At 42.5% G+C, this 129,753-nt stretch overlaps 4 protein-coding genes across 9 annotated transcripts; 2 read left to right on the top strand and 2 right to left on the bottom strand.

Moving 5' to 3' along the window:
- Positions 1-3,985: 3,985 nt before the first annotated feature.
- LOC106570298 (uncharacterized protein KIAA0895) lies at positions 3,986-16,852 on the bottom strand. Of its 3 annotated transcripts, XM_014142465.2 has the most exons (8): positions 16,497-16,852; positions 14,774-15,048; positions 14,279-14,689; positions 12,296-12,439; positions 7,707-7,839; positions 6,976-7,281; positions 6,380-6,477; positions 3,986-5,648 (listed from the first exon to the last, which is right to left on the bottom strand). In XM_014142465.2, the coding sequence occupies exons 1-8, from the start codon at positions 16,519-16,521 to the stop codon at positions 5,475-5,477; spliced, it is 1,566 nt and encodes a 521-aa protein (XP_013997940.1). In that variant the 5' UTR covers positions 16,522-16,852; the 3' UTR covers positions 3,986-5,474. The 3 variants fall into 3 exon arrangements, with proteins under 3 accessions (XP_013997940.1, XP_013997938.1, XP_013997939.1); XM_014142463.2 differs by having other exon boundaries at positions 14,279-15,048; XM_014142464.2 differs by having other exon boundaries at positions 14,279-15,044; positions 16,497-16,850.
- Positions 16,853-25,838: 8,986 nt separating this feature from the next.
- LOC106570296 (anillin) lies at positions 25,839-43,572 on the top strand. Of its 2 annotated transcripts, XM_014142459.2 has the most exons (24): positions 25,839-26,034; positions 27,288-27,441; positions 27,902-28,396; positions 28,574-28,929; positions 29,156-29,552; positions 29,726-29,976; positions 35,200-35,304; positions 35,435-35,576; positions 35,799-35,995; positions 36,199-36,344; positions 36,892-37,039; positions 37,463-37,598; positions 37,772-37,948; positions 38,156-38,282; positions 38,369-38,417; positions 38,513-38,566; positions 39,107-39,139; positions 39,400-39,418; positions 39,643-39,755; positions 40,109-40,162; positions 40,502-40,588; positions 40,837-40,944; positions 41,197-41,369; positions 41,715-43,572. In XM_014142459.2, exons 1-24 carry the CDS (start codon positions 26,017-26,019, stop codon positions 41,827-41,829), a joined length of 3,654 nt encoding a protein of 1,217 aa, XP_013997934.1. In that variant the 5' UTR covers positions 25,839-26,016; the 3' UTR covers positions 41,830-43,572. The 2 variants fall into 2 exon arrangements, with proteins under 2 accessions (XP_013997934.1, XP_013997935.1); XM_014142460.2 differs by lacking the exon at positions 40,109-40,162.
- Positions 43,573-44,224: 652 nt separating this feature from the next.
- LOC106570297 (asparagine synthetase [glutamine-hydrolyzing]) lies at positions 44,225-62,635 on the top strand. Of its 2 annotated transcripts, none has more exons than XM_014142462.2 (12): positions 44,225-44,378; positions 50,797-51,052; positions 53,983-54,223; positions 54,540-54,725; positions 55,080-55,181; positions 55,417-55,544; positions 56,341-56,467; positions 57,043-57,149; positions 57,392-57,492; positions 57,728-57,809; positions 60,344-60,499; positions 61,790-62,635. In XM_014142462.2, the coding sequence occupies exons 2-12, from the start codon at positions 50,804-50,806 to the stop codon at positions 61,997-61,999; spliced, it is 1,689 nt and encodes a 562-aa protein (XP_013997937.1). In that variant the 5' UTR covers positions 44,225-44,378; positions 50,797-50,803; the 3' UTR covers positions 62,000-62,635. The 2 variants fall into 2 exon arrangements, with proteins under 2 accessions (XP_013997937.1, XP_045550750.1); XM_045694794.1 differs by lacking the exon at positions 44,225-44,378 and adding an exon at positions 47,056-47,362.
- Positions 62,636-69,985: 7,350 nt separating this feature from the next.
- Positions 69,986-75,495, bottom strand: LOC106570295 (protachykinin). Of its 2 annotated transcripts, XM_014142457.2 has the most exons (5): positions 74,817-75,479; positions 73,802-73,904; positions 73,551-73,574; positions 70,989-71,045; positions 69,986-70,830 (listed from the first exon to the last, which is right to left on the bottom strand). In XM_014142457.2, exons 1-5 carry the CDS (start codon positions 74,925-74,927, stop codon positions 70,784-70,786), a joined length of 342 nt encoding a protein of 113 aa, XP_013997932.1. In that variant the 5' UTR covers positions 74,928-75,479; the 3' UTR covers positions 69,986-70,783. The 2 variants fall into 2 exon arrangements, with proteins under 2 accessions (XP_013997932.1, XP_013997933.1); XM_014142458.2 differs by lacking the exon at positions 73,551-73,574 and having other exon boundaries at positions 74,817-75,495.
- Between the last annotated feature and the right edge of the window lie 54,258 nt (positions 75,496-129,753).

Raw genomic sequence — 129,753 nt, forward strand, 5'->3', positions numbered from 1 at the left:
TAAAGGGTTAAGGTTAGGGGAAGGGTTAAGGTTATGGTTAGGGGAAGAGTTAGCTAACATGCTAACTAGTTGCAAATTCGTAAAGTATCATACAAATTGTAATTCGTAACATATATGAAATGGATGATGGACATCCACAAATTAATACATACCATACGAAACGTAACATATCATATTAAATGGAGGGTCTCGGATTTACGTAGAGAATAATATGAAATGTTCTGAGACTAGGTTAGCCAGAACTGCAATGCTGCTGGGTTTTTCAAGCTCAACAGTTTCCCATATGTATCAAAAATGGGTCACCACCCAAAGGACATCCAGCCAACTTGACACAACTGTGGGAAGGATTGGAGTCAACATGGGCCAGCATTCCCGTGGAACACTTTCGACACCTTGTAGAGTCCATGTGTCCTCGAATTGAGTCTGTTCTGGGGGCAAAAGGGGGGAGTGCAACTCGATATTAGGAAGGTATTCTTAATGGTTTGTAAATTCAGTGTATATCATAACCATTGCACCTTTTCTGGCTATGATGAGTTCATATTTCTGAAGTAGCCATACAACAAATTACTATGAGCATCTCTCATTTAATTGGGACTATTAGATAGGCTATTATAATTTCAAGTTTTTGCTCTATGCATCCGAAAGGGAACGAGGTTTATAACATATAGTAGAATTTAACAGGTGAACAGACAGTTGATCTTTTGCATTGAAGTGTGTTGGCTACCCCTGTAAGTAGGCCTACTGTAGTTTACATTTTGTTCCAGAGTAGACAATGTTTCAGAATTTGCGGACAGTGCAGCATATTTAGGTTCATTTAGGTCAGACAGGCCTACAGTAAAAGTCACCGAAAAAATAAAAAACATTCTGCCAACACTTCCAAAGACATTTGATCAAGTTCTTCATTGATATTTCCTTTAGGTACACTGTCTTGGCCTAATTCCAATACTTTCAAAGTATACAGCAAATAAGGGCATTATTATCACCATAAAAGGTGAATTCAGGCGGAGTTATAATGCTTGTTCAAGCGCGTACAGTTTTCCAATAGGTGTGCATGCACATTCTTTTCAGAAATAGTGCACGCAGATATTTATTGTCAAATGTATGCAACGGTGATGACTACCCCTGATGACTTGGTCACGATGAGTCAGCACAATTGCTTCTCCCTCTTTTTTAAAGCCTTCCCTGTGGCTCAGTTGGTAGAGCATGGCGTTTGCAACGCCAGCATGGTGTGTGCAATGCCAGGGTTGTGGGTTTGATTCCCACGGGGGGCCAGTGCAAAAAATGCATGAAATGAAATGTATGCATTCACTACTGTAACTCTCTTTATCTCTCTCGCTGTCTCTGGTCACTTTCACAATCAGACAGAAAAACAGGGCAATAACCTCATCGGAGGATAATAACCTCCCTTGTTATTGTTTTAAAACCAGACACAGACAATGGTGACATTTAACAGATCAAAGCTGCTCTGTAAAAGCCACAGAAACTGAGAGTGTTTTTCATACAAGTGATCTTCTGCAACCCGCTGACTTTGATTTATTCATTTTTATTCATGTTGAGCTTAGGGATAGTGATAGAATGTAGCCTCTTAACAGAGGTTAGAGAAGTGGGTTTGAATCCTAGGGCTGACTGTTATTATAACACTTCAATACCCACATGAAAAAATACTATAGTATTCAGTGTAGTGTTTTTGCAGAATTTACTGTAGTATTCACTGTAGTCTGAAAAAACACTACAGTGAATACTGTAGTATACTGTAGTATTTACAGTTAACTATGGTATAAATACTGTAGTAAAAGACAACTGTAGAATATACTATAGTAATTAATGTTATTGTGTATTGTACTATACTGTAGTATTTACTGTAGTGTTTTTGCGCACTGTACTATATTGTAGTATTTACTGTAGTGTTTTTGTTTTATTATCTTTGACATAGAAGTGGAGGCTTTCTTCTTCAGGAAACCTACTGGAGAAATACTAAAAGAACACATTTTCCATAACCTGTAGGTAGGTAGGGCTGGGGTCGGTACAGATAGTTGAGAGCTTCTGCCCTTTTCTATAATCTGTAGGGAACACAATATATGGTCTATACATAGGTTTCTCACTTGTTGGTGGCTCAAACTGCGATATGGGGGAGGGGAATTGGCAGGGTATATGCAAATTAAACACTGTAGTATTTACTATAGTTATAAAAGTGCAGTGTTTTTGCAGACCTTATTGTAGTATTTACTACCGTTTTTTTTGTAGATTGCACTGTAGTATTTACTATAGTATTCTACAGTATACTACAACATTCTATAGTAAGTACTACAATACACATGATCGATGGATCCTACAGTGTGTAGTATAGTATTCTACAGTATACTACAGTTTCTGTTATAATTCTATAGTAAGTACTGTAGTATTCTATAGTAAACTGTAGTATTTTGTCATGTGGGCAGACATTTAAGAGTATTCTTTATCACTATCCTAAAAAAGTAGACCTGGCTTTCCAACCAGATGATTAATGTGAAAATAAGGACCATTCATCTCTGAGGTTCGTATTTTGGAAGCTGTGACATCCTGAAGGTAAGTGTGCCTGGAAAGTGTCGAGCTCTGCTCTTGCGACAGCTTATCCGTTTCATTTCAGCCAAGTTCTTCTTTCAGTGGCACATGTCTGAGTGAACTGCGCTTGGGGGATGTTACATCCTCTATTGCTATGGTTACATCACTATCAGCATCATGTATTACAGGATGAGGAAGTTCAGAAGGAACCTTCGGTCTGTGATGTCATGTATACAAACATATCCTCACTAAGAGTATGGTTACTATCGGTCAATACTGGCTGTGTCACATTAGGATGGAATGTGTTTAAAGTAAAATGCACCTTTTGTAATGTTCATAATTCTACTTTCATCATTGGTATATGATGTTGGGAGTTGAGTTGCCGCTTTCTTCAGTTTTTAAGTGATTTCACATATCATAGTCGAATCATATCACTGCCGAATAGAGCTATGGAGAAAGTAGTGGATGGGCTTGCCCTCTAGCGGTGAAAGATGTGGACTGCAGAGGCCTCCTCTCCTTGAGCCCACCCACACTTCAGCTGTCACACCTGTCCTACAAACATCTAACCCACTTTTACCAGACAAGCTTCTAAAACAAAATGGCTCTGTGAAATATTTATGGTTGGCTTCCAAGCCATGTGAAACAAGCCCATACAAAAGAAAAATTGTCTCAGAATGTTTAGAAACTTGGCTTTTGACATTGTCTTGCGTAAAACATAGAATCTCATACATTTATCATCTGGTTTCCATGTTAAAATGAACCTGATTCCATTGTTAGTAGTATAACACAATAACAGCCAGGTCAAGCTTGACCGATAGACTATAAACACCGGTGAAGGCTGCTAAGGGGAGGACAGCTCATAATAATGGCTGAAATGGAGTCAATGGCATGGTATCAAACACGTGCATGTGGTTCATACCATTCCATTGACTCCATTCCAGCCATTATTATGAGCCATCCTCCCCTCAGCAGCCTCCACTGATAAACACCCATATCTAACCATAGAAAACACCTCCTGACCAGCCCACACTATGAAGTCGTCTCCTCAAGTAGGACAAGCACCTATCCATTTAACAAATCAGAGCACACCAGTAGAAAAACATTTAAAAACGTTCTGCAACAGAAAATTAAAACAAGCATTTCTTATAGGACAAGGTGAGATAGTACCTCCCTGTTTCAGCCTGTTTTCTTCCATTTCATGCCTAGTGAATATGACCCAGGTTCTATGGAGCAGAGTGGACGCCCAGGATAAGAGGACCTGTTCTTGTTGGTGAGCCGTGTAGACAGAGGCCTATTGTCCAGCATGTCAGTACTTGTAGGTGCCAATAAACACAGGGCCACAATGGAGTCGTTTCACAGCGAAACCGGAGATTAATGAAGCGACAAGGTGACTGCAACACCTCTTTCCTCAGATTGAGAACAGACAGAAACACAAAGTCAAGTCTCCAATGTGATGGATCCACTTTATTAGGGTTTCCCAGGGCTTCAGTGAACATCGGGAGGTATTAAAATACAGTACAATACAATACATAGTGCTCATCATACAGTTGGATCATGCCCAGGGCCATTTGTGGTGAAGTATCGGCAGCAAACATGCTACCTACATCAGGTCAAAATTAGACTGGTCCCAGATCAGTTTGTGCTGTCCTGCCAACTCCTATGGTCATTGGAAATAACTATTGGCAAGACAGCACAAACTGATCTAGGACCAGGCTAGGTGGAAGTGTCAATAGAACAATATTTATCAAATATCACAGTGTTCAGTTCTCATAACAGGTACCAAAAGCAAGAACATCAACAACCTGTCAATCATGTTTGACAAAACGGAGAAAAACATTACAGTACAATATTACTGTTGTACTGTGCCTTTAAAAACACTAGGCCTATTGGTTGGTTTTAAAATGCAGCAAGGAGAGTTCATCAGTGTAAGGTTATAAGGTTATCTCTAAGGAAACTGCCTGAAACAAAGCAGTTCAAAGTTCATAGGTGAAAGGTTATAAATGCTGGAGAGAAAAGTGCAAATCTTAAGACGATGGGTGTTTGTAGGGATTGATGCTGCTGCACCAAGGTAACCTCTTGCCGGATACATCAACGGGGCACAAATACATATGATCCACAATGCACTTCTATGCTATCACAATCCTACTATCTCAGCACTATGCTGCTGTCTTGTGCTTCGTTAGGTTGCCTCTTCCACATGCCTTCCTCCACTGTGACCTGGTACATCATGAATCAGTGTTGTGCTTTTATGATACCATAGCCATCTCTCTCCTGTACGTCTCTTACTGCAGCCCGATACTGACAACCACACACTCTCTCTGGTTCATGGGTAATTCCCTGAACATCAACTATTAGAACAGTAACCAACCAAGGGCACAGTAAAAGCATAGGAACCCATTAGTCTTTGGAACAGAATATTGAAACTAGAAGTGCACTTAGCTTTGGGGTGCAAGAGAGAGATGGAGAAATGGAGAGGGAAACCCTACATACAATACAGTACGCTGCACAAGTCAGTCACGTCACACAGCTACCATACGTGGTAGAAAACTAGTTTTCAACCAGGAAACTACATCATCATGACATCATATACCATTTTGCCTGTTGGGGATGGTAGTGAGAGATGCAGGGTTGTCACTGTGAATGATGTCAGGTTTCGGTAGCTCAGTAGCTCGGTGGAAGTGTGGCATACTGGAGGGTCAGGGGTCACTTATTTCTGGGTATGCTCAGATGAGGAGCATATGGTCACTTTTCACGGGGTACTGGGACAGAAGAACCCGCACACTCACGTACTCCAACACATACCTTTATAACAACCTTATAACAACCTCTATGCCTTTGTTATTTACAAAACGTTTCAATCCCAAATGGATCTTGGTCCGGTTGCTGTTAACCTATAAAAGCTATGTGCTGGAGTAACTGAGTGTGCAGGCCCACTAGTCCTCCATGTCTCGGATGAGCACCCCGAGCTCCTCGTCAGTCAGCTGGTTGACCTCCATGATCTTCTCCAGCTGTTCAGCGTAGCACGCTGTGTCCTGCAGGAAGTGAGGTATCCTCACGGGCTCCATCTGCGCCAGGCCTTTCAGCCGATCCACGTCCTCGTACGACACCTGGGCAAGCAGACAGACAGAAACAATCGAGATCATGCTAATGTGTTTTAGAACAAGCGAAGAAAAACGTCAGACAGACAGAAACAATCAAGATGGAATAATGTAATACAAGCAGGTTTCTATTCAGCAGGGAGTGCCACTGGCCAACCCTCCTCCAGGCAGGCTTTTGTTCATAATCCACTACTCTAACACACCAGGAACTGCGAATCCATGCTCTGATGAGCAGCTCATTAGAATCAGACGTGCTAGAGCAGGGCAGGAACAAAAGCCTGCATACCAAGTAGCTCTCTAGAAGGAGGGTTGGCCACCTGTGCTATACAGATATGCCTAGAACAGACAGCAGTAACACTGGAAGCCCATCTGTGTGAAACACATTGAGTCATGTGTTCCCTCTCTATGCCTGAATTAATAATATGGTCTGCTCTGCTTTCTCCTCATACTGCTGTATTTACCTAAGCTTTTTCAGCCTGGCATCTCATTTAAATTCATGTGCAAATAGGCATTGTAGTTATGGTGAAGGAGAGAGAGGGAGAGAGGAGAGCGATACGAAAGCTGTGTAGTCAAACATCGCCATTATGTCTCCTGTCTGCAGTGTAATGCAAACCCTTTGCAAAATAATCATTACGCACAAAAAGGCATAGGATGCCGGTTAGGCAGCCTCCTGATAAACCTACTCTTGCCACGTCTATGGGTCTTAGTCTGATATATTAAACAGACCCCCTGTTACCCACCTTCCCCAGGGACATTAGCAACTGGAAGTCAATCTTCTCTCTGTGTCTCAGGATCTTCAGGATGCCATCCAGGTAAACCTGGTCCTTACTGAAACAACCTGAAATATACAACAACAAGCCCATGGAGATGACATCAGTACGTACTGAAACAGTCAAGTCCACATTCATTACATCAGAAGTTAAAAACAGCCAAGGCCTGGTAGAAAATACTGACTCCAGTAGGAGGAAAAGCTCAAGTAAGAGATAGGCATGTAGCTGCATGCAGGACTGCCTATGGACAGACGTAGGAGCTTAATTTGATCACCCTGTTGCAGGAGAACTTTCCTGCAATGCAGAACATTTAAAACGTGTAGTGTATCGGAGGTTTAAAAAGGCTTCTGAAGTTTGCAATTTACACTTTCAAATTTCAGACTTGATTTTTCCTTACGAAAGATGTATCAACCCCTACAAAAATGTCCATTAATTATAATCCACATAATAATTCACATTTCCTGTTGCTGTAGGATTATTTTCCTGCTGTAGCAAACCGGCTCAAATGAAGATACTACATCTGGATGAGCGTGTGAACAACAAACGGTTGTGTCTGTGTTAGTTACCAGGCTGTGCGGTGTTGGTCTGTCCCCTCTTGGCTCGTACACAGTAGTCCCAGCGTGTGTTGGGGTCCTGGACGAAGCGTCCCAGGCTGTGGAACAGCTGAGAGAAGGACATGCGGCTGGCCTGGTACACAGTGTAGTAGAGCAAGGCGGCCCTCCACAGGGTAGGGTCCTTACGGAACAGGACAGAGTGGATGCTGGCCAGCCCCTCCTCCGTGGGGTTCAAAGGTCGGAGGTTGTGCTTCTTCCTGCCGACTCCGCTGTTCCACGGCTGCTGGGCGTTGTTGATGCCCCGGAAGTAGTGTGTGCCTGGGCAGTGTGCACAGACACAGGAAATGATCGCAGTGGCTATATTGCACCAACAGGGTGAAGAGTCCCAAGCTGACCTCATCCTAGAAAAAATAACAGTGCTGCTGAGTACAGCAGAGCAGACTAGTGGGCCGGTGAATTACTGTGAGCGAACAGCAAGTTCAGTATTGAGTGGTCCAGGACCATGAGTAATGATTGTGTTCATTTAAATGTGCTGTGGTTGTGGAAGTGTCTCTTATCAACCAATACATGTTTTGCACCTAGCACTCCTGACCCATTCTCCCTGATCCAGGACAACTGTGTGCATTATGTTACCCTTGAATTACATTACTGTGTGGCTGCAATACTGGAACAAACACTGGGATTTGTGCACCTCTTGACAAAACTAAGCACCCCTAGAGGTATAATGGAGTTATAGTACCAACCGATCTCGTGTCGTAGCATGCCCTCCAGCCAGTGTTCCCGGGCTGTGGCAATGTTGATGGTCAGAGTGGGCCGGCTGTTCACCACCGTCATGGACGCTCTGGAGAGGAGGTCGTCTGTCACATTGACCACTATCTGACAACAGAGAGAGGGAGAGATGTTGAGACTCACTTTATATGGAGCACTATTTGGCAAAGACACCACATAGAGATATGTGGTTGAGAAATGTCTACCTTAATAAGTGCTACGGTACCATAGCAGAATATGGGGTTACTATGTGGGAATTGTTATGATTGGGGTGTGCAGAAAGTTCATTATAGTGATCTTAGGGGGTTTGTTCTTTTGGGAGATTTAGGAGGAACAAGATGAACCAGGCCCTGGCAGAGTAGTATTTTATTATGTCTGTTTCCCATGGTCTCTATGACCTTCATGGCTCAGAGTAGTATTTTATTATGTCTGTTTCCCATGGTCTCTATGACCTTCATGGCTCAGAGTAGTATTTTATTATGTCTGTTTCCCATGGTCTCTATGACCTTCATGGCTCAGAGTAGTATTTTATTATGTCTGTTTCCCATGGTCTCTATGACCTTCATGGCTCAGAGTAGTATTTTATTATGTCTGTTTCATGGTCTCTATGACCTTCATGGCTCAGAGTAGTATTTTATTATGTCTGTTTCCCATGGTCTCTATGACCTTCATGGCTCAGAGTAGTATTTTATTATGTCTGTTTCCCATGGTCTCTATGACCTTCATGGCTCAGAACGTGGCGGAACTTATTATTCATTTACTCAACAAAAACCACAGGGCTGTAAAGCGGATGTGCTCATGGAAATGGAAACCTTGTACAAGTTGCCTGTCACGTCGGGGATGTCAGCCTTCTACTGTATCTGTGTGGCTGTTCTTTTGTAGCCATGGGACACCTGGGAACTGCTCTCTGACATAACCATTAGATGGATGAACATACTGTGCCTTCAGAAAGCATTCATACCCCTTATACCACATTTTGTTGTGTTACAGCCTGAATTAAAGATAGATTAAATATATTTTACCCAATAATGACAAAGTGAAAAGATGTTTTTAGTTTTGCAAATGTATTTAAATGAAATACAGAAATATCTAATTTACATAAGTATTCACACCCCTGAGTCAACACTATTCTGTAGAGGCTTCCTTCTTTCCCCTCTGTCAATTAGGTTAGTATTGTAGAGTAACTACAATGTTGATCCATCCTCAGTTTTCTCCTATCACAGCAATTCAACTCTTTTAAAGTCACCATTTGTCAGGGTTTTCGCTGCTGGTCATTCGAATCAAGTGCAGGAGAGCAGAGAATAGGTGATCAGGCGACTTTATTAGCCAAGAGCAACAAACAGACGGGAGCAAACAGCTACAAATCAAGCCAACTAGCAAAAGTGACAAGCGCAAAATACCGTCAAATAATATAACAATAAGGTTCACCAAAAATTCCCCCAATAGGGTACAGGCAATGCCCAGGGTGAAAAACCAGACTGGCGCGATACAACAAACATAAAACAAAACAATTACACACAAAGACATGGGGGGAACAGAGGAATATATATATGCAGTGTGATTAGGGAATGTAAACCAGGTGTGCGGGGAACAAGACAAAACAAATGGAACAATGGAAAATGGAGCGGCGATGGCTAGAAGGCCGGTGACGTCGACCGCCGAACGCCGCCCGAACAAGGAGAGGAGCCGACTTCGGCGGAAGTCGTGACACCATTGGTCACCAAGTCACCAAAATATATGTTCTTTACCATTCGGCCATCAGATTTGCCACCAATGCTCCTTATAGGACACATCACTGCACTCTATACTCCTCTGTAAACTGGTCATCTTTGTATACCTGTCGCAAGACCCACTGGTTGATGCTTATTTATAAAACCCTCTTAGGCCTCACTCCCCCATTTCTGAGATATCTACTGCAGCCCTCATCCTCCACATACAACACCCGTTCTGCCAGTCACATTCAGTTAAAAAGGTGCCCAAAGCACACATATCCCTGGATCACTCATCTTTTCAGTTTGCTGCAGCTAGCAACTGGAACAAGCTGCAACAAACACTCAAACTGGACAGTTTATTCTCAATCTCTTAATTCAAAGACTCAATCATGTTGTCTCTACCTTCTTTCCCTTTGTGCTGTTGTCTGTGCCCAACAATGTTTGTACCCTCTTTTGTGCTGCTACCATGTTGTGCTGCTGTCATGTTGTGTTGCTACCATTTTGTTGTCATGTTGTGTTGCTACCATGCTGTACTGTCATGTGTTGCTGCCATGCTATGTTGTTGTCTTAGGTCTCTCTTTATGTAGTGTTGTCTCTCTTGTCGTGATGTGTGTTTTGTCCTATATTTTTATTTACTTTATTTTGAATCCCCCATCCCCGCAGAAGGCCTTTTGCCTTTTGGTAGGTCGTCATTGTAAATAACAATTTGTTCTTAAAACCTCTTACATCTAGATGTTCCGCTAGCGGAACGGCTCGCCAATATCCAATGATGGGCGTGGCACGAATTACAAACTCCTCAAAAATCCCAAAATTTCTATTTTTCAAACATATGACTATTTTACACCATTTTAAAGACACGACTCTCCTTTATCTAACCACATTGTCCGATTTCAAAAAGGCTTTACAACTAAAGCAAAACATTAGATTATGTCAGGAGAGTACCCAGCCAGAAATAATCAGACACCCATTTTTCAACCAAAACCACAGCTAAATGCAGCACTAACCTTTGATGATCTTCATCAGATGACACTCCTAGGACATTATGTTATACAATACATGCATGTTTTGTTCAATCAAGTTCATATTTATATCAAAAACCAGCTTTTTACATTAGCATGTGACGTTCAGAACTTGCATACCCACCGAAAACTTCCGGTGAATTTACTAAATTACTCACGATAAACTTTCACAAAAAACATAACAATTATTTTAAGAATTATAGATACAGAACTCCTTTATGCAATCGCAGTGTCCGATTTTAAAATAGCTTTCGGTGAAAGCACATTTTGCAATATTCTGAGTAGATAGCTCGCCATCACGGGCTAGCTATTTTGACACCCACCAAGACACCCACTCAGATTTACTATAAGAAAAATTGGATTACCTTTGCTGTTCTTCGTCAGAATGCACTCCCAGGACTTCTACTTCAACACCCAATGTTGTTTTGGTTCCAAATAATCCATAGTTATATCCAAATAGCTGCGTTCTGTTCTTGCGTTCAAGACACTATCCGAAGGGTGACGCGCCGGCGCATATCGTGACAAAAGAATTATAAATATTCCATTACCGTACTTCGAAGCATGTCAAACGCTGTTTAAAATCAATTTTTATGCGATTTTTCTCGTAAAATAGTGATAATATTCCGACCGGGAGACGTTGTTTTCGTTCAAAGACTGAAAGAATAAAATGGTGTGTTCACATGCACGCGTGCGCCTGTGTCATTGTTCTCAGATCGACCACTATCCAAAACCCCTACTGTTTTTCAGCCAGGGACTGCAGAGTCATCATTCCCCGTTCTGGTGCCTTCTGAGAGCCTATGGGAGCCTTAGAAAATGTCATGTTACAGCAGAGATCCTCTATTTTCCATAAAGAGGCTATAGAAGGACAAGAAATGGTCAGAGAGGGGACTTCCTGTATGGAATCTTCTCAGGTTTTGGCCTGCCACATGAGTTCTGTTATACTCACAGACACCATTCAAACAGTTTTAGAAACTTTAGGGTGTTTTCTATCCAAATCAAACAATTATATGCATATTCTAGTTTCTGGGCAGGAGTAATAACCAGATTAAATCGGGTATGTTTTTTTATCCGGCCGTGAAAATACTGCCCCCTATCCTAAACAGGTTAACTGACTTGCCTAGTTAAATAAAGGTTACATTAAAAAATAAAAAATAAAAATTGGCCTCATGGTGAAATCCCTGAGCGGTTTCCTTCCTCTCCGGCAACTGAGTTAGGAAGGACACCTGTATCTTTGTAGTGACTGGGTGTATTGATACAACATCCAAAGTGTAATTAAGAACTTCTCCATGCTCAAAGGGATGTTCAATGTCTGCTTTTATTTTTTTACCTATCTACCAATAGGTGCCTTTCTTTGTGAGGCATTGGAAAACCTCCCTGGTCTTTGTGGTTGAATCTGTGTTTTAAATTCACTGCTCAACTGAGGGATGTGTGGGGTACAGAGATATCATGTTAAACACTATTATTGCACACAGAGTCCATGCAACTTATTACATGAATTTTATGCACATTTTTACTCCCAAACTTATTTAGTCTTGCCACAACAGAGGGGTTGAATACTTATTGACTCAAGATTTCTAAAAACATAATTTCACTTTGACATTATGGAGTATTGTGTGTAGGCCAGTGACAAAAAATCTATATTTCATCTATTTTAAATTCAGGCTGTAACACAGCAAAATGTGGATAAAGTCAAGTGGTGTGAATCCTTTCTGAAGGCACTGTAGTTGACCCTGGATCTGTGGTAAGGGGTACCTTCTACCATTCTCCAGGTAAAAGTTGCCCTTGACCACAGATCTAGAATCAGATTACGCCAGCTGGTCCATGTCCTCTCACCTCCCCAATACAACCCTCCTTTTCCATGTACTTCTTGACCAGGTACCAGATACGGCACTTGGTGAGCAGGTTGCCTCCTGTGGCTTGCTCAAACTTCTCATAATTCCCATACTTCTGGAGGGCCAACTCCATGATACGTACCGCCTGTAGAGGGAGAGAAACACAATGACAGAAAACATTATGCTAAAATCTAATGAAGGACTTAGACATTATCTCAGTAAGGATACAGCTACAAAGGCTTGATTCAGTTCAGGAGAGAGATGATATTGAGGGAAATAACAAGAACTTGACTCATCCTTCAGTTGATTTGTTTGGAGGGATATACTGCATAGCAAAGAGCTATCTATGATTAGGCTATATAAATAGCTCCCTTTTAGGAATAGCACTTGGAGTTGTTTTGTCAGGTGGCAAGGCCAGGGCAGGACAGGTCAGTGCTTTCTCCCTTCTCTCTGTGGTGTGGTCAGGGCTGTGGACTAGGCCTGATAGAGACAGTCCCTACTCCCTACAGATCATTACAGAGATCATCCTCTCTCTCACCCCAGCGCTCACGCCATAGAGATCAAGTAGAGACCGGAAATCAAGTCAGTTCTGTTAAATGTACAGTAACTGGAGTGGTTACGCAATAGCACAATTAGCTGTTGAAGTCACACAGTGTAAATGAGTTCCTGAAGCTTATCAGGGTTAAGATTACTGCATGAGGTAGCCTAAACAACATGAAGTTGGGCAGATAGGCTAATTTGTGTTTCATCGTTTGAAGTTTAATAACAGTTGATTGTCAGCTTTGAGGATCAAAACAAAAAAAGGGGTTGTATTCTACATCAGTGTAGTGAATGGCCACACAGTTATACACAATGGGAATGTGTAAAACGATACTAATACCAGGAGTGGAAGAAAGTAAACATGATAGCACAAACGGCAATGTCCACCACAGGATCAAATTACCTACATTTTCTGTAGTCTTCACTCAACAAAAGAGGCTGCCATAGGTTCCTATCAGTATACTATTGTTACCCAGATAGCAAGCATGCAACAGAACACCTTAGGGGTTGCTATTCAGTTCCAACCGCACTCAAAACACTAGACCAGACTACATTCTATTAATTCTACTGAACTATATGTTAGACAGCAGGCTACCTAGTACAATCACTGTGATTTACAGTAGTGCTTGAAATAATATTTTTGTGGAAATTGATTTCTCCCTCAATTCATTCTTGTAGCTCCGCTAACTATTGCGTGAGGTACAAAGATGTGCAGTAATATTCATGTATCCAATAACCTTTACGATGTCTTATTTCTCTTGTTTCTCTTGTTGGGGTAATCACAACATGGCTTTTAACATACTCACTCAGCTATCGATCTGTCGTTAGAGTAGCTTGTTGGCTATCTGGCCAGAATAAGGGCTAATGTGGATAGCATTTGATAAATACTAATGTGGAAAGATCTCCAGACTACAGCTCAGACAGAGAGAGCACTGGTGTCTCTTTCCACCCCCTGACTGGTGTGCTAAGCTTGAGTTTTAAAGCACTTTTCCTCCCAGCTAAGCTATCCAAGCTTGTCTGTCAGGGTTGTCTGCTGCCTGGCTACATGGCTTTCACTGAGTGGGCAGATTTACTTCAGCTCAGTCCTGGGAGAATAAGAGGTTTGGCAGAGAGAAATTGTTTGGCCACAGGCTCTGGGCTTGACCCCGGCACAATGTGCCTCACTATATAAAATCAGCCGGCTCAGCAGTAGCATTGGGCACTTGGGACATGGTTTAGGACAGGGTAGGTCATCTGTACCGACCTCTGGAAGTGCTTACTGTTTGTTGTGCCTAGTCTACCTCTTGCCTTAGTTGTATAAAACTTGTCTCCTGTCCTTAGACTTACCTGTAACAGTAATTGGCATGATAATTCGCTCCTCACCTCTCCACTGTTATAGCTGATGTGTAGGGAGATTTATGGTTTAAAATGGCCCAAAAAAACACTTAATTGACATGGGTCTCACCTGTGTCAGGAAGCGGTCGGAGGCATTGTTGTGGCGAGCCAGCACCAGCGGAGACACAGGGTTGCTGTACTCAAACTGAGGATTGTAGCTGAAGTCCGACTTGAAGAACTTCACCTTCTCCTTCTCCACGTTGGACGGCTTGATGGCAGTGAGGATGCAAAGCTTCTTGATCCCGGCGTTCTCCCCTTCCCGCATCACCCCTCCTCTGGGCAGTGAGGGCAGCTTGGTACGGGGTGAACTAGAAAAGCAGGTCTTCCGTGGCCGGGCGACAGGGCGGGGGGACAGGCCCATGGTGCTACCCAGGACCGTGATGCTGTGGGCTGCCTTTTGTCTGCTGGCGAAGCCCCCTGAGGCAGAGGAGAAGACATGGTGGTGGGAGGGGTGCCTGGTGTCCCTGGTGTCTCCGCTGCCCTGCTGGCCCAACAGTAACAGAGGAGTTACAGACGGATGGCGGTGGTTATCGTGTGACCTGCTGGATGTAGAGGCACATCTCACCGTCTTCTTGGGCCTGCGGTACGGGGAGTGCTTTGGGCTCTGTCTCTCCTCCTCCTCGCCCTGCAGGAGCACATTGTAGCTGCTGGTTCCTGTGGTAAAGAGGTCCTTGAGGATGCTGGAGGACAGCTTCTCCAGGCACACCTGAGTGGGGCTCAGAGGCTGCTTGTCCGGCACAGTGGGGCTCGAGTAATTCTTAGAGATCTCCATCTCTACCGGCACTGTCGAGCTCAGGAGGTACTTCTTAGACTGCTCCATCTCTGGCCAATGGAGCCTTTCTGAAACAACAAGTGATGATGACTGACCGAGGGTTGAGTCAGTAACACTGACACAGCAGCTTACTTATTTTAGATTCTCTCACTCACTCACTGAGCAGTACATGGGCTAATCCTCTTACAGAACGAGACAGAGGAGCTTCTTCAGTCTGCAGCCAGTTCAGCTCTAAAGCTAGACTTCTGTGAATTATGTCATGTGTGCATGTGTTGTTTACAGAACCCAATAGAGGATTATTCAATAGCTCAGAGGGTGATATCATTAGTTTGGGTTTGCAGAGCAACACTGACTCACTCAGCCCAAGGCAATAAAGGCTGCTTCTATCCTCCTCCATTTCATAGAATCACAGTGCATAGACCTCAAATGGACATATCCAAATGGACATTTCTGACAACCTCTCCAGTTACAGCTTTATAACAACTGTATCAGCAGTCCTTAGTGGGACTATTATGCACAAAGCACAGTCAGTTATGATGTAGGCGTGTCGCCAAATGATTCCCATCATGTCTCCAGAGTCTGATAGGGTAGCAGCCCTAGTGCAGAGCCTTGTGTCCTGTGCTCCAGTGAGATGGGCTGGTTGACCAGGAGCGTCATCACACTGTGTGTAACTACTTTGTTCAGACAGGAGCACTGATGTGGAAGCTTTGCAACCACTGTACTAACAACTCAACCAATTCAGGGCTTCAGCAGATCACATGGCAACAACAGATTTCAAAACAAACCATTTCAGATAACGTTACCCAAGCTGAATCATTCCAAAAGATGAGTCAGTAGCTGGTCATGGAACAAATACATTAAGAATGGATAAATATCCCTTGACCATGTCAATGTACTAACAAGTACTGCAATACAGTAGCTACTGACAGTAATAATGCATTGTTAGACTTGTTATAACAATGTTGGTGTACTTTTTATATGCTTACTCTTTTAAATGTGTGCTTTTATAGATTTTTTTATCTTGTGTATGTAAAAGTGACTTTTGGTGTCTTGAAAGGTGCTTGAAAAGTTAAGCATGTACGTTATGACTGCTTTATAATGTCTAAGAGGTCTATAATGTCTACAAGATCATCAGCAGACTCCAGCACCATCATCTACCATGCTCTGACCAGCTTACTCCGCTCAAGCCATAAACTGCCCCTCTCCATCTTCAGAGGATGCAGCTTTCAACTTGGTCTCTATTTGTTGGCCTGTCATGGTACTAGTGCTTGTTGTTTTTTGCTCTAGAAGCGCTTTAAAAATGTAATACATTATTATTATTAAAAACATCAAAATAACGAGTGTCAAAACAACAGCCAGTTTCAGAGTGAGTGGAAATGCAGCACAACTTATTATAAGCATTTTATCTGTTTGTGCAGTGTGTTTATGTTGTTGCTGGCTTTCTGGCCAGATTGGAAAGCTAATGTTAGCTAATTCAAGCAAATTCAAGTCATACACAGATGAAGTGCATACATACCAGTGACTTTTATTGATTCGAGCATTGAATCGAGTCTTTGTTCTGAGGACCACCTCTTGACAACAACGTCTTCGAAGCAAAAAAACCTAGTAACTTAGCTATCTAACGTTAGCTAGCTAATACGTAACCTTAGCTAATGTAGCTAACTAACCAGTTTACCAACTGTCACTAACCTAACTAGCTAGCTAGATCAAACTAAACAAGATTAGCAAGCTAGATGGTCAACTAACGATGACAGACAAACAGCTAACTGAGAATGTCATCAGTCATTCCGTGCTCCTGTAGCTCTCAAACTGTTATTGAGACTGAAGAACGAAATGACTCAAGCTAAGAGCGGTTTCCATGGTACCCAGGCAACGTCACACAGAAACGATTGTGCTTCTGTGAGATGACGTTTTCAGTAAAAAGACAAGAGATTCGATTTTTTGCAACTAATATTATTCCAAAGTGTATTTACAGTTTATACATATTTGTATGATGTTTTTCCCTTTTTAACCAAATTTCATACAAATTCCACCAAATTGTTTCATAAATGTAGCTTAATTCAATATCTGCTCATCTGATTCCATGTATTTCTGCATGTTTTAAATGTGTGACTCAGACTCAATGGCATAAAGAAAAGCATATGCTTAATTTAACCGGGCAGGTCAAATTCCATCCTCCTAATGTCTCACTGAAGGTAGGGCCTTGAATTATGGGATTATAATGATGACAGAAGCACAGAACTACCTGGGTTTGTATTTTGAATTTCGTGATCACACATTATTTATGATTCATGATTGCAAGTATGATTCGTAAGTTTGTATCATGATGTGTGAAAGATTTAAGAATGGTCGCTAACTTGTAATTTGACATTTGAATACATTCAATAAGATTTAAAGCATAAAGTTAATTTACGAGTATGAATATTCTACTGTGAATTAAAGATACACTTGCATATCTTGAATCTGCATGTACTCTTGAGTTCTGTCACTGTTATCACCTTACCAAGAGATTCGTACATTTGTAGAAAGTTTTGTTCATTTGTAGAGGTTTGCTCTGGGGGCAGGACCTTTTACGCCTGAGTACTGACCAATCAGTTTCCTCTGCCAAAACCACAGCCGCCTAACCATTGGCTGGATTGTTCCATCAATCAAATCAAAATTGATCATGTGAAATATAATGGTACATTTCAGATGAACTCCAGACCATTCTACAGGTACTTAAGAATGGCTTGACAGAAAGCAATGGCTAGAAGAATGATTAAGACAGCGAAAAGGGAGGCATGGCAGGTATTTTGTTCCACTATTGTTAGAGGGACCGAAATTAGTACACTTTGGAAAATGTTTTTAAAACATATGGGGAAAGATAAAACTGGTGGAATTCCAGTGTTGGTAGAAGGAAACATCATAGCTGTATCAAGTAAAGAAAAGTCAAATGTCCTAGGTGGTGCGTTTGCAGCGGTTCATAGATGTGAGCACCTGTGTGATGAGAGTAAGAGGATATGTAGGGAAAAGTTAAAGAAACATGGAGATGTCTTTAAGAGAAAAAGGGATTCAGGAGAAGCTATGAATGCAGAGTTCTCTATGTTGGAGATGACGTTGGCGTTGGAAGGCTGTGGGCAAACTGCTCCTAGAGATAGGATGTGTTATGTGATCAAATCAAATTGTATTGGTCACATACACATGGTTAGCAGATGTTAATGCGAGTGTAGCTAAATGCTTGTGCTTCTAGTTCCGACCATGCAGTAATATCTAACAAGTAATCTAACAATTTCACAACAACTACCTTATACACACAAGTGTAAAGGAATGAATAAGAATATGTACATATAAATATATGGATGAGCGATGGCGGAACGGCATAGGCAAGATGCAGTAGATGGTATAGAGTACAGTATATAAACATTATATAAAGTGGCATTGTTTAAAGTGACTAGTGATACATTTATTACATCCCATTTTTAATTATTAAAGTGGCTAGAGATTTGAGTCTGTATGTTGGCAGCAGCCACTCAATGTTAGTGATGGCTGTTTAACAGTCTGATGGCCTTGAGATAGAAGCTGTTTTTCAGTCTCTCGGTCCCAGCTTTGATGCACCTGTACTGACATCGCCTTCTGGATGATAGCGGGGTGAACAGGCAGTGGCTCGGGTGGTTGTTGTCCTTGATGATCTTTTTGGCCTTCCTGTGACATCGGGTGGTGTAGGTGTCTCGGAGGGCAGGTAGTTTTTCCCCGGTGATGCATTGTGCAGACCTCACTACCCTCTGGAGATCCTTGCGGTTGTGGGCGGAGCAGTTGCCGTACCAGGCGGTGATACAGCCTGACAGGATGCTCTCGATTGTGCATCTGTAAAAGTTTTTGAGTGTTTTTGGTGACAAGCCAAATTTCTTCAGCCTCCTGAGGTTGAAGAGGCGCTGTTGCACCTTCTTCACCACGCTGTCTGTGTGGGTGGACCATTTCAGTTTGTCCGTGATGTGTACGCTGAGGAACTTAAAACTTTCCACCTTCTCCAATACTGTCCCGTCGATGTGGATAGGGGGGTGCTCCCTCTGCTGTTTCCTGAAGTCCACGATCATCTGCTTTGTTTTGTTGACGTTGAGTGTGAGGTTGTTTTCCTGACACCACACTCCGAGGACCCTCACCTCCTCCCTGTAGGCCGTCTCGTCGTTGTTGGTAATCAAGCCTACCACTGTAGTGTCGTCTGCAAACTTGATAACTGAGTCAGAGGCGTGCATGGCCACGCAGTCATGGGTGAACAGGGAGTACAGGAGAGGGCTGAGAACGCACCCTTGAGAACGCACCCTTGAGAACGCACCTGGGGCCCCAGTGTTGAGGATCAGCGGGGTGGAGATCAGAAGGTCCAGGACCCAGTTGTACAGGGCGGGGTCGAGACCCAGGGTCTCGAGCTTAATGACGAGTTTGGAGGGTACTATGTTGTTAAATGCTGAGCTGTAGTCGGTGAACAGCATTCTTACATAGGTATTCCTCTTGTCCAGATGGGTTAGGGCAGTGTGCAGTGTGATTGCGATTGCGTCGTCTGTGGACCTATTGGGGCGGTAAGCAAATTGGAGTGGGTCTAGGGTGTCAGGTAGTGAAAGGGTTAGAGAGGCTGGACGGGGTTGGGGTTTGGGTGGTGTAGTGGGGGGAGGGAAGTGGTGTCTAGGGCTCTATTTTCAGGACTAATGAAGAAAATGTAATGTAGGTCGTGACTGGCCTCACACTGCAGTACAGTAGGTGGTGGTGTATCCACATTAAAAGTTGGATGTGATCTGCCAACCCAATCCCAAAGCAGAAGAAGAAGAAGAACTCCAGACCAGGGTTGCAATGTCTGTGGTTTTCCGCAAATTGTGTTACTTTGAAAACGATATGGTGGGTGAAAATGTATTGGTTGTGGGTTGTGGGCTTTTGGTCTATTTCTACGTTTCACCTGTCAGGCAGTGAAGCAGGCTGTTGCTGACTGAGTGAGTGATGGGGAGGGTCGGAGGGGTGTGTGTGTGTGTTGAGAGAGCACTACAGCTATTGTCTGAGTCATGTGACTGAGAGGAGAGAGAGCAGCACACACACACCTCATGACAACTTTTTACCAGTTATAGGTAGACTATTTAGATTATTTTGCTCGGAGGTGATTTAATGAAGAAATAAGGCCAGAGGCGGTGTGGTATATGGCCAATATACTACGACTAAGGGCTGTTCTTACGCACGACACAATGCGGATTGCCTGGATACAGCCTGTAGCCAGTGTATATTGACAATACACCACAAACACCCGAGGTGCCTTATTGCTATTATAAACTTGTTACCATCGTAATTAGAGCAGTAAAAATAAATGTTTTGTCATACCCGTGGTATACGGTCTCAAACCACCCAGTATATAAACTGCATTCTAATGTAGACTTTGCTGAAAGAAAACGGTATCAAGTGAAGTGTTTTATGCATGCTCAGTTCTTGTGTCTCTGGGGCTGCCCGAGTGGAAATTTGAAATGGAAGTTATGGAACTCCCTCGCCTGATTCTTTTTATGGGAAAAAGGCCTCAATAAAACTGACATCAAATGTGGAGAATGATACATTTGCCTCTGTTGGCCATCAAGTAGCTTATTAATTTATATGCCATTGTAGGCTACTATAGGCTCCCATTTGATACAATAAATATGTTGAAATGACAATATCACTGGGGTCCTTGCAAATCAATTTGTGCCACTTGTGTAGCCTACCTGGAGCTGGCAAACTGATTTAATCAATAGCCTATATCTTCAGTTTATTGTAATTGTAGCCTTGTGTTATTATGCAATTATTAATGGGCATGTTTAGTTAATTAAATTGGGAGTTATCAAAGCTCTATCACAATTGCCGATCAGTTGTTAGAACGCATTAGATTGACGGTTACAGTAGTCAGATTAGGCTAAAGGTAAAACATAATTATCTGGCTCATCGCGCTGTAGCGACTCCTTGTGGCAGGCCGGGTGCCTGCAGGCTGAACTCAGTTGTCAGGTGAGCAGTGTTTCCACCAACACATTGGTGCAGCTGGCTTCCAGGTTAAGCAAAATTGAGGAGAAAAGGGGGATAAAATACAAAAATAAACACTGGCTGTTTTTGACAAGCATATTCAGTTCATGTACATGTTATTTCATTCAGTGATTGAAATTATGACCTCATCCTCAGTAGCCTATTCCAGCAGGCTATTGGGAAACACTAGCACTTCTTACCTCAAACTCACCTCACAATTAATGTTGAATAAATTACTCTGTTCATTTGAACTAAGCAAGCTGCTAAATCGTTCAGTTTATATCTTGCCTACATCTTGCCTAGGCTACTGTAGACTATCTGTAATGATATGTAGGCCTATAAGGGATTATAGGCTACCTGCCTTTATCTAAGCAAACCATGGCAAAATTGAATTACAATCATTGATCCTGATTTTAGTCTATAGTCTATGCCTATTGAAATTACAAGTCAATCTCACAAATGGGACATTTATAATGGTTTTTAGTCTTAACATCTGGCACATAATAACAGCACAATTGCCAGAAAATAGTCTAACATTTGTTTTTTTAAGTTCATCCAAGTGTTTTTTGGGATCCTCTGTCCAACTTTAATCACTGAAACGCTCCTGTCGGTTTTATCAGTAGTTATGCAAATGCACAAAAGGGATTTATTTACAATTATAAACCTGGTTCGAACACTGAATGCTGATTGACTGAAAGCCATGGTATATGAGACCATATACCACGGGTATGACTAAAAAGTACTTTTTACTGTTCTATTTACATTGGTAACCAGTTTATGATAGCAGTAAGGCACCTCTGAGGTTTGTGGTATATGGCAAATATACCATGGCTAACTGCATGGTGCATCATGCTTAAGAACAGCCCTTAGCCATGGTATATTGGCCATATACCATACCCCCTTGTGCCTTATTGCTTTATCAAATCGCTTAATCATAGCGGTCAAACGAGTTAAATCAACATCCATTTGTCACGTCCATTCCCACTCCCCCCCTCCGGTGGTCAACGTCGCCGGGTTTATTAACCACCGGTTCTGGCATTCATCATTACGTGCACCTGGCATTCATCATTACGCGCACCTGGCATTCATCATTACGCGCACCTGGCATTCATCTATAGGCACACCTGGACTCCATCACTTGACTGATTCCCTGCCCTATATCTGTCACTCCCTCAGTTCTATTCCCCAGGCAGTATTGACTATGTGGTTCATGTCTGTACGCTACTCATATAGTTTGTATTGGTCTGTTTATCATCAAACTCACCACCTGCACTTGCTTCCCAGCATCCACGTTACAGAATACTGCCTCACCGACTGGAAGCAGCAGGAAATCAGAACATCTCCCAGATGATCAACGAACAGGGAGACCTACTTCGTAAGCACCATGACCAGCTGGTGCAACTGGGGACGGCTATGGAAGAGGTTCTTCGCAGTCTTCAACGTCTCGAACATGCCCGAGAGGCACATCAGTACATTCAGCGGTCTGCCCAGGTCAGCGATGCCCGTTTGTCCCTCCCTGATAAATATGATGGAACCCCATCTACATACCGTGGCTTCCTACTCCAGTGCTCCTTCTATTTGCACAACAGATGGGAGCCCCCACTACCGAGAGGTCCAAGGTTGCCACGGTTATTTCTCTGCTACCTGGGCGGGCGTTGGAGTGGGCTATGGCTGTCTGGGAGAGGTGAGGAGGAGCTGGCTTCGTATGAGGGGTCCACAGCTCTGTTCAGAGTTATTTTTGATCATCCACCGGAGGGCAGAGGGAGGTGAACGCCTACTCCAACTTCGGCAGGATGACCAGACCGCTGCCGAGTACCCGCTCACCTTCCAGACAGTAGCAGCATCCAGCGGATGGAATGAGCCGGCACTCTGTACGCTATTCTGAAGAGGACTACGCGAGGAGGTCCAAACAGAACTAGCATGTTGTGATGACAACCTCTCCTTGGAGGCACTCATCGCGATGGCCATCTGGTTGGATAATGTACTTCGTGAGCGACTGTACCCACATCGCTTCTCTCTCCCTCCCTCAGTGAACACTCTGTAGCAGAGCCTGAACCTATGGAGGTAAGGGTCACACGCCTCCCCGCAGAGCGATGCAGACAGAGACGGCTGAGGCTCTGTCTATTGTGGTCAAGGGGGTCACCAGCTTCAGTGTTTGGTACGTCTGTCACGACTTCCGCCGAAGTTGGTCCCTCTCCTTGTTCGGGCGGTGTTTGGCGGTCGTCGTCACCGGTTTTCTAGTTGCCACCGATCCACGTTTTCTTTTTCCATTTGTTTTGTCTTCATTGTACACACCTGATTTCCATTTCTTCATTATTGTTCCCTATTTAACCCTCTGGTTTCCCCATTGGTTTTGTGCGTGATTGTTCCGTGTTAAGCTGTCGCGTATGTTTGTGAGCTGAGTTTGTTTCCCTACGTGGAATGTTTTGTTGAGTAAAGACCTTTATTACTCATTCTCGGTGTCCTGCGCCTGACTCCGTCCCACCTGCTGCACATTGACTCTTGACAACGTCCCATATCGGGATCTACGAGAGCAGAGGGACGTCACGTGATCTTACTCACACCTGCCCCAGGAGGAGGATCTCAGTTTCTGTTAAACCCTTTTTAGTGTCGCTGACACTAGATTGCTGTCCATCATGTACTGTTTCTACAGCGTTAGTGGATTTCTGGTGCCACGGGGAACTTTATTGACCAGACCCTTGCCTCCTCTCTGAACATACTGCTCTCCTGTCCGTTTCCGGTTGAAGCCCTTGATGATCGGTCACTAGGATCCGGAACCATCACCACACCCCTCACCCTCACCGTGGAATCCATTCATCAGGAAAACATCCCCTTCATCACTAGTGCACCAGCTCACAAGATCATCCTCGGCCTCCAATGGCTCTAACGCCATAACCCCACCATCTCATGGTCAAAGATGAGAATCACAGACTGGTCACCCGAATGCTGGATGGCCTGTTTTCCTGTTCTCTCTCGTGTCATAGCCCCTGTGGTCTGGGACGTAGATGTGGACATTCGCCAGGCTCTGGAGAGGGAACCTTCTCCCACTACCTGTCCTCCTGAGCGCCTCTACGTTCCCATGGGGATAAGGACGCGACTGTTGACCTGGGCACACACAGCTCTCGTCGCTGGACATCCTGGGATCTCCCTAATATACAATCATTCTCTGAAAAGTATTGGTGGCCCACCTTGGAGCAGGACGTTACTCGCTATATCAACTCCTGTTCTGTGTGTGTCCAAACTAAGTCTCCCCGACATGCTTCAGCAGGGAAAATCCATCCCGTGCCTCAGCGTCCCTGGTCTCATCGGTAACAAAGACAATGGACAGATCTCCCCTCTGACGGTTCCACCACCATTCTGGTGGTCGTGGACAGATTTTCTAAATCATGCCAGTTTATTCCTCTCTCTGGTCTCCCTACCTCTCTCCAGGTCGCTGAGGCACTGTTCCGGCAGGTCTTCCAGCATTATGGCCTTCCGGAGGACATTGTCTCCGACCGTGGCCAGTCTACACACACACATAGGACAGATTGGGGATGTGTTTAACTATTCTTTTGGGGACCAGAAGTCCAACTGGGGACATTTTGTTAGTCCCCATGAGGTCAAGTTATATTTCTAGGGATTTAGGGTTAGAATTAGTGTTAGGGTTAGGAGCTCGGGTTAAGGTTAGGCTTTTGGGTTAAGGTAAGAGTATGGCTGAGGGAAAATAGGATTTTGAATGGGACTGAATTGTGTGTCCCCACAAGGTTAGCTATACAAGACTGTGTGTGTGAGAGAGAGACAACAACATACAGAACCAGTCAAAAGTTTGGATATATTTTGATTTGTTTAACACTTTTTGGCTCACTACATGATTCCATATGTGTTATTTCATAGTTTTGATGTCTTAACTATTATTCTACAATGTATAAAATATAAATAAAAAAATAAAAAAACTGGAACGAGTAGGTGTGTCCACATTTGACTGGTACTGTGTATATAGCCATAATATGACATTTGAAATGTCTCTATTCCTTTGGAACTTTTGAGTGTAGTGTTTCCTGTTTTTTGTTGTTGTTTATTTCACTTGCTTTGGCAATGTAAACATGTTTGCCATGAGAATAAAGCCCTTTGAGAGAAGACAGGCTATGTGTGCACTGCCCACCAAATGAGGTGGAAACTAAGCTGCACTTCCTGACCTCTTGCCAAATGTATAACCATATTAGAGACACATTTCCCTGAGAATACACAGACCCACAAAGAGTTCGAAAACAAACCAAATTTTGATCAATTCCATATCTATTGGGTTTAATACACAGTGTGCCATCACAGCAGCAAGATTTCTGACCTGTTGCCACAATAAAAAGGCAACCAGTGAAGAACAAACACCATTGTAAATACAACCCATATTTGTTTTTATTTTCCCTTTTGTACTTTAACTATTTGCACATCGTTACTACACTGTAAATAGACAAAATATGACATTTATTCGTTTGGAACTTCTGTGAATGTAATGTGTACTGTTAAACAATAAAAGTTATTTGACTTTTGTTCATTATCTACTTCACTTGCTTTGGCAATGTTAACATATGTTTCCCATGCCAATAAAGCCCTTAAATTGAATTGAGAGCGATAAAGCCCTTGAATTGAATTGAGAGAGATAAAGCCCTTGAATTTAATTGAGAGCGATAAAGCCCTTGAATTGAATTGAGAGAGATAAAGCCCTTGAATTGAATTGAGAGAGATAAAGCCCTTGAATTGAATTGAGAGAGATAAAGCCCTTGAATTGAATTGAGAGAGACTTGAATGGCTAGACTGCGTCTGTCTACGCCCATCGTGTTTATCATTGGCTGTCGCGTGATTCCAACCGTCGGAGTCTGCGCAGTGAACACAGCACTGAAATTCAAATGTTGAACAGATCTGTTTGTTAAAAAAAAGGCCGTCTGCAGAAACGGCGGCTGAGGAGCTGTCCGCGTTTAGTGTATTAGGATAGACAAACGACGATTATTCAGTATACGTTAGCTAAATCAATAGATTTGAACAAAGAAACTCTTATCGGGATGGATCCGTTTACCGAGGTGAGTGCACAGTTTGTTTCTAGCTAGCTGCCATGGCCAGCTAACGATAACGCGTTAGCCAACAAAACATTATTTATTGTTGCATTGCATAAAGATGGTAAACTTGTTTGATAGTCACTGTCAAACCCATATTTGTAGCACTGAAATAATGTTGTTAACCTGGATTCAAAACAACGTTAACTACGTTAACTTACTATGTAACGTTTGTGTGGTAGCTGGTAGTAGCGTTTAGGACATAACATTGGAAGTATTGGTTGGAGTCAAACTAATACAGACTCCTGACGTTGTGTCCCATAGCTAGGTAACTGGTAACGAACGTTACATTAACTCGTTAACTTGTTCTTCAACAAATGTGAATTTAAATACCTTAACTAGTGTAGTTAGGTAACGTTAGATAACTTTAGCTAAATTCAAATGTATAACGTTAACTGAAAGTTGTTGGAAACGTTGCTAACTAACGTTAGATAGCCAAGTCAAATAGTATAGAAGTGACATCTAAACCCTGACACCTTCCATACCGTATATAATTTTATAGCTAATGTTAGCCTGCTACCTTTCCTATTCATAATAGTGTACTAAAATTGCATGCCAGCATAAGGCCGTCAGATTGTCCATTCCAACCAATAGAAATGCCCGGGAGATTTCAAATCCAGTAGCCACAAGTCAGAAGTGGCTCATTCCTAAGGAATGACACACACACTTTAACGAGTTTTCCACACATCCTGGCTGGGTGTGAGACGCTTAGGCAACTGAAACAGGCAGGAATGTGTTGAGTCTTGCACTGTAGCAGCCAGGGCAATAAATCATGCCTCAGGACTGTTTGCCTTGGACTGGGAGGTTAGCTAGGGTTTTGGTGAGAACTGACAGGAGAGGAGGAGGCCAGGGAGAAGGACTGTAGAGAACTGCAGCCTTATCTCCCCCAGACCTAGTTGTTTTTCTTGACCCTGTGACAGGACTAAAACGTATTCGCTATGTTAAAGCCATAGACCCCCGCCATCCACTGCTCACTATGGGTGCAATAGCAGAAAGGAAAACATAGTATAATGGCACTAACTTAATTTTACAATGGTGTGTAATGTCCTTCACTTTTATCTGTGCTAGTCAGTGCTGTACAGATTGTAAGTCAGGCTACTCCTGAGTTATGTTCTTATTAGATTAATTTAAATTGGTGAATAAAAGAAGAAATGGTGTAGACACTGCTTTTCAATGCAAACGTGTTGTATTTTCTAATAGTGTTTTTTTTACCTGTTCAGAAACTCCTGGAGAGGACCCGTGCTCGCAGGGAGAACCTGCAGAAGAAGATGGCAGAGAGGCCCACTGCTGCTAACAGACAGATGGCCAAGCGAGCTAGGGAACCTCTGGCTGAGACCTGCAACAGCCTGGTCACAGTGCCTGTCATCAAAAAAGGTAAGATCTTACTCATTTATTCTCAATGTGATACAACATAATTTCTCAATACATTCATTTTCTAGCCCTGTGATCCCTCTGGCTGCGATAGTGAGTATTGCATTGACGGGAATCATTTTAATTTACACCTTAGATGGCTCCATTAGCCTTTAGGAGGTGATTGAACTTCATGCCCTGCACGTGCATGGCTTTCCATACCAGAAGCTTAACCTTTGAAACAGCTCACTGAGAAATATCTGTTCAAATCAAGTCAGTGGGATGGGTCTATGGCTGCAGCTTTCCCTATGCTGTATTCAAATGTAGACAAAATGGTGATGCTTCAGATTGTCTGTATATGTATATCTGTGAGCTTTAATATGGTATTCCAGGCATATACTTAAATATTAATTTGGTGGATTGGAAATTTCCCACTGTGTAAACTTAACTTATGGTCTTTCTCACTTGACCCCCCCCCCCCCAGCCCCTCACCCATCCAGCAAGCCCTCTCCCTCAAAGCGGAGTCGTTCAGGTGAACGTGGCCAGCCCACCATGATTGGCGAGGAGAACAGGGAGCCTTCAATGACTCCTCGCACCCTGACCCCTACTCTGACAGACCCCCAGACTGACCGGAAGCCCCCAACGGGCCCAGCCAGCATCCACTCTGCCGCCTCTTCTTTGGAGAGGGTGGCTGTCCCCCCTCCTGTTCCCGTTCCTGAACCAGAACCCATGCTGGCAGCACAGCTTGTCCCAGAGCAGGCCAGGGAGGTAGCACGCTCTGCCCCAGAACCAGAGGAGGTGGCTGTGAGTGCTGCTCCACAGCCACAGAGGACCAAGAATGTGGAGGTGGTGCCTGCTAGCCCGGTTCTTCAGAGGAACCGAGAAGAGCAGAGGGAGGCTCCCACCTCCTCTACCCCTGCTGCCATGAAGTCTCGCCTGGCCAGACTGGCTGAACAGAGGCAGTACTGGGATTCTGAAGGTAAGGCACATGGCCTGTTGACTAGCTAGATCATTTCATTTGCACACGTAGCACCTGCTTAACCTTTATAGATCACCTGAAAACCAACATCAGTTTGGAATTAGACTACTACAATCATATTAAAAGCATATTTGTTTTTGGCTGACAAATATGAATGCCTATGTTTTTCCCTTCAAGGTACCTCTGAGGTTCCAGACATCCCAGCAGCTCTGTCCCCAGTGAAGAGCCAGACCCACCTGAGGCAGGCTGTGGCTCCGGTCCCCACACGTGTCCCTGCTGCTGCATCCTCAGAAGCCCCCATGGGCAGGAAGGGTCGACTGGCCAACCTCGCTGCCAGCATTGGGTCCTGGGAGGACGACCTCAGCCACGCCGCCCCTCGTAGGAGAGACTATGCACAAGGGAACCCTGGTAGTGTCAGTATCGCCACCCCTGCTTGGAGGAGAGAGGCATGTGCCAAACCCATCTCTGTGGTTGCAGACCGGACACAAATGAGTCAGTCATCAAACAGCATTACTGTTCCGGACTCCAACCAGGTGAGTCATAATGCGACAGTTGGCTTAGTTATTAATCATGATGTACATAACTTCTGTGTGAGTAATATGTCCACCCATGGGAGAGGCTGATTCTATGGAGACATTTTGGATGTGAAAAAGATTCAAAGTAGAAATTAAGATAGGAAGTGGTGATGCTTTGCAAGAAAGCAGTAACAAGTTATTTTAAATAGTTTGGTTAATACATTTCCCTCTTGCATTTCTTCAGCAACCTTTAAACTCCCCAGTCAAGTCCACCAGAGTGGTTCCCCCCAGCCCCCAGAAGACTGAAGTACCTGAAGCCAGACCAGCTAGACAGACTAGCAGAGGTCTCCCCTCTCCTTTACCCAATCCCCAGAGGAGTTGCCTGGGTAGAGCCTCAGCCTTCACACCCAGCCCCCAAAAAGGTGCTCCCTCAGCCTCACCTGTGCCTCAGAGCACCCTGAAGAACCAGGCCCTGTCCCGAGCCCTGGAGGTCAACGCTAGCCCCAGGAAGTCAGAGCTCCCCACACAGCCCTCTAACACTGGGCCCTCTGTCCTGCAGACCAGAGAGAGGTTCACCAAGGAAACCACCCCGGCCACTCCCCTGCACCAGAGAGGCACCGCAGGAGCAACTGGAACTCCAGGTGAGCTAGAATGAGCACTCAATTTAGCTTTGTTTCCTAAGCTGAAGTTGACAGCGTATTAGTTTGTTCTGAAATATCAGATGTTTTAATATGCAGTCTCTGCTCATTTGTCTGTTGCTGTCCTCTTCCATTGTCCTCCCAAGAGTTACTAGATATTTTTCTGTTTCCAACAGGTGTCAAATTGTTCATGGAGCGTTTTGGGGAGAGGTGCCAGGAGCGCTCCGGCCTGAGTTCCACTGATACCAGCCATGGAGCTGCTGCTCATACCCCAACTGTAGTAAACCCGTCTGGGGCAGGCCTGGCTGGTCGTACCCCTGTGGTAAGCCATTCTGCGACCCCCAACACCAGGCTGGTGCAGGAGAGGCTGAGAGCTGCCCAGGTTGCCAACACCACCACTGCTGACCTTGCACAGAAACAGAAACTGGTACGTACAGTTCACTTTATTTGCTCAGACCTTCTACCTTAACGTCCCTGGGCTAGCGTCCCACCCTAGTCAACAGCCAGTGGAATCGCGTGGCGCGAAATACAAATGCCTAAAAAATGCTATAACTTCAATTTCTCAAACATATGACTATTTTACACCATTTTAAAGACAAGACTCTCGTTAATCTAACCACATTGTCCGATTTCAAAAAGGCTTTACAGCGAAAGCAAAACATTAGATTATGTCAGAGTACCCTGCCAAAAATAGTAACACAGCCATTTTCAAAGCAAGCATATATGTCACAAAAACCAAAACCACAGCTAAATGCAGCACTAACCTTTGATCTTCATCAGATGACACTCCTAGAACATTATGTTATACAATACATGCATGTTTTGTTCAATCAAGTTCATATTTATATCAAAAACCAGCTTTTTACATTAGCATGTGATGTTCAGAACTAGCATACCCACCGCAAACTTCTGGTGAATTTAGTAAATTACTCACGATAAACGTTCACAAAATAAATAACAATTATTTTAAGAATTATAGATACAGAACTCCTTTATGCAATCGTGGTGTCAGATTTTAAAATAGCTTTTCGGCGAAAGCACATTTTGCAAGATTCTGAGTAGATAGCCCGGCCATCACAGCTAGCTATTTTGACACCCACCAAGTTTGGGACAACCTAAACTCAGAATTACTATTAGAAAAATTGGATTACCTTTGCTGGTCTTCGTCATAATGCACTTCCAGGACTTCTACTTCAACAACAAATGTTGTTTTGGTTCCAAATAATCCATAGTTATAATCAAATAGCTCCGTTTTGTTCGTGCGTTCAGGTCACTATCCGAAGGGTGACGTGCGAGCGCATTTCGTGACCAAAAATGTCAAACTATTCCATTACTGTACTTAGAAGCATGTCAAACGCTGTTTAAAATCAATTTTTATGCTACTTTTCTCGTAAAATAGCGATAATATTCCAACCGGGTGACGTTGTATTTATTCAAAGGCTGAAAGAAAAAAATGGAGAATTCTCATGAACGCGCATCTCCAGTGTCACTGTCCCCAGGCTGACCACTCATAAATTCTCCTGCTGTTCTTCGCCCAGAGACAGCAGACACCCCATTTTACTTTCTGGCGCCTTCTGAGAGCCAATGGAAGCCTTAGAAAACGTCACGTTACAGCAGAGATGCTGTATTTTTGATAGAGATGCAACAGAAGGACGACAAATTGTCAGACAGGGCACTTCCTGTATGGAATCTTCTCAGGTTTTGGCCTGCCATATGAGTTCTGTTATACTCACAGACACCATTCAAACAGTTTTAGAAACGTTAGTGTTTTCTATCCAAATCTACAAATTATATGCATATTCTCGTTTCTGGGCAAGAGTAGTAACCAGTTTAAATGGGGTACGTTTTTTTTTATCCGGCCGTGCAAATACTGCCCCCTAGCCCCAACAGGTTAATGTCTTTAGTTTTGCCTTTGTACAGCACTTTGGCATTTTATTTTTGTAAGCTCTTTTTGAAAATAACATATTTTGTTTTGTGACCGGACTGTTCACAAACTGATGAAACATCTGATTAACCTATTTCTTGAATTCTAAATATCAGACATTTGAAAGCTCTAGTTTTGACCGTCATAATACCTCTGATGGCAGTAACTTTACAAGCACTAATTATGGTTAATTTAGCCTGAGAATAGTATCTAGTTATGGTAAGGGGTGAAACAATTATAACTAGCTATACTTATAACGGTTTGGCAGATTATAAAAAAAGATCACTCTTTACATGGCTAAAAGAAAAGGAATATAACATATACTGTTTACAGGAAACTCACTCTAGATTCTTAGATGAAGTTGCGTGGGAAAAGGAATGGGGTGGTGAAATAATCTGTCATGGACGAAGAAACTCAAAGGGTGTGATGATATTAATTAACAAAAATGTTGATCTCAATGCGCAAATAATCAGGAATCATTCGCAAGGAAGGTGAATCCTTTTGAATTTGAAACTGGATGAAAAAGAGATTTGGCTCATTAATCAATATGGTCCAAACCAGGATGATCCACACTTCTTCGAAAGCATTTATAACAATTTATTGAACTTACAAATGACCTAATCATTATGGTAGGAGACTATAACACAGTGTTAAGTACCTCAATGGACCGTCAAGGAAATCACTCTACAAACTATCATCACCGTGCCCTTAAGGAAATCACAAATATTATGGACACATTAGAAATAGTGGATATTTGGAGACTAAAAAACCCCGACCTAGTGAGAGATGCATGGAGGAGACTTAATCAAGCTTGTCGTCTTGACTACTTTCTTGTCTCTTTCTCTCTTGCATCAAAGGTTAAAGTTTTAATATTAGACAGAATGCGATCGGATCGTCATCAAATTGGCATTCACATAACTCTTATAGATTTTCCACGTGGACGGAGATATTGGAAATTTAATCAAAGTTTACTGGAGGACAACTTATTTTTAACTAAGACAAAATCATTTATAACTGAATTTTTCCATTACAATATAGGTTCAGCAAATCCCCTTATTGTTTGGGATACCTTTTAAATGTACCTTCAGGGGTCATTCGATTCAATATTCATCAATAATAAAAAAACAAGACTAACAAGGGAAATCCATGAACTAATAGTACAGGTAGATAGCAATAAAAACGATACTACAGAGATACAAAATAAGTTAGAGGAAAAACAAAAAGAACTTGAGGAACTTATTCAAGAACAATCTAATGTAATCTATTACAAAAATAAAGCAAACTGGATGGAATATGGAGAGAAATGCACAAAATTCTTCCTGAATCTCCAATACAGGAACGCTAACAAAAATAATTAGCAGAAACTCAACTCCGTCTTCAGTAATATCTATGATTCTCCGAATTATATTTTAAGAGGAAGCTAATTATTTTAGGCAGATGTTCTCTCTTCCGTCTCATCCTCTCCCACTGAAGGAAGATTACGGTTAGGAATTCTTTCCAAATAATATAGAAAATTAACAAATGTACAGAAAGTTCAGTGCGAAGGCCAAATTAGAGGAAGAACTTTTTGAGGCTATTAAATCCTTTCAGTCTGGAAAAACCCCAGGGTTTGATGGCATACCGGTAGAGGTATATCAAGTATTTTTTTCATATACTAAAAGCTCCATTGTTAGATTGTTTTTAACTACTCCTATAGAAATGGTAGTCTGTCAGGTACTCAGCAGGAAGGTCTGATTTCTCTATTTAAACTAGACCCAGATGGCAAATATCAAGACCCGCTCTATCTAAAAAAAAAAAAAAAACTTAAAAAAAAACTGGAGGCCCCTTACACCACAATGTTGTGATGCAAAAATACTAGCAAAATGAATAGCATTCAGAATTAAAAGTGTTTTACCAGTTATTGTTCATCCTGATCAGACAGGTTTTTTACATGGACGATACATTGGAGATAATATACGACAACTACTAGAAATAATAAAACACCATGAAACATAAGAAGCCAGGAATGTTATTTTATAGCGGATTTTGAAAAGGCATTTGATAAAGTAAGACAGGATTTTATTTATAAATGCCTGGATTTTTTTCAATTTCGGTAATTCTCTAATAAAATGGGTAAAATTATGTATAGCAACCCCAGGTGTAAAATAGTAAATAACGGCTACTTCTCAGAGTTTTGAATTGTCAAGAGGAGCCAAATAAGTGTGTCCGCTGTCACCATATCTATTCGTTATGGCCATTGAAATGCTAGCTATTAAAATCAGATCCAATAACAACAGAGGATTAGAAATCCAAGGCTTAAAAACAAAGGTGTCCATGTATGCCATGACTCAAGTTTTATGTTAAGTCCACAAGCTAGATCCCTGCAATATCTCATTGAAGATCTAGATAACTTTTCTGGACTCTCTGGACTAAAACCTAATTATAAGTGTACAATATTACATATTGGATCCATAAATACAACTTTTACATTACCTTGCAGCTTACCTATAAAATGGGCTGATGGTGAAGTAGACATACTCGGTATTCATATCACAAAATATATTAATAAACTCTCCGCAATGAATTTCAATAGAAAACAAAAAATAGACAAGATCCTGTAACCATGGAGAGGTAAATACCTGTCTGTTTATGGAAAAATTGCCCTGATTAATTCCTTAGTCATATCTGTTTACTCACTTACTTGTGGTGCTGCCTACTCCTGATTTGTTTTTCAAATCATATGAGCAAAAACTATTTCACTTTATCTGGGACTCTAAACCAGACAAAATAAAGCATGTCTATCTATATAATGAATATGAATTGGGTGGGTTGAGATGGTTAAATATAAAAGCACTAAACCTCTCTAAAAGCTTCACTCATTCAAAAGTTTTACTTGAACCCTACATGGTTCTCAAGTAGATTAATGTGCACATTGCCATTTCTAATTTTCGATGAATTGAAAATTATACTTTGAAAAAAGTATGTCTTTTTCAAAGAAGCATTGCAGAGCTGGCTACAATTTCAATTTCAACCCCCTGAAAAGATAGAACAAATATTAAGGCTGAACTCATGTGCTGGTTGATAAAATACCTGTCTTTATGGGAAAGATGTTTGAAAAGGGTATTTTGTTCTTAAATTATATTGTAAATTGTAATGGTAGAGTTATCAGAATTGTACGGGAAGGTCTGCTCAATCCAAGAGTACAACCAATTGATTACCGCATTGCCCCAAAAATGGAGGCGGCAGGTGGCAGGAGGAGGAGATGGGGAACTGGTCTTTCTGCTCAATATAAAGGATCAAAACTGGCAGAGGAATAAAATAGCATAAATAGGAATGTATACCAGTTTCATTTGAGGACCAGGATGTTGACAACTGTGCCATTCAGTTGCAAAATAGTTGGGAAGAGATCTTTGATATACTGATTCCATGGTACAGGGTGTATGAGTTGATATATAAAACAACACACGATTCTAGACTTTGTGCTTTTTAGCTAAAATTATTATATAGAATTCTTGCCACCAACAAAATGTTGAATATTTGGGGCATAAAATCATCGAAGCTCACTATCATGCACAAGCACCCATACACAAGGCTGGCTCTGTTGCAGAAAGACTGATACATGTTTGATCGTGTCTTGATGCTGTATTGTTTGTCCTTCATTTTCTAATACTTTAATGTCACCCCTTCCTTGTGTTTTTTGTAATACATTTTTTTAAAACACCATCATATTCTCATTCTTTATTGCAGGAGCGCGAGTCGGAACTTGCTCAGATTCGTAACCGGTTCCAGAAAGGGAACATTTGGAAGATCAAGGATGAAGAGGCAGACAACAAGAGAAACACAGAGGCCAAGGTTGGTGGTGAAGTATATTTATTTTGACCACGCTTGGACCAAACTTTATATGTACAGACTGTTGTATGATGGATGACTGCAAAGCAACTAGGAAGGAAATGTTAAATTACCCTCTAATAATTCTTCTCAGGATCTGATTGAGCAGCCTGATGAGCAAACCAATTCCCCTCTGGATAGCCTGAATGCAGCACCCAAAAAACCCAATGTACCTGCTGCCACCAACCCAACCTCCAGCCCTGTGAAGCGAGTAGAATTCTCAGTGGAGGAATCAGGTACTGTACTTACTGAGTATACTACTTGATCATACTAACTTGGCTTTCGAAGAGTACACTGATCATAAAAATCTTCGGATGCTTGAATCAGATGCAAGTTACAGCGTTTTAATGTCCTATGGTTTCGGTCAACAACAAACTTAATTAGAGCAGTCCTTACAATCTAAGTTTATACCGTAGGCGTCACTATATAATATTCCACTCACGATTGTCTCACTGCAGACGAAGAAGAGCTAGAGGTGAACGTGGACCAGTCCATCAACTCCGACGTGATCAACGGGATCTTTGACGGGCTCCATGACCAGAGCGAGGTGCAGAGTGGTGAGGAGGAAGATAAATTGAACATCTCCTCTATGTCCATCCTCGCCCCCTTCTCTGCGACTGTGGCTGCTGTCGTCAAGAGCCCAGTGAAGATGATGGTGAGTTAAAGTACAAAGCTGGAAACAACTAAAAGCATACAAAGTAGTAAAATCTTTTAGCCATTTAATGTCTTGGACGTACAACTACTTTTTAATGCCAGCTTGTCATTTTATTTGCGCCCATGGACTAGATACAGTGTTATGGCGAATGATGTATTTTTTGGGGCCAACCTAATTACTTTTTCATGTATATCCCTGCCCAGATGTCAACCCCAGCCAGTTCGTTCAACGCTAAGAGCCTAACTCCTGACAGTGTTTCCAGACCCAGTAAGTTCCAGAGGGCTCGCATGCTCCGGGCTGGGTCATCAGAGAGCCTAGAGACCGATGATGGCCACAACCTGCCCTACAGGTAACCAACCTGTTAAAGCCCATACCCAAACTCTAATGTAGCTGGCTGAGCTTCACCCCTTCTACTGATACATTAACAACTTTTATTTTATTTCAAGACACAACTAGGGCTGGGAATTGCCTGGGACCTCATGATACAATATTTTCACGATACTTAGGTGCTGATATGAATCGATACTATTGCGATTCTCTGTGTTGTGATTGGATATTGCGATTTGATTTTCCAAACATATTGCTCACTGTTTGCTGCAGAGAGAAAAGAGTGCATGAGAAAACGCATTTTGATCAGTCAGTGAAATGAAAGTGCTGAAAAGGTTGGCTCGCTATTTAAGAAGATGGGGTAACGAGCTATAGGAGGAAAATACTGGCGTTTTGGCGCAGGTACAGCTGACTAGCACAAGCTAACGCTACCTACAATAGCAAACTTGTTTTAATATATATTTTCTTTCAAATCGATATTTTGTCAAATATTGATATCGTCCAAAAATAATATTGCCATATAAAACTATTGATTTCAGTCTTTACATATGTTTTCCTTTCTCTTCCAGTATTGATGCGTACAGGTCGACCAGGATCAAGGAGAGTACGGAGAGGCCTCGTGTGAGGCAGGTCATCGTGAGGAAGGAGGATGTGTCTCGTAGAGCAGCAGAGGAACCCAGAAGCCAAGGACACACCAGCATCAAACAGAAGATGAAGGTAAAGGCATGAACAGACCGGTAGGATTGTTGTGCGTCTGCCGGCCAAGAGTACTTAGCACCTCTGAACAGAGTGCCGGCCGTAATTTGCACATATGGTCCCTATAACACGCCGTGCTGACAGCAAGCAAAGGAATGGTCCTGCACTGTGCAGACCGACAGTCTGTCTGGATAGAAACTGACTCGGTAACACAATGCCAGCACAAGAACAATTCAGGGGTCATACTGTGAGAAGGATCTCACTCTGTACAAAAACCTGATTTCATAGAATCAAGTGTAAGTGCTGAGTGCAAAAGATATGACCTCTAGTAAGTACATCCCTTAAAAGCTTTCCCCCTCATTCCATGTAGGTTCTTCTGACCACTGATGTTGATTTCCTCATTCCATGTGACCAATGAGATGTCTTCTTTCTGATTCCTTGTAGGTTCTGACCAATGAGCTGAACCTGCAGCAAACGGTGATCAGCCAGGCTAGCCAGGCCCTGAACTGCTGTACTGATGAGGAGCATGGGAAAGGCTCGCAGGTGGAGGCAGAGGCTGAGAGGCTTTTACTTATAGCCAGTGAGTTCCCATTCCACCCCTACAACAACATGAGTGCACATACTGACAGCCAATCCCAATTTGCTCCATACCCCTTGGGGACCGGCTGTTACTTCTTGAGATTATCTACATGCATTTCGCATTAACATTGCATTCAGTTTTCTTATCTGTCTTTTATTCTTGTCTCCCTCCAGCTGAGAAGCGGGGGGCCCTGAAGGCAGAGCTGGACCGTCTGAAGGGAGCGGGTCCTAGCAGTCAAAGGGAGCAGGGTGGGGACATGGGGGTCACAGCCTCCAAGGGATCCATCTCCCTCCTGGAACTACGACTGCCCCTCAAAGCTGACTTTGTCTGCTCCACTGCTAACAATCCAGGTAGAGACCCAACACACAACAATTGTTACTTGATTATCTCTTTTTTGTAATTTGCCTGCAACCAAATTGCCTTTAGGGGACAAAGTTATATTGATCTCCTGTTTCCCACATTGTACTGTCGAACAAGATCCAAATCTACATATACTTCATGTATAGTGGGTTAAACTGAAATCATTAAGTTTTCTTTCTATTTTGTGTTTTTTCCAGAGTGGTCCAGCCATTACTTCTTCATCATGATCCGTGCTGGAGCTGAGAATACAGTTGCTACTCCTCTAGCCAGCACACGAAGCGCTATCAGTGGAGACGCCATCACCTTCTCTACCAAGTTCACCATGTGAGTTAAACTACACAGATTCTCTGAAATTCTGTAGAATAGTACCACTGTCATGTTCTAATGTCTTTCTCTGGCTTCCATTTTAGGCCTGACGTCTCTAATGACTTTGCAATTGATATTGAGGTTTACTGCCTGGTGAGTTTTTGCTACTTTCGGCAAATGCAGATATTGTTTGAGGAGGACTCTGACTTTGATCTGGGATATTACTCTAACCCTGGTTATTTCTTCAGGTGCAGAAGCGTGAGTTGAACCTTGACAAGAGGAAGAAGCCCAGCAAGTCAAAGGTAGTTAGATTTTCTCAAATGTGCCTTAAACTGTACAAATCAGTTTATTGAAGGTTGGAACTGAGCATAGTCTTGTATCTTAGCTGCTAGTTTCGGCTTGAATACACTGCCATTGTTATGCATCAGAATATGCATTTAGAGCCATTTTCAAACAACGTCCTGTCTCTAAGATGAGATGGTGTGTGTTCAGATTCTCTGGAGCCATGTTCACGAGGCCCACGAGTTGTGCTTGTCGGTAGGGACTGATTTTAAAACCCCACTCACCTTTTTGTGTGGGTGTAATGTTACTACTCGGTAGTAGAACACAACTAATTCTGGTCTTACCAGGCCCTGGGCCTGCTGCTGCCAAATACACACACACTAGGCCTACAGGCTCCACTTTTCATTCCAACACATGGTGAAGGGTCCCTTTTGTAGGATGGAAGGCTTTGTTCACAGTTGACAATGCAGTTGGCTTAGTCAGTGATTTGAATTACCCATTCACTTGTTTGTGTCCCGACGTAACCTCTTCTGAAACTGAATCACTGTTTCTCTTTCTAGGCCATCACTCCCAAGAGGTTCCTTGCCATCACTGTAAGCTTTCATTCTTACCCACCTCTAGACAGTACTGCCTTGTGGTCATATGCAGAATGTTTGAACACCTATCGGATCTGTTCAGGGCGATTTGGTAGGAATGATTGCCACATGAAAAATGTAGAATTGCATCGTTGAATGCATTATAGTAATATTCTGTTACTGTGTAGATTATGCTGTCATGTATGTTGTATGCACAGTCAGCAATCTTGTAAATGATTCAAAACATGCCTTTCTTTCTAACATCTCTGCTCCTGTAGAAGAGCAGTCTGACTCCAGGTAAGGATACTTTTTCAGTTGATGAATTTAAACCCTGATGTCTTACTGTGCTTGTTTAAATAACTGCTGCTAGTGGATATTTTTATCAAGGGTTTACTTGCAGTTGTGATGTGTGGTTGTCTCACCTACTTAAGTTGAACTTATTGTTGCAAGTCTCTGGATGATGATAATGTCTGCTCAATTACAAAAACATTGCTAAAACATCGTCCTAATGCTCTTTGCAGTGGTGGCCAGTCCTGGGGGCCCTAATGCAGTACGCACCAGTAACTTTGTCCTGGTTGGGTCTCACAAGCTAACGCTAGCCTCTATTGGGAAAAACACGTTCTCATTGGAGAAGGTAAAATCCAAAGACCTTTGTTACATAAAAAAAAAAATATATATATATATATATATAAAATAGAACATTATTATTAACTCATTTTCTTTCACTGTTGTACAATGCAGTCACTTCCGTTATATCCTGAATTCACCCTCTATTTCCAGTTTGGCTGTATCTCTGCACACAATGCCAGCTAATCATAGAGGCGGGGGTAACATTTGTAGAGTTTGGAACTGACAGTTGTCCTGAGCAGGGAGACAGGCCTCCCAATCTGAGTTTTTCTGTTTGTTGTTCTGCCACCTGCACGGTCTGTGTGCTACCTGCCAGACTCTGACACTCATTCACACACACACCTTGTTTCTCTCTTTTAGATCAAATATGAAGGCATTGAAAGAGCGCTTCTCAGAGACATGTTTCACAGCAAGGTTGCTAATCGATCCACGACCACTTTAATATTTTGGGGTTTGTGACATAATGTGGTTCTGTTGTGGCACCAACTAACATTTCTAACCTCAATCTACACGTTGGTTGGTATTGTTGTATGGAAAATAAGTTGTGCTGGATGTTTTTTGGGGTGTTTCAATCACAGTGTCCAGTTAATGTATTTCACCATCCAATTGAATCTTCCCTACAAGAAGACAAGTTTTGCATTTCAGTCTAAAGCCCAATATTAACACAATCTGTCCTGTCACCCGATGGAAGCATTTTGTGGTGGTGTTGGTAGTCTTTCAGCTGAGGACTGTTACATATCCTGTACTCTGTAGGTGCCTTTCCTGTGCCCCTTGGAGGGACACCTCTACCTGAAGATGCAGTGTGAGGTGGGCTCCTTGGTGGAGGAGAGGGGCTTCTTGGTGAGTACACACTGGCTTTAAACGCGGGGCCCCTGCACACCCCAAGACTGTTGGCATGCTGAGCTAAAGCGTATCAATCAATGAAATGTATTTATCAATCCTTTTTTACACAGCAATTGTCAGTGTGTTTATAGGAACCCTGCTTAGATCACAGAGGAAGCAGAGACCAAGCCTAGGCATTCACGTCTTCATGTCTCAGTCAAGGTTTATTACACAAGCAGTTTCAATAGCTTCCTTCTGTTTTTCAGACGATGTTTGAGGATGTGAGTGGGTTCGGAGCATGGCACAGGAGATGGTGTGTCCTGTCAGGACACACCATCTCCTACTGGACTTACCCTGATGATGAGAAACGCAAGGTAAGAGAGTACGTGGAAGCCAACCTGCCTTTGATCACTATTATTGGAGCCTTTATTCTTGAATGATAAGCCCTGTGAGCCTCATTTCACAATACTGTAGGACTCCAGTGGAAATGAGCCTTCAGGCTTTATTTAGCTCATTCTTGATAGTTTTAATGTACCCATATGCCAAATCATGTTGCCTTCAATTAGTAGCTTTTTATATATTTTAATTGTCGATCTATTTCTTTGGACGGATCCATGTCTTTCTAGAACCCAATAGGTCGCATCAACTTGGCCAACTGCACCAGTTGTAAGGTGGAGCCAGCCAACAGGGAGTTCTGTGCCCGGCCCAACACATTTGAGCTGATCACCGTCCGGCCTCAGAGAGAGAGTGACATAGAGACGCTCGTCAGCCAGTGTAAAAACACAATGTGTGTCACCAAGTAAGTCTCTGGTCAAAGTTGCCATCGCTCTGTGTTTTGTAGGCAAATACTTTGCATGGAGAATGTTGGCTGATTTTGACATTTAATGCACTTGAGTCCAAGTTTTCTATTTTTTTGCACTCTTCTCCCTGAAGTGAGCACTTGTTTACTCCCCCTCAAAGATTTTAAAACAATTGGATTGGTGTAGGCAATGTCTAGTATTAACATATTTCTTAAACCAATCCAATGCCTTCAAATCCTTCAAGGAAGTGAACGAGTGCACACTTAAGGGAGAAGGAAACTGAATTGGACTTGGGTCTCCGGTCCAGTATACTGAAACGCATGACTCTTTCTGTGTACCTGCAGGAACTGGCTGTGTGCCGACACCAAGGACGAGAGGAACGTGTGGATGCAGAAGCTCAACCAGATCCTAGTGGACTTGCGCATGTGGCAGCCAGACTCCTGCTACAGGCCTGTTTGAGCACAGAGCCCCCGCCTGGACACGAGGATAACACCCTGAATAGCTCTGGGTCTCCTATGGACTGTCACTATCAGTGACACGATGAATAAGTGCAATACAGTATGAAAGTTATTGAATAAGATTTACCAGTGGATGGTATTTTTAGGTGACAGTCAAGACAGTTTAAGTTTGGGATGGGCAACTGGCAGATCAATCCCCCCCAACTCAGTCTGGGTCTCAATTTACTGTTGAGAGTTATAGTAGACTATACAAGGTGTAATTTGGTTGTGAATCAGCCGTTTTTATGTTGCCAGTCACTCAATTAGCCCGCGTCAGCTAACATTTTCTAGATTGGTAAGTTAGTCTAGCCAGCTATCTAAACTTGTGGTAGTCACAGTTGAATTACAGTCCGGGGGGGACCCCCATTGATTTTGTTAGTCACTCTCACTCAGATAGCACATTAACTACAAACATTTCTCTCTGACCATGGCAAAAATGTGTAGAATTGCAGGAAATTAACTAAAACATTTTCTCTCCCCTGTCAGGGCCGCTAAAATGTTTTGCTTGCAAAGTCGCTGCATGTGTGGTTATGGATGTGGGTACTCAGACCTGCGAGCCACTGTGGCCCCTCGTGATGAGTTCAGATTTTGTGGCCCCCACCCACATTGACGTTGCCCATACCTGGTTTAAGTTGAGTGTGAGAGAGATGTCAATAAAGCCATATTTTAGTATATATTACAGTATTGACAAGGGCTGCTGGTGCTTTTACACAATCCATGCTGACCCTGTATTTTCTATGCATTTCCAAAGTGTTGAGGCCATACTCCTAACTTTGAGAGAATTTTGAGACGGTTGCATTTTGGTTTTCTATGCTGTTACTCACACGATACATCCTACTGACGAGATGTGGCTTTTTTGGTTGAATCTGCTGTCTGATTTGGGGAACATTATTATTAAATATTTAACTTTGTATGTCACACCCAATTCTAGAATAATCTGTGTCAGTGCCAAGGTGATGCACCAGAATGTTCTCCATATACATGCATGTGAATGCTCCACTTTTTCATAGTATTGGGAGAATGGGATGATTTGAAAGCACTGTTGAACAATCATAAGAGGTTTTTAGACTTAGCCACACACTTATCCACTCCAATACCCTTCTTGTTTTGCTATTCCCTTTGCAATCTTAGCTATCGCTAATCTTGTATTTATCATGTTGCGCACTGTGGTTATAAACTTCTAGGTGGTCAATGAGACTATGGAACAAGAACAACCTTAATATTGTTTTTATGTAATGTTTTATATTTTTGTGTACATGTTTTAAATGGTTACAGTTATACTGGGGGTGTAGGTCAGCAGATATGAGTATATTTTAACGCCATTATTTTGTAGTGGTGAACCTTGACAGTTGAGGTTGTTGCAATAACCTATGGGCAGATTTCTATTCTCATTTTAGTATAGCTATACACTGTCATTAACTACAAAGCTTATTCTCAGTCCAAGTTTTAAGCATGTGCTTAGAGGACTGAGTGCATCACATTTTTGTGCTGTTACTATCCCCCCAAAACATCCATGTATGTCTTATCTACCCATGAATTAATGCACAATGTTAATTTTCCAATTTTTGGCAGTTCTATTATATATCCTCTGATCTGTCCTGTCTAAATGCCAGTCTTTCATTCGAACAACAAGCACTCCAAACAATCCTGATGTACTGGTAATTCTGAAACGATGAGACTTAAATAAATGCCAGCTTTAACCAAAGTAGTGCGATTTCTTTCTTTCAAGATAATTAGGGTTGCATTTTAAGGTACTTTTTTGTGTTTTAGACCAAATGTAGAGGAGCATGTCAATATAAAATTGGCTATGAAGGGTGAGAAACTGAACAGATATTTCAGTGTTTGTTAAATTGTACATGGTCACTTCTAAAACCTAACTACACTGAACAAAAATGTAAAGTGTAGGTCCCATGTTTCATGAGGTGAATTTTTTTTTTAATCCTGGAAATGTTCCATACACGAACAAAGCTTATTTCTCTAAAATGTTATGCACATTTGTTTGGGGGGGGCGCGGTCATATGCCATCTAAGCTCCACCCACGGCTGCACTCCTGCCCAATCATGTGAATTCATAGGTTAGGGCCTAATGTATTTATTTCAGTTGACTGATTTACATATATGAACTGTAAATCAGTGAAGTCTTTGAAATTGTTACATTTATATTTTTGTTCAGTATAAACTGAAACTATGTCCTTGCTAGAATAAGACCGACTCCAAATGAATGCCGATGATTAATGAATAGATGTTCGACGAGCACGTGTCCACATACACTACATGACCAAAAGTATGTTTATAGTAACATGTTACCTTTGGCTCGCAAACTAACCAGAATGAATGTGAATCTCAAATGGAACCATAAAGTGATGCAACCGGACTTGTCGTTGCAAGTCACGCCTCTCAGTTCAGTGAAGTACAGAGTCATCACTACCGTGTACAGAAGTTCTGTCGTTGCATCATTTCAGGCGCTGAGGAGAATAGTATTAATTCACCCTACTGTGTCAACGAAATAAAGGTATGTCTTTCACTAAACTGTTCATGCGTTTTAGACACATTTCAATCCAATGTGTGTTTATCACGGAGTGAACCGTTGCTCTTCCTTTCTATTGCCGGGTAGTTTGTGCGGCACATACGTTAACATTACCACGTGTGGAGCACAGAGCTACACAGTATTTGTTTAATACATGTGATGGACTCGCTTTGTGAAACCGGTTTTGATGTCTAACTGTAATACTACTTCGAATACACAATTTAATACGTTGACGTCAATAGTTTTGTAAAAAGTGTCAGTGTGTTGTGTTATAGTTTCCTATCTGATTAGCGAAGGTACAATATGTCCAATAGTCCGTTGTATAACCCTTCAAATTTTTCTTCCTTCTCAATTGAAAGCAGTTGCGGTCGGTGCCGGTTAAGATAAGGAGGACGCTTTTTATTTTTCATGATCATGGCCTTATTTCTATTACAGCATGTTGGATGACTGCCATTCATATTCCATTCAGCCAGTTCAATGTAACATCAATAGATTCAGGCTACTACGTGATACATTTTCCCTATACTCATCATGAGGTTGTTACAACCTAGCCTACGAATGAACGTTTATAACGTAGGTGCACACAGGTCCAGAGACATATTTGAGGTGACAGACTGACATTCAGTACCACCCTGCACACTCTTGCCTGCGTCTAGCTGATATAGGACGTACTCATTAGTCCAACAGTTGAAAACAGCGCCCCCGCCTAGACTGGAGGGTAACACCCTGCATGGCCTGGGTCTCATATGGACTGTCACTAGCAGTGACACTTATAATGACTAAGTGTAATACAGTTGGAAAGTAATTAAATAAGATTTACCGCTGGATGGTATTTTTAGAGGTGCTTTAGTGGACAGTCAAGACAGTTTAAGTTGGGATGGGCAACTGGCGGATCAACCCCCCCAACTCAGTCGGGGTCTCAATTTACTGTTGAGAGTTATAGTAGACTATACAAGGTGTAATTTGGTTGTGAATCAGCAGTTTTTATGTTGCCAGTCACTCGATTAGCCCGCGTCAGCTAACATTTTTTTAGATTGGTAAGTTAGTCTAGCCAGCTATCTAAACTTGTGGTAGTCATAGTCGAATTACAGTCCGGGGGGGACCCCCATTGATTTTGTTTGTCACTCTCACTCAGATAGCACATTAACTACAAACATTTCTCTCTGACCATGGCAAAATGTGTAGAATTGCAGTAAATTAACTAAAACATTTCCAAAGTGTTGAGGCCATACTCCTAACTTTGAGAGAATTTTGAGACGGTTGCATTTTGGTTTTCTATGCTGTTACTCACACGATACATCCTACTGACGAGATGTGGCTTTTTTGGTTGAATCTGCTGTCTGATTTGGGGAACATTATTATTAAATATTTAACTTTGTATGTCACACCCAATTCTAGAATAATCTGTGTCAGTGCCAAGGTGATGCACCAGAATGTTCTCCATATACATGCATGTGAATGCTCCACTTTTTCATAGTATTGGGAGAATGGGATGATTTGAAAGCACTGTTGAACAATCATAAGAGGTTTTTAGACTTAGCCACACACTTATCCACTCCAATACCCTTCTTGTTTTGCTATTCCCTTTGCAATCTTAGCTATCGCTAATCTTGTATTTATCATGTTGCGCACTGTGGTTATAAACTTCTAGGTGGTCAATGAGACTACGGAACAAGAACAACCTTAATATTGTTTTTATGTAATGTTTTATATTTTTGTGTACATGTTTTAAATGGTTACAGTTATACTGGGGGTGTAGGTCAGCAGATATGAGTATATTTTAACGCCATTATTTTGTAGTGGTGAACCTTGACAGTTGAGGTTATTGCAATAACCTATGGGCAGATTTCTATTCTCATTTTAGTATAGCTATACACTGTCATTAACTACAAAGCTTATTCTCAGTCCAAGTTTTAAGCATGTGCTTAGAGGACTGAGTGCATCACATTTTTGTGCTGTTACTATCCCCCCAAAACATCCATGTATGTCTTATCTACCCATGAATTAATGCACAATGTTAATTTTCCAATTTTTGGCAGTTCTATTATATATCCTCTGATCTGTCCTGTCTAAATGCCAGTCTTTCATTCGAACAACAAGCACTCCAAACAATCCTGATGTACTGGTAATTCTGAAACGATGAGACTTAAATAAATGCCAGCTTTAACCAAAGTAGTGCGATTTCTTTCTTTCAAGATAATTAGGGTTGCATTTTAAGGTACTTTTTTGTGTTTTAGACCAAATGTAGAGGAGCATGTCAATATAAAATTGGCTATGAAGGGTGAGAAACTGAACAGATATTTCAGTGTTTGTTAAATTGTACATGGTCACTTCTAAAACCTAACTACACTGAACAAAAATGTAAAGTGTAGGTCCCATGTTTCATGAGGTGAATTTTTTTTTTAAATCCTGGAAATGTTCCATACACGAACAAAGCTTATTTCTCTAAAATGTTATGCACATTTGTTTGGGGGGGGCGCGGTCATATGCCATCTAAGCTCCACCCACGGCTGCACTCCTGCCCAATCATGTGAATTCATAGGTTAGGGCCTAATGTATTTATTTCAGTTGACTGATTTACATATATGAACTGTAAATCAGTGAAGTCTTTGAAATTGTTACATTTATATTTTTGTTCAGTATAAACTGAAACTATGTCCTTGCTAGAATAAGACCGACTCCAAATGAATGCCGATGATTAATGAATAGATGTTCGACGAGCAGGTGTCCACATACACTACATGACCAAAAGTATGTTTATAGTAACATGTTACCTTTGGCTCGCAAACTAACCAGAATGAATGTGAATCTCAAATGGAACCATAAAGTGATGCAACCGGACTTGTCGTTGCAAGTCACGCCTCTCAGTTCAGTGAAGTACTACCGTGTACAGAAGTTCTGTCGTTGCATCATTTCGGGGCGCTGAGGAGAATAGTATTAATTCACCCTACTGTGTCAACGAAATAAAGGTATGTCTTTCACTAAACTGTTCATGCGTTTTAGACACATTTCAATCCAATGTGTGTTTATCACGGAGTGAACCGTTGCTCTTCCTTTCTATTGCCGGGTAGTTTGTGCGGCACATACGTTAACATTACCACGTGTGGAGCACAGAGCTACACAGTATTTGTTTAATACATGTGATGGACTCGCTTTGTGAAACCGGTTTTGATGTCTAACTGTAATACTACTTCGAATACACAATTTAATACGTTGACGTCAATAGTTTTGTAAAAAGTGTCAGTGTGTTGTGTTATAGTTTCCTATCTGATTAGCGAAGGTACAATATGTCCAATAGTCCGTTGTATAACCCTTCAAATTTTTCTTCCTTCTCAATTGAAAGCAGTTGCGGTCGGTGCCGGTTAAGATAAGGAGGACGCTTTTTATTTTTCATGATCATGGCCTTATTTCTATTACAGCATGTTGGATGACTGCCATTCATATTCCATTCAGCCAGTTCAATGTAACATCAATAGATTCAGGCTACTACGTGATACATTTTCCCTATACTCATCATGAGGTTGTTACAACCTAGCCTACGAATGAACGTTTATAACGTAGGTGCACACAGGTCCAGAGACATATTTGAGGTGACAGACTGACATTCAGTACCACCCTGCACACTCTTGCCTGCGTCTAGCTGATATAGGACGTACTCATTAGTCCAACAGTTGAAAACAGCGCCCCCGCCTAGACTGGAGGGTAACACCCTGCATGGCCTGGGTCTCATATGGACTGTCACTAGCAGTGACACTTATAATGACTAAGTGTAATACAGTTGGAAAGTTATTAAATAAGATTTACCGCTGGATGGTATTTTTAGAGGTGCTTTAGTGGACAGTCAAGACAGTTTAAGTTGGGATGGGCAACTGGCGGATCAACCCCCCCAACTCAGTCGGGGTCTCAATTTACTGTTGAGAGTTATAGTAGACTATACAAGGTGTAATTTGGTTGTGAATCAGCAGTTTTTATGTTGCCAGTCACTCGATTAGCCCGCGTCAGCTAACATTTTTTTAGATTGGTAAGTTAGTCTAGCCAGCTATCTAAACTTGTGGTAGTCATAGTCGAATTACAGTCCGGGGGGACCCCCATTGATTTTGTTAGTCACTCTCACTCAGATAGCACATTAACTACAAACATTTCTCTCTGACCATGGCAAAATGTGTAGAATTGCAGTAAATTAACTAAAACATTTCCAAAGTGTTGAGGCCATACTCCTAACTTTGAGAGAATTTTGAGACGGTTGCATTTTGGTTTTCTATGCTGTTACTCACACGATACATCCTACTGACGAGATGTGGCTTTTTTGGTTGAATCTGCTGTCTGATTTGGGGAACATTATTATTAAATATTTAACTTTGTATGTCACACCCAATTCTAGAATAATCTGTGTCAGTGCCAAGGTGATGCACCAGAATGTTCTCCATATACATGCATGTGAATGCTCCACTTTTTCATAGTATTGGGAGAATGGGATGATTTGAAAGCACTGTTGAACAATCATAAGAGGTTTTTAGACTTAGCCACACACTTATCCACTCCAATACCCTTCTTGTTTTGCTATTCCCTTTGCAATCTTAGCTATCGCTAATCTTGTATTTATCATGTTGCGCACTGTGGTTATAAACTTCTAGGTGGTCAATGAGACTACGGAACAAGAACAACCTTAATATTGTTTTTATGTAATGTTTTATATTTTTGTGTACATGTTTTAAATGGTTACAGTTATACTGTGTGGGTCAGCAGATATGAGTATATTTTACCACCATTATTATAATGGTGAACCTTAACAGTTGAGGTTATTGCAAATCCTTTTATTATATATATATATATATATATAAAGGGCAGTTTTTGATGTCTAACTCTGATACTGCTAGTAATACTATTTCCAATACACAGTTTAATACGTTGACATCAATAGTTTTGTAAAAGGTATGGTATGATAGTGTGGTGTTTATTTTTCATGACCATGGCCTTATTTCTATTACAGCATGTTGGATGACTGTCATTCATATTCCATTCAGCCAGTTCAATGTAACATCGATAGGTTCAGGCTACTTACTATACGATTCTCTAATTTTCCCTATACCCATCATGAGGTTGCTACAACCTAGCTAACGAATTGCAGTTTATAACGTAGGTGCACACAGGTCCAGAGACAGATGCAAACGAGAGTTTCTATTGGACAAATTCAACTATGTTTCTCCCCGTTTGTTCCGTTGGCTTACTTTTAAAGAAACGCTTTTCAACAGAATTCGCGGAATAAATACACCGCTGATCACGCGTAAACACACAGCCATGTTATATTCCTTCTTGCGTTTTATTCCTTCTGCGCTCTCCTCCTCTCACCTCTTCTCGTCGCCTGTGGACGTCAAGGCACAACACATCAGCTGTATGTGACCATCTGAAAAAACCTTTCCAAGCCAAACCGCTACACACAGCCTACATCGTTGTCACTATATTAGCTAAAGTAACGTCCTAGTCAACATAGCTAATAGAACTAATGCGTTAGTAAACCCACTACAATCATACAGCAACAGTAAGCGGTTAAACCGTCGGGCCCCGGTGGCAATAAATTAGTAAAACCACAAGCTTACCTTGACTTGGAAGAGTTCCAGTGTTGTGTTGGATAGTCATAGCCAGCTAGCTAACATAGCATCCTGCTGTTTGGGCAGGGTGTTTCAGTAGGCTAAACTAGCTAGCTGCATTTGCTAGCTAAATAAGTGAAAGTGAAAAGAAAACGACAATCTCTATATACATTTCTCTCTTGCTTCTCCTCCATTTTCATTGTCTTTCTCTCTCTTTGAGTCAACTACTCACCACATGCACTGCAATGCTAGCTAGCTTTAGTTTATGCTTTCAGTACTAGATTAATTCTCTGATCCTTTGATTGGATGGACAACATGTCAGTTCATGCTGCAAGAGCTCTGACAGGTTGGAGGACATCCTCCAGAGGTTGTCATAATTACTGTGTAAGTCTATTGAAAGGGGTGAGAACCAAGAGCCTCTTTGGTTTGGTATTGAAGTCACTGTACCCAGTGGAGGACAGAAGCTAGCTGTCCTCCGGCTACACCATGGTGCTACCCTACAGAGCGCTGTTGAGGCTACTGTAGACCTTTGCAAAATGGTGTGTTTTGATCAATTATTTGGTGACGTGATTATATTTAGTATTGTTTTATCTAAAAAGGATAACTTTTTACATGTTTTACTATTTTTATGAAATTCACTGAGGAGGATGGTTCTCCCCTTCCTACAGAGGAGCCTCCACTGGTTGAAAGGTTGTAAAGAACAGTTACAAAAGGGGCACTAGTCTCTGGACCATCCGCTCTGCCTCTTGTTGCATGTATTTATTACACCACCTCCCTCTTTCTCTCTCCCCCGCCCCACTCTCTCACCTCTCCAGCCCCAGGATGTGTGGTATATGGGCCTTGTTTGGCAGTGATGAGTGCCTGTCGGTTCAGTGCACCAGCGCTATGAAGATCGCCCACCGGGGCCCCGACGCCTTTCGCTTTGAGAACATCAACGGCTTCACTAACTGTTGTTTCGGCTTCCATCGCCTGGCTATTGTAGACCAGCTGTATGGCATGCAGCCCATCCGCATCAAGAAGTTCCCCTACCTCTGGCTTGTCTACAACGGAGAGATCTACAACCACCACACGGTAGGTCTAGCCTGCAATCCACATTGTTTCACTGTTTCACAAATCCCAGGCTAAGTAGATTTGCAAACACCACAATAGTTATGGCCTATAGACATATAAGGTATAGCCTGGAATCCAGATTGTGTCACTGTTGTTTTATGTCACAAATCCCAGGCTATGGTAGGAGATCTACAAATCACACAGTAGTTACGGCCCATAGACATATAGAAAGGTATTGCCTGAAATCCAAACTTCTGGACCCCAGGCTACTGTAGGATTGGAGATGGTACCAGGCCTCAAGGAACTCTAGTATCTGGCCAAGTTTTGGTGTGGAACATATTGAGTTTCTACTTGCAGGTCACGAAGCAGGGATATAGTATGGCTTTAGGCCAGTTAACTCCTCCTTTCTTTAAAAGCTACTATTTCTATGCCAAAGGGACTTATGTGGCCAAAGAAGTTAAGTCAACTTTTGTTCATGTGAGTTTGTGAAAACAGGGAGGGAAGAAAGTCGTAATATCTTCAAAGATCATATTGATAATGGTATTATCTGTCTTAAAAAAAAAATGGCATTCAATTATTATCTCACATCTTTTGTAACATGCACAATTGTTGGATGTGATTGTGCATACACTACTTACAATTGTGATTCGGTTATAAGCATGTATACTACCCTATGTATTAATTTGGACAGTGAAGCTAAAACTTTTCATTTGGCTCTATACTCCAGCATTATGGATTTGAGATCAAATGTTTTATATGAGGTGACAGTACCAGAATGTAACTTTTTATTTTAGGGTATTTTCATACATATCTGATTTACTGTTTAGATAATGAGTGAGGAAGAATCAGAGGCATAAATATCATACCCCCTAAAAATGCCAAACTCCACTGTTATTTGTAATGGTGAGAGGGTAGCATGTTTTGGGGGCATGATCCTTGTGCATCTGTAACTTTCGCACTCATCATTATTCACGATTCATTCATGATTATCTGTAATCATTGTAGCATCCACAACTCCGGGCTGTGGATGGGCCACTCAAGGACATTCAAAGACTTGTCCTGAAGCCACTCCTGCTTTGTCTTGGGTGTGTGCTTAGGTCGTTGTCCTGTTGGAAGGTGAACCTTCACCCCTGTCTGAGTTCCTGAGCACTCTGGGGCAGGTTTTCATCAAGGATCTTAATGTACTTTGCTCCGTTCATCTTTGCCTTGATCCTGACTAGTCTCCCAGTCCCTGCTGCTGAAAAACATCCCCACAGCATGATGCTGCCTCCACCATGCTTCACCGTAGGGATGGTGCCAGTTTTCCTCCAGACGTGACACTTGGCATTCAGGTCAAAGAGTTCAATCTTGGTTTCATCAGACCAGAGAATCTTGTTTCTCATGGTCTGAGAGTCTTTAGGTGCCTTTTGGTAAACCCCAAGCGGGCTGTCATGTGCCTTTTACTGAGTAGTGGCTTCCGTCTGGCCACTCTACTGTAAAGGCCTGATTGGTGGAGTGCTGCAGAGATGGTTGTCTTTCTGGAAGTTTCTCCCATCTCCACAGAGGAACTCTGAAACTCTGTCAGAGTGACCATCGGGTTCTTGGTCACCTCCCTGACCAAGGCCCTTCTCCCCCGATTGCTCAGTTTGGCCAGATGGCCAACTCTAGGAAGAGTCTTGGTGGTTCCAAACTTCTTCCATTTAAGAATGATGGAGGCCACTGTGTTCTTGGGGACCTTCAATGCAGCAGAAATTATTTGGTACCCTTCCCCAGATCTGTGCCTCAATACACAATTCTGTCTCGGAGCTCTACGGACAATTCCCTGGACCTCATGGCTTGGTTTTTGCTCTGACATGCACTGTCAACTGTGGGACCTTATATAGACAGGTGTGTGCCTTTACAAATCATGTCCAATCAATTGAATTTATCAAAGATAGACTCCAATCAAGTTGTTGAAACATCTCAAGGATGATCAATGGAAACAGGATGCATCTGAGTTCAATTTTGAGTCTCATAGCAAAGTGTCACTTTGTCATTATGGGGTATTGTGTGTAAATTGCTGAGGATTTTTTTTATTTAATCAATTTTAGAAAAAGGCTGTAACCAACATAACAATGTGGAAAAAGTCAAGGGGTCTGAATACTTTCCTAAGGCACTGTAAGTATGAAAATACCCTCAAATAAAAGGGGACATTCTGTACTGTCGCCTCATATTCTGGAGTATAGAGCCCAGTGTTGTAAAGTACTTACGTAAATAAATTAAAGTACTTCCAAAGTAGTTTTTTGGTGGTATCTGTACTTTACTATTTATATTTTTGACAACTTTTACTTTTACTCCGCTACATTCCTAAAGAAAATAATGTACTTTTTACTCCATACATTGTTCCTGACACCCAAAAGTACTCGTTACATTGTGAATGCTTAGCAGGAAAATGGTCCAATTCACGCTCTTATCAAGAGAACATCCCTGGTCATCCCTACCACCTCTGATCTGGCGGATTCAGTAAACACAAATGCTTCGTTTGTAAATTATGTCTGAGTGTTGGAGTGTTCCTCTGGCTGTCCGTAAATTTTAAAAACAAGAAAATTGTGCCGTCTGGTTTGCTTAATATAAGGAATTTGAAATGATTTATACTTTTATTCTTGATGCTTAAATTATGTATATTTTAGCAATTACATTTACTATTGATGCTTAAGTATATTTTAAAACTAAATAGTCTAATCTTTTACTCAAGTAGTATTTTACTGGGTGACTTACACTTTTACTTGAGTCATTTTCTATTAAAGTATCTTTACTTTTACTCAAGTATGATGATTGGGTACTTTTTCCACCACTGATAGAGCCAAATGAAAAGTTTTCACTGTCCAAATAAATATGTTGGTGAGTGTATGTCATGAGCATGTATGACCACTTGTAATGTCTTATGTCTCATAATAATCCTGATACTTTTCTCCATCTTCCTCCCTCTTTAGCTGAAGGAGCGGTTTGAGTTTACTGACTACCAGACCAAAGTAGATGGTGAGATCCTGCTTCACCTGTACGAGCGCTTCGGCATTCAGAAGATGGCATCCCTATTGGATGGAGTGTTCGCCTTCGTCCTCCTGGACACAGCCAATAGGAAGGTTTTCCTGGGGAGGGATACGTATGGCGTGCGGCCCATGTTCAAACTACTGACTGACGACGGCTTCCTGGCTGTGTGCTCTGAGGCAAAAGGTGAGAGGGGACTACTTACTTGATATCTCCATTGGGGTTGAGCGGTTTTGGTTGCTGCAAAAGTGGATTAAAGAACAATACCTATTCAGGATAGGATAGGATGAACTTTAATGTCACAGAGTGTAGAACAAAAATAAACTGCTCAACTCTATTGCTATTCAATGGAAATTCACTTGGTCAAGTACAATTGTAACAAAATGTTAAGATGTTGTTACTAGTGTGTAATGACAGTGTTACTACACAGGTATGATAACAACTTAATGTAAAGTGTGACCATGTTTGTTCTTAAACACATGCTTTTTCTGTTTGTTCCCAGGTCTGACTCATATCACCCACTCAATGTCCTCACCTCCTAAGATCACTCCATTCCTCCCAGGACACTTTGAGGTGTTTGACCTGAAGCCCACAGGGAAGGTAGAGTCTATTCAGATGGACCGCTTCCACTGCTGCACCCAGGAGCCCAACCACGCTGTCTATGACACGGTAGAGAGGCTTCCCTCAGGTACACACCCATCCATAGTATTTCCATAACGTCAGCATCATGATTGACAGCGGCCAAGGTTACAGATTATTTAACAGTGCCACTACCTGTCGCTAGCTATCAGTGAAAGATGACAAATGTTGTTTGACACATAAGATGAAGGGAGGAATGGCTCACTGATTGTTATTTCAGGATGTACGTTTTTGGTATTGAGGGTGTTGCCATGAATGAAGCCTGTTGTCCAACTGAAATCATTGTAGTCACTGACAATAGGAGTTGGATGTGTAGTATGCTAGAGTTGATTTGCTGGTCTTCAACCATTCAGTTGACTGGTCCCTGTGTGATGACAGTAAGATCTCTTGCTGTCCTCTGTAGGTTTTGCCCCAGAGACAGTGAAGAGCAACATCCGGTCTTTGTTTGAGAACGCTGTCCGGAAACGCCTCATGGCCCACAGGAGGATCGGCTGTCTTCTCTCAGGTACAAATAATGAGGATTACAGAGTATGTTTGCCTCTTTGTGTAGTGTCACACATGAAAGCTTGTGGCTTGAGTTAGTAATGCTTGAGGTCTGTTACTTGTTGTTTTCACTAATGCTTGTCTGTGCAAATACAGAAATGAGAATACATTCTTATTATCTTTACACCATAGGTCAAATTAAACGTGTGATAATCTAGTAAATGATGTATATGACTGTTACTATATGTTTCTACCAGGTGGTCTGGACTCCAGTCTGGTGGCAGCTACGCTGGTCAAACTGTCCAAAGAGGAGAAGTTAAAGTACCCCATCCAGACCTTCGCTATCGGGGCTGAAGACAGCCCAGACATCCTGGCTGCTCGCAAGGTGAGAGGCTCCCTCCAGCCTCCATAGAGAGACTCTGCCTTATAATATAATGGTGATGATATTGTCATGGAACAGGTTGGGTAGGTTAGGTCTTAGGAGCATGATTAAACACTACCACTTCCACACTCCATCCCCAAGGGGGCAGCAGCTACCGGGTCCAGGTGCTCTGTCAAGCCTTGATGAAGCCCACAGGTATAGGCAATCAGGTTGAGCGTGAATGATTCAGAGAGAGGTGGCCATAGAGCCTCTCGGGCCTGCAAGTCTTTTTTGTTTTAGTTAACCTTTTTAGTTTTGGAGCAGTTTTTGAAGTTTATTTTTGTAAATAAATAGGAGTCAGGACGGAGCTGGCCCTGGATCCCTGTAAGTTTGCTGTCTCCTGGGCACATGAACATACAGCACTGACCTCATACGCTGATTTCTCACATAGTTGCACATCTTAAATCAAGTTACAGACCAGTTAACTAGGCCTAAGACTTCTAGACTTAGCGAGCCGCAACAATATTAGCAGGCTAGTCAATCAGTTTCGTAACAATATAACTTCATAATCAGTAATAATCAAACTTTATTTTTCTATCACTTTTTACCCAATACATTACAGCTCCCAGGGCATTACAAATGAGAATTTGAAATAATAAAAACGCAACATAATAGAATAATACAAATATGATACCAAAGACTCCTTTGTGAAGAAGCCTGTGAAGTCATTGCTCCCTGTAATTGTAAAAGAGTATGTGTTCTCAATAAATTGAAGGCAATAGATGGATACGATGTGAATGAATGTCTTGTGTCGTTCCAGGTGGCGTCCTACATCGGCAGTGAGCACCACGAGGTCAACTTCACCCCCGAGGAGGGTCTCAAAGCCGTGGAGGAGGTCATCTTTCACCTGGAGACCTATGACATCACCACCATACGTGCCTCTGTCGGTGAGAGAGCACACTGTCCCATCTTAGATCGGCCTAGACCTCCAAACACCAATCAGAAGTGCTGTCCCATTGAAGCTGAATTAATAGGCTATGAGGATGACACATTTGGGAAATACCGAGACACTAGACAGCTTCTTTGTACCTTGTGAATGTGCCCACTGACCTGGACAAAGGGAGTCTGGCCAGGCTGCATTCCTTTTCCTCCTGATTGGCTGGTTTGAATCCCAGTGGAATCCTGGGAGATTAGTGAGTGTGGCCTGTAAAAGCCTGTCAATAGAGAGAAGCAATCAGCCAGACCTTGGCCAAATATGTGGATGAAATACGTGATTCAGTTTGTCTGGTACAATCGAGCAGTCCCAAAAGTGCAAACTTGAAGTAAAGACCAAAGTTCATGTGATGATCAGTTTACTTTCATTGACTTTTTTCCTGCCAAATACAGATGGTTTTATTTGCCTCTAGATGGCGCAATAACCTTTTTTATAAGAAATGTACACTATATTTGGCAAGGCTTAAGTTATAGCCAAGGGAGTACTTCAACTCAATTCTGTTTCCAATAATCCTTTCTCATTGTGCAGGCATGTACCTAGTGTCAAAGTACATTCGTGAGAAGACTGACAGCGTGGTGATCTTCTCTGGGGAGGGCTCTGATGAGCTGACACAAGGGTACATCTACTTCCACAAGGTACTGTTAGTCTGTTCCACATCAGAGATGTGTCCTTCTCTCCAACTCACCAAATTTCATGTACCAGACAGTGTTGTGGTGAATGCAGTAGTCAATTCAGGAAGTGCAGGAATTGAAAACATTTATTAGAAATCAATGGGAAATTCCTGGTCTGACTTAATTGAAAATGGAATTGAACCCAACCCTGGAAGCAGTTGTTATCTCTGGGAATATGAGCTGAGTTGTTGTGTTTCCTGTTCCAGGCTCCCACTCCCAAGGCAGCAGCAGAGGACAGTGTTCGTCTGTTGAAGGAGCTGTACCTGTTTGACGTGCTGAGAGCAGACCGCACCACCGCTGCACACGGGTAGGGGCATCAACCTATTTTTCAATACATTCATTCATTTTTACATCCATTCCTCAAACTTGTCAGACCGCTATTTGCTCTTCTTTCTTTCTTTCTTTCTTTCTTTCTTTCTTTCTTTCTTTCTTTCTTTCTTTCTTTCTTTCTTTCTTTCTTTCTTTCTTTCTTTCTTTCTTTCTAGAAGCTATAGGTTTAATACAGAAGATCTAGGATTCTGACTTTCCTCTTCTCTCTACAGTCTGGAGCTGAGAGTGCCTTTCCTGGACCACAGGTTCACAGCGTACTACCTCTCCCTGCCTGAGGAGATGAGGCAACCTAAGGTCAGTTTTCTCAGCCCTATCACCATATGTTCACTATCCCAATCTCCCTATCCCCTACATTTGTCTCTAGATAATGGAGTATGAAATCAGAAGTAATGTACTGTTAGGTTCTAAATAACAGAGTAAAAACTGACGGACAACTATGAAAAGCTCAAACCAAGTTTATTCACCCAATGGGTCAGACAGCTGAACAGACAAAGCCATGTTCTCACCAGCCCAAGTATATCTACCCCACTTTAGGAAGTCTCCTCCTTCCCTCTAAACATGACATCTTTATTGCTAGGCAGGAAGCGCAATGATGTGGGTAATAAAGTGTTCCTTCTCCCTCAACGTGACCTGACCTCGGCCCCCATTCCTCACTAATCCACAGCTCTCCACCCTTATCAGTGACCTGACCTGACCTGACCTCGGCCCCCATTCCTCACTAATCCACAGCTCTCCAACCTTATCAGTGACCTAACCTCAGCCCCCATTCCTCACTAATCCACAGCTCTCCACCCTTATCAGTGAGCTGACCTCGGCCCCCATTCCTCACTAATCCACAGCTCTCCACCCTTATCAGTGACCTGACCTCGGCCCCCATTCCTCACTAATCCACAGCTCTCCACCCTTATCAGTGACCTGACCTCGGCCCCCATTCCTCACTAATCCACAGCTCTCCACCCTTATCAGTGACCTGACCTCGGCCCCCATTCCTCACTAATCCACAGCTCTCTACCCTTATCAGTGACCTGACCTGACCTCGGCCCCCATTCCTCACTAATCCACAGCTCTCTACCCTTATCAGTGACCTGACCTGACCTCGGCCCCCATTCCTCACTAATCCACAGCTCTCCACCCTTATCAGTGACCTGACCTCGGCCCCCATTCCTCACTAATCCACAGCTCTCCACCCTTATCAGTGACCTGACCTGACCTCGGCCCCCATTCCTCACTAATCCACAGCTCTCTACCCTTATCAGTGACCTGACCTGACCTCGGCCCCCATTCCTCACTAATCCACAGCTCTCTACCCTTATCAGTGACCTGACCTGACCTCGGCCCCCATTCCTCACTAATCCACAGCTCTCCACCCTTATCAGTGACCTGACCTCGGCCCCCATTCCTCACTAATCCACAGCTCTCTACCCTTATCAGTGACCTGACCTCGGCCCCCATTCCTCACTAATCCACAGCTCTCCACCCTTATCAGTGACCTGACCTCGGCCCCCATTCCTCACTAATCCACAGCTCTCCACCCTTATCAGTGACCTGACCTCGGCCCCCATTCCTCACTAATCCACAGCTCTCCACCCTTATCAGTGACCTGACCTCGGCCCCCATTCCTCACTAATCCACAGCTCTCTACCCTTATCAGTGACCTGACCTGACCTCGGCCCCCATTCCTCACTAATCCACAGCTCTCCACCCTTATCAGTGACCTGACCTGACCTCGGCCCCCATTCCTCACTAATCCACAGCTCTCCACCCTTATCAGTGACCTGACCTCGGCCCCCATTCCTCACTAATCCACAGCTCTCCACCCTTATCAGTGACCTGACCTCGGCCCCCATTCCTCACTAATCCACAGCTCTCCACCCTTATCAGTGACCTGACCTCGGCCCCCATTCCTCACTAATCCACAGCTCTCAACCCTTATCAGTGACCTGACCTCGGCCCCCATTCCTCACTAATCCACAGCTCTCCACCCTTATCAGTGACCTGACCTCGGCCCCCATTCCTCACTAATCCACAGCTCTCCACCCTTATCAGTGACCTGACCTCTGCCCCCATTCCTCACTAATCCACAGCTCTCCACCCTTATCAGTGACCTGACCTCGGCCCCCATTCCTCACTAATCCACAGCTCTCCACCCTTATCAGTGACCTGACCTCGGCCCCCATTCCTCACTAATCCACAGCTCTCCACCCTTATCAGTGACCTGACCTGACCTCGGCCCCCATTCCTCACTAATCCACAGCTCTCCACCCTTATCAGTGACCTGACCTCGGCCCCCATTCCTCACTAATCCACAGCTCTCCACCCTTATCAGTGACCTGACCTGACCTCGGCCTCCATTCCTCACTAATCCACAGCTCTCCACCCTTATCAGTGACCTGACCTGACCTCGGCCCCCATTCCTCACTAATCCACAGCTCTCCACCCTTATCAGTGACCTGACCTCGGCCCCCATTCCTCACTAATCCACAGCTCTCCACCCTTATCAGTGACCACAACCATGTGATTGCCTTTTCCGTTACTCAGTAACATTCCAAGCCCCTGGCTCATATCCAACCTTAATTAACCCCACCATATACATTCCTCTTACAGATTACCAGTAACTTCTGGTGTAGCAAGTATTTAGAATTACAACCCAACATTGAAACCAGACTGTGGCCCTTCTCCTTTCCATAGGATACCTGATGTCTAACAAAAACGTAAACGTTCTGCAAATCAGAGTCCTTGCAGCAAATATCTCTCTAAACATGTAAAGGATTCCAGTGCTATAATTCCAAACACAGTTCAGTTTCACTGAGGTATGTGTGTGTAACCAGGATGGAGTGGAGAAGCACCTCCTCAGAGACTCGTTTAAAGGTCTGAACCTGATCCCAGACGAGATCCTATGGCGACGTAAAGAGGCCTTCAGTGACGGAATGATGTCTGTCAAGAAGTCCTGGTACAACAGCCTGCAGGACCAGATGGAGTCTGAGGTATATTTGTATTTATTATGGATCTCCATTAGCTGCTGCCAAAGCAACAACTACTCTTCCTGGGGTCCAGAAAAATTAATGCAATTTATACAATTTTAAAACATTACAATACATTCCCAGATTTCACAACACACTGTGTGCCCTCAGGCCCCTACTCCACCACTACCACATATCTACAGTACTAAATCCATGTGTATGTATAGTGCGTATGTTGTCGTGTTTGTATGCATGTGTCTGTGCCAATGTTTGTGTTGCTTCACAGTCCCCGCTGTTCCATAAGGTTTTTTTTAATCCGTTTTTTTTTTAAAATCAAATTTTACTGTTTGTATCAGTTACTTGATGTGGAATAGAGTTCCATTGTGTCATGGCTCTATGTAGTACTGTGTGCCTCCCATTGTCTGTTCTTGGGGACTGTGAAGAGACCTCTTGTGGCATGTTTTGTGGGGTATGCATGGGTGTACGTGCTGTGTGTCAGTAGTTTAAACAGACAGCTCGTTGCATTCAACATGTCAATACCTCTCATAAATAAAAGTAGCGATGAAGTCAATCTTTCCTCCACTTTCAGCCAGGAGAGATTCACATGCATATTATTAATATTAGCTCTCTGTGTACATCCAAGGGCCAGCCGTGCTGCCCTGTTCTGAGCCAATTGCAATTTTCCTAACTCCTTTTTTGTGGCACCTGACCACACGACTGAACAGTAGTCCAGGTGCAACAAAACTAGGGCCTGTAGGACCTGCCTTGTTGATAGTGTTGTTAAGAAGGCAGAGCATCGCTTTATTATAGACAGACTTCTCCCCATCTTAGCTACTGTTGTATCAATATATTTTGACCATGACCGTTTACAATGTGGTGTTCCTCCAAGTAGTTTAGTCATCTCAACTTGATCAATTTACACATGATTTATTACAAGATTTAGTTGAGGTTTAGGGTTTAGTGAGTGTTTTGTTCCAAATACAATGCTTTTAGTTTTAGAAATATTTAGGGCTAACTTATTCCTTGCTACCCACTCTGAAACTAACTGCAGCACTTTAAGTGTTGCAGTCATTTCAGTTGCTGTAGTAGCTGACGTGTATAGTGTTAAGTCATCCGCATACATAGACACTCTGGCTTTACTCAGTCAGTGGCATGTCGTTAGTAAAAATGGAAAAAAGCAAGGTACACATACACACAGTCAGACACACACGACATACACACACAGCAGGCTCGCGTGTACACACACACAGGCACGCTGGGACATGACATACACACACCCACACACATTCTGACTCCTTCTTTCTCTCCTCCAAGGTGAACGACTTCCAGCTGGAGAAGTCTCCTAAGACGTTCCCGTTCCTCCCTCCCAGAACCAAAGAGGCGTACTTCTACCGCCAGGTGTTTGAGAAGCATTACCCGGGCCAGGCCGAGTGGCTCAGCCACTACTGGATGCCCCGCTGGATCAATGCTACAGACCCCTCAGCCAGAACCCTCTCCATCTACAAGCCTGACAAAGACCAGTGATACAGCAACAACAGTGGCTCTTTTCCAATACCCTCACTAGCGTAGCACTTAGAATGAAGCAGTCTGTTGAGCATGCACTCTAAGTGGTATGTTAGTATGGATATTGGAACGTAGACCGTGTCAGCTGTCAATCACTTCTGCCATTATTACTACACCTCCCCCACACAACATACCGATCTGGAAACTCTGATGCTAAAGTTGTGACTTTTATGGAATTTTGGGTAACGATTAGGCTTGTCCCAGCGTACCTGTGTACACGCGAGTCTGCTGTGTGCGTATGCACTTGTGTGTGTCTGACTGTGTGTATGTGTACCTTGCTTTTTTCAATTTTTATGGCCACGGTTATTGTCATTTTTGTTAAAAATCTTTTGACCTTGTAATGGTTTATAATGCATCTTTAGATACAACATACCTAATTAGCTACGACAAACCTAATGACTAGAACACAGCATTGGTGACATCCCTGTCTCAAAAACGAATGGATTTGACCTCTTGGAACTTTTGGAAATGAATCTTCTCCCAACCGTGCCTTTCTGCTCATAAAATGATTACCAACTTTACCCACTTCATGTAAAACTGCTATTGGGTAAATTATGTCTACTTGAATATAAAGTTGAATCCCCCATTCTCCTGAAACTTGAATCTAAAGTTGAATCCCCCTTTTCCTAAAATGAATGTATTAAGACTATAAGACAATTTTTTAGTTAATGTTATTGAGCATAATTGTCGGTTACACAATTATGTGATAATTATGGCAGCCCTATGGAGGAATCATCAAGCTCTAGTACTTAACCAGTGTTAATAACAGTTACAGGGTCAGTACTGGTTTGGGAAACGGCTGTTTCACTAGGAATAGGTGATCATGTTGGAAGACTGGAATGATGCTGTAGGCCATCTATCTGGGATTCAGTAGCACTACTACTGTAATGCTTTCACCGATATGGTGATTACATATTATCATATCTAAATCACATACATATTTTAACAGCTTCAGACATTGGCTAAACCTTAACATGATATTTAACTCTTCCTAATGAGTGCTTTTTCCTGTCATTTACATTAAGTTAGATGTGTATAACCGGTACTGCAATTGTCTTTTTGCCTCTTACCCAGATAGGGAGCAGGCTGTAATAGGTTCAATTCCGTGCAAGAAGATGACTTGATTATGTCACAGGAGACAATAGACAGGATAGCTATAGGTATAGATCAGTTGCGGTCAGTGCCGTTCTATTACAGCATATTGGATGCCTGTCATTCATATTCCATTCACCCAGTTCAATGTAACATCAATAGATTCAGGCATCCTGAGTGATACATTTTCCCTATACTCATCATGAGGTTGTTACAACCTAGCCTACGAATGAAAGTTTATAACGTAGGTGCACACAGGTCCAGAGACATTCAGTACCACTCTGCACACTCTTGCCTGCGTCTAGCTGATATAGGACGTAATCATTAGTCCAACAGTTGAAAACAGCGCCCCCGCCTAGACTGGAGGGTAACACCCTGCACGGCCTGGGTCTCATATGGACTGTCACTATCAGTGACTCTTGCGATGTCTAGCAATGTCACAACTATGTTTCTCCCCGTTTGTTCCGTTTTCTTACGTTTAAGAAACTTATTTTCAACAGATTTCGCGGAATAAATACACCGCTGATCACGCGTAAACACACAGCCATGTTATATTCCTTCTTGCGTTTTATTCCTTCTGCGCTCTCCTCCTCTCACCTCTTCTCGTCGCCTGTGGACGTCAAGGCACAACACATCAGCTGTATGTGACCATCTGAAAAACCTTTCCAAGCCAAACCACTACACACAGCCTACATCGTTGTCACTATATTAGCTAGAGTAACGTCCTAGTCAACATAGCTAATAGAACTAATGCGTTAGTAAACCCACTACAATCATACAGCAACAGTAAGCGGTTAAACCGTCGGGCCCCGGTGGCAATAAATTAGTAAAACCACAAGCTTACCTTGACTTGGAAGAGTTCCAGTGTTGTGTTGGATAGTCATAGCCAGCTAGCTAACATAGCATCCTGCTGTTTGGGCAGGTTGTTTCAGTAGGCTAAACTAGCTAGCTGCATTTACAAGCTTAAAAACGACAATCTCTCTCTATATACACTTCTCTCTTGCTTCTCCAGCATATGGAATAAATTAATTTGTTCAAAACTGTTCAACTATTGTCTTTCTCTCTCTTTGAGTCAACTACTCACCAAATGCACTGTAATGCTAGCTAGCTATAGCTTATGCTTTCAGTACTAGATTAATTCACTGATCCTTTGATTGGGTGGACAACATGTCAGTTCATGCTGCAAGAGCTCTGACAGGTTGGAGGACATCCTCCAGAGGTTGTCATAATTACTGTGTAAGTCTATTGAAAGGGGTGAGAACCATGAGCCTCCTAGGTTTTGTTTTGAAGTCAGTGTACCCAGAGGAGGACGGAAGCTTGCTGTCCTCCTGCTACACCATGGTGCTACCCTACAGAGTGCTGTTGAGGCTACTGTAGCCGTTCTTTGCAAAATAGTGTGTTTTAATCAATTATTTGGTGACATAATTATATTTGTTATAGTATTGTTTCATCTAAAAATAACAACTTTTAAAGCGTTTTACCATTTTTATGAAATTCACTGAGGAGGATGGTTCTGCCCTTCCTCCTCTGAGGAGCCTCCACTGGTATAGATAGACATTCTCCTGTTCTTTACCCAACCTGATAAAGAGAAGTACCCTAATTTAACTCATGTGTCTTTTAAACATTTTAAATGTCAGAACAGAATTATGATTAAACCTTTTAATGCTTTGATGCCTTGACCAATCCCCAAGGTTATCTTTCTTTGAACATTTCTTATTGAAAAGGATAATGTTCAGCACTCACTCACCATTTAAAAAATTGTATTTTATTGAAGCAACTATTAAAAGCTTGACTATTGGGCCTTAATCAGAACAGAACATGTTTTTACTCCCCCCCCGTTTTTGTTTTAAGTTATTATCCTAATGAGAGCAAGACCATGACATGGTGTAATAGTGGTCTATAAACCATAATAAAGTGTGTGTGCGTGGATGTGTGTTTTTGTATTTATGTGTGGGTTCTTGCGTGAGTGTGTCGTTGAGATATTAATAGAATGTGTTACAGATTGAATGTCAAGCTGGGAACAACATGATTCAATTGAAGATGAAACATACTTGAGACAGACTCGTATAATGGGTTACATTACATAAGGAAAATAGTGAAACCAAAAGACAAGCTGGAAGTTGGATGCTAACCATGGTGCATTGGTTGCATTTTGTTTTCTCAACTACGATCCATCTAGTCTAGACTTATGGAAATGTAAGAAACTACAACATTAGATGTCTAAAGTTATGTATATAATGCTATGTGTCTGTCTACTGTATTTCATCCTAACCACTACTGATATAAAAAGTGCTCCATACCCTTGAAAATGTCTATCTGACGTGTTTTCTTTTGTGTGTGTTGTCCTGATCTTCATGAGTTTGCATTACAATATCCGCACTAGCATACGACTTAAGTATAACGCGATATATTGGGAATGCATTCTAAGTACAATGGGTATCCTAATGTGGAAAACAGAAAGGAAAACACTGCACACTGCTGCTCATGCTCCCAGGTGATATTTATTTACAGTGTTTTGACCCTTAGGTCTTCATCAGGCATCCCTATCCCAGGTGGAAGGTCCTATATATAGGGACAGTACTCAGTGACATCACTTCCTGAAACAGGAAGTAAAAAATGTATGACAGTACCAGTCAAAAGTTCGGACACACCTACTCATTCCAGTGTTTTTCTTTATTTTTACTATTTTCTACATTGTAAAATAATAGTGAAGACATCAAAACAATGAAATAACACATATGGAATCATGTAGTAACCAAAAAAGTGTTAAACAAATCAAAATATATTTTATATTTGAGATTCTTCAAAGTAGCCACCCTTTGCCTTGATGACAGCTTTGCACACTCTGGTGATAACACCCAGGTGATATTTATTTACAACAACGTTTCGACCCTTAGGTCTTCATCAGGCATCCCTATCCCAGGTGGGGGTGAAAGGTCCTATATAGGGGCAGTACTCAGTGACATCACTTCCTGAAACAATATGGTAAAAAATGTATGACTGTTTCACAATGTATCAAAATATATGATCATACACAGGGAATGTGATCAGTATTTACAGTAATATACATACACATACAATATTCAACGAGGATATAAAAACGGTTTCAAATCAAACTCGTCATTAAGGCCAAGAGGAGACAGTGTGTTGAGCCTGTGGATCCAGAAAGATTCCCTTTGAAGAAGTTTCCTCTCAATGTCCTCTCCCCTGTGTGACATCTTGACCATTTCTATTCCAATGTATCTCAGAGAACTAATAGGATGTCCAGCTGTACAAAATGAGCAGCAACCGGATTTTTTGTCTCACCTGTCCGTATATTGCTGCGGTGCTCACTGATCCGTGTCTTAAGGCTTTGTCGTGTCTTTGGGCACCATTAAACTGAAGACATGTTTATCAATTAACTCCCTGCAATTATTATTATGCGATTAAACTGATTAATCGTTTAACTGTAATTAACTAGGAGATCGGGGCACCAAGGAAAATATTCAGATTACAAAGTTATAATTTTCGTAATATAACTTTCCTATATTATAACATTATATATTATATTATATTATATTATAGTATAGGCCGATTATCTTCTGGTTTAAATGGTGTATTTTACCTCGCGTCCAGTCTCATTCCAAACGTCGTAAATTGTTGTATCTGCACGAATCCAGCCTTTACCAAAGTCATCCATACATCAATTGTCTTAAAATCATTTATTTACTAAACTAAGTAATTCACAGAAAGCATACAAACAGTAGTTATCGTTACAAAGAAAGGGTAGAGGAATGTGCCCTAGTGGGCTAAACAGGCATGGCGGCCTCTTAACCTGTTAGGGCTAGGGGGCAGTATTGACACGGCCGGATTAGAAACGTACCGATTTAATCTGGTTACTACTCCTGCCCAGTAACTAGAATATGCATATAATTATTGGCTTTGGATAGAAAATACCCTAAAGTTTCTAAAACTGTTTGAATGTTGTCTGTGAGTATAACAGAACTCATATGGCAGGCAAAAACCTGAGAAGATTCTGAACAGGAAGTGGCCTGTCTGACAAGTTGTTGTTCATCTTGGCTCTTTTTATTGAAGACTGAGGATCTTTGCTGTAACGTGACACTTCCTACGGCTCCCATAGGCTCTCAGAGCCCGGGAAAAAGCTGAATGATATCGAGGCAGCCCCAGGCTGAAACACATTATCGCGTTTGGATAGTGGCTGGTCAGAGTACTCTGAGACTCAGGCGCGTGCACGAGGGCACGAGATGTTTTTATTTTCTCTCTCTTTGTACGTATACACGCTTTCCCGGTCGGAATATTATCGCTTTTTTACAAGAAAAATGGCATAAAAATTGATTTTAAACAGCGGTTGACATGCTTCGAAGTACGGTAATGGAATATTTAGAATTTTTTTGTCACGAAATGCGCCATGCTCGTCACCCTTATTTACCCTTTCGGATAGTGTCTTGAACGCACGAACAAAACGCCGCTATTTGGATATAACAATGGATTATTTGGGACCAAACCAACATTTGTTATTGAAGTAGAAGTCCTGGGAGTGCATTCTGATGAAGAACAGCAAAGGTAATAACATTTTTCTTATAGTAAATCTGACTATGGTGAGTGCTAAACTTGCTGGGTGTCTAAATAGCTAGCCCTGTGATGCCGGGCTATCTACTCAGAATATTGCAAAATGTGCTTTCACCGAAAAGCGGACATATCGAGTGCATAGAGGAGTTCTGTATCTATAATTCTTAAAATAATTGTAATGTTTTTTGTGAATGTTTATCGTGAGTAATTTAGTAAATTCACCGGCAGTGTTCGGTCGGAATGCTAGTCACATGCTAGTCACATGCTAATGTAAAAAGCTGGTTTTTGATATAAATATGAACTTGATTGAACAAAACATGCATGTATTGTATAACATAATGTCCTAGGGTTGTCATCTGATGAAGATCATCAAAGGTTAGTGCTGCATTTAGCTGTGGTTTGGGTTTATGTGACATTATACGCTAGCTTGAAAAATGGGTGTCTGATTATTTCTGGCTGGGTACTCTGCTGACATAATCTAATGTTTTGCTTTCGTTGTAAAGCCTTTTTGAAATCGGACAGTGTGGTTAGATTAACGAGAGTCTTGTCTTTAAAATGGTGTAAAATAGTCATATGTTTGAAAAATTGAAGTTTTTGCAAGCGTCCCACCTAGCCCATAGAGGTTAAACAAAGGGTCATAAAGGGCAGCTGAGAAGACACTACAGAGTTGATAAATATTAACAATTGATATGCTAATCCTTTAAACATGAACGCTCACTCATTCGGGAACAATTGCAATCAATATATATTTACGCTCAGTGTGATCCTTGTTGGAGAGTTTTTGTCCTGTTGCAGAGTTTTTGTCCTGTTCTCTCTCTCTCGGTTAGAATGGATCTTTCAAAGCGACATTCATTAATGTCGTTATAGAATGGATGTTTCGTCGGTCTTCGCGTTCAATGATATAATTTCTAGCTGCAGACTATTAATTAATATCAAAGACTTGTTATTATTCTGTCGGTCTCGATAGTCTAAAAGTTTAACCATGTGGTATAGTTAACTTTCAGTAGAGGAATTGGATGGTCAAACCTTGGCTCTCTCTTCTGAAGTAAGCTGGTCTGAAGAAAGTAACCCAGAGTAGGGGTTTTATACGTGAACATAGAACAGGCTTGTCACATGACGCCTGGTCCTGTCTGTGTCCCTGGGGGGCGTGCCGATGACTGATTTAAGCTTTGAACAGAAATACATTCTATCACATTAACATCAGTACATAGCATCTCAACGTATTCCAAATAGCTTTATTCTTATTAATACATTTTATACAACCATTTAGATGCAAGTCCCATAGCTGAGGCTATTATATAAACAGTTTTATGGTAATATGGCTATATTGTCTCTTCTGAGTATCACAAAATTGTACCAAGCGGACCAGTTCGTAGCTGGATTCTTCACCGATCTTTTATACCTTCTCCAGAACATAAATGTCGTTCGGTTCCCCAATTCTGTGAGTTGGAAGAATTTCCTGTGTCTCCCTATGAAACCCCTCTGTGTCTCAACTGGGCCAGGCGGCAGGACATTTCCTTTGGAATTTACGACCGCCTTCACAGGGCCTGGGTAGGGAGAGGTAGGTAGGGGGATGGTGCAAGGTGGAGGGGGTCAACTGTGCTCCCTGTACTCAAAGAGAGGGCAACGTCATAACAGCTTCTACGGGGTTTCCCTATGTAAGACAGACCACAAGGACATTTCAACATGTAAATAACAATGGTGGACATGCAGGTAATCAGGCCCTTGATCTTAAATCTTTGTCCTGTGCAGGGGTGGGTAAATGAGTTGCATTTGTACATGAAGCTGCATTGAGGACATGATCATATATTTTGCATTGAGCACATGATCATATATTTTGATACATTGAATGTTAATATTGTGAAACTATGTCATATAGTGTCATATATATGTCATATAGTGAGGTTACTGAGTACTGCCCGTATATATAGGACCATCCACCCCCACCTGGGATATAAGGATGCCTGATGAAGACCTAAGGGTCGAATCTTTGTTGTAAATAAATATCACCTGGGAGCATTTCGCAGCATTGTGCAGCGTTTTCCTTTCTGTTTTCCATGAGTCTGCCTACAACTCCAGCACCTGCGGAAAGTAGCTGGATGTGTGTACTGTATATTCTTCAGTGTGAGAGGGAGGAGTTGCCCAATTTTACAACTCTGTGTGCTACTTTCTTTGTCCCCCAGAGGGTGCACCACTCCACGATATCTACACCAGTTACACAATTGCCTTTCTTCTCTTTCACAGCATATTCCTATCTGTGAAAATAAGAAATTCACGTTCCACCAATAAAGAAAATAGTTTTAATATATCAAGCCACAATCACACACAAGTATTCTGTCATACCATACATCTTGGTTTTATAAACATGACAGTTTGATTTACAGTCAATTTAAACGAGAGCGTGCCCTGATAAGAGCAGCATGTACCAGAGTGTACCAGAGTGTGTAGTTGATTTACAGCACAATCATTTATGAGGCACTAGACAGTGGGCTTGGCAGTGCAATTTTCTACATACCCTGGGGTAGAGCTTTGCTTTGATGTTCCACGACAACAGTATTCTCTGGAACATATGATATGCTAATGGCACTAATACTGTGACATACATTAAATAACATTATGTTTCTGTAAGGTACGGTAGGAGTACCAGATCACACCGTGTGGGGCAAAATTCCGCAAACTTTCCCAAATGTCCCAGGGTTTCCCAGAAATCCTGATCGGAGGATTCTGAGAATTTCTGGTTTACGATTTCCCTTCTGATTTAATCTTAAAACCGGGATTTCCGGAAAACCTGTGAATTTTGGGGAAAACGACCGTAATTTTGTAACCCTCTTCAGATCACACTCCTGCCCTCCTTTAAGCTCCCTTCTTCCTGGACAAATGAAATTGGCACTGTCAGGTACAATACAGCTACGAAACCACGATGTGAAAACAGACATTTTATTATGGTAACTTACAATAAGTTTGACTAACTATACATATTCTGGAGGAAACAAAACTCGGCATCAGACACCCCTTCCACTTGTCTGTAGGAATGACTGGATGAGAAGCGGACCAATAGCAGAGGACTGAAGAAAGACCAACCGGTTAGCGGCGCTTGTCGTAGTTCTGTAGTGCGTTCCACTCATATGAATCTATAGTTGAAGAGAAAGTTTGTAAATAACACAGCACAGTTTATTTTCAGATTGTCATTTTAAGCACGGATCCAGCAATTATTGTGGATTTGTAACCAGGCCAGCTACGAACAGCTCAGTTCGATCAGTCGTGTAAAAAGCTCATATGAGGCCCTTGCCTGGTTTCTCTTGGCTCCTCTTACCCATCAGTCCAACAAAGGAGTTAATTTTATGCCCTGAAAGAGAAGATAAGAGGAGAAAAAGGTGTGAGTTTCTTCCCGTAACAGTTAAAACCATTGTCACTGCAATTACAGACAGCGAGTGATGCAGTGACTAGTGTGCAGAACAAAAAGGTGCGAGTTCTTCCAATAACTGCCAATATTATTTACACCCTAACCCTAAACTAACCCTAGCCCTAACCTTAACCCTTACCCTTATTCTAAACCTAACCGTTACCTTAACAAGCGGTTGCTTATCAACAGATAGTGTGTTGATAGTATGACCATGTGTAGATCATCTATATGGAACTATCCAAATAAAGTGGGACCCATCATTCTTTGTCAGCGATGCAATGCCTAGTGTATAACCTCGATGGTGACAGAGTGTGGTGAATAATACACCTCTCCTACTGATCTCTAGTATCGTACAAATTGACTGACGGACTCCATCCCCTTGCCCTAGTGACTGAGGGATATAGCAGCGCCCACCCACAGCTTTAGGATCAAAGGGTTGTGGTTGGAAATGTTTTCCTAAGAGGGCGGGGATAGGATGTATGTCCTGAGGGGACATTAGCGTCCCAGACTGACTGTTGTCTCTGTCAGCCTCTGTCAATGCCCCTAATGGAATATAAGGGTGGAGGGAATGGGGATACGGGGGGATGTAGGGGAGACGGGGGAGTAGTGGGGTTATAAAACTCTGCGGGAGACCCCTGGGATACCCTATCTGTCAACACACCCATCATACTCATTCAAATTAAGTGGGGGTAAACTCAAATGTGATCAATTTACTTAAATGCTTCAATATTCCCATCAGAGATATGGGAATCATGACGATCATAAAGGGAAGATGGTATCATGTGCATCTTCCACTGGTGGTCTAGTCACGAGTCACTTTTTAATTGTCCCTCCGGACATCATAAGTGCTTGACCCCTCGCTGTGTGTAACATACTATATATATCTTAAAATGTATAGATTAGATTATATTTATATATATGCACACTGTACAATGTATATATTATATTATACAGTTTGTGTAAATGGAAAGGTGAGATGCTCGGGTCCATCTTTCCATCATCAGCGTAACCAATATAATTGAACGCCTAAATGTCCTTGGGGCATTGATCGAAGCACTCGCTCTCTTCCTCTCTCTCCCCCTTTCTCTCCCTCCCTCCCTCCCTCTCTCTCTCTATCTCTCTCCTTCACTCTCTCTCTCTCTATCTCGCTCCTTCTATCTTCCACCCTCACTCACTTTCTCTCTCTTTGCCTGTACTGACTGATGTACAGTCATGCCTGCATCAAGGCTCCAGCAGCACGTTGGTCTACACGTATTTATGAGGTACTTGCTGCCTCCTATCGCTGAGTGGGGGAGTCATTAAGGAAATGCCTCAATGACTGAACAGAGGGAAGACATAGCAAGGGGTCTTCATGGTAGAATTAAGACTATGTATCGTAGCGAAGGACTAGAGTTGTCTTCAAGGCAGAACTAAGACTACCACCTACTGCATCCTAAAATCCCGTCAAACGACCTGTTAGCTGTGTGGGTTGTGATTTAATTAAAACATTTGACAGGTTTATTTTCCTGTCTCTCTCTCTCTCTCTCTCTCTACTTTTACTTACCATTATGCAAAAATAAATATAATTATTCAACCCCTGCATTTTGTTAGTTTTTTGCTGCTGGGCAACATTTGGTTTGTGTTCTCCCTCCCATGCATGATAATGAGGACCTGTTGGCCTACGGCACTTGATATGTGACACCAGCCTGTGTTCTCCCTCACCCCCCCTCTCACCCCTCTTCTCACCCCACCTCTCACACCATGTCACCCCTCTGGTTAACACGACTCCTCTCACCCACATAGGAGTACTGGTGAAGTACAGGTGAAGTACTGGTGAAGTACAGGTGAAGTACTGGTGAAGTACAGGTGAAGTACTGGTGAAATACAGGTAAAGTACAGGTGAAGTACAGGTGAAGTACTGGTGAAATACAGGTAAAGTACAGGTGAAGTACAGGTGAAGTACTGGTGAAGTACAGGTAAAGGACCTGTGTCATCCCTAAATCCCTCCTACTCATGGAGTTAACTCATCACACTTCATCACTTGTCACATGGAAACCTGGCCCATGTGCAAATAAAGCCATCATTACTTGTCACATCGTCTACCTGGCCCATGTGCAAATAAAGCCATCATCACTTGTCAAATGGTCTACCTGGCCCATGTGCAAATAAAGCCATCATCACTTGTCACATGGTCCACCTGGCCCATGTGCAAATAAAGCCATCATCACTTGGGTTGATCTCACAATAGATTTTCCCCAACTTTGCCAAATGGTCTGATTGGCTACCCCTGCCTGCCTTACACACTGCCCACACAGTCCCTGTGTATCATAATGTCAGAAAAACGAATTATAACTACATCATGGCTTCATTTGTTGGTATGCATGGACAATTTCAAAATTTTCTGGGAAATGTCCTCCAAGATTAATTTAAAAGATGAATTAATGAATTAATTATACGTTTTTCACTTACTTTTTCGGGTTATCTGTGGATTTACTGTTGGAATAAAAGGGGGGGAACTTCAGTCAATGTAGGCCTATAATTATCTAATTTATGAATTTATGAATACCCATCAAAACGTGCGTAAATATATTGATATACAGTATGTAATTATTAAGGGCATTATCAATAATGGCATTCCATTTAATTTCAATAAACGGGAAAGTGCCTTCAAGAGCGCGAAGGGTGAGGACAGCGCGAGGCGCGAGGAAGCACAGTCTTACCGGAGGAGCGTTTCCCCATTAGGCCAAAGAACTGATGCGGCCTCGGTTTCCGCGTCATTCTCCGCAGTATCTCTCCGAATGGGTCAGATGACAGCCACTCGTCCTGCACGAGGGAGAAAATCGAATTAATGCAACATTAGACACCAGAGTAGGGTATAGGGCGAGGGGTGGGGACACTGACTCCCTTATAGCCTTCCAACCTATACCTTTGCGTAAAATATTGTACACTTGTATAGCACTAGATCTAATCTCGCAGAGAAATCAATATACAACAGTAAAGACACCCCCGTGTGAACTTTTATATCCGACCTATTTTTATCTGACGGGGTAGCCTACAGGTCAGCATTAGTCTAAGTAGTAGTCCAACCACTGCTATGGCTAATGGACCGCGCACATTAAAGTTCCCATCAATTATTCAATTCCAGGTCCGTTGGTTCCTTCCCTATTGTATAGCCCACCCGCCTTGTTAAAACGCTTTGCGTAACCTGCTGAATGTTCCCAAACCGACTGCAGATTATGAGAGATAGGAGCCCCGCCCGGAGACTTGGCAGGCGCCCAACCCGCAATGTCAAAGGGAGAACGTGCGCTACATGTGAGTAGAGCTTCATTCTGGGACTAAGGTAATTGTGGAAGCACACTGAGTTAAGAGCTCATACTTTATCCCCATTGAATCATAACACATCTTTCACCGACATAGAATTTGTGTTGCTGCTAGAATGTTTGATGTTTTGTCTGTATACATGCGTAATAACGCATGACCAAACTCTCCAAACAGGTGACTTATTTTATAAAAGCATACAAATATTTTTTAAATATTTTATTTTATAGAAATTGGTTGAAATTCCATTCAATAATTTTTACGAAACAAAACACAAGGCTGTGCCATCAAATTAAAAAAGTATTTCCCAATCATACATTTTCCCATGTCAATTTTTTTTATTCGTTAACAGGCGATTCTGACAAACAAATAGGCCTAACATATTTTCTTGTCTTACATCAAATCATTAATGCCTACCGTAATTTGATCGTTCATCCAATAATCAAGATCTTCTTTTGGACCAATTTCTTCACAAAAAACTTGGGCGATAGCAAGAAAAGCTATCACAAGCGGTAGCAGTAATTTCATGATGCAGCAATCTGTTGCGTGCAACTCTTCAGCCGTTTATGTCTTCTTTCTTCGTTTGTTTCGATTTTCAAAAGTAGAAATAGCCTGTTCGGGCACTTGTAAACTGAGTTTAAATGTTTTTAGCCACTCTCTAGGACTTTTGAGAGCTCGATGTTGACACCTGCGGAAATTGGTATCTTCTCTCCATATAAGTGCCTCAAGCGTGCGCACAAACGATAGGTTCCCTCCTTGGTTGCAACCTCGCCTCAGTTCTATCTCTGCTCCAGTCAGCGAGCTCTGCTGCTCTTTAATGCCTTCACTTTGGTCCTGTTGTGTCTTTGTGACCACACTGTAGTACTGCACTAGGTTATATAGCAAGGGATAGAAGGGTGACAGGTATCTAATTCGCTTTATATCAATTAAGCAAGTACATTTACTTGACAGGTACTTCCTCGGAGCTGTGTGATGACTAATATCCGTTTGGTATTTTGCATATGGTCAATATTACTTTCAAACGTTCCCCTGTGACCCTCCTTGGCACTCAGTGTATTGTTCCCGTTGTAATCGGACTGTCCAAGTGAAGCGAAGGAAGTAAGTGAGGTTTCTACGTAAGTCTTTAAGACCTGTCCTACGCCAAAGAAAAAAATTCATCATAAAAATAAACTTGATTTGCACCTTACTTATCAGTGGAACATGTTTTTCTTCACATTGACAGTAGTTGGATTCTGAAAGTCAATTTTCTAAAAATGTATCATTGGAAATTGAATCATTATAATTGCTAAGCTATCCTAAAAGTGGTGTCATCTTTATTCTAATTTAATGTGTTGCATGATGAGAAAAAAAATAAAAGTTTTTCTCTTAGATACAGAACCTCATTTGTAGTGACCTCATTTGTAGTGATCCATAACCATTTAGTCATTTAAATAAAAAATATCCATAACCCCTTCTCTAAAACATACAGACAAGGTCCCCCATCACTTATAGGCACTATAGGCTTCTCTCAGAAGTGTGTGCTTTCTTCGTCTCTAACCAGATATAGGCTATTTGACAATGGTTCAGGACACATAAAGAATTACCAAAAAACCAGAGCAAACTAGAATGCTATTTGGCCCTAAACAGAGAGTACACAGTGGCCACTGTGACTGACCCAAAATGAAGGAAAGCTTTGACTCAGTGAGAGACTCAGTGAGCATAGCCTTGCTATTGAGAACGGCTGCCGTAGACAGACCTGGCTCTCAAGAGAAGACAGGCTATATGTACTGCCCACAAAAGGAGCTGGAAACTGAGCTGCACTTCCTAACCTCTGGCTAAATGTATGACTATATTAGAGACACATGTTTCCCTCAGATTACACAGACCCATAAAGAATTCAAATACAAAACCCAATTTTGATAAACTCCCATATCTATTGGGTGAAATAGCACAGTGTGCCATCACAGCAGCAAGATTTGTGACCTGTTGCCATAAGAAAAGGGTAACCAGTGAAGAACAAACACCATCTTAAATACAACCCATATTTATGTTTTATTTATTTTCCCTTTTGTACTTTAACTATTTGCACATAATATGACATTTGTAATGTCTTTATTATTTTTGGAACTTTTGTGAGTGCAATGTTTACTGTTCATTTTTATTGTTTATTTCACTTTTGTTTATTATCTAGTTCACTTGCTTTGGCAATTTGAACATGTTTCCCATGCCAATAAAGCCCTTAAACTGAAATAGAATTGAATTAAACAGGTGTCTGACCCCACAGAGACAGAGAGGAGCCAGCTGATTTTCATCACAAAGCTTGGCTTGTTTAGCAGAAAGGTGTTGGATGTGAAGAGAGAGATGCACTGACACTGACAACACACAGTTCACAGTGTCCACGCAGCTCACCGAGTGCTTGACAACTCAAGTGCCTTTCTCCCAGCCACAATGGACTCCTTTTATTTAAACATGTTGTTAATGGAAAATTGCTCATTTTAATTTGACCAATAAATAACATGAGGTGTCCTTCATTCGCGATGCATATATATAATTTCACTGTCATGTATAGTATATTTAGTCTACGGATGATCTAATAGGTCACACTGTCACCATCAATCACATAGTGGGATGTGTACATTTATAACACATAAACCACAGTACAAATAGTCTTGAAAGAGCATGAGTCTTGAGCATATGTAGAGACAGAGATACAATGATGATGTGCATAATTTACAATGAGTACATTAGGATTGACCCAGTCAAAATGTGGACATTTTACAGTGATCCAACCTATAGGATGTGTTCTAATGACACCTGAATCTACTCCTCTTTTTGACATTTGACCTTTTGCCACGTCACATTGTGCCTGTCATCAGACCACAAGCAAAAAATTACTAAAACGTTCAATTTATAAATAACAAATATTACATTTCTGGATCAGGATTAGTCAATCAGCAGTGGTGGGTCTGGAGACAAAGTTATGGTGGATGGATTTACGCTGCTGCTAATATTAATGACATTATCTGTGCTGCTACGGTATCTGTAGTCACCAAGACGCTTTAGATGGATTTGAATCATCCTCACAACTAGGACTGCTTATCTAATTAACAGTGGGAAGAGGAGAGGTAGTGAGGAGAGAGAGAAGAAGGGAAAAAGAGAGAGGGATGGAGAGGGAAAGAGGGAGAGAGGGAGGGGGAGGAAGGAGAAAGGGCTCTTAAATCAGAAGAAGCTGGTATTCTGTGGGAGAGACAATGGAAGATGGAGACCGAGAGAAAGAGAATATGAAAGAGAGAAGAGGAGAGGGAGGAAGTGAGAGAAGGAGTGAGAGGGGGAGGTGGGAGGGCTATTGAATCAAAGGGTTGAACCTACAGTGTGCTGCTGTAGAGGAAGAATGCGAGGAGAGCCCTGGGAGCTATGGGAGTAAAGAAGGAAGATACAAGGCAGAGGTAGAAGCGGAGAGGTGGGAGGTAGATTGAGAGATGTGAGAGGTAGAAGGGGAGAGGTGGGAGGTAGATTGAGAGATGTGAGAGGTAGAAGGGGAGAGGTGGGAGGTAGATTGAGAGATGTGAGAGGTAGAAGGGGAGAGGTGGGAGGTAGATTGAGAGATGTGAGAGGTAGAAGGGGAGAGGTGGGAGGTAGATTGAGAGATGTGAGAGGTAGAAGGGGAGAGGTGGGCGGTAGATTGAGAGATGTGAGAGGTAGCTGGAGAGATGTGAGAGGTAAGAGAGAGGTAGAAGGAGGTAGAGGGAGTAAAGTAGTAGATAGAGGAGGAGACAGGGTGGAGAAGGAAGATAAAGGGGAGGTTAGCAGGGTGGAGAGGCAGAGAGAAACAGACAGAGCTATGTTAATTATATAAAAAGCTGTAGCGATATGATGGCATGATATGACACAGCATGGCATGGCAGGTGACCGGGGTGAGGCTCTATATCACCAACATGTAGATAATAGAATCAAGCTTGATTCCCAGCAGGTATCATTCAACATGTCACTACTATCTCCATCTGATAACATAACACAGGGCTGTATGGGACTCTGAGATTACAGAATCACAACCAACTGTCATCAAGTCCCGTGTCAGAAAACCTTTTTGAAAAAACATTTGATGTTTCTGTTTGGGCTTTTATTATACAAAATAATGTTTTCTCTCTTTCCCTCTCATTCTCTCTCTCCTTCCCTCTCTCTTTTGCCCCGTTTCCTCTTTTATCCTCTCTCTCTCTCCTTTTAGAGTGTCACGTCCTGGCCAGTATAAGGGTTAATTGGTATTGTAGTTTGGTCAGGACGTGGCAGAGGGTATTTGTTTTATGTGGTTAGGGGTGGTGTTTTTCTAAAAAGGGCATTTGATTTAAGTATTCCGGGGTTTTTGGGCACTGTTCCTTGTTTATGTATTTCTATGTTGATCTAGTTAATTGTATGTCTTTGTTTGGTTAATTGGGGTGGACTTCCAATTGAAGGCAGCTGTGTGGTGTTGCCTTTGATTGGAAGTCCTATATTAGTTGGGTGTGTTTGTCTGTTTAATGGTGTGAGATTGTTCCGTGTATAGCATCAAGCCTGACAGGACTGTTTATTGTCGGTGTGTTGCTTTTGTATACGTGTTTATTTTGGGTTTTCCTTCTTTCAATATAATAAAGAAGATGAGTTTACACATACCTGCAGCATTTTGGTCCTCCTTAACCGACGACAACCGTGACATAGAGACAGAGACTTTCCCACAACAATGAATCCTAAAACATATAAAACAGGATAATGTGTCCCTTGGCCCGGATCATATTGTGGTTTTTGTACCTTACAGAAAGTGTCAGTGGATTTGAATTGCGAGCCATTATGTGGTGCATAAAATCAACAAGTCAGCCTGCTGCAGATAGATACACAGAGAGTAAGAGTAGAGGACAGTGATTGTGTGTGGACATTTTACATATCCCACAGTGATACATGTAATTGCTTGGCAAAGCAGAGTGAATTCTGAATACATGAGGCTAAAGTGCATCAGCAACAACATTATTCTGTCCAAAAAGACGTTAACCAGCGTTGGCCGACATCCACATAGCAGATGTTTTGATGGTGTTGGAGGTGTAACTGCGGTATGAGCAGGCATCACTGGAGGCTGGTGGGAGGAGCTATAGGAGGACAAGCTCATTGAAATGGCTAAAATGGAATAAATGGAACGGAGTCAAACATGGGGTTTCCATATGGTGGATGTGTTTGATAACGTTCCATTTATTCCATTACAGACATTACAATGAGCCCGTCCTCCTATAGCTCCTCCCACCAGCCTCCACTGGCTGACATATCGGTGAGCGGCTGCTTTTGTGTGCCACAAACCACTCCCTTCCTTATTATTCCTACTGCATTAGAGGTTCAAAACGGCGCTAGAAAGTGTAGGCTCTATGGTAGAAATAATGACTCTCAAATGTGAAACCGTTGATGTTAGATTAATGTATGTCTGTGTTTATCCTGGGTTTTTATCATATGACGTGGAAATTGAGACACATTCAGATCCATGTATCCATGATAACTAGTGTTGTGTCCGAAAGGGCAGCCTATTCACTATATAGTGCACCACTTAGTGCCATTTTGGATGCAGCCTTAGGTCACAGTGAAGGATACTGTTCTCTATTCATGTACATGGTCTCTTCTGTCACTTGGTTCATTGGGATTGTGTAGAATAATGACATTGAGTGAGATTATCAATGACTGGGCTTCGTTCAAACAGAACGGTGTCACTGTCAAAAAGGAATTATAAGGCTTTTGTTAACATAAATCAATGTTCATACTCACAAGGTGACCAACTATACCAGACTGGAGGTCAGACCACATTGCAGTGGTTCTATCACGCTGTATAATTATAGGACAAGTGCAGGAATATTTAATAGGGGGTTTTGTTTTCTCCACCCAAACAAAAAAGTGAGGTGTAAACCTCTAAATAATACACGGGACGAGACCCGTAAAACAAGTGCACAATAACACGTAGCATGGAAGCCGATACAACAGCACTGGGACTCACAAGACCAACGGACATGGTAACAATAATCTACAAGGACAATGGGGAACCGAGGGCACATATATACAATTATCTGTAAGGTCCCACAGTCAAGCAGTGCATTTCAAACACAGATTCAACCACAAAGACCAGGGAGGTTTTCCAATGCCTCACAAAGAAGGGCCTAGATTGGTAGATGAGTAAAAAAGCAGACATTGAATATCCCTTTGAGCATGGTGAAGTTATAAATTACACTTTGGATGGTGTATCAATACACCCAGTCACTACAAAGATACAGGCGCCCTTCCTAACTCAGTTGCTGGAGAGGAAGGAAACCGCTTAGGGATTTCACCATTAGGCCAATAGTGACTTTAAAACAGAGTTTAATTGCTGTGATAGGAGAAAACTGAGGATAGATCAACAACATTGTAGTTACTACACAATGCTAACCTAATTGACAGAGGGAAAAGAAGAAAACCTGTACAGAAGAAAAATATTCCAAAACATGCATCTTTTTGCAACAAGGTCGTTGTAATACTGCAAAACAATTTGGCAAAGCAATTCACTTTTTGTCCTGAATTCAAAGCATTATGTTAGAGGCAAATCCAATACAACACATTACTGAGTACCACGCTCCATATTTTCAAGCATAGTGGTTGCTGCATCATGTTATGGGTATTATGCTTGTAATAGTTAAGGACAGGGAGTTTTTCAGGATAAAACATTTATGGAATGGACCTAAGCACAAGCTAAATCCTAGACGAAAACAAGGTTCAGTATGCTTTCAGCAAGACAAAACACATGGCCAAATCTACACTGGAGTTGCTTACCAAGAAGACAATGAATGTTCCTGAGTGGTTGAGTTACAGTTTTGACTTAAATCTACTTCAAAAAAAGACCTGAAAGTGGTTGTCTAGCAATGATCAACAACCAATTTGACAGAGCTTGAAGAACTTTGAAAAGAATAATGGGCAAATGTTGCACAATCCAGGTGTGGAAAACTCTTAGAGACTAACCCAGAAAGACTCACAGCTGTAAACGCTGCCAAAGGGGCTTCTACAAAGTATTGGAAAAACATGTTTTCACTTTGTCATTATGGGGTATTGTCTGTAGATAGGTGAGAAAAAAATATGTTTAATCAACTTGGAATTCAGGCTGTAAAACAACAAAATGTGGAATAAGTCAAGAGGTATGAAAACTTTCTGAAGGCAGTGTATAATCTTCAAGCAATAATTTTCAGTTTTTTTCAGTTTCAGTTTTGAACTATTTCACTTGTGGGGGAAAAAGTATTTGATCCCCTGCTGATTTTGTACGTTTGCCCACTGATAAAGAAAGGATCAGTCTATACTTTTAATGGTAGGTTTATTTGAACAGTGAGAGACAGAATAACAACAAAAATATTGAGAAAAACGCATGTCAAAAATGTTATAAATTGATTTGCATTTTAATGAGGGAAATAAGTATTTGACCCCTCTCTCAATCAGAAAGATTTCTGGCTCCCAGATGTCTTTTATATAGGTAACGAGCTGAGATTAGGAGTACACTCTTAAAGGGAGTGCTCCTAATCTCAGTTTGTTACCTGTATAAAAGACACCTGTCCACAGAAACAATCAATCAATCAGATTCCAAACTCTCCACCATGGCCAAGACCAAAGAGCTCTCCAAGGATGTCAGGGACAAGATTGTAGACCTACACAAGGCTGGAATGGGCTACAAGACCATCGCCAAGCAGCTTGGTGAGAAGGTGACAACAATTGGTGCGATTATTCGCAAATGGAAGAAACACAAAAGAACTGTCAATATCCCTCGGCCTGGGGCTCCATGCAAGATCTCACCTCGTGGAGTTGCAATGATCATGAGAACGGTGAGGAATCAGCCCAGAACTACACGGGAGGATCTTGTCAATGATGTCAAGGCAGCTGGGACCATAGTCACCAAGAAAACAATTGGTAACATACTACGCCATGAAGGACTGAAATCCTGCAGCGCCCGCAAGGTCCCCCTGCTCAAGAATACATATACATGCCCGTCTGAAGTTTGCCAATGAACATCTGAATGATTCAGAGGACAACTGGTGAAAGTGTTGTGGTCAGATGAGACCAAAATGGAGCTCTTTGGCATCAACTCAACTCGCCGTGTTTGGAGGAGGAGGAATGCTGCCTATGACCCCAAGAACACCATCCCCATCGTCAAACATGGAGGTGGAAACATTATGCTTTGGGGGTGTTTTTCTGCTAAGGGGACAGGACAACTTTACCGCATCATTTGACGGGGTCATGTACTGTCAAATCTTGGGTGAGAACCTCCTTCCCTCAGCCAGGGCATTGAAAATGGGTCGTGGATGGGTATTCCAGCATGACAATGACCCAAAACACACGGCCAAGGCAACAAAGGAGTGGCTCAAGAAGAAGCACATTAAGGTCCTGGAGTGGCCTAGCCAGTCTCCAGACCTTAATCCCATAGAAAATCTGTGGAGGGAGCTGAAGGTTTGAGTTGCCAAACGTCAGCCTCGAAATCTTAATGACTTGGAGAAGATCTGCAAAGAGGAGAGGGACAAAATCCCTCCTGAGATGTGTGCAAACCTGGTGGCCAACTACAAGAAACGTCTGACCTCTGTGATTGCCAACAAGGGTTTTGCCACCAAGTACTAAATCATGTTTTGCAGAGGGGTCAAATACTTATTTCCCTCATTAAAATGCAAATAATTTTATAACATTTTTGACATGCTTTTTTCTGGATTTTGTTGTTGTTATTCTGTCTCTCACTGTTCAAATAAATTTACCATTAACATTATAGACTGATCATTTCTTTGTCAGTGGGCAAACGTACAAAATCAGCAGGGGATCAAATACTTTTCCCCCCACTGTATTTCACCTATTAATTTCACGTTCAGTCCAGGACTGACCATCCTACTGTCATCCACCTTATATGGGCAACACTTTCTGCCCAGGACTGACCATCCCACTGTCATCCACCTTATAATGGGCAATACTTTCTGCCCAGGACTGACCATCCTACTGTCATCCACCTTATATGGGCAACACTTTCTGCCCAGGACTGACCATCCTGCCATCAGCCACCTTATATGGGGACACCTTCAGTCCAGGACTGACCCTCCTGCCATCAGCCACCTTATATGGGGACACCTTCAGTCCAGGACTGACCCTCCTGCCATCAGCCACCTTATATGGGGACACCTTCAGTCCAGGACTGACCCTCCTGCCATCAGCCACCTTATATGGGGACACCTTCAGTCCAGGACTGACCATCCTGCCATCAGCCACCTTATATGGGGACACCTTCAGTCCAGGACTGACCCTCCTGCCATCAGCCACCTTATATGGGGACACCTTCAGTCCAGGACTGACTATCCTGCCATCATCCACCTTATACGGGGACACCTTCAGTCTAGGACTGACCATCCTGCCATCAGCCACCTTATATGGGGACACCTTCAGTCCAGGACTGACCATCCTACTGTCATCCAACTTATATGGGCAACACAATAAAAAAATCCTATTAATGTAGGATTGTTTCTCAGAGGGAGCCTCATCATCATTCAGACTGTGTTTGGTGAGTCAGACAATGTCACTACATTGGCTCCACTCCAGTGTTCAATGGTGTGACTGAGTGTGTCTGTTTTTGTGTGTGTGTTTGCATGTGTGTGCGACAGAGTGTGTGTGACGGAGTGTGTGAGAATACGGAGGAATAAAAGGAAGTTTGCTGACGGACCTAAAGGTTGAGGACAGTCCGTATACATGTACACACACTGTATTGAATATAGATTGTTAAAGCTTAAAGTCTCTTTGAAAGGTAGGTTGTGAATATTCAGCTTCAGTGGAGCAGATACTTATTGGTTCTTGTTTGAATTCCAGTAGATATCTGAAGAGTGATCAACAACAGAGACAATCCTCTAAATTGCCAATTAATTAAATAATGAATTACCAAAATATGTCAGGGGGCCTACCTGTTCATGAATATTTATGAGTTAGAGCAGTTGATAACACCTTATTTGGAATGTCCCCTACAGGTGGTTTGTAGATGTTCAACTAACTATCTACTAGCCCTTACCCCGACCTATTTTTGTAACGCCCTGGCCATAGCGAGGGGTTTTTGTTCTTTATTTTTGGTTAGGCCAGGGTGTTACATTGGGTGGGCGTTCTATGTTCATTTTTCTATGTTTTGTATTTCTTTGTTTTGGTCTATGTGTGGCTCCCAATCAGGCACAGCTGAAGTTCGTTGTTGCTGATTGGGAGTCACACATAAGTAGCCTATTTTTCCTTTGGGTTTTGTGGGTGATTGTTTTCTGTCTCGTTCATTTTTGACCAGACAGGACTGTTTGCTATCGTTGCTGTTTTATATTTTGTTTATAGTGATTCATTTTATTAAATATTCATAATGAATCCACAACCTCCGCTGCATCTTGGTTTTCTTGCGACGACAGCCCTTACAATTTTTTGTGTTCATACATTTTCACGATATAGACAATTTTGTCTTTGCAGCTTGCCATATGGGACCTCAATGAGAGGCGGATGAATGGAGGGCTGGCTACCAGAGGGAGGGGATGAGAGTGACTGAGTACCATGCTATACCTCCATTAGACTTGGCAAGCCCTGCCATCGCCCGCCGGCAACGTTCCACCACCAGCCTAAGCAACCCAGCCACCTTAATTAAAAGCACTCTATCAATGATCCTGAATGGAATAGCACCCTGAGCGGAGTGCCGTCCAAAAACGACTGGGATGATTCATTCATAGAACCAGAGAACTCAGTTGGCTGTGACGGCAGGCAGGCAGGCAGGCCAGCGGGTGAAAATGCAAGCTCTTCCTAGTGTCTATTATCAGTATTTCCTCCACAACAGTATATCCTCTAGCTATACACTAGACTGTCTCATTCAGACGAGTGTATCTCAGGATATCATCTGAAGCAGAAGGTCACATCATTGTTCAGGTAGCAGAGCTCTTCTTCTTTCTCTCTGAAGAGAGCCACAAAGGAGCAGACAAGAGTAGAGTGGAAATACAGAGCCTGTCTAAAAGGCCATAGTACATCACTAGCCCACCTGAGACCCCCGTCCTACGTATTCCCACAGATCCAGTCAAAGAGACAAACTTGAAGGATATGGAAATTCGGGAGAGATATTGAATATGAATGAAACATGTATGGCAGGTATTTAAAACACTCTGACTATCAGTGCCTTTATCACTGATCTCTGCCTCCACAAATAGACACAAGTCATGTTCAAGAGCCTGTGGAACAATAAAGAGTTTATGTCTCTCATTGGTTTTACAGCTGGTGTTAAAAGTTAACATGAGGAAGAGAGAATGCTGTGTAAGTGCACATTTGATAAGGTTATTGATCAGAAGGGCTTGGATTGATTAGCTATGCCCGGAGCTGTGTGGTATAGTGCCATATTTGATTCTTGATTATTCGTCTGGTACAGTCTTTTGGGCAACGAGTTCATGATCCACCTGCAGTAATATAGATACATAAAATGGATCCTCTCTGGTCCACCCAGTCTCCTGAGCTGTATGCATTTGTCCAGAATGAATCTAACTGATCATTACATTGTATGTAGCATATTGAGAGACCAGAGAAGGAACGTTTAGATGTCAGGGAATCCAAACGATTGTGGATAAAGAAAATTGTGAGTGATGTCCTCCTTATGCCTAGCGAGATCGGATACACCTCTGAGTAATGTCACTCTGTGGTACTGATGGGAAGGCCTGTGTAACTGGCCTCAGATATCATCATTTACTGTCAGACAGACAGGGGCATATGCAGGATCTTCCCTTGGTAGAGGGAGAGAGATGGGGGAGGGATGGGAAGGAAAGGGATAGATAGAAGAAAGAGGGAGGGAGTGAGAGAGAGTGAGAGAGAGGGAGAGAGAAAAAAGAAAGAAAGAAAGAAAGAAAGAAAGAGAAAGAAAGAAAGAAAGAAAGAAAGAAAGAAAGAAAGAAAGAAAGAAAGAAAGAAAGAAAGAAAGAAAGAAAGAAAGAAAGAAAGAAAGAAAGAAAGAAAGAAAGAAAGAAAGAAAGAAAGAAAGAAAGAAAGAAAGAAGTTTGGGGACTGGTTATAGGGAGGGAGAGATTGAGAGAGAGAGGGAGAGAGAGGAAGAGGGAGATAGAGAGAGAAAGAGAGAGAGAGTAGGATTAGGAGGAGAGAAGTCGTGAGGATAGAAACAGAAAGGGGCATGGTAGAGAGTCTGTTGCACTCAGTAGTGTTGCAGTAGTAGGCTGTATAGAATGGATGTATGACATAATTCACTCAGTAGTGTTGCAGTAGTAGGCTGTATAGAATGGATGTATGACATAGTTCACTCAGTAGGGTTGCAGTAGTAGGCTGTATAGAATGGATGTATGACATAGTTCCCTCAGTAGTGTAGCAGTAGTAGGCTGTATAGAATGGATGTATGACATAGTTCACTCAGTAGGGTTGCAGTAGTAGGCTGTATAGAATGGATGTATGACATAATTCACTCAGTATTTTTATTTGTATTTTATTTTATTTCACCTTTATTTAACCAGGTAGGCTAGTTGAGAACAAGTTCTCATTACAACTGCAACCTGGCCAAGATAAAGCTCAGCAGTTCGACACAAACAACACAGAGTTACACATGGAATAAACAAAACATACATTCAATAATACAGTAGAACAACATAAAAATCTATATAGAGTGAGGTAAGGGAGGTAAGGCAATAAATAGGCCATGGTGGCGAAGTAATTACAATATAGCAATTAAACAATGGAATGGTAGATGTGCAGAAGATGAATGTGTAAGTAGAGATACTGGGGTGCAAAGGAGCAAGATAAATAAATAAATCCAGTATGGGGATGAGGTAGTTGGATGGGCTGTTTACAGATGGGCTATGTACAGGTGCAGTGATCTGTGAGCTGCTCTGACAGCTGGTGCTTAAAGCTAGTGAGGGAGATATGGGTCTCCAGCTTCAGTGATTTTTGCAGTTCGTTCCAGTCATTGGCAGCAGAGAACTGGAAGGAAAGGCAGCCAAAGGAGGAATTGGCTTTGGGGGTGACCAGTGAGATATACCTGCTGGAGCGCGTGCTACGGGTGGGTGCTGCTATGGTGACCAGTGAAATGATATAAGGCGGGGCTTTACTTGTAGATGACCTGGAGCCAGTGGGTTTGACAAAGAGTATAAAGCGATGGCCAGCCAACGAGAGCATACAGGTCGCAGTGGTGGGTAGTATATGGGGCTTGGGTGCCAAAACGGATGGCACTGTGATAGACTGCATCCAATTTGTTGAGTAGAGTGTTGGAAGCTATTTTATAGATGACATAGCCGAAGTCGAGGATCGGTAGGATGGTCAGTTTTACGAGGGTATGTTTGGCAGCATGAGTGAAGGATGCTTTGTTGCGAAATAGGAAGCCGATTCTAGATTTAATGTTGGATTGGAGATGCTTAATGTGAGTCTGGAAGGAGAGTTTACAGTCTAGCCAGACACCTAGGTATTTGTAGTTGTCCACATATTCTAAGTCAGAACCGTCCAGAGTAGTGATGCTGGACGGGCGGGCAGGTGCGAGCAGTGATCAGTTGAAGAGCATGAATTTAGTTTTACTTGCATTTAAGAGCAGTTGGAGGCCACAGAAGGAGAGTTGTATGGCATTGAAGCTCGTCTGGAGGTTAGTTAACACAGTGTCCAAAAAAGGGCCAGAACTATACAGAATGGTGTCATCTGCGTAGAGGTGGATCAGAGAATCACCAGCAGCGAGAGCGACATCATTGATGTATACAGAGAAGAGAGTCGGCCCGAGAATTGAACCCTGTGGCACCCCCATAGAGACTGCAAGAGGTCCGGACAACAGGCCCTCCGATTTGACACACTGAACTCTATCAGAGAAGTAGTTGGTGAACCAGGCGAGGCAATCATCTGCACCCATGACCAGCTCTGAAACCAGATTGCATAGCGGAGAAGGTACGGTGGGATTCGAAATGGTCGGTAATCTGTTTGTTGACTTGGCTTTCGAAGACCGTAGAAAGGCAGGGTAGGATAGATATAGGTCTGTAGCAATTTGGGTCTAGAGTGTCTCCCCCTTTGAAGAAGGGGATGACTGCGGCAGCTTTCCAATCTTTGGGAATTTCAGTCGATACGAAAGAGAAGTTGAACATTCTAGTAATAGGGGTTGCAACAATTTCAGCAGATAATTTTAAAAAGAGAGTGTCCAGATTGTCTAGCCTGGCTGATTTGTAGGGGTCCAGGTTTTTCAGTTCTTTAAGAACATCAGCTATCTGGATTTGGGGGAAGGAGAAATGGGGGAGACTTTGGCGAGTTGCTGTGGGGTTGCAGTAGTAGGCTGTATAGAATGAACGTATGACATAGTTCACTCAGTAGGGTTGCAGTAGTAGGCTGTATAGAATGGATGTATGACATAGTTCACTTGTGTCAGTAGAGGGAAAAGTAAGTACTCAGGATGTCAAACTACTCCAATTATCCTCATGAACAACAGGAAATACTGTTTCTACCTTACTGGTCCTTTTGTGTTCTTTCTAAAGATACTGCAGCAGCTTCCCTTTAGAATGAATACGAGTGACAACTACTGATCCACTTCATGTCTCCTTTATGCTTCCTTTGTTGCATGTTTGGTCCTACTCAGAGACAGATCCATGTAGATTCCCTTTATAAAGACATATATACAGTACCAGTCAAAAGTTTGGACACACCTATTCATTCAAGGGTTTTTCTTTATTTTTTAAACTATTTTCTACATTGTAGAATAATTGTGAGGACATCAAACTATGAAATAACACACATGGAATCATGTAGTAATCAAAAAAGTGTGAAGAAAATCAAAATATATTTTATATTTGAATTCTTCAAAGTAGCCATGCTTTGCCTTGATGACAGCTTTTCACATTCTTGGCATTCTCTCAACCAGCTTCATGAGGTAGTCACCTGGAATGCATTTCAATTAACAGGCGTGCCTTGTTATAAGTTAATTTGTGGAATTTCCTTCCTTCTTAATGCGTTTGAGCCAATCAGTTGTGTTGTGACAAGGTAGGGGTGTACAGGAGATAGCCCTATTCGGTAAAAGACCAAGTCCATATTAAGGCAAGAACAGCTCAAACAAGCAAAGAGAAATGACAGTCCATCATTAAGACATGAAGGTCAGTAAATTCGGAAAATGTCAAGAACTTTGAAAGTTTCTTCAAGTGCAGTTGCAAAAACCATCAAGCGCTATGATGAAACTAGCTCTCATGAGGACCGCCACAGGAAAGGAAGACCCAGAGTTACCTCTACTGTAGAGGATACGTTCATTAGAGTTAACTGCACCTCAGATTACAGCCCAAATAAATGCTTCACAGAGTTCAAGTAACAGACACATCTCAACATCAACTGTTCAAAGAAGACTGCATGAATCAGGCCTTCATGGTCAAATTGCTGCAAAGAAACCACTTTCAAACGACACCAATAAGAAGAAGAGACTTCCTTGGGCCAAGAAACACGAGCAATGGACATTAGACCGGTAGAAACCTGTCCTTTGGTCTGATGAGTCCAAATTTGAGATTTTTGGTTCCAACCGCTGTCTTTGTGAGATGCAGGGTAGGTGAACGGATGATCTCCACATGTGTGGTTCCCACCGTGAAGCATGGAGGAGGAGGTGTGATGTGTCGGGGTGCTTTGCTGGTGACACTGTCTGTGATTTATTTAGAATTCAAGGCACACTTAACCAGCATGGCTACCACAACATTCTGCAGCAATACCCCATCCCATTCTGCAATGTTACGCCACTATCATTTGTTTTTCAACAAGACAATGACCCAAAACACACCTCCAGGCTGTGTAAGGGCAATTTGACCAAGAAGGAGAGTGATGGTGGTGCATCAGATGACCTGACCCAACCTCAGCCCAATTGAGATGGTTTGGGAAGAGTTGGACTGCAGAGTGAAGAAAAAGCAGCCAACAAGTGCTCAGCATATGTGGTAACCCCTTCAAGACTGTTGGAAAAGCATTCCTCATGAAGCAGGTTGAGAGAATGCCAAGCGTGTGCAAAGCTGTCATCAAGGCAAAGGGTGGCTACTTTGAAGAATCTCAAATATAAAATATATTTTGATTTCTTTGGTTACTACATGATTCCAAATGTGTAATTTCATAGTTTTGATGTCTTCACTATTATTCTACAATGTAGAAAATAGTAAAAATAAAGAAAAACCCTGGAATGAGTAGGTGTGTCCGAACCTTTGACTGGTACTGTATATACAGTGTGTTTGGAAAGTATTCAGACCCCTTGACTTTGTGACTTTGTCACAGACTTATTCGAAAATTGATGAAATCGTTTTTTCCCCTCATCAATCTACACACAATACCCCATACTGACAAAGCAAAATCAGGTTTTATCACATTTATGCAAGTATTAAGTATTCAGACCCTTTACTCAGTACTTTGTTGAAGCACCTTTGGCAGAGATTACAGCCTCGAGTCTTCTTGGGTATGACGCTACAAGCTTGGCACACCTGTATTTGGGGAGTTTCTCTCATTCTTCTCTACAGATCCTCTCAAGCTCTGTCATGTTTGATGGGGACCGTCGCTGCACAGCTATTTTCCGGTCTCTCCAGGGATGTTCGATCGGGTTCAAGTCCGGGCTCTGGCTGGGCCACTCAAGGACATTCAGAGACTTGTCCTAAAGCTACTCCTGCATTGTCATGGCTGTGTGCTTAGGGTCGTTATCCTGTTGAACCTTCGCTCCAGTCTGAGGTTCTGTGCGCTCTGGAACAGGTTTTCATCAAGGATCTCTCGGTACATAACTCTGTTCATCTTTCCCTGACTAGTCTCCCAGTCCCTGCCGCTGAAAAACATCCCCACAGGCTGATGCTGCCATCACCATGCTTCACCGCAGGGATTGTGCCAGGTTTCCTCCAGACGTGACGCTTGGCATTCAGGCCAAAGAGTTCAATCTTGGTTTCATCAGACCAGAGAATCTTGTTGCTCATGGTCTGAAAGTCCTTTAGGTGCCTTTTGGCAAATTCCAAGTGGGTTTTCATGTGGCTTTTACTGAGGAGCGGCTACCGTCTGGCGACTCTATCATAAAGGACTGATTGGTGGAGTGCTGCAGAGATGGTTGTCCTTCTGGAAGGTTCTCCCATCTCCACAGAGGAACTCTGGAGCTCTGTCATAGTGACCATTGGGTTCTTGGTCACCTCCCTGACCAAGACCCTTCTCCCCCGATTGATCAGTTTGGCCGGGTGGCCAGTTCTAGGAAGAGTCTTGGTGGTTCCAAACTTCTTCCATTTAAGAATGATGGAGGCCACTGTGTTCTTGGGGACCTTCAATGCTGCAAAAATGTTTTGGTACGCTTCCCCAGATCTCTGTGTCGACACAATCCTGTCTCGGAGCTCTACGGACAATACCTTCAACCTCATGGCTTGGTTTTTGCTCTGACATGAACTGTCAACTGTGGGACCTTATATAGACTGTTGTGTTCCTTTCCAAATCATGCCCAATCAATTGAATTTACCACAGGTGGACTCCAATCAAGTTGTAGAAACATCTCAAGGATGATCAATGGAAACAGGATGCAGCTGAGCTCAATTTCGAGTCTCATAGCAAAGGGTCTGAATACTTATGTGAATTAGGTATTTCATTTTTTTTTTTTTATACATTTGCAAAAAAAATCTAAAAACTTGTTTTCCCTTTGTCATTATGGGGTATTGTGTGTAGATTGATGAGGAAATTTTATATTTAATCAAGTTTAAGATATAGGCTGTTACGTAACAAAATGGGGAAAACATCAAGGGGTCTGAATACTTTTACATAAATACACATATACAGTATTCCTGTATAGAGAGATATCTATTACGGCTCTGGTCCTATTCATATGCTCTTCACGCACATCAGTCCCAATAGACAGACACGGCTGTCCTCTCTTTTCTCTGAAGTTTGACAAAGTAAATCAGATTCCCAGATTGTCGGTCAGAGTGAATAAGATGCGGGAATCCTCGATTGCTTTACCAAATATGGAAATTAGACAAAATGTGATTTTCTTAGCTAAATCTGACAGCCTGAATGGCTGTGGTCCAATGAGAAGGTTTTTGGTCCATGATTGAGGGATTGTTGAACGAGGTCAAAGTAGACAGTTGTGCTGTTGTAATCTATTTAAGTGATTCTGGGCTTTAAATCGTGGTAAGACTGTAAGACTTAAGCAAACAAAAACTCTGTCACTGTACATGACTACAATATACCTACCCGAGTGCATTAATGATTGATAATAGCTACTTATTTCTGCTTGTCTAATTTTTATATAAACCCCCACCCTAAGCATCCAAACCACAGAATAACCTTTTAGTTTCTCAAAGATACTTTTTGTTTAAAACAGTTGACAAAGCCCATTAACAATACATTAAGGTCTATTTAACATGCCACCTGTCTCTGTTCCATTGTCATTGCTATAATTACACTGCAATTATGTGTTTCTTGTGGAACTCTGTTGCTCTCTAGTTTAATGTGAACATTTAGTGTTCACACGGCTGTGGAGTCATAGACAAATATACAGTATTATTTACAGTACTTAATAGGCAGTATTATGTGACACATTACATGCTACAGATCACTCTATTGTTCTTGGCTGATGTCTATGCTTCTGTAGGGATTATGATTGGTGTTAAGAGGTCATGGCTGGTTAAGCACACACAGTGTCTTCAGAAAGTATACACAATTCTTGACTCTTTCCAAATGTTTTGTGTTACAGCCTGAATTTAAAATGGATTAAATTGGGATTTTTGGTCACCGGCTTACACACAATACCCCATAATGTCTAAGTGGAATTATGTTTTTACAAATGTTTACTAATGAATGAAAAATTATCATCTGAAATGTCTTAATTAAGTTAATAAGTATTCAACCTCTGTTTTATGTCAAGCCTAAATAAGTTCAGGAGTAAAAATGTGCTTAACAAGTCACATAATAAGTTGCATGGACTCACTCTGTGTGCAATAATATTGTTTAACATGATTTTTGAATGACTACCTCATCTCTGTACCCCACACATACAATTATCTGTTAGATCCCTCAGTTGAGCGATGAATTTCAAACACAAATTCAACCACAAAAGACCAGAGAGGTTTTCCAATGCCTTGCAAAGAAAGGCACCTATTGGTAGATCTGTAAAAATAAAAAAGCAGACATTGAATATCCCTTTGAGCACGGTAAAGTTATTAATTACACTTTGGATAGTGTATCAATACATCCAATCACTACAAAGATACAGGCACCCTTCCTAACTCACTTGTCGGAGAGGAAGGAAACCTCTCAGGGATTTCACCATGAGGCCAATGTTGACTTTAAAACACTTACAGAGTATAATGGCTGTGATAGGAGAAAACTGAGGATGGATCAACAACATCGTAGTTACTCCACAATACTAACCTAATTGACAGAGTGAAAAGAAGGAAACCTGTACAGAATAAAAAATATTCCAAAACATGCAGCCTGTTTGCAACAAGGCACTAAAGCAGTATTGAAACACAATTTGGCAAAGCAATTCCCTTTTTGTCCTGAATACAAAGTGTTACATTTGGGGCAAATCCAATACAACACGTTACTGAATACCACTCTCCATATTTTCAAACATAGGGGTGGCTGCATCGTGTAATGGGTATGTTTGTAATCGTTAAGGACTGGGGAGTTTTTCAGGATAAAAAAATCAACAAAATGGAGCTAAGCACAGGCAAAATCCTAGAGAAAATCCTGCTTCACCTTTCCACCAGACACTGGGAGATGAATTCACCTTTCAGAAGGACAATAACCTAAAACACAAGGCCAAATCTACACTGGAGTTGCTTACCAAGATGAGAGTGAATGTTCCTGAGTCGCTAAGTTTACAGTTTTGACTTAAATCTGCTTGAAAATCTATGGCAAGACATGAAAATGGTTGTCTAGCAATGATCAACAACCAATTTGACAGAGTTTAAAGAAAGTTGAAAAGAATAATGGGCAAATATTGTACAATCCAGATGTGCAAAGCACTCAGAGACTTACCCAGAAAGTCTCACAGCTGTAATCTCTGGCAGAGCTGTATTGACTCCGGATGTGAATACTTTTGTAAATTAGCAAAAATGTCTAAAAACGTGTTTTCACTTTGTCATTATGGGGTATTGTGTGTAGATGGGTGAGAAAATAAAATCAATTTAATCCATTTGGAATTCAGGCTGTAACACAACAAAATGTGGAATAAGTCAAGGGATATGATTACTTCCTGAAGGCACTGTACACTGAGTGTAGAAAACATTAGGAACATCGCAATTTCCATGACATAGACTTACCAGGTGAATCAAGGTGCAAGCTATAATCCCTTATTGATGTCACTTGTTAAATCCAGTTCAATCAGTGTAGATGAAGGGGAGGAGACATGTTAAAGAAGGATTTTTAAACCTTGAGACAACAGAGGGTGAATGGGCAAGACAAAAGATTTAAGTGCCTTTGATCGGGGTATGGTAGTAGATGCCAGTCGCACCGATTTGAGTGTGTCAAGAACTGCAACGCTGCTGGGTTTTCACACTCAACAGTTTCCCATGTGTATCAAGAATGGTCCACCACCCAAAGGACATCCAGCCAACTTGACACAGCTGTGGGAAACATTGGAGCCAACATGGGCCAGCATCCCTGTGGAACGCTTTCGACATCTTGTAGAGTCCATGAACTGACAAATTGAGGCTGTTCTGAGGGCAAAAGTGGGGTGCAACTCAATATTAGGAAGGTGTTCTTAATGTTTTGTTCACTCAGTATACATTGTGCTTTAGAATAATGTAAGCACGACCTCTCGAGTGGCACTGCATCGCAGTGCTTGAGGCGTCACTACAGACCCGGATGTTAAGAAGCGAGATTAGGCGGGTCATGTTTCGGAGGACGCATGACTCGACCTTCGCCTCTCCCGAGCCCGTTGTTGAGTTGGAGCGATGAGACAAGCTCACAATTGGATGTCACAAAATTGGGGAGAAAAAGTGGGTAAAAAAAATACAATAAGTAAGAATCATGTAAGCACATAGAAAGTGCTTTAGAATAATGAAAGCATGAAAAGCATCCTTAGCTTGTTCAATCCTCTTTGTCCCTTTAGATATGTCATGTCCCTGTAGTGGAGAGGTGCATGGGATACACTGTCAGTTGTGTCAAATGATATGTCTATCGAGATGAGTCTCTTCGTCGCTTTTTACTTCTTTCAATTATCTGAACTCTGGTATCAGTTTATTTGCTGAAATAATATGCATGAGCGAAATCAGAAAGAGACAGCAAATTGCTCTGTGTAATGCATCCCTCGTAGGCATGACATTCCATGGAGTGTTAATTAACGAACATGCAAAACGTAGCGCACAAAGGCACTCACACAAACAATATCCCACAACGCAGGTGGGAAAAGGGACACACTAAGTATGATCCCCAATTAGAGGCAACGATATTCAGCTGCCTCCAATTGGGAACCATACTCACACACCAACATAGAACTATAATAACTAGAAAACCCCCCTAGTCACGCTCTGACCTATTATACCATAGAGAACCCAGAGGGCTCTCTATGGTCAGGGCGTGACAGTTAATGAATTAGAGAGACTTAAGGAGATGGTTTTTCAACCGAAAACATTCTTTGCATGTGTCTGACTCCAATTTATGAGATATTGACAAATCTCTCTTCCAATGTGAATTACTCCACCTTTCCCGAACACTCGTAAAATTAATGGCAAGCTGAAAACATGTCCTTCAGTCCATTCACAGAATAAGAAGTCAACAAATGTAGTGAACAGATACTTGTACATACTGTATGTGGAGGAACATCCTTGACTCAAGGTTAGGTTGTAATTTGTAATTTCTCCTTCACTGAATGAGGCTGACTAGAGAAAATTGCTTTTTTTATAGGCCTTCACTAGACCTAATGCCCATAACTGAATCGATTGAAGAAGGAAGCAAAATCATAAGTAAGAGTAAAAGTTTTCTTTTGAAAAGGACCTTGAAAAGGGTATTCTGTGAACAAATGATTTTCAAGATCATGACTATTCCAGGAATTCCAACAAGGAAATATGCCTATTAATGAAAGACAATGACAAACATGTCCAGTAAAATGTTTGTAAAGGTTTCTCTGAGTATCAAAATCAATATCTATGTGGTAATATAGTTTCGTATCAGCTTCATTGAGTTCATGGTCTAGTTTGTGGTCTAATACATTTATGAAATGAACTGCTGTGATATTTGTCTCAAGAGTAAAACTTCTGATGTTGTTTAACTGTAATAGCGGCGATAGGAGATTCAGAACCATTCAAGCGGAGAGCGACGGAATTGGAATTCTGAAGCTCAGCACCACATGACACTGGACAGTGACAGTCTTAGGTCAGGCCCACTGGGAGAAGCACTGGAGATCAACCCAGGAATTTCCAAAAGAATGAACGGGAACGGCTCCCCTACAAACGTCTATTTCCTATTCAGCCACATATTGACTTAACAAAACCGAACTTTAAAATTGTAAAAAATACACCTCTCTACTTTATTTTGAATCCCAGCCACATAGGCCGACAGGTAGGTACTAATATATTGGAACTGTAAGTACTATTAGAATTAGATCCATGAACACACACACAGACACTGGAGGAACCAGAGTACTTAGCATACTCGCGCACACACACACACACACACACACACACACACACACACACACACACACACAGCTATGTTTAGTACAGGCCATATCTGCCTCCTGTATCCACACAAAATATCAAATTTCCTGGGTGCTGAGGCTGACCTCACATTGTACACACAAAGCTGAACCAGAGTCATTCAATTGATAGTAGCAGATTTTAGGGCAAGAGATTAAACAATTAAAAAAATTTTATGGGGCTCTGCATTACATTTACTACTAACAGAAAGTTATACAATGTTATTGATGACTGTGAAGACTCAATTAAATAAACTTTACAGTAATTTACTGGTTTACTGTATTTACTTTACAGTACTTTACTGGTTTACTGTATTTGTTGACGTGCCTCACTTCTTCTGTTATTATTGTGTAGTCTAGACTGTATACCCCTGACTACAGCCACAATGTAAGCCACATATTGTTCTGTATACCAAACCATATACAGTAGACTATTAAGACAAGTGTAATATAATTTACATATTGTTGTCATGGTTTAAACAGTTCTACAAACAAGGACATGTTTAATTTATGTAAGAGGTATCAGAGGTGTATGTACAGTTTGACAAACCCTTCTACCCATCAGTGTGGAAGGGTCTGTGGAAATAACCTGCATTTTAACCCCCCCCCCCATCAGGATTATGGAAGCATTTAACATGTTTACCTGGTAGCCTATGCCCTATTCTCATCAACTCAAAAGCACCACATGAGTTCAACCACTATGTTTGAGTAATCTGTTATTCCACTTGTTGCGTGCCACTTTAGCTGCCAGAGTACACAGTAATTTACATGTGACGGTAGTACACAATCATTTATGTGTGATTACAACGGCGGTCAGCACACAATATTCATTTTTACGACATTAGCATACGACTGGTGTGTTGAAAACCTCACTCTGTTTTAATAGCTCAGGTGTTTGGAAAAGTGTTTTATCTGAAAGCTTATTTCCAATTTCCTCACAACACATTTACATTACATTTACATTTACATTTAAGTCATTTAGCAGACGCTCTTATCCAGAGCGACTTACAAATTGGTGCATTCACCTTATGATATCCAGTGGAACAACCACTTTACAATAATGCATCTAAATCTTTTAAGGGGGGGGGGTTAGAAGGATTACTTTATCCTATCCCAGGTATTCCTTAAAGAGGTGGGGTTTCAGGTGTCTCCGGAAGGTGGTGATTGACTCCGCTGTCCTGGCGTCGTGAGGGAGCTTGTTCCACCATTGGGGTGCCAGAGCAGCGAACAGTTTTGACTGGGCTGAGCGGGAACTGTGCTTCCTCAGAGGTAGGGGGGCCAGCAGGCCAGAGGTGGATGAACGCAGTGCCCTTGTTTGGGTGTAGGGCCTGATCAGAGCCTGAAGGTATGGAGGTGCCGTTCCCCTCACAGCTCCGTAGGCAAGCACCATGGTCTTATAGCGGATGCGAGCTTCAACTGGAAGCCAGTGGAGAGAGCGGAGGAGCGGGGTGACGTGAGAGAACTTGGGAAGGTTGAACACCAGACGGGCTGCGGCGTTCTGGATGAGTTGTAGGGGTTTAATGGCACAGGCAGGGAGCCCAGCCAACAGCGAGTTGCAGTAATCCAGACGGGAGATGACAAGTGCCTGGATTAGGACCTGCGCCGCTTCCTGTGTGAGGCAGGGTCGTACTCTGCGAATGTTGTAGAGCATGAACCTACAGGATCGGGTCACCGCCTTGATGTTAGTGGAGAACGACAGGGTGTTGTCCAGGATCACGCCAAGGTTCTTAGCACTCTGGGAGGAGGACACAAGGGAGTTGTCAACCGTGATGGCGAGATCATGGAACGGGCAGTCCTTCCCCGGAAGGAAGAGCAGCTCCGTCTTGCCGAGGTTCAGTTTGAGGTGGTGATCCGTCATCCACACTGATATGTCTGACAGACATGCAGAGATGCGATTCGCCGCCTGGTTATCAGAAGGGGGAAAGGAGAAGATTAATTGTGTGTCGTCTGCATAGCAATGATAGGAGAGACCATGTGAGGATATGACAGAGCCAAGTGACTTGGTGTATAGCGAGAATAGGAGAATTGCAGAACTCCTGCAGCAAAGAACCCCCACAACATGATGCTGCCACCCCTGTGCTTCACGGTTGGGATGGTGTTCTTCAGCTTGCAAGCCTCCACCTTTTTCTTCCAAACATAACGATGGTCATTATGGCCAAACAGTTCTATTTTTGTTTCATCAGACCAGAGGACATTTCTCCAAAAAGTACGATCTTTGTCCCCAGGTGCAGTTGCAAACCGTAGCCTGGCTTTTTTATGGCGGTTTTGGAGCAGTGGCTTCTACCTTGCTGAGTGGCCTTTCAGGTTATGTCGATATAGGACTCGTTTTACTGTGGATATAGATACTTTTGTACCCGTTTCCTCCAGCATCTTCACAGGGGCCTTTGCTGTTGTTCTGGGATTGATTTGCACTTTCCGCACCAAAGTACGTTAATATCTAGGAGACAGAACGCGTCTCCTTTCTGAGCGGTATGACGGCTGTGTGGTCCCATGGTGTTTATACTTGCGTACTATTGTTTGTACAGATGAACGTGGTACCTTCAGGAGTTTGGAAATTGCTCCCAAGGATGAACCAGACTTTTTTTTCTGAGGTCTTGGCTGATTTCTTTAGATTTTCCCATGATGTCAAGCAAAGAGGCACTGAGTTTGAAGGTAGGCCTTGAAATACATCCACAGGTACACCTCCAATTGACTCAAATGATGTCAATTAGCCTATCAGAAGCTTCTAAAGCCATGACATCATTTTCTGGAATTTTCCAAGCGGTTTAAAGGCACATTCAGCTTAGTGTATGTAAACTTCTGACCCACTGGAATTGTGATACAGTGAATTATAAGTGAAATAATCTGTCTGTAAAGAATTGTTGGAAAAATGACTTGTCATGCACAAAGTAGATGTCCTAAACGACTTGCCAAAACTATTGTTTGTTAACAAGAAATTTGTGGAGTGATTGAAAAACTAGTTTTAATGACTCCAACCTAAGTGTATGTAAACTTCCGACTTCAACTGTACATCATTGGTCACATCCAAGAAAGGTTAATGTCTGATCCCCTGGACACATCCGTGCTCTGTGAGTCAATGATTGGTCATTTCTAAAGGTGGCAGGGACTACCATAGGCTAGCTGTGTCTAAAGAGGTGTCTCTACTCTTTCTCCTCATGCTATTTGACTTGGCTATTAGACACACACGTACATTGGTCTGTAAAGAAACCCAACCACTGTATCGTTCATCAGAGTCACATTAATATGCATCAGCTCAATAGGTTAGGATAATGCCAAACGTATGCTGTTGATCATGGCCTTGATGTGACTTCTTCTCATCCCTTTAATTAAATGCTTTAGTGTTCTGTGATGGATGGCTGTTGTAAATATAGATTTGTCTCGTTTGGAAGGGTGGAAGGGGGATGGTAGTAATGGATTGGACAGGGACATAGGGTATGTGTCAAAATGCTATAGTGTTATGCATTCACAGAGTACATGCGTCATGCTTGTTGATTGTATACGCAAAACTGTGGCAGATGTGACAGCATGGATGTTAACGTATGTATGAATGTATATGAAATATATTACACTGACAACCAAGTGGGCTGTTGCCTACAATACAATATCATCTTGAACAAGGATTTTTCATTAAACTGCAATGTATCACTATCAATTGAGTTTACAGCAGCAATGAATGATTGCATGTTGCTTTCAAGGTTTTGAGCTTCACCCAATTTGAGTGCTGCAAGTCTGAGCACAGCTAGTTAGTCACAGGTTGTGTCCCAAATGGCATCCTATTCCCTATATAGTGGACTACTGTTGACAGTGTCACATGTAAAGCATTACATAGAGAATAGGGGGCCATTTGGCATGCAGGCATCTTTAACCCTGTTTTCCAATTTCTCAGTAATGTTATTCCCTTATTTCTCAGTAATATTATTCCCTTAGGAAGTGAAGCAGCATCTCCCCAACCTATTTCATTGTTTTACTAATGTTGTTGGTATAAACCATTGGCATCGCCACAGACAGTGTCATCAACCAAACCATTTAAGCTGAGCATCGAGGCAGGAGGAGCGAGGATGAATACTCTCATGACTTATTGCACACTGTGGCATGCCATGCATCCTTTCCTCTCCTCTCCCTCACTAAAGCTAAATGACTAACTGTCTCTGAGGAGCCTCATCATTTCTGATCATTGATTTGCTTTCTATCCTCCCTCATCAATCTGTGTCACTTTTTCCAGAGATCTTGTGAGCGTCGTAAGATTAGGCTTTTGCTTGCCTTCTTATATTCTAAAGACTATTGTTTCAGGATTGATAGATTAATTGATTTAAGTTCTCACCCCAACTTTTATGATGCTGCTTTACTCAAGGGCTCAGTAAATTGTTGTCTAAAGTTTCCTCTGGAGAGCTGTTGACATGTATTCAGATTAAACACAATGTGTGTGTGTGTGTGTGTGTAAGTAGTGCGTTGTGTGCCCTGCTGAAAATAAGCTTTAGCACCGATTAGTATTGCAGCCCCTCGCCATCTAGAACACTATAATTATATCAAGTATTATTATTCATCTTCACAGCTGTACCAGATACCCTCGTACTGCCATGGTACACTATGTTAACAGTCATTGTACAGTCATTGAGTTCCATAATGCTTTTAAACAATCGCATTTCTACTTTGATAATTAATTAGGAAAATGATCCTTGACTGCCCTGAGGGTGGCCATTCTATGTTTGGCCCTCTGGACAGACATCCGCCACAGAGTCACAGACAGTTTAACCTCTGAGCTCTCTCTCTTTATTCCGCTCTCTTGCTCTCCCTTCCTCTCTCTATAGCTCAATCTCCCTTCCCATCTCCCATTCTCTCTCTCTCTCTCGCTCTCTCTCTCTCTTTCTCTCTCCATCTCTCTCCCCCAGAACTCTGCCCAACAGAAGTGAGGCCTTCCCAGAAGTGAGGCCTTTTTATTCCCAGAAGATTTCCTGTAAAATGCCAGCGTCCACTCTGTCTGTCATGTACTGTGATTCCTCAGCCTGGTTTGGCTTAGCAGAGAGCAGAAGCCTTGTGTGTCTCTCTCTCTCTCACTCACTCGCTCTCTCACACACACACACACACACAGAGTGATGGATTTCAAGAGATCCCGACAGAGTAAACCTGAGGAGTAGAGATTAGATTTATGTCCAAGATTATTAGTTGAGCCATCACTGCTGTGGCTCTGACACCCTTCAACAGCGCTTCATCCCCACTTCAGATGTGTCAGGTAAAACAAACACTTGGAGAAGGGTGTGATGAAGAGTTCAATTAAGGGCCAAATACCAATGTGAGGTAAAGTTGCATAACTGCCATGCCAATCTCAACATCAATGGCTGAAGGTTGAGTAACATATTGGTAGGATTCAGCCATAACTCACTGCATTACTCTGTGCATAATAATCTTTTCAATATGTCACGTCCTGACCAGTAAAGGGGTTATTTGTTATTGTAGTTTGGTCAGGACGTGGCAGGGGGTGTTTGTTTTATGTGGTTCGGGGTTTGTTGGGATATGTTCTTATGTAAGAGGGGTGTTTGTTTTATGTCTTCTGGGGTTTTTGGGTATTGTTCTATGTTTTGTATTTCTATGGTTTTTCTATGTTGTGTATTTCTTTGTTGGCCTGGTATGGATCTCAATCAGGAACAGCTGTACATCGTTGTTGCTGATTGGGAGTCATACTTAGGTAGCCTTTTTTTCACCTGTCTTTTGGTGGGAAGTTGTTTTTGCATAGCTGTGTGTAGCCTGCAATACTGTGCGTTCGTACATTTTCTTGTTATGTTTGTGTTCAATAAAAGTTCAAATGAGCACTCAACCCGCTGCGCCTTGGTCTACTCCGCACGACAGCCATTACAGAACTTCCCACCACCAACGGACCAAGCAGCGGGGGAAGGAGCAGCAGAGGAACTATGTGGACTACAAGGAATCATGGACATGGGAGGAAATTCTGGACGGGGCTGGACCATGGCACCAGGCTGGTGAATACCGTCGCCCACCGGAGGAGATAGAGGCAGCCAAGGCGGAACGGCGACGTTATGAGACATTTTACGCGCCGATTGGACAGTGTGAGAGGCAGCCCCAATAATTTTTTTGGGGGGGCACACGAGTAGTTTGGCTGGGCCAGGGTTGAGCCCCAAGCCAACTCCCCGTGCTTACCGGAGGCAGCGTGATACTGGTCAGGCCCCGTAATATGGGGTGATGCGCACGGCATAGAGGCCGAGCATTCGCAGGCCGGTGTGCTCGGTGCCAGCGTCCCGCATTTGCCAGGGGGAAGCGGGCACCCAGCCAGTACGGGTGGTGCCAGTCCTGCGCTCGAGACCGCCAGTGCGTCTCCACGGCCCAGTGTATCCTGTTCCCGCTCCTCGCACTAGCCTTGGGGTGCGTGTCTCCAGTCTGGTACCTCCACTACCAGCCCCACGCAGCAGGCCTCCAGTGCGTCAGCCCAGTCCAGCTCGTCCTGCTCCTGCTCCTCGTACTAGCCCTGTGGTGTGTGTCCTTAGGCTGGCGCCTCCTAAGCCAGCCCCACACATCAGGCTTTCAGTGCACAGTCCCCATCCAGAGCTTCTGACGACAGTGCCCCGTCCAGAGCTTCTGGCGACAGTGCCCCGTCCAGAGCTTCCGGCGACAGTGCCCCGTCCAGAGCGTCCGGCGACAGTGCCCCGTCCAGAGTGTCTGGCGACAGTGCCCCGTCCAGAGTGTCCGGCGACAGTGCCCCGTCCAGAGCGTCCGGCGACAGTGCCCCGTCCAGAGCGTCCGGCGACAGTGCCCCGTCCAGAGCGTCCGGCGACAGTGCCCCGTCCAGAGCGTCCGGCGACAGTGCCCCGTCCAGAGCGTCCGGCGACAGTGCCCCGTCCAGAGCGTCCGGCGACAGTGCCCCGTCCAGAGCGTCCGGCGACAGTGCCCCGTCCAGAGCGTCCGGCGACAGTGCCCCGTCTAGAGACGGCCCACAGTCCGGAGCCTACAGAGACGGCCCACCGTCCAGAGCCTGCAGAGACAGCCCACAGTCCGGACCCTGCAGAGACGGCCCACAGTCCGGAATCGGCGCAGCCAGAGTCGCCCTACAGTCCGGAATCGGCACAGCCAGAGTCGCCCTTCAGCCCGAGGTCTTCAGCGATGCGCAATAGCCCAGAGACTTCGGGAAGGGTAACATTTAATAGGTATTTAGCGGGGGTGGACAGGTTAGGTTGGGGAGTAAGGCCGGAGCCTGAGCCACCTCCATAGTAGGTGGGTTGGGGGGGGGGTGTAGCACAAGAACCATCGGAGATGGTGGCCACCCTCCCCTTCCCTCCCTTTAGTTTTGGATTATTTTTGTTTTGGGGTTATTTTTGTGTTTTTTTTGTGTGTGTGTGTGGGGGGTGGGGTGGGGGGGGGGGTACTGTCACGTCCTGACCAGTAAAGGGGTTATTTGTTATTGTGGTTTGGTCAGGACGTGGCAGGGGGTGTTTGTTTTATGTGGTTCGGGGTTTGTTGGGATATGTTTTTATGTAAGAGGGGTGTTTGTTTTATGTGTTCCGGGGTTTTTGGGTATTGTTCTATGTTTTGTATTTCTAAGGTTTTTCTATGTTGTGTATTTCTTTGTTGGCCTGGTATGGCTCTCAATCAGGAACAGCTGTACATCGTTGTTGCTGATTGGGAGTCATACTTAGGTAGCCCTTTTTTCACCTGTCTTTTGGTGGGAAGTTGTTTTTGCATAGCTGTGTGTAGCCTGCAATAATGTGCGTTCGTACGTTTCCTTGTTTTGTTTGTGTTAAGTGTTCAATAAAAGTTAAAATGAGCACTCAACCCGCTGCGCCTTGGTCTATTCCGTACAACAGCCGTTACACAATATCCTGTTTTCATTCCCACCAACATTATTCTCGACCCTCTTGCTTCAGTACAGCCTTCCACAAAATGAAATTGAGTTTCCATTGAAAACATATGTGTCCTTGAGAGCTTCTTCAGGATGAACGTATGAACGTGGGTTTTGTTTCTGACCCCACTGAATATCGTACTGCAGCATAAGTTTCACTCACCTAGCACTGTGGAGGATTCAAGGCTAGTTTTATGCCGCAGTTAGGAAGGTGTTCTCTGGTGTGTGTGAGTTGGAATGAGAGGCATGACCCTCAGAGAGGAGACTCGGCTGTCATCAGGCTCGTTATGCTCAAGGTAAGTTCACGTCCCTGAGCCAGCAGAGCTATGGGTGTGTGTGCATTTCGTGTTTGGGTGCGTGGGTGTGTGTGGTACACAATAGGTGCTAGTGCTTCATGAATTGAAGAATTCTTGACATATTTAACATTTTTACCTCAGTACTGTACAGTATGTGCTTTCATGACGTGTCTGACTCAGTTAGATCTCAACAGGATATTTTCAATGAGCACTTCATTGGTGGGTAGTGATAGGTTTGAGGTTGTAATAGCAGGTGTGTTTGCACAATGGTCTGTTGTGTTTATCAAGGGGAAACGAGATATCGAGAGAGCTGGTCTGCCACCCACACAGAAGCCATGTATCTAAATTAAAACAAACAAATTGATCAAACATTTAGAAGGGATGTAATTTCCTGTGTCTGTCAGTAAAACATTTTTTCATTAACATGTTCTTTCTCCTATGCAGTGGTCTATTTCAGTTTAGTCCAGTAATACAAGTCAAGAGTGGTGCCAAGCCCTTCTGCCTTGCACTAAGAAAAAAAACCAACAAGTTTGTCAGGTTTACCTCCCCCTGAGACCCAGCAAGGAATTTTTGTCCTCTTTAATGGACAGTTTCGGTTTGAGATTGTTAATATATTTACTGTGATGTAACATTTTTATATTTACTATCAAGTAATGGCCACTACAGTATTCTTTCACATTGTGTTCTTTGTAATAGTTTTTTTTTCACCCCACACACTTTCTAGGTCTGATATAATACGTTCACATGTTTCTCAACCTTGTAAAGAAAACCTTCAATTGACTTCACCAAGGCTGAAACATAACACATTTACAGTTGCTGTGTGAATATCCGTCACCAGCATCATATGTACTTGTTGTCTATAGCTTTTCCTTCAGTTCTCTGTAATATATTCCAGACACATACAGGTAAACGTCATTATACAGAACACTGACCTGATCGTCATTATACAGAACACTGACCTGATCGTCATTATACAGAACACTGGCCTGATCGTCATTATACAGAACACTGGCCTGATCGTCATTATACAGAACACTGGCCTGATCGTCATTATATAGAACACTGACCTGATCGTCATTATACAGAACACTGACCTGATCGTCATTATACAGAACACTGACCTGATCGTCATTAGACAGAACACTGGCCTGATCGTCATTATACAGAACACTGGCCTGATCGTCATTATACAGAACCCTGGCCTGATCGTCATTAGACAGAACACTGACCTGATCGTCATTAGACAGAACACTGACCTGATCGCCATTATACAGAACACTGACCTGATCGTCATTAGACAGAACACTCGCCTGATCGTCATTATACAGAACACTGGCCTGATCGTCATTAGACAGAACACTGACCTGATCGTCATTATACAGAACACTGGCCTGATCGTCATTATACAGAACACTGACCTGATCGCCATTATACAGAACACTGACCTGATTGCCATTATACAGAACACTGGCCTGATCGTCATTAGACAGAACACTGGCCTGATCGCCATTATACAGAACACTGACCTGATCGTCATTAGACAGAACACTGGCCTGATCGTCATTATACAGAACACTGACCTGATCGCCATTATACAGAACACTGGCCTGATCGTCATTAGACAGAACACTGGCCTGATCGTCATTATACAGAACACTGACCTGATCGTCATTATACAGAACACTGACCTGATCGTCATTATACAGAACACTGACCTGATCGTCATTATACAGAACACTGGCCTGATCGTCATTATACAGAACACTGACCTGATCGTCATTATACAGAACACTGACCTGATCGTCATTATACAGAACACTGACCTGATCGCCATTATACAGAACACTGACCTGATCGCCATTATACAGAACACTGACCTGATCGCCATTATACAGAACACTGACCTGATCGTCATTATACAGAACACTGACCTGATCGCCATTATACAGAACACTGACCTGATCGCCATTATACAGAACACTGACCTGATCGCCATTATACAGAACACTGACCTGATCGTCATTATACAGAACACTGACCTGATCGCCATTATACAGAACACTGACCTGATCGTCATTATACAGAACACTGACCTGATCGTCATTATACAGAACACTGACCTGATCGTCATTATACAGAACACTGACCTGATCGCCATTATACAGAACACTGACCTGATCGCCATTATACAGAACACTGACCTGATCGCCATTATACAGAACACTGACCTGATCGCCATTATACAGAACACTGACCTGATCGTCATTATACAGAACACTGACCTGATCGTCATTATACAGAACACTGACCTGATCGTCATTATACAGAACACTGGCCTGATCGTCATTAGACAGAACACTGACCTGATCGTCATTATACAGAACACTGACCTGATCGTCATTAGACAGAACACTGACCTGATCGTCATTATACAGAACACTGACCTGATCGTCATTAGACAGAACACTGACCTGATCGTCATTATACAGAACACTGACCTGATCGCCATTATACAGAACACTGGCCTGATCGTCATTATACAGAACACTGGCCTGATCGTCATTATACAGAACACTGACCTGATCGCCTGGTCTGTGTGACTCACAGAAAGACGCCTTCAGTGGTAGGCTGAGTGTGACCACAGAAACTCAGTTACCCCATCTTCTCATCTCTTCTTCCCACCACTTACTGTCCTTTATGTGGTTTTCTTACATGAATATGGGATGGACCTCAGAGACAGGCAGTAATTAAAATGGTTTCTCTTGAAAGCAAGGAGCTTCTCGATCTGACAACTGATGTATAAAGGGTTGTTTTAGGGATGGAGGTTGGGTGAAAGCAATGTCCTTGGGATAGCAATGTCCTTGACAGCTGAAAGCACTTGGATGTCAAGTGTCATGAATGCCAAGGTAAAGGCTTAGCAGGACAGGAAAATGATCCAATTCACACAATGGTCATTCCTACTGCCTCTGATCTGGCGGACTAACTAAACACAAATGCTTTGTTTGTAAATGATGTCTGAGTGTTGGAGTGTGCCCCCGGCTATCTGTACATTTAATAACAAGACAATCGTGCTGTCTGGTTTTCTTAATATAAGGAATTTGAAATTATATATACTTTTACTTTTGATACTTAAGTATATTTAAAACCAAATAGTTTTAGACATTTACTCAAGTAGTATTTTACTGAGTGACTTTCACCTTTACTTGAGTCATTTTCCATTAAGGTATCTTTACTTTTACTCAAGTATGACAATTGGGTACTTTTTCCATCACTCCGGTTTAACTACGTACAACACCGATGTTACATTTACCTTTAGACCTCCCTGTCCTCTCCTCAGCCAGTCCAACAGCTGGTGGACATCAGCTCTTTAATCAAGGTCATGTGCAAGTCTGTACACAACTATTGTAGTACAGAACCTTCGTCATCAGTTGTCTAAAGTCAACCATACATGTTAAAAGCACCTGCATAAGTTTATTCACGTAGCCTATTCAAGCTTCCTCTATGGAAGTTAATCAAGTACTACTTTTCAAATACAAAAAGTGTTATCTATTGAGACATTTTACTGAGATATGATGCCATTTCCTTCAACTCCACGACCCCAGCTTAGTTTTAGGTCATAATAGGTAAACCTGTTGCTAGCATGTTGACATCATAAAAAGTGGACCTGCTGCTGGCATGTTGACATCATAATAAGCGGACCTGTTGCTGGCATGTTGACATCATAATAAGTTTACGTCCTGCTAGCATGTTGACATCATAATAAGTGGACCTGCTGCTAGCATGTTGACATCATAATAAGTGGACGTCCTGCTAGCATATTGACAACATAATAAGTGGACTCCTGCTAGCACGTTGACCATAGAGAATGATAGAGGCCTCGAGTGGCGACTAGGCTGTATTAGCATGGGCAGTGCCATTGAGGGGTTCCACCATTTTAATATAGTCAACTGGCTGGGACTTCCAACTTCATTGGCTGAACCCTCCTGGTGACCCTGTTCCAGTCATGTCCAACTGGGTCATTAGGAGGGATCAGCCAATCGTGAAAAAGAAAATTGACTACTTTCAAATGGAGATAGCCTCAATGGCCCTGCCCATGCTGTCACAGATGTTATAATGGAACAGATACAAAGATGAGTCCTCTAACTGATAATGGTGCCGGAGAAGATGGCTGCCATTTTACGGGTTTCTAACCAACTATGCTATTTTGTTAGTTTTTTCGCATTGTTTGTAACTTGTTTTTTACATAAAATTGCTGCTACTGTCTCTTACGACCAAAAAGAGCTTCTGGACATTAGAACAGTGATTACTCACCTTGAACTGGACAAAGATTTTTTCTTTAATGAGTCCGACGCGGAGGATATACTGCTCTCCGGAGACCAGGCCCAAATCCCTGTCATTAGCGTGAAGAAAAGGCGGAGATACAGAGGTAGAAGTCTGGGGTGCCTTGTTAGGATTCATAGATGAGTGAGTAAATCTCCATTACTATCGGTTCTATTGGCCAATGTGCAACATCACTGGAAAACAAACTCGATGATCTACGGTTGAGACTTTCCTACCAATGGGACATTAAAAACTTTAATATTATCTGAGTGGTCGCTGAACGACACAGAGAACATAGAGCTGGCTGAGTTTTCCGTGCATTGGCAGGACAGAGCAGCTACGTCTGGTAAGATGAGGCGTGGGGTTGTGTGTCTATTTGTGAACATAACCCCTAGCTGTGTATTGCCGCTTCCATGTTGTCTGTAGCATGTGAGGTGTGGAAACACTGTTGCTTTTATGTATTTCTTTTTTTGCTTTTTGTGCTATTGCTCTGTCTGCGTGCTACGTGTTGCTTGTTCTATGTTGCTTGTTCTATGTCGCTCACTGCTCATTGATTGTCTGTATTGTTATTGTAATTGTTTTTAATTACCTGCCCAAGGACTGCGGTTGAAAATTAGCCAGCTGGCTAAAACCGGCACTTTTAATGAAGCGTTGATTAATGTGCACTGTCCCTGTAAAAATAAAAATAAATTCAACCTCAAACTCAATAACAGCTGGTGCGCGATGTCTAATGTTAAAGAAGTCTTGAGGTATTGCTCGCCTGAGGTAGAGTACCTCATGATAAGCTGTAGACCACACTATCTACCATAGAGTTCTCATCTGTATTATTCGTAGCCATCTATTTACCATCACAAACCGATGCTGGCACTGGAACCGCACCCATCAAGCTGTATAAGGCCATAACCAAACAAGAAAATGCTCATCTAGAAGCAGCGCTCCTAGTGGCCGGGGACTTTAATACAGGGAAACTTAAATCCGTTTTACCTAATTTCTACCAGCATGTCACATGTGCAACCAGAGGGGAAAAAAAACTCGAGACCCCCTTTACTCCACACACAGAGACACATACAAAGCTCTCCCTTGCCCTCTATTTGGCAAATTTGACCATAATTCTATCCACCTGATTCCTGCTTACAATAAAAAACTAAAGCAAGAAGTACCAGTGACTCGCTCTATACGGAAGTGATCAGATGACACGAATGTTACGCTACAGGACTGTTTTGCTAGCACAGACTGGAATATGTTCCGTGATTCATCCAATGGCATTGAGGAGTACACCACATCAGTCACCGGCTTCGTCAATAAGTGCATTGACGACGTCATCCCCTCAGTGACCGTACATACATATCCCAACCAGAATCCATGGATTTCAGGCAACATCCGCACCGAGCTAAATGCTAGAGCTGCCGCTTTCAAGGATCGGGACACTAATTCTGTAATGCCCTCAGACGAACCATCAAACAGGCAAAGCGTCAATACAGGACTAAAATTGAATCCTACTACACCGGCTCTGACGCTCGTCGGATATGGCAGGGCTTGCAAACTAGTACGGACTACAAAGGGAAACCCAGCTGCGAGCTGCCCAGTGACACGAGTCTACCAGATGAGCTAAATGCCATTTATGCTTTCTTCAAGGCAAGAAACACTGAAGCATGCACGAGAGCACCAGCTGTTCCAGACGACTGTGTGATCACGCTCTCCATAGCCGATGTGGGCAAGACCTTTAAACAGGTCAACATTCACAAGGCCCAGGGCCAGACGGATTACCAGGGCGTGTACTCAGAGCATGCACGGTATAACTGGCAAGTGACTGACATTTTCAACCTCTGACCGAGTCTGTAATACCCATATATTTCAAGCAGACCACCATAGTCCCTGTGCCCAAGAATGAGAAGGTAACCAGCCTAAATGACTACCGACCCGTAGCACTCACATCGGTAGCCATGAAGTGATTTGAAAGGCTGGTCATGGCCCACATCAACACCATCCCAGACACCCTAGACCCACTCCAATTCGCATACCGCCCCAACAAATCCATAGATGATGCAATCTCAATCGCACTATGTGAGAATGCTGTACATTGACTACAGCTCAACGTTCAACACCATAGTGCCCTCAAAGCTCATCACTAAGCTAAGGACCCTGGGACAAAACACCTCCCTCTGCAGCTGGATCCTGGACTTCCTGACGGGCCGACCTCGGGTGGTAAGGGTAGGCAACAACACATTTGCCACGCTGATCCTCTCCGGGGTGCGTGCTTAGTCCCCTCCTGTACTCCCTGTTCACCCACGACTACATGGCCAAGTACGACTACAACACCATTAAGTTTGCTGACGACACCACCGTGGTAGGCCTGATCACCGACAACGATAAGACAGCCTATAGGGAGGAGGTCAGAGACCTGGCAGTGTGGTGCCAGGACAACAACCTCTCCGTCAATATGAGCAAGACAAAAGAGATAATCGTGGACTACAGCAAAAGGAGGGCCAAACAGGCCCCCATCAAGTTCCTTGGTGTCCACATCACCAACAAACTATCATGGTCCAAACACATCAAGGCAGTCGTGAAGAGGGCACGACAACACCTTTTCCCCCTCAGGAGACGGAAAAGATTTGGCATGGGTCCCCAGATCCTCAAAAAGCTCTACAGTTGCACCATCGAGAGCATCCTGACCGGTTGTATCACAGCCTGGTATGGCAACTGCTCGGCATCCGACCGTAAGGCGTTACAGAGGATAGTGTGTACGGCCCAATACATTACTGGGGCCAAGCTTCCTGTTTTCCAGGACCTATATACTAGGCAGTGTCAGAGGAAGGCCCAGAAAATGGTCAAAGGCTCCAGTCACCATAGACTGTTCTCTCTGCTACTGCACGGCAATCGGTACCGGAGTTTCAAGTCTAGATCCAAAAGGCTCCTTAACAGCTTCTGCCCCCAATTTATAAGACTGCTAAACAATTAATCAAATGGCCACCTGGACTATTTACGTTGACACCCCCCCCTTGTTTTGTACACTGCTGTTACTCGCTGTTTATTATCTATGCATAGTCACTTTACCTCAACCTACATGTACAAACTACCTTGACTAACCTGTACCCCCGCGCATCGACTCGGTACCGGTACCCCCTGTATATAGCCTCGTTATTGTTATGTCATTTTATTGTGTTGCTTTGAATTTTTTTACTTTAGTTCATTTAGTAAATATTTTCTTAACCCTACTTCTTGAACTGCATTGTTGGTTAAGGGCTTGTAAGTAAGTATTTCACAGTAAGGTTGCTGTATTCGGCGCATGTGACAAATAAAATGTAATTTGATTCGATTTTTTATCTATCTCTATGAGGTTGACATGTTAGATTGTAGGATATTCTCTCTCTTGGCTGGTCACATGACCTCCGGCTGTGAATCTGACAGGATAATTGCGGTTGCATGGAGATAATGTAGGCGGTGTTTATTAAGGCACTGCGGTCCTTTCTCTCTCAGGGTGATGTTGAACTCAACTGATTTTACCCACAGTTGTAAAGAGCACATACGTATGGATGCACGTACACAGACAAGTATGCACGCAAACACACACACACACACACACACACACACACACACACACACACACACACACACACACACACACACACACACACACACACAAAAACATTCTGGTACTTTAAGCTCACGTTGGCACCAGTCCTCATTGACTCTGATTGTAACACATAAAGGGAGCATAAATGGACCTGCTACCATCTAGATGGAGAAGACAGTACAGGTGAATCAAAGCTGGGACCGAGAGACTGAGAAATATCTCCAGGCCTTCAGACTGTTAAACATTCACCACTAACTGGCCTCCACCCAGTACCCTGCCCTGAACGTACTGTTACTAGCCAGCTACCACCCGGTACTCTACCCTGTACATAGAGTTTTTGAACACTGGTCACTTTAATAATGTTACGTACTGTTTCACACACTTTATATGTATAATACAGTATTGTAGTCATGGTTCATCCTATATAACTACTGCTGTACACACCTTTTCTATTCATATACTGTCCATACTGTCTATACATACCATTATATACTGTGTGTATATATATATATATATATATACATACATTGAGTGTACAAAACATTAGGAACACCTTCCTAATATTGCATTGCACTCTCTTTTGCCCTCAGAACAGCCTCAATTTGTCAGGGCATGGATTATAAAGTGTGAAAGCATTCCACTGGGATGCTGGCCCATGTTGACTCCAATGCTTCCCACAGATGTGTCAAGTTGGCTGGATGTCCTTTGGGTAGTGGACCATTCTTGATATACACGTTGTTGAGTGTAAAAAACTCAGTAGCGTTGCAGTTCTTGACACACTCAAACCAGTGTGCCTGGCACTGACTACCATACCCTGTTCAAAGGCACTTCCGTCTATTGTCTTGCCCATTCACCCTCTGAATGGAACACATCCACAATCCATGTCTCAAGGCTTAAAAGTGATTCTTTACCATGTCTCCTCCCTTTAATCTACACTGATTGAAGTGGATTTAACAAGTGACATCAATAAGGGAGCATAGCTTGCACCTGGTCAGTCTGTAATAGAAAGAGTGTACACTCATTGTACATCTATATTCCTGACCCTGACATTGCTCGTTCTGATATTTCTTATTCACATACATGGAACTGCAGCAGGCCAACAATGAAAGGCTTTTATGCCAGGCAGTCAGTTGAATAGCAGCGTATTTATTACTCAAAAAACACAGGATCCATTTTTTTGGATTATGAAATTCAATAGAAAAGGTTATTCTGCATTAGCTAAACATATGATCGCGAGCCAAATTGGAGATCCACCCTCTTCCATAGTCTGGTGTTTGAGGAGCTTTTTTGAAGAACATGCTTAATTAAGTGGAGGAGGGGAGAGGGTGAGACCTGTGATTGTGTTTGTGTGTGCCTAGGAAATGTGGGCCATGTCAGATGGCACGTGGCGCTGTACGGAGAAGATAAGTGTTCAGAATTCTAAGCAGCATTTTTCCATTGATCCCTGGTGCTTCGTTACAGCGGCTGATATCTCTTTCAAACCTTATTGGCAGAGGGGAAAGAGGAGAGGAGACAAGGAGGGGAGGAGGAGAGGAAGAGAGGAGACCCCCTCCGTGTGATAAATAGTCTGATTCCTCCAGCACTGAGATTAAACTAGTGGGTTAGTGCTGACAGCCACATGAGAACAGTATTACCATAGGTATTAAAGGTCAGTGAAACCATGTGATCCTTACATCAACAGACACTGACTAACAGGTGGATAAAGAGCACTAGGAACTGAAAACTTCATAGTTGCATCATTTTATGGGATGTTTCTCTCTTCTTTCCATTTTTGGAAGACTTTTAGAGACTGGCTGTTGTTCAAGAGCAACGCGTCCAAATGCTATTTTAATGTCGTCTTTAATATGTTCTTTGTGTTCTGTATAATAGTGAGAGGAATATGAATACAATGTTTGAAACATCCTTTTTGTTGTTCTTCACTCAGTACCAGATGTTTTATCACAAGACAGGGACATGGTATTCTCCCAGCAATTTACACAGGAATTGACCGATTCTCTCCATTTTAAAAGGTATTTTCCCTCATCAAATGGAGATAATATCTCCAAGAAATGATAACATAACTGGAAAAGGAAAATTGCATCTGTTCCCTTCTGTGTGTGCTCTAGGTGTTCTTTTTCTAGAAGTCATAATAGCTTGCCCCTATTTCACTCTCTTCTCTCCCACTCCTTTCTTTTTCTTCCCTTTCTCCTTTATTTCACCATCCTCCCACTTCTCCTCCTCTTGTATTCATTAATTCATTCCTCCACCTCAATGCCTCTCATCTGACCTGGCTCTGAGGTCAGAGTGGATCATGTTTCTCGTGTGCGTTTCTGGATGTGTAGACAAGAGACATAAACTGAACAAGTTCCACAGACATGTGACTAACAGAAATGTAATAATGTGTCCCTGAACAAAGGGGGGTGGGGGGTCAAAATCAAAAGTAACAGTCAGTATCTGGTGTGGCCACCAGATGCATTAAGTACTGCAGTGCATCTTCTCCTCATGGACTGCACCAGATTTGCCAGTTATTGCTGTTACCCCACTCTTCCACCAGAACACTATACAAAAAACAAGAAAACCGACAGCCAAACAGTACTGTCAGGTGCAAACACAAACGAGACAGAAAACAATCACCCACAAAACCCAAAGGAAAAATAGGCTACTTATGTGTGACTCCCAATCAGCAACAACGAACTTCAGCTGTGCCTGATTGGGAGCCACACACGGACGAAAACAAAGAAATACAAAACCATAGAAAAAGGAACATAGAACGCCCACCCAATGTAACACCCTGGCCTAACCAAAAATAAAGAACAAAAACCCCTCTCTATGGCCAGGGCGTTACAGTGGGTTTCTTAACGAACACCAGAAAGAGAGCCTATTCAGAGCTGTGTCATTGTTTGTGATGTTTGTTTAACCTCTCTTGGTCGTATTGTAAAGGTAAAGGGTGGTGCTGAAGGACCAACAGTGAGGATACAACAACTTCTTTGTTAAATTCTTCAAGTACATTGACTCTGTACCGGTACCACCTGTATATAGCCCCACTACTGTTATTTTCACTGTCGTTTTACAGTTTTTTTTATTTCTTTACTTATCTATTGTTTACCTAATACCTATTCTTTACCCTAAAATTGCACTGTTGGTTAGGGCTTGTAAGGAAGCATTTCACTGTGAGGTCTACACCTGTTGTATTTGGCGCACGTGACAAATAAACTTTGATTTGATTTAAACCCGTCTCTTACCTCCTCCACAACCTTGGTTACAGAAAATGAATTGATACATATCTGTAATCTGTAAATTGGTACACATTGTCAATGTCACCTCTGTTGTGGAGTACAGTATACCAGATAAGCATCAACCTTTCCTACCAATGACAAAGCCAAGATAAGATGTAGTTGGAGATACACTGTAATGCATATCATGTATCCACTTCATGTGGACAGGGAAGTTAGTTTCTGTTCTAGTTGACATTTCTGCAGATTGTGTTGATGATTATGTAATAATCATAGGAATATAATTACTAGAATGGGCACCCCACTCAACTCAATGTGCCATGATGAGTGGACCAGCATCCAGAAAGTAAAAGATGTTTAGTGCATCCAATAGGAAAAGATGAACACCTGATCCAAATGACGGCTGCTCCATGGCTTACATCTCCGGTGACATTAAATCTTTACTAAACGTAAAGGAATATTCATATGCTGTAAGAGACTCTGCCTATCAACATCCAGTGGTTCAAACAGATCATTATCTTCTGATCTGATACAAGGTAATAGACTTACAGAGTGAAATAGAAGAGTGAAATAGATTATATACTGATTATCTTCTGTCCCAGAGGAGGAAGGGGTTTCTGTTTGATAATGCAGGATACTTAGTTAGCAATCCAGCTCTTTTTACAGACCCAATTCTGCCTTTAAACAGGGACTCTTCTGCTTGTTTGTAATTTATATGCACTATGGTGGCCTATGGTGTCATTCTCCTTGTGGATTCTTCATCTGTGGAAACCCTGTTTGTTACAGCATGTACACACCATATGACATTTCCTGGAATTCTGTCCAATCGTGACATGGAAAAAGACCTTGACCAAGTCTGCACATGTGACAACTTACGCAGACCCTTACTCTATGACATTTTCTAAAATAATGTTCAAATTGTATTTGACATCCATTCAAACCCTGACAGCAGTTCCTGATTGAATAAACATTGACTGAGTCTGTACAGTACATGTGTTGAAGAGTCACCACAATCATTACATGAAGCTGCACCATGATTGTTACATTGCTACCCCTAACCATATTCTTCCTGTCACCTAAAAAGAACACGAAGTCACTCAAACCCTATCTCAGACTATGAGACTGACAGTCTCTGAGTGTTAGAACCTGTGTGTGTTCAGAGTGGTGTTTTGTTGAAGCTCCCTATTGATTGAGTGTCTCTGTCTGTGCATCATGACGCCGGCATCATCAACTGTGTGTCGCCGAGGCAAGCATGCGGAAACATGGGGATAGATGGAACGTCATGCCTCCTCAATGAGGTGTCACTCACAACGCTGACTCCATTCTCTCCCCTGCCTCTTCACATCAGCCTCCTGATTAGCAGCAGGAAGAATCACTCTGTCTCCTGTCTCCTCTCTCTGTGGCCAGCCTCTCATCCTCTGTGACGGGGTCAGTGTGTGTGTGTGTGTGTGTGTGTGTGTGTGTGTGTGTGTGTGAGAGTGAGCAATCTGTCCTGTGTCTGTATGGCCCAGCCTCCCTTCTCCGAGGCTCAATCTGTGGCACAAACATGGTGACCTCACTGCAGCTTTGTTCCTTTGATCAGCGGGTCAGAGTGTGTGTGCCGCTTATGCAGAGTAAAAAGATATCTGCATTTGCTACTAATTAACTCTGACCATGGTGCTGAATCTGTGGTGTAAATTCTCTGTACAGCACTGAATGCGGAGCTGTCCGTGGTGCTAAATTGTATACGTACAGTGCATTCGGAAAGTATTCAGACCCCTTGACTTTTTCCACATTTTGTTACGCTACAGCCTTATTGTAAAATTGATTAAATTGTTTTTTTCCCCCTCATCAATCGACACACAATACCCCATAATGACAAAGCAAAAACAGGTTTTTATAATTCTTTACAAATGTATAAAAAAAAAAATCATCAAATATCTAATTTACATACAGTTGAAGTTGGAAGTTTACATATACTTAGGTTGGAGTCATTAAAACTAGTTTTTCAACCACTCCACAAATTTCTTGTTAACAAACTATAGTTTTGGCAAGTCGGTTAGGACATCTACTTTGTGCATGACACAAGTCATTTTTCCAACAATTGTTTACAGACAGATTATTTCACTTATAATTCACTGTATCACAATTCCAGTGGGTCAGAAGTTTACATACACTAAGCTGAATGTGCCTTTAAACCGCTTGGAAAACTCCAGAAAATGATGTAATGGCTTTAGAAGCTTCTGATAGGCTAATTGACATAATTTGAGTCAATTGGAGGTGTACCTGTGGCTGTATTTCAAGGCCTACCTTCAAACTCAGTGCCTCTTTGCTTGACATCATGGGAAAATCAAAAGAAGTCAGCCAAGACCTCAGAAAATAAATTCATCCTGGTTCATCCTTGGGACCAATTCCAAATGCCTGAAGGTACCACGTTCATCTGTACAAACAATAGTACGCAAGTATAAACACCATGGGACCACGCAGCCGACCTGCCGCTCAGAAAGGAGACGCGTTCTGTCTCCTAGAGATAAATGTACTTTGGTGCGAAAAGTGCAAATCAATCCCAGAACAACAGCAAAGGCCCCTGTGAAGATGCTGGAGGAAACGGGTACAAAAGTATATATATCCACAGTAAAACAAATCCTATATCTACATAACCTGAAAGGCCGCTCAGCAAGGAAGAAGCCACTGCTCCAAAACCGCCATAAAAAAGCCAGACTACGGTTTGCAACTGCACATGGGGACAAAGATTGTACTTTTTGGAGAAATGTCCTCTGTTCTGATGAAACAAAAATAGAACTGTTTGGCATAATGACCATCGTTATGTTTGGAGGAAAAGGGGGGAGGCTTGCAAGCCGAAGAACACCATCCCAACCGTGAAACACAGGGGTGGCAGCATCATGTTGTGGGGGTGCTTTGCTGCAGGAGGGACTGGTGCACTTCACAAAATAGATGGCATCATGAGGATGGAAAATTATGTGGATATATTGAAGCAACATCTCAAGGCATCAGTCAGGAAGTTAAAGCTTGGTTGCAAATGGGTCTTCCAATTGGACAATGACCCCAGGCATACTTCCAAAGTTGTGGAAAAATGGCTTAAGGACAACAAAGTCAAGGTGTTGGAGTGGCCATCACAAAGCTCTGACCTCAATTCTATAGAAAATTTGTGGGCAGAACTGAAGAAGCGTGTGCGAGCAAGGTGGCCTAAAAACCTGACTCAGTTACACCAGCTCTGTCAGGGGGAATGGGCCAAAATTCACCCAACTTATTGTGGGAAGCTTTTGGAAGGCTACCTGAAACGTTTGACCTAATATAACAATTTAAAGGCAATGCTACCAAATACTAATTGAGTGTATGTAAACTTCTGAACCCACTGGGAATGTGATGAAAGAAATAAAAGCTGAAATAAATCATTCTCTTTACTATTATTCTGACATTTCACATTCTTAAAATAAAGTGTTGATCCTAACTGACCTAACACAGGGAATTTTTATTAGGATTAAATGTCAGGAATTGTGAAAAACTGAGTTTACATGTATTTGGCTAAGGTGTATGTAAACTTCCGACTTCAATTGTAAGTGTTCAGAATCTTTACTCGGTACTTTGTTGAAGCACCTTTGGCAGCGATTACAGCCTTGAGTATTCTTGGGTATGACGCTACAAGCTTGGCACTGTGTCTCGACACAATCCTATATCAGAGCTCAATGGACAATTCCTTCGACCTAATGGCTTGGTTTTTGCTCGAACATGCACTTTCAACTATGAGACCTTATATAGACAGGTGTGTGCCGTTCCAAATCATGCCCAATCAATTGAATTTACCACAGTTGGACTCCAATCAAGTTGGCGAAACATCTCAAGGATGATCAATGGAAACAGGATGCACCTGAGCTCAATTTTGAGTCACATAGCAAAGGGTCTGAATACTTATAGTACCAGTCAAAACTTTGGACACACCTACTCATTAAAGGGTTTTTCTTTATTTTTACTATTTTCTACATTGTAGAATAATAGTGAAGACATCAAAACTATGAAATAACACATATGGAATCATGTAGTAACCAAAAAAGTGTTAAATACATCAAAATATATTTTATATTTGAGATTCTTCAAAGTAGCCACCCTTTGCCTTGACAGCTTTGCACACTCTTGATAGGGCCGCTGTGACTGCCTGGATTCAAGCCCGGGTCTTCTACTAGCCACACAACTATGTTATCCTGCTAAACTAAAACCCTAGGCAGCCTAGCCCAGGGGAGCTAACACAAGTCAATGGGTCTCAAGGAAAGGTTACTCGTCATGAGTGTGATTCACTGAACCACCTCTGTTACAGAGTGCAGAGACACTGTGGACTGGAAGAAAGGCTGGGCTGAGAAATTAATGTTAGCTCACTGAAATATGTGAGTTTTTTCTCCCTTCCTGAACAGATGTGTCTGTAATAAAATACATCCCCATTCCTCAGGGCTCTGACAGTCTGTGCTGAGAAAGGCCTTTTGAGAGTCGGAATAAATACCAAACTTTTACATTGACAGATGGTTTCTGGGCATGGAGGTTTCCCTGTAGAAAATTCCTGAGAAAGTTGCTACTCTATGGATTGTTAGTGGAGAGATGTTTGTTGAGAACGTATACGGGATGACCCACTGTTCCCTAGAAACCATGCTTTCACAATTCAACTTCCATTAACCGCCTATTTGAATATTAGGACCTCTGGGTATACAAAAAAACATTTGATAAAATATTGAATGTAGCCTTTACTACTGTAGCCAATAGAAATGAATTGAATAACACATTCATAAATGGAAAAAAAGACATGAAAACCATAAGGAATAAGGTTTTCACACATATTTAACCCCTTATTTTTCTTGGCACAAAACTACTTCCATGCATTAGTATGAGCTACCTTCAGACGAGTCCCGTGCCACTTGTGGAAAACACAAAACTGAGAACACCATCATGTTCGTGAGAGTCTCCCCTTTCCACAGTGGGGCCATATTAGTTTGTAGCCCAAACGGTTTGGACACTACAGACAGAAGTTGGGACATCAGTGTTTCCGACTTCAGGCGAGTCCCGTGGGGCTTGTAGAGCAAAACAGAGAACACAATCCTTTTCATAGGCCAAACCGTTCGGAAGCTACATATGTTTTTGTGAGAAGACCAATTTTTGGGATGTCTCATGGTCTGACAAACACAGCAGTAGCTTGGCTACCTTCCACCGCAGATGGGGAAGGACGACATTGGCGGATTGAGACATATCTCCAGCTTAAACTGATGGATTTTGATGGGGATTTTTTTATTATGTTACTTAGATTGACGCATGGGTGCAAAGTCAATAGACTCTTAAGATAGGAATCTCTTTTAATAAGGGAGCCCTGGCATTTGAGGAGTTATTTTCAGTGGGGGAAAATGTGGTTGTTCATTGAACTTTACACCCATCATGCATTTTAAACCCTACTATAAATATGAATCGATGGGTTTTGTGTAGTAGAGGGTAATATGGTATGAAACTAGGTAACTGATGTATGTGATGGAATTAAGTGAGTAGCTATTCATGTATAATTTCTTTCCATTTTGAAAAAACAACAACCAACAGGTTGTTTTATCATAAACAAGTATTGTCTGGGACAGTGTATCGATTTCTACTTCTTAGTAAAGTCCTTTGAGTGGATGTTGTACGATGGCTGACGCCGTGTATCTCTGCAGAGAGAGCATCTCTTGGGACTTTTACTTCCTTGTATCAATGCCAAGGCACCAACAAATCAATGGCATTTGTAATGCCTTTATTAAAATATCCTCCTACCTCTCTAGAGAGAGAGAATGAGAGAACAAGAGGAAAAAGGAGAGAGAGAGAGAGAAAGGGAAAGAGAGAGCGGTAAATGAGAGAGTAAGACAGAGAAAAAGTAGAAGAGAGAGAGAGAGTGAGAGAGAAAGAGAAAGAAAGAGAGGGAGAGAGCAAGAGCACAGTTATCCACAGTGGAATCACAACTCCACTGTGGAAGCCTGTTGAATGAATTGACTTTTAATAATTAATGCTTCTTTCACCTACAGTGAGCTCCAAGAGGATTGGGACAGTGACAATTTTGTTGTTGTTTTGGCTCTGTACTCCAGCAACTTTGGATGTGAATAACCTCCCCTATTATTGCAATGATGAGAGGTTAGCATGTCTTGGGGGTATGATATTTGTGCATCTGTAACTTTCTATTCTTATTTACAATAACAGTGACTCCAAAATGACACAATACATTATTTACCATTAATTTCTATTGGGCATTTGTATTATTTCAAATCCAAAGTGTTGGAGTAGAGAACCAAAACATCAAGAAAAAATGTCCCAATACTTTTGGAGCTCACTGTATTCATTCTGTTGAAGAGTAAGTGTTACTGCGCTGAAGTAGATGAGAAGAGGCTGAACTATGATCATTGCTCAGAGAGAGAGAGAGAGAGAGAGAGAGAGAGAGGGGGGGAAGAGAGAGAGTTAGTAGAGAGAGAGAGAGAGAGGTGGGGGGAAGAGAGAGAGAGTTAGTGAGTGAGAGAGGAGAGAGAGAGAGAGAGAGAGAGGTGGGGGAAGAGAGAGAGTTAGTGAGAGAGAGAGAGAGAGAGAGAGAGGTGGGGGAAGAGAGAGAGTTAGTGAGAGAGAGAGAGAGAGAGAGAGGTGGGGGGAGAGAGAGAGTTAGTGAGAGAGAGAGAGAGGTGGGGGAAGAGAGAGAGAGTTAGTGGAGAGAGAGAGAGAGAGAGAGAGAGATGGGGGAAGAGAGAGAGAGTTAGTGGAGAGAGAGAGAGAGAGAGAGAGAGAGAGAGATGGGGGAAGAGAGAAAGAGTTAGTGTGAGAGAGAGAGAGAGAGGTGGGGGAAGAGAGAAAGAGTTAGTGTGAGAGAGAGAGAGAGAGGTGGGGGAAGAGAGAAATAGTTAGTGTGAGAGAGAGAGAGAGAGAGAGAGAGAGTTAGTGAAGAGAGAGAGAGAGAGAGAGAGAGAGAGAGAGAGAGAGAGAAAGATCTTACATTTACATTTCTACATGTTTTATGTATCAGGCTGAGATAAGGGAAAAATAAACTAGAAGAAACTAAAAGAATAGTATAATATAGCAGTAGTTTCCATCACCATTTCAGACAGCAACTCAGTTAAGGACTTTATTCTCCACAGCTCAGCTAAACAGGCTTTTGTATTTGGGATTCCCAATCAGATAATAAAGTATAGAATGTGATGCGTCAGCTGCACTATTGGATTGGGACAAAGACAGAAGAAAATAACATAATACCTCCTAAAAATGCTTTACATTACATTGGAGCAACTAAAGGAATTATAACATAAGACACGACAGCTTTGTGTATTTAGGATTTGAACACACATTTGTCATCAGATTCAGTGCTTGGACAGAGGGGTTGATTGTTCACACTCAACGTTGCACGAAAAGGGAACAACATTCATCTTGAATGGAAACGCGTGGACAGCGTTCTGGAAGAGGTTGAACCATGTCGTAGAGGGTAAATAACAAGCATGTGAGAACTAGGAGTGGGTGTATGATGACAACTGCCTGAACTTTACATAGTGACATCAGACAATGCTGTTTTTACTAGTGCCTACCCTAAATACAGTGTCTTGCAAAAGTATTCAGACAACTGTGTCTTTGATGTGTCTGGGTGGTTTGATACATAATCCACAGCATATTAACTTTACCATGCTTAAAGAGATATTCAATGTCTGATTTGCTATTGTTACCCATCTACCAATCACTGCCCTTTATGAGGCTTTCAAACAAAGCTCCCTGGTCTTTGTAGTTAAATTCAATACTTGACTGAGGGACCTGACAGATGTTGTATGTATGGGGGACAGAGGAAGGGTTAGTCATTCAAAAATCATGTCAACCCCTATTATTTCACACAGTGAGTCCATGTAACTTATTATGTGATTTGTTAAGCAAATTTGACTCCTGAAATAATGTAGGCTTACCTAAACAAAGGGGCTGAATACTTATGGAACGGCTATATCTGAGTTATGAATGCATGTAGCAGACTAGTGTGTGTGCGCGTGTGTGGATGCAAGCGTAGATTGTACTCAACATGTTCTACTTGTTCTTAGCCGATACTTGAGATTTCATTTTGGTAATAATATGCTTGATAATAATATACTTATTTAAGTTATCACATTGTTCATTATATTTTTCATGTTTTATCTTCTTTGATGTATTTTGTTGAGCAACAACACAACATCCACAAATGCACGTCAACAATGATTTTTAGAGAGAGAGCGAGAGAGAGCAAGAGAGAGCGAGAGAGCAAGAGAGAGCGAGAGAGCGAGAGAGAGCGAGAGAGCGAGAAAGAAGCAGCTCCTCAGCCTACATGTTGTTGAAACACTGGTGCAGAAAGACAAAGAGAAACGAGTGAATAAGAGGAAGAGAGAGAGAGCTCTTCAGCCTACATCAATTGTTCAGTGAACAACAGGGCTCCAGTGAGTCACAGATGACCCTGACATCCTATGGTCCTTCAAGTCAACCTCTAGCACACTCCTCACTCTATGATAACACAAACTATTTACATATTTGATCCACTTCTCCATTTTTTTTTTATTATCCCAGGTCGATGGAGCGGTCAAGTACGCAATGTTTTCTTTTCAAAGCACAGTGAAAAGCCTTGAATCCCCAAATTAATGCAAGAGTGTCCTTGTCATCCTCCAAACTTTGCCTGACTGAAAATGTTGTGAGTGAATTTGCACACTACTTTTGGAGTTTAGAATGAGTTATGAAAGGAGTCTTTAGAAACAAGTTGAAGTACTGTCTTAATAGAAATATACTGAACAAAAACTAATTTCACTGAGTTACAGTTCATATAAGGGAATCAGTCAACTGAAATAAATGCATTAGGCCCTAAACTATGGATTTCACAGGACTGGGAATACAGATATTGACAGATACCTTTAAAAAAAAAGGTAGGGGCATGGATCAGAAAACCAGTTAGTATCTGGTGTGACCACCACCTGCCTCATACAGCGTGTCACATCTCCTTTGCATAGAGTTGATCAGGCTGTTGATTGTGGCCTGTGGAATGTTGTCCCACTATTCAATGGCTGTGCGAAGTTGCTGGATATTGGCGGGATCTGGAACACGCTGTCGTACACGTCAATCCAGAGCCACCCAAACATGCTCAATGGGTGACATGTCTGGTAAGTATGCAGGCCATGGAAGAACTGGGACATTTTCAGCTTCCAGGAATTGTGTACAGATCCTTGCGACATGGGGCCGTGAATTTTCATGCTGAAACATGAGGTGATGGCTGAATGGCACGACAATGGGGATCTCATCATGGTATCTCTGTGCATTGAAATTGCCATCGATAAAATGCAATTGTGTTCGTTGTCCGTAGCTTATGCCTGCCCATATCATAACCCCACCGCCACCATGGGGCACTCTGTTCACAAAGTTGACATCAGCAAACCACTCGTCCACACAACGCCATACACATGGTCTGCAGTTGTGAGGCCGGTTGGAAGTACTGTCAAATTCTCTAAAACAACGTTGGTGGTGGCTTATGGTAGAGAAATGAACATTCAATTCTCTGGCAACAGTTCTGGTGGACATTCCTGCAGTCAGCATGCCAATTGCACTGCTCCCTCAAAACTTGAGACATCTGTGGCATTGTCTGTGACAAAACTGCACATTTTAGAGTGGCCTTTTATTGGTGCACCTGTGTAATGCTCACTAACAGGGATGTAAACAAATGTGTGCACAAAACGTGATAGAAATAAGCTTTTTGTGCTTATGGAACATTTCTGGGATCTTTTATTCCAGCTCATGAAACATGGGGCCAACACTTTACATGTTGCGTTTATATTTTTGTTCAGAGTAGAATGACTAAAATGATTATACGTCTTGCTGAATTCACCATGGTTACACACTTGAGTCACAACCCTGTAATAATGTTGATGTACTGTAGTAGTAAAGTAAGACATTACACAGAGTCTGAGTTAGAATCCGCTTTTTGGACATCCACCCATCTTTCTGTTGCCATTTGACATGCCTCTAACTTTCTCACTCATTATTATTCATGACTCAGTCAGGATAATCCATCATCATGGTAGCATCCACATTCATGTAGAAGTGTTTAGGAACACACGCTATTCTTATTTACAATAACAGTGACTCCAAAATGACACAATACATTGAGTTAGAATCATCTCTTTGGGCATCCAATATCTTTTAGTTTGCCATTGGGGTTCCAAAATATACAGTAGTTGTAATAAAAGAAACGGGTGAAATAGGAAACAGGGGGACATCATTTACAATAAAAAAAGTAGCAAAATAAACAGAAGGAACAAGCTGCAATCCGCTCTGTGGAAACCCATGCCTTGAGGAGCAACTGTGCTGATTCTGGTTATGATCCATTAAAAAACTCCAGTTATAGTGATGCTTAACGCTCCCTTCTCCCACAAAGAGACTATTTCCATAGAGAAACATTGTGTCATAACAATAACTCAATACTTTTTCCTTTAGTCATGCTAATGTCTTTACTTGGCGTGGGTGTTGTTTGCTGTTCATCCAAGACAACAAACCCCTGGTTCATGAATTATTCACTGTGTAAACAAATAATAATAGATGTCATCAGTGACAAAGTCTCTGGGCCCCTTCAGATAACACACACACAGGTGTCTCTGGGCCCCTTCAGATAACACACACACAGGTGTCTCTGGGCCCCTTCAGATAACACACACAGGTGTCTCTGGGCCCCTTCAGATAACACACACACAGGTGTCTCTGGGCCCCTTCAGATAACACACACACAGGTGTCTCTGGGCCCCTTCAGATAACACACACAGGTGTCTCTGGGCCCCTTCAGATAACACACACACAGGTGTCTCTGGGCCCCTTCAGATAACACACACACAGGTGTCTCTGGGCCCCTTCAGATAACACACACAGGTGTCTCTGGGCCCCTTCAGATAACACACACACAGGTGTCTCTGGGCCCCTTCAGATAACACACACACAGGTGTCTCTGGGCCCCTTCAGATAACACACACACAGGTGTCTCTGGGCCCCTTCAGATAAAAACCTGTCACTTTCCATTGGACAGCAGACAACCGAAGACCTCTCTTTCAAGACCAGTGTAAGATCTATCTTATTCTAATACTGCTCAATTATGGTCAATGGAGCTCATGGATGCCAGTATACGCAAATAAATAATATATCTGTATATGTCTCGTACATATTCATTTACAATCTCTTCTCAAAATCATAGGTCTATAAAGACAGTAATAATCAACCATAATCTCAGAGTTTCTGTAAACTAAAATAACCTATTTTGTCCTGTGTACACTACCTGAGGACAGAAGAACAGCATGACGGGCTAGATGCACTAAACTATTTATCCGTTATTTCAGGTAGCCTGGCTACTGTGTGTGTGTGTGTGTGTGTGTGTGTGTGTCAGGTCTACTCCCACGCTCGACGTCGCCGGTCCACTAACCACCAGTCCTGGCAACCCTCCTTTGTTATCACCCACCAGGCAATATTGTTTATGTTTCCATGTTAGACGCTTCCCTTGTTTTGTATCGTTCCATGTTTGTCATTAAACTCACTAACTGCACTTGCTTCCTGACGCTACGTTACAGTGTGCATGGAGACTTTCCACACTAACATCGAATATCACTAACATCTATCCTGAAACCAAGGAACATTTAATTGACTGTAATAAATTAAACGCTGCCTCTATTACTTCCTTCCAGGAGGTGTTCCAAAATTAGAGACAACCTCCTTCCTTACAGATCTTTCACTTCTTCACCTCCGTACTGCAACCTATTTAGATCTGAAAGGGTGTATGTGCTTCCTGTCTAGCTCTAATATGGACAGAGCCTCTATAGGGGTAGATTAGACACACCATTCTAATGGAGGCTACACTGTAGGAGATACAGTACATAAATTGACTAAGAATTGGCAAACCATCCAGAAGATGATATTTCTCTTGTGGCTGGGATTCCAACTAACTGAGAATCTGTGCACTGCGATTTACTCTTAAAGGGGATATCCATATGCACAATCGCCATGCGCAGGTTGTTGATCTGTGTTTATAACGTTTCAGGTAAGACCCAAATGCAGACTGTGTTGAAGTAACAATGTTTATTACGGCAACAGGGGCAGGCAAACGACAGGTCAAGGCAGGCAGGGGTCGATAATCCTGAGTGGTGGGGCAAAGGTACAGGACAGCAGGCTGGGTCAGGTCAGGCAGAGTGTCGGTAATCCAGAGTATGAGCAAAGGTACAGGACAGCAGGCAGGGTCAGGTCAGGCAGAGTGTCGGTAATCCAGAGTATGAGCAAAGGTACAGGACAGCAGGCAGGGTCAGGTCAGGCAGAGTGTCGGTAATCCAGAGTATGAGCAAAGGTACAGGACAGCAGGCAGGCTCAGTGTCAGCGGCAGGCAGAGTGGTCAGGCAGGCGGGCTCAGAGTCAGGACAGACAAGGGTCAAAACCAGGAGGGTGAGAAAAAGAAAGACTGGGAAAAGCAGGAGCAAAGACAAAAAACGCTGGTTGACTTGACAAACAAGACGAACTGGCACAGACAGACAGAAAACACAGGTATAAATACCCAGATGATAAGGGGGGAAGATGGGCAACTCCTGGAGGGGGGTGGAGACAAGCGCAAGGACAGGTGAAACAGATCAGGGCGTGACAATGTTGGCTTGAATCTTGGCCAGAGTCTCCTATTTGACCCAGGTCTGTTTTTGATCCAGTGTCCCGCCACCATCACCCTGTAGATGCCCTTTAACTCCAACTCGTCACAGATTTTATGAGACGGCTTAGGGTCGTCGGAGGAAAAACGACCCAAACGAGGCACTAATGACGTTATCATTCGGCCTTCAAAACGAGGCGCACCAAAGACAGTCTTGTGTGTCAGAGCGTATTCATCTGCCAACACTGCTGCCTGGGCCAATGTCGCCACTTTCTGTTCATTTATATGAATTCCAATTCTATCAGGGAGGTTACTTTTAAAATCCTCCAACAGCATTAACTCCCGAATATCAGCAAAGGTGTTAGTTTTGCTGGCTGACCACCAGCGATTAAACAGAGACTCTTTGTCCCTAGCAAACTCAACAAAAGTACGGTGAGAGGGTTTTTTGTTGTTCCTGAAGCGCTGCCTATAAGCTTCAGGCACCAACTCATAAGCCCCCAACACGGTTGTTTTAACTATATCGTGCCGTAAACTGTCTTCCAGGGAGAGAGCAGCTACTACTTCCTGGGCTTTCCCAGATAATTTACATTGCAATGGGAGCGGCCAAACCTCGAGTGGCCAATGCAGCGCAGTGGCCACATGTTCAAACGCAGAGAAATGGGAATCAACTTCCGACTCCCGAAATGGAGGGACTAAGGCAATATTTTGACTCACTTCGAAGTGGACTTGATGATGGGCAGATTGTGGAGTGACACTGGAGCCAGCGTCTCGCTCCAGTTGTCGGTTCCTCACGTCCTTGTCAGCTTCTATTTCTATTTTCCTCATTTCTAAATCAAACTCCAGCTGTCTAATGCGCGCTTCATCTTTTTGCTCCA

This window comes from Salmo salar, chromosome ssa14 (genome assembly GCF_905237065.1).
Source record: "Salmo salar chromosome ssa14, Ssal_v3.1, whole genome shotgun sequence".
NCBI classification, from domain to species: Eukaryota; Metazoa; Chordata; class Actinopteri; order Salmoniformes; family Salmonidae; genus Salmo; species Salmo salar.

Coding starts and splice junctions, on each gene's coding strand:
- LOC106570298 (XM_014142463.2), bottom strand. CDS start 16,521: ATGCTCGAATCAATAAAAGTCACTG. Junction 15,049..16,496: donor CGAATCAATAAAAGTCACTG/GTATGTATGCAC, acceptor TTGTTGTTTCAG/AAAGGCTCCATTGGCCAGAG. Junction 7,282..7,706: donor CATGCTACGACACGAGATCG/GTTGGTACTATA, acceptor CACACTGCCCAG/GCACACACTACTTCCGGGGC.
- LOC106570296 (XM_014142459.2), top strand. Junction 37,040..37,462: donor GCATCAAACAGAAGATGAAG/GTAAAGGCATGA, acceptor GATTCCTTGTAG/GTTCTGACCAATGAGCTGAA. Junction 38,418..38,512: donor ATATTGAGGTTTACTGCCTG/GTGAGTTTTTGC, acceptor TTATTTCTTCAG/GTGCAGAAGCGTGAGTTGAA.
- LOC106570297 (XM_014142462.2), top strand. CDS start 50,804: ATGTGTGGTATATGGGCCTTGTTTGGCAGTGATGAGTGCCTGTCGGTT. Junction 55,545..56,340: donor ACATCCTGGCTGCTCGCAAG/GTGAGAGGCTCC, acceptor GTGTCGTTCCAG/GTGGCGTCCTACATCGGCAG. Junction 57,493..57,727: donor CGCACCACCGCTGCACACGG/GTAGGGGCATCA, acceptor TTCTCTCTACAG/TCTGGAGCTGAGAGTGCCTT.
- LOC106570295 (XM_014142457.2), bottom strand. CDS start 74,927: ATGAAATTACTGCTACCGCTTGTGATAGCTTTTCTTGCTATCGCCCAA. Junction 71,046..73,550: donor TCCACAGATAACCCGAAAAA/GTAAGTGAAAAA, acceptor CTTCTCTTTCAG/GGCATAAAATTAACTCCTTT. Junction 70,831..70,988: donor GAGGAGCCAAGAGAAACCAG/GCAAGGGCCTCA, acceptor CTTCAACTATAG/ATTCATATGAGTGGAACGCA.